A 144,179-nucleotide genomic window follows, 5' to 3' on the forward strand; every position below is an offset into this window, starting at 1 on the left:
GGTCCTTATGGACATCATTATATGGCACTACGGTGTAATTCTACGGGGTACTTCGGTGCATTTATACGAGCTGTGGTGACAGCATAGTGCACAACCTCACATTACTCCGATACCTTAGGTTCTCAATATGCTATAATGGGCCAATAAACTTATTAATACAGATTCATGAATGTTACAGTCATACGCTTACAGGTATGGATATTGATGAAGTATACTACATTGATTAAGTACATGTTTGCATCTCATCTCATATGATCCTAACATTTTCATTACATTACATTGCCTTGTTATTAGTATTGCCTCACTAAGTCGATGACTTAGCGTGTGAGTGTTTCACACGTAGGATCCGAGAAATTAGACGAGACAGGTGAAGCAGCTTGACAGTATTACTCCTGCAACCATCAGATCAGAAGCAACTTAAGTAGTAGGTCATTTTGTTATGTAAATAGCAGTTGGCATGTAATTAAAGGGTTAAGTTGTGTATGCTCTGAATATTTTGGTAAACTTATATTACAGTATGTATATTATTGTATTTTCTTAATATAAGATCAAATATTTTACTATTATTTATTAAGAGTTATGTTTTAAAGTCAATGTAGTATCTCTGACTCATATCCGGGTCGGGTATGAGTTGGGGGTGTTACATTTAATGGTATCAGAGCTATGGTTTAGCCGATTCTAGGCATAAACCAGAGTCTATAGAGTCTTTAAATGGAATACATGCCAACAAATAGTGAGAACTTCTGATCTGGTATAGTATGAGTATGTTGTTTTGCTAATAGAACGATGTGTTTATTCTTATTAGATGTCCGGACATAATAGCTCCCGAAGTGAAGCGGGAGAAGATAGGCATGCTGAAAGCAGTAATTCACCTGCCCTGGCCAGGCAGGGTGAAGAACAGGCATCTCAAGGAGTGCCTGTGCAAGATCAAGATACGTTCTTCAGAACGTTAGACGCTATTCTGACGCGTCTTCAACCTCCTGCTCCACTAACTCAAAGAATTAATGTAGCAAAAGAGTTAAGAAGTTTAGGAGCTCCCGAATTTAAGGGAGAAGCTGAGGAAGGTCCAGTGTCAGCGGATCTTTGGTTGAATGATTTGAAAATCATGTTAGATGGTCTCCACTGTTCCGAAGTGGAAAAATTAGATGGAGTTGTGTCTTTATTGAGGGGTCAGGCGAGGATATGGTGGACGAACGTCACCATGAGGATGTCAACCAACCAGTTGACTTGGTCTTTGTTTTTAGAAGAATTTAAAAACAAGTATATTGGAGATCAGTTTATCCGACAAATGAAGCAGGAGTTTATGAATTTGAAGCAGATGAGCCGCTCTGTATATGAGTACGAATGTGAGTTTAATAAGCTGAGCAGGTTTGCAGCTGAGCTTGTGCCTACTGAAAAAGATGCTTGCGAGTGGTTTGTGGAGGGCTTGCGCCCTAGACTTAAAGAAATGTTGATAGTATTAAACTTGTCCTCGTTCCAGGAGGTGATCAATCGTGCAAAAGCTCTTGAAAGGGCTCAGAATGAAAGATTTGGAGACTCAAGAATTCAGACATCAAAGAGGACGACTACTTCTTCTAGCTCAGTACCAACAAAAAGGGGAAGAGACTCGGGATTTCGATCGCAAACTAGATCAGAATCAGTTGCATCGTCTGCTAGGGGAGCAAGTCAGGCAAGACCTAGACAGACGCAGTCAGTGGAATTTGGTGTTGGGAGATCTACTCCGAGTCAAGGGAGACAGTGTCAGCACTGTGGGAAAAATCATTATGGGACTTGTCGTATGGCTGCTGGGACTTGTTTTCGATGCGGGGATGCCGGACATTTTGTCCGGGATTGTCCATTAATTGTTGGTGAGCCGGCACCATCTGGAAGAGCTGGTTCTTTCTCACAAAGAGGACGAGGAAGAGGCAGAGGAAGGAACCCGTCTGAATTCTCTGCTCAACCTGAAGTTCGATCAACTGCTCGAGTATACAACCTAAAGACCAGTGAAGACCGGGATGACCCTGATGTTATAGCAGGTACTTTTCAGTTGTATGATAAATTAGTATTGGTGTTGATTGATCCGGGTTCTAATTATTCTTATATTACAAGTAAGTTAGTAAAGGAGTTGAGGATTCCTATAGAAGCTACGAGTAATGTGATGATAGTAACTAATCCGTTAGGGCATAGTATTCAGGTGGACAAAGTCTGTAAGGGGTGTCCCATAAAGGTTCAGGGAATTGATTCCTGCTAATCTGATGGAATTACCCTTTGACGAGTTTGAAGTGATTCTGGGAATGGATTGGTTGTTTCATTATTATGGGAATGTCGACTGTAGATTGAAAAAGGTAACCCTGAAGAGTCCAGAAAGAATAGAAGTTAATGTGATCAGTGAAATGTGTAATCCTTTAGCAAATGTAATATCTGTGATGTCTGCCAAGAAATTATTGCTACAAGGATGTCAGGGTTTTCTTGCAAATGTGATTGATTCAAGAGCTCAAGGGAAAAGTTTAGAGGAGATACCAATTGTTCAAGAATTCCCTGAAGTTTTCCCGGCTGAGTTGCCAGGATTACCTCCGGATAGAGAGGTAGAATTTCAAATTGAAGTAATGCCAGGAACCGCTCCGATTGCAATGACACCTTATCGGATGGCTCCGAAAGAATTGCAAGAGTTAAAGAATCAATTGCGAGATTTGTTAGAAAAAGGATTTATTCGACCAAGTGTGTCACCTTGGGGAGCTCCGGTGTTATTTGTTAAAAAGAAGGATGGATCAATGCGTCTCTGTATTGATTATCGACAGCTTAATAAGGTGACCATCAAGAACAAGTATCCCCTTCCGCGCATTGATGACTTGTTTGACCAACTAAAAGGAGCTTCGGTATTTTCGAAGATCGATCTACGTTCGGGTTATCATCAATTGAAGATCCAGGAGAAAGACATTCCGAAAACAGCTTTCAGAACGAGATATGGTCATTATGAATTCATCGTAATGCCATTCGGAGTAACGAATGCACCTGCTGCTTTCATGGATCTTATGAACATGATTTTTCAGCCTTATCTGGACCAGTTTGTTGTTGTCTTTATTGATGACATACTGGTTTACTCGAAGTCCATTGAAGAGCACAGCACACATTTGATGCTAGTTTTGCAAAATCTCAGGGATAAAAATCTCTATGCGAAATTGTCTAAATGTGAATTTTGGCTAGACGAAGTAATTTTCTTAGGGCATGTGATCTCGGCAGTTGGGATTAGAGTAGACCCTCAGAAGGTTAAAGCTATAATGGATTGGGAAGTTCCTAAGAATGTGTCTGAAGTTAGGAGTTTTCTGGGACTTGCCGGTTACTATCGAAGATTCGTTAAGAATTTTTCTATGATTGTGCTGTCTCTAACAAAGTTAATGGGAAAGAACGTACCATTTGTTTGGACTTCTGAATGTCAAGAAAGCTTCGAAGTTTTAAAGAGAATTCTGACGGAAACTCCGATATTGGTTCAACCAGAATCTGGCAAGAATTTTGTAGTGTACAGTGACGCATCCCATAACGGGTTGGGGTGTGTATTAATGCAAGAAGGAAAAGTGGTAGCGTACGCATCGAGACAGTTGAAACCACATGAAAGGAATTACCCCACTCATGATTTAGAAATGGCTGCTGTAGTGTTCGCCCTCAGGATTTGGCGTCATTATCTTTATGGGGAGCGTTGTTACTTATATACGGATCATAAGAGCCTGAAGTACCTGATGACTCAAAAAGAATTGAATTTGAGACAACGTAGATGGGTAGAGTTCTTAAAGGATTATGATGTGATAATTGACTATCATCCCGGAAAAGCTAATGTGGTAGCAGATGCTCTGAGTAGAAAGACGTTTGCAGCTTTACGAGCTATGGATGCAAGATTATCTTTAACGGGAGACGGTGGTCTTTGTGCAGAATTAACCCTTAAACCAGCATGGTTGGAACAAATAGGATAATTGCAAAGTAAAGATGAAAGGTGTTTGAAAAGAATTGAACAAGTAAAGAACAAAGAGATTAAAGACTTTGAGGTTAAGTCAGATGGAAATTTGTATTTCAAAGGAAGAATTGTGATACCCGACAATGAAGATTTGAAGAAAGAAATATTGACAGAGGCTCATTGTAGTCCATTGACGATGCACCCGGGTGGAACCAAGATGTATATGGATTTGAAGGATCGATTTTGGTGGTCAGGGATGAAGCGAAGCATCACAGAATTGGTGTCTAAGTGTTTGATATGTCAACAAGTCAAAGCCGAGCATCAAGTTCCATAAGGATTATTGCAACCGCTTTTCATTCCTCAATGGAAATGGGAAAATGTTACGATGGATTTTGTTTCGGGGTTACCCTTGACCCCGAACAAAAGAGAATCAATCTGGGTAATTGTGGATCGATTAACTAAGTCAGCGCATTTCCTTCCGGTTAGAACGGATTTCTCTATGGAAAAGTATGCAGAGCTGTATATTAGAGAAGTTATTAGATTGCATGGAGTACCTGTTTCCATAGTCTCTGATCGAGACCCTCGATTCACTTCTAGATTCTGGAAATCTTTGCATGGAGCGTTGGGAACTCGTTTAAACTTTAGTACGACTTTTCATCCTCAGACTGATGGGCAATCAGAGAGAACTATTCAGATATTGGAAGATATGTTGAGAGCATGCGTAATGGAATTTAAAGGATCATGGGAAAAGTATTTACCGCTGGCAGAGTTCGCTTACAACAATAGTTATCAGCCTAGTATAAAGATGGCCCCATATGAAGCATTATATGGAAGAAAATGTCGTACTCCATTAAATTGGTATGAACTCAAAGACCGAAGTGTTCTTGGTCCGGATTTAATTCAAGATGTAGAATAGAAAGTTCGAGAAATTCAGCATAACCTCAAAGTGGCCTCTGATCGGCAAAAGTCCTATTCTGATCTTAAAAGGAAAGAAATTGAATTTCAAGTTGGAGATAATGTGTTTTTAAAAGTGTCTCCATGGAAGAAGGTGTTGAGATTTGGTCGAAAAGGAAAATTGAGTCCTCGGTTTATTGGACCATATGAGATTGTAAAGAAAGTAGGACCTGTAGCATATCAACTAACTTTACCACCTGAGATGGAAAAGATACATGATGTCTTTCACGTTTCAATGCTTCGAAGATATCGATCGGATCCCTCCCATATTGTAAATCCAGAAGAGATCGAGGTACAACCGGATATGACTTATGAGGAAGAACCGATTCAAATTTTAGCACATGAAGTTAAGCAATTGAGGAACAAGACTATTCCTTTGGTCAAAGTGTTGTGGAGAAATCACAAAGTAGAAGAAGCAACGTGGGAGCGTGAAGAGGATATATGCGACATCAATACCCTCATTTGTTCGTGCAATGAAAAAAATTCGAGGGCGAATTTTCTTAAGAGGGAGAGATTTGTAACATCCTCCATGCCGGGTTAGTGATTAAATTGCAAAGTTTCAACATTTGGTGATTTAAGTAAAATAATGGAAGAGTGTAATGATCTATTTGAGTTAGTTGGTGTAGGATTGAATTATAAAGAAGGGGAATTAAGAGGGTAAAAGAGTAATTGAGTAAATGAAATAATTAAATATTACTTGGGGATTATATTAGAACCACGTGGGCATTAGGTTCCAGAATTGTCTCATTTCTTCTTCCTTCTTCCTTATTTTCTTCTCTTCCTTCTCCCAACGTGAAGCTTGCAAGTAAAGGTAAAAATCTGAACCTTGGTAGTTTCTTTGATTTTTAGATTGGAAATGGAAGTTTGGATGTTATATAAGCTAAAGGAAAGCTTATATGACATTAAGACAACAAGATGAGTGTTTTAGATATAGATTTGGAAAATGAATTTTTAGATGAAATTTTGATATGAATGAGTTTTTGAAGTTTGAATAAGATTTTTGACTTGTCAAGAAGCTAACTAAGAAGTATAAGGTGTTAGAATTCAAATTAGAACATATTGGAATTTGGGTTAGATTCTTAAATTCTACATGGAGAATTAGATTTTATAAGTTTTAGAGGTATTTAATGGATAATAATTAGTTAAAGTAAGTGTATGAAAGCTAAGAGTAGTAAAGAGAGTGAAATATGTATGTTTGAGCTGAAATGAAATGATTTCCGAGCTCAAAATAGGATTTCTGGGTTAGGGGAATCGGTACCCATTCAAGGGGAACCGATACCCCCTCAACGAATATGAATTTCCAGAATACTAGAGGGGAATCGATACCCCCAGGGGGAACCGATACCCCCTCAACGAATATGAATTCCAGAATGCTAGTGGGAATCGATACCCCCAGGGGGGGAACCGATTCCCCCATGAGAAAAAAAAGAAAGAAAAGAAAGAAATACTAAGATATAAATTCCTTAAATTAGTAAGCTATTAAAGCTTAATTTCAAGACATAGACATCTGATGATCATCTTGAAAATTATGTTTATGTAGATACCGAGCCTACTCGAGTTCGGGAACAATCTACAAGTAGAATCGATCGAGGAAAAGGCAAAGAAGTATAGGTGAGTGCATATGCATAGCATGATTATAGAAATATCCTGCATTCTAGACTTGTGATAAGTCTAGATTTTTATATCTTGATACATGAGCATATTCTGTATTATGAGACATGACATGAGTTCATATGAAAATGCATTATATGACATGAATATGTGGGAAAAATTATGAGCTATGTGAAAAGGTAAGAAATTACATGTCTACGCGATATAGACTACGTGAAATGTAAAAGCCCATGTTATGTAGATGAGAACTATATGTATAGTTGGCATGCCAAGGGTAGAGGGTCTACGCGGTTCTTTAGGACATATGTATATCCTTTGGAACATGTGTGAAGTCTTGAAAGACACATATTTGATCCCTAGTATATGTATATGATTCTTAAGGAATTCTATGTGGTCCTTATGGACATCATTATATGGCACTACGGTGCAATTCTATGCGGTTCTTTAGGACATATGTATATCCTTTGGAACATGTGTGAAGTCTTGAAAGACACATACTTGATCCATAGTATATGTATATGATTCTTAAGGAATTCTATGTGGTCCTTATGGACACCATTATATGACACTACGGTGCAATTCTACGGGGCACTTCGGTGCATTTATACGAGCTGTGGTGACAGCATAGTGCACAACCTCACATTACTCCGATACCTTAGGTTCTCAATATGCTATAATGGGCCAATAAACTTATTAATACAGATTCATGAATGTTACAGTCATACGCTTACAGGTATGGATATTGATGAAGTATACTACATTGATTAAGTACATGTTTGCATCTCATCTCATATGATCCTGACATTTTCATTACATTACATTGCCTTGTTATTAGTATTGCCTCACTTAGTCGATGACTTAGCGTGTGAGTGTTTCACACGTAGGATCCGAGAAATTAGACGAGACAGGTGAAGCAGCTTGACAGTATTACTCCTGCAACCATCAGATCAGAAGCAACTTAAGCAGTAGGTCATTTTGTTATGTAAATAGCAGTTGGCATGTAATTAAAGGGTTAAGTTGTGTATGCTCTGAATATTTGGTAAACTTATATTACAGTATGTATATTATTGTATTTTCTTAATATAAGATCAAATATTTTACTATTATTTATTAAGAGTTGTGTTTTAAAGTCAATGTAGTATCTCTGACTCATATCCGGGTCGGGTATGGGTTGGGGGTGTTACACCCCTAGCTCTCAAGACACATAACATGGGCATTTTCTTTTATACTTATCATTTCACATAACACATAGTTCACTTTCACATATCACGTAGCTTATATAACTTTTTGTGTCATTTTACATTTCTTGACACCTTGCTTATATTCTATTATTATGACTTCTCATAATTACATATACACATAATCTTATAGTTCATTCACATAGCTCATCATAAATTTTCATAAGATCACTCCCATTCATGTAGTTCACTTTCATATAATTCACTTGTACCTATTTTGTTTCTCATATAATCACATAGTCTTATAATATTTCATACGACTTCATACATCACATCACCTAGATACATACTCATAGTTATATAGTACTTAGATTATTCCTATTCACATCATTCATGGTCATATAGCTTCCATCACAAAGTCACTTATTTTATCTCTTATTCTCATATATTCATATTTATCATATAACACATAACCTATGTCATATTTATAAACATGTATCTTGTATTCTATGTGCATATCATCACTTTATATCCAAATCTCCTAAGTGATATATTATTCTCAGTTCCTTTTATAGTTCAATCTTATCTAGTTTTCCTCCATTCTCCATAAATCTTATAACTCTACTGCACAACTTCCCATAATTGATCATATCATTACTTACTTGTCTCATTCATGTTTCTATTATTTATATAACCTTTACACATGTTTACCTAATTCAGTTTCCCATCCTTATCACATATGCAAATCTTCTAATAAATTATCATCAAAAGCTCCTATAACATCTTCTTATGGCTTCATAGATATTTACCATATAATTTATCTTACATATCCCTATAACCAGTTCTATCAATATCTCCTAATATATATATATATATATCTATTATTGTTCTATAGGCCAATACTATTTAACTTATCTCACTTTTTATTTAATCCCTTAAGTTGATTTTACCAATTCCCTTATATCTAACTCAGGTAATTTATATCTTGTTCCATATTTTATGTCACTTTCTCTTGTTAACACATAAGTCGTGGGTACTTTACATAACTCGTGATTCTATAACTTATATCCCATGTTCATATAGCTCATATAACATTTTTCCTATAATACATAAATCATTGTCATATAACACATATCATAAAAATTCATACCACATAACATATAACACGAACAAAACATATCCACACAATATCAAACATAGTTATACTTCTACTCATACAATCATATTGGAAACAGACTTGTCGCAGGTCCAATTTCCATATACAATACGTATATTCTAATAATACGCACTCACCTGGCCTCACTAGTCAATACCGATCTCTTATCTTTTCCTTGATCGATCTTACTTGCCAAATATTCCGGAATTGCTTTAAGCTTAGAATCTACATAAATGTACATTTTAAGGCAATTTTTAGATACCTACACCTTGTAATTGGATATTATCAACTTAAATGAACCTATTAAACCAATATTCACAACTTTCCTTTAGGGGGTAATCGGTTCCCTACTGTGGGGGAATCAGTTCCCCTATGACATTCTGGAATTTCTGGTTCGGTTGAATGGGTACCGATTCCCATTGAATGGGTATCGATTCCCATTGAATGGGTACCGATTCCCCTAGCCCAGAAATCATGTTTTGAGCTCGAAAATCACTTTATTTTTAGCTCCACACTTCCTATTTCACTTCCTTTAATATTCTTAACTCATATATACATACTTAAACTAATTTATACCCATTTATTTCATCTTAAACCTCAAAATTCTATTCTCCATATAGAAATCAATAATCACACCAAATTTTCCATGTTAGTCAAACTTAATTCTAACACTTATAGCTTCTTATTCTCATAGATGACAAGTCAAATTCATCCTCTAAATTCATTTAAACTTTTTTATTCAAAATTTCAATTAAAAACTCCAATCTTTGATCCATATTATCTTTTTCATCTTATAGTTTTAAGATAACTTAAGCTTTCCTTAAGCTTAAGTATCATCTTATGATTAAAACCCAAGCTTAATTTCAACTAAAAACCAACTAATAAGAAATCTCACCTTTGCTCTTGGCTTCCACACGTGAAGAAGAAATGAGAAGAAGAGAACTCTGGAAACTGGAACCTTGCTCCCTTCATTTCCACGTGTTATATCCTATATAAAGGAGGAAGGAAAAAAATCTTTATTGTGAAATTACTATTATACCCTTCATCTAATCCAATAAGGAATTATTCATATCTAAATCATTGAACTTTCAACTATCCTACTTTTATCCCCAAATTCTAAAATTTTACCATTTAATCACTAACCCGGTATTGAGGATGTTACAAACATGATACGAAGAACATCCATATTGTTATGTTCCAAGGATATGTATTGATAATCGCATCGAAAGATGTCCCTTGTCTCTTTTGTTTTCAATAAAAAGAAAAGATCATATTTTCCATGAAAGTTTTTTTTTGGTTCTTCTCTTCTACCCTTCTCCCTTTGGTGGGGTTGGAGATGGAGAGAAGGATTTGAAGGTCAGGGTAATAGGGAGGAATGGAGTCGTTGCCTGTACGAGGTTGGATGTCAGGTTCTTTTGCATGCATAATGGAAGCTTCGGTTTGTTTGTTTGTTGTCTTTATTGAGACAGATGAAGATGAAAGAAAAATAGTAGAAATAAATTGAATTTTGTTTCTCTTTGCTGTATTAAGGTCATTTCTAGATAACTGATTCATGGCATTTCGCAGTAAGCCTTACACGCCTACGTTTGAATTCCATATATGCGTTTGGTGCCCGTTCATTAAATTGTGCAAGTATTTGGTAAATATTATTTTGAAATTTCACCACCATGATATTTGATGAAATTATTTGATTTTTTTTGTATTTTTTAAAAATAATTTATTTTAATATTTATATTTCATCATAAAGAACAAAGTACAAGCTCGAGTGAATTAATTTTTCGTATTTTGTAGATGTAGAGGAATGTTTATGTTATTTCATATGAGATATTTTATTTTAAATTCAAAATAGATTATAGTATAAGCTCTTAATTATCAACGATTTATTTTAATTTTTTCAAAGTTAAAAAATTTAAATTTATTCTTGATAATTTACGAATTTAGTATTAATCTAAAATATATTAATCGCATCTAAATAAAAAGAATTTTTACCTTTCAAAATAAATTTTGTATTTTTCAATATTTTCCCGTTTTAAGCACAATTTGCACGATTGATAAGCATAGATTTTCAAAAGGATCACGGTTAAATATTTAAACTAAACCTATAATTTTAAAGTTTCAATACGTGTATAATAAGGTACCAGTTTTATTTATTTATTTTTTGATACATAAGGTATTAATTTTGAATATTGTGATGGTTATTAATAGTTTCTCACGCTAACTGTATTTTTGAGTTTCATATATTTAAAGGATCTTTAGAAGGTCGTATCCCGTATGTCTAATTATGTGTTGATTAGGAGTGTCAAACATGAGTACTTCTAGAAAATGAAGAGTCGAGAATAATTTAGATCATAGAAACTTTTATTTTAATTTCTTTCTGCATAAATTAGCACTAGAGAATATGCTAATATTTTTTTCTAATTTAAATTAGTTCTACTTTTATTCACTAGAAAGTTTGTTACTTTGGTTTTATTAGTCGAGATTTTTTATAGACAGGGTGCAAAAGAGGTTGGTATTCATGCACTTTTCATTATGGAAACCAATATCCCATTGTGCATTTTTAATAGCAGAAAAGAAAACCAGAAGAAGAAACGATTATAGTTTGAGGAAGGACTCGGATATAAAGTCTTCAATGCTCCGACAATGCAAGAAAGCAGGCTTATGGAAGCTTTGGAGGAAGCATTCGAAGATGGGTCGCTTACCAAATCCCAAGACGTTGATCCTTTCGTCTTTGAATCTAGAAGGGCTATATTCCGTCCCGGCCCATAATGAATTATTGAACAGAAAACGAATCGACAAGACCTTGGATCGAGGTAACAGGTCAAGTTCGGGGTGTGAGCTAGTTCATATATTCTCTAATAACATGGTTGAAATAATCTGAGTCCTTGTACCGAGCGATAAGGTTTTGGGGACGGAAGTGGAGGTCGGAGGGGTAGGAAGATATGGTGGAGTGAGGGAGGAGGAGAATGGTAATGCTAGTGGGGTGACCGATCAACGGGTCAGGTAAACAGTCAAAGGTCTAGGTAAGTATTTAATGGTCCAACTCAACTTTATGTAACTCTTAATGACTGTTAACGGTGAGTAATTATTTTATTATAAATTATAATTTTTATGATTAATTTGTAATTTTTAAAAATTTAATGAGAAAAATAAAAACTTACTTAAACATCACTCTTAGGAATTCATTTAATGTTGTTATGTAATTTATTTGTTTCAAACGGTCAAATCAGACTTTTCAAACGGATATACCCGTCAAAGATAACACGAGGATCGAATTCGTGAATTTCAAAACGTACAGGTACTAAATTTGAATAAATTCGAGTAGAGATATTATTTCCACAAGTTTAACATAGTACAGGAGCAAAAGGCATATTTTAACCAAGATTTTATCACTCAATTGCAATGATTCGCCCTACTGATTGACAGTAAAACCCTTGTTTCCCGGAAATACAAATAAAACAACACTTTTCCACTCTTCCCATTACCCAAACACTATTGGTTGATTCCCTCCATTCTCCTGTTTATGTAGTATATTCTTTTGCTGTGAAGTCCCTTCCCAATGGCGGCCGTGGTTACTTCCGGTGATGTTCAAGAGATCGTATCCAAGCTCTCCTCGGATAAAGCCAAAGCCCGCGAAGTAAAACCCTTTTACTATATGCTTTCTTCTCAGTATAATCGGACTTGAAATTTGTTTTTATTTCCTTTCTTATTTTTTTTCTCATTCGCTCCGGTTTTGATGACCGATGAAAGTATTGTTGATTTTCGAAGTTCCTATTTTCGTGCATCGAAAATAAAGAGAAGAAGAAGAAGAAATAATTAGGATTTTAAGGTTTTCTTGGTTTAACGACTCATGGCATTACCTTAAGGATTTTTTTTTAAAATACTTTCTCACAATATATCGGGAACTAAAAGCTATTTTCATCATATTTCGTAAGGGACCATCAAACCAATTCTGCGTTCTTGTATTTTTGATTTGATACTTGAAAAAATAGAAACATTTGGATCGTTTTGAAAATGTGCGCATATTGTAGTATATGTGCTTACTCTGTTACTAACTGAATTTATTTTCGGTTTTTTTAAATTTTGTTGGCATTTTCAGGAAGGAGTAAAGTTGTTGAGTATGTGGCTAGAGGGAGAAAGATCAATCGGATTTTGTAAAGTTATTGGACAGAATACTGCAAAGCTTAAACCAAATGAGATTCCACCGTGTAAGATACATGTCTGCTTGTATTTTTGGCATGTTTTCTTTAGGTGTTTTATGAAAACATAGTTCGAATGTAATTGACATTGGTTATATTGTTATTTGCAGCTGAAACGTGGCCATTTCTTGTTAAGTTGCTTACACAGTGTGTATCATTGGAGATATCAGCAAGCAAGCGACGAGCACCTAAGTTAATATTTGCAAAAACTCTTAGAATTGCCATTCAACGAGCTGAAGATACTAAGCTTCCAGGTTAGCATCTGATTGATTTGCTCCTTATGATTTATACAGGATAAAAATATTTAGTTGCGTCTGTGTTATCAACAGCTGGGTAGTCTTGGATTCCTTTATCTTAACTCAAGGGTTGTGGTTTTCAGTCAAGTAAAATCCTTCATGTTAATGCCAGCCAATTGGTGATTTCAACCGAAAATAGAAAATTGTAAAACTACCTTGCAAATATCTGGTGGCTACTGCAAACAAAGTCGAAAGTTAGTCCTAACCTAAGACTTAATTTATTAAAGGCCATGCTACATCTTACTTTTAAAAGTCCATATTGATAGACCAGCTAAAAGGTTTGTGCTGGTTCCCTGCATTTTGTGCTTTCACCTATGCTTGGAGCATAAATTGATATATCACACCATTTTACTTTCAGGAAATATGTTTCCGTTGTTGTCTGTGGTTAAGACACTTTTTAGTCACATACTGGATGTGATAAACAATGTTCCAAGTTTTCAGTCTGAATATGGGAGTATATTACGACATCTTTTGCTGGTCAAAGACTACCGATTTCATATGAGGAAGAAAATTTATTCTGGTGAGTTTATTATTGTTTATATTAGAAGCACATATATTTTCCTGTTTTTATATTGACAATCCTTGTTTGGAACTGTTTAGTCTTCTCAAGTTTATTTTAAGATATTTTGGCCAGGTCTTATGGTTTTCTACATGGAAAAGGTGGTGACAACATTGACAGAGAAAAATAGCATCCTCCTAACCCTTCATTCTCTTCTAGAAAATCCTCCTGGAGATTTCACGGATAACCTTAGGGAAGATATCGTGAAGGGGTTTGTTAAGATATTTTCAAATATAAGGTATATGGTTGTTGAAATCGGCATGCTTTCATTTTTATTTTGCCTTCATCTGCTGATTTTAATCATTGTCTATAGAGATTGCTGAAAGTGATCTGATTACTGTTTTCCTTTGCTGCACATGTTCAGGGATGAAGAAAAGTTTCTTACAAGTTAATTGAGTGTATTAATACGTACTTGTTAAAGGATGGTCCAAATTTAAGTTGTCAGTCCTTAGAGATCCATAACGCTATACAACCAGTTGTTTCTCGTTGTTGGCTGACAACACGTGATAAGGGTCTTAAGGTTAACACTTATTCCAAATCCTAACTAAACTTGAATTTATGGGTTGTATCTTATGTATTTTTTTATTTTGTAGGATGCACTTGTTCTTTATGCTAGGTTACAGCTGAATTTAGTTAGAGGTGTAACTGATGGGAGTTTATTGGTTGACCAGCTCTTTGATGTCATATGTAAGGAACTAGATCTAAGCAATTCATCAATTCCTGGTACTTCTTGGTGAGTGTTTTAATCTTTATCCTATTCCTATTCTGGCCCCACCTCCCTTTTGTTTTACTGCCTGTTTCTTGTTATTTGATGTATGGTCATAAATTTAGGAGAGATGGAACCAAGGATGATAAGCTTGGAACCTTGAGTAGTTCTCAGCAAATTCTTGTGGAACTTGCTGCACTTGTACTGTATAAGGTATTCTGTTCTCATGCCTATATCTAATAGCTATATTTTTACTAGAACTGATGCTATGCTATACTCTCAAAAGTATTTATGTTTAGGTATTTCTTTTTCGATTTGAACTTACATAATTTCAATTTGCTGCATATTTGTGTTGAATCTTGAATTATATTTTTGAGTTTGGGTGGTGTTGATATAAATTCAACTAATTATTCGTTGAAATTGCCAGTTTTAGTGCTTGAATTCTTTAAATTTTAACGGCTTAGTCATTCTTAATGAAACATGACAGGAATGCACACATACAAGCGGAGCAACATCAAATGAAAAAGGTTTAAAAGAGAGAGTACAGCTGCCCGTCTAAAGGAGGCACTTGTGGAAGGAAATGGTTATGGTATGTTTAACCTGGAAAAAGTACTTTATACTACATATTCTGGACTGATTTGCTTTTTGATTACTTTTCCTTTGTTAATTTCCATGTTTGATTTCCTATTATAAAATAATTTTTAAAATATCACATGTTATTCCAGTGAAGCCTTTCTGAGCTTGTTTGACTATTCTTGTTTCATTCTATGCCATTTCCTTTTAGCAGGGCTATAATTATTTTTTTGATAGGAAAAGGGCCTCGTTAAAACCCCCTTCTTAACCGTCAAGCTACATAGGTATCTCAACGGACATTGGAAGGAGGAAAAGAGTGCCCAAATTTTATTACTAAAACAGAAAATACATCCAGGGTAAAAACCACCTTAAATACAAACCTTCCCCACAAAACAAACCCATCCAGGGCTATAAATGAACAAAGCTTGAATGAATGAACCTTTGTTCATTTCAGCTTGATTATTTTTAAGCTTATTTGTGTCCATTTATTTAAATTAGGTGTCCATTTTCATTTGTTTGAATTAAATGATCATGTTCACGAACAATTAAAAATTTGTTCATGAATTATAAATAAACAAATTTAAACAAACAAACAAAAAAATGAATGAATTTCTTATTTTTAGATATAATATATTCAAACATAAATACTAGTAATTATATATTATAAATAAAACAAAAACACAAAAAATAATAACACTAGCATTACAATAAATGAACAATAAACAAGTTTTGAATGAGCTTTAAATGATTTATCAAATGTGCTTTGAACTATTCATAAATGAGCTTGTTGTGAACATAAATGAACTGAACATGCTTTGTGTTTGGTTTGTTTAATGAACGAGTCTCAATATCTTGTTTATGCTTGTTAATTTAGCTTGATAAACAAGCATAAATGAATAGAAACACAATATTCAGGAACTATTTATTGAACACTGTTCATTTACAATTCTACCTTTTAGTCCCTTTTCATACATTATTTTGGTTTCTAATTTTATGTTAAAAAGGGTTATGTTGTTGCAAATCTGGCAACCTATTTCTAATTCTTTGGTTCTTTTACTTTTTAGACTTCAAATTGTTCTTGTTGCATATACCTCAAGTGACACCTTGATACTACTTTATCGTTGTACTTATAAAACTGTCTGGCATTGTTGTAAAATTATTCTTGATATGGCTAGTGTTTTTGCTCAATCTCTATGAATTGCTAACTTATGCTTATATTTCTCAATAATGCTGTAAGTTCCTCTTATTCTGTTTTCTGCGTAATCATTTAGTTGAGTTGAGCTGCATGGTGTTACTGTAGGAATGTGGCATTTTGTTATCTCATTCGTAATTACTACACTCGCATCAATAAGGATCTTTTTATCGACTGGTTTGAAGGCATTTGTGCAAGCTTTGAAAGGTACAATCAGGCATTTTATAAACATTGTCTTAATTGATTGGGTCTAGCTGTCTTGAATTCCTTTCTTTTTGGGAACATTTGATACATAAAAAGTTGTTCCTTCATATGGTTTCTTTATCATTATTACTAGCAATGACACATTGAAAGCTGCGAGGAACATTCTTTTTTGATAGAAGCTATGGGAATTTTACTTGTATTATTTTCGGTACAAGCGCAATACAAGCATGCATGCATGCTTAACCAAGTGCATGCATTTAGATATTCTTATTCTTGTGCATAAGGATGTATAGGATTGATAATTTCTGAAACTTGACTACACAACATTGTACTCCCATCGTCCCATAATTTGTGTCTCATATTGACTATGCACATGGTTTTAGGAGATATATTTGACCAAGGGAAATGAACAAATTATCCCTAAAAAGTGATTGATAGATTTTATAGATTTATTTTGATAGGTGCAAAAGAGTGGGACATACAAGGGTGAAAAAGGAAATATAAATGTTTTTGTTTGTTGACTTTTCAAATAGGACATTTTGAACGGGACAATTTTAAAAATATAAAGAGACACATTTAGTGGGATGGAGGGAGTATTAGTTATTGGACTTGCTTGCCTCAAGTTATTTCATCAAAGACATTGCATGTTCCCCCCGGAAGGTTACTCCCCATCTATTGGATCTTGAAGGTCTAGGTTCAAATCCTAGTATGAATTGGAATTTATGGGTCAGTAGAGGCTACCATCTATTGTACCACTCAAAATTCTTATGTAATTTTTTTTGGGGGGGATGTTCACATTGGGATACCCTAAAGCCTTCCATGTTGAGATTTATGCATGCCCAGTTATGAATTTTATGGTTGGTACATCTTCAGGAAATAATTTTCTTTTCTTTTTCTTGTATTATCTTAATTTTTGTGAAACATAACCTTGGCCTTATCATTGTTAATTCTTTTTGTTGGATCAACATGTTTATGTTACAGAATCTTGAATGATGCAATTGTCGGACATGCTTATGATGGTTTACTTTGGACTTTGCGGTACACCCTTCTGACAATAAAATTTAGAATTCTTGGAGCTTTTATTTTTTTGATTCTGTATATTATTGTCTTCACGATTATTAGATTCAACGATTGATTTATCAACATCAATTGTATTTAGCATGGAGTTTAGGTTCTACCTTTGAGCTTATATTTGTTACTTGCATTTAAAGGAGTCTGCAGGAAATCTCATCCATGATGCTGCCTTTGAAAGCTCAAGAGGAGATTTCATTTGGTTCATCTCGTAACTCAAAGGAGGTATATTTTTCATAGTACTCTTGCTTTTGGATTGTTTTCTGTAATTTAATATCCACAAGTTTCAGATATTGATTTACAAAAGGATACTCATAATTTCAGGCTGGCTTATTTATTTGTACTAAATTGGATTTTGGTGTCTACTCCTTGCTCCATGGCTTGATTGTGTTGATTGGTGTTATCTCACATTTTTAAAGTCTAGAAATTGATGTTACTTTATATCTAGGTCTGGTTTTTAAACCTGGTGCCAATTGACTTTGGTTTTTCTTGGATGCTAAACAGTTGTTACCTTGATTTTGTTTTGTTTGCTTCCCTTTTTTTGTTCTCCGTTCATTGGAATTGCTTGTCCCTTTTTAGTATTAGGTCTCCGGGGAATGTTATTTTGTGTTGTTCCATGTTGTTTACAATTAATATTGTTATGGTTTTAAATCTAAGTTTGACTCTACCTTTAGTTATTTCTCAATTAGAATTTGTTTCTTGAATCTAAGATTTTTGTAATGCTAAACTAGCGGTTTCTAACAAATGTGTGCTGTTTTTCATCTGCCGTGAGTTATATAAGTGAGTTTTTCATGCTGCAGTTTGAATTATAAAAGAGCTGGTGAATATTGGAGTTAAATGTTTTATGCTATCATTGTTGATGTTTACTATAAAAAGAAAAAAACACCAAAATGATTGAAGAGATATAGCTGAATATTTTCTTACTTTCTATTTGGGAGCTACTATTGGACAATGCATATTTTGTAGTTAGGCCATATTATTGAAAAATTCCATTTATGTTTGACATTCATGTTCTTAAAGTATTAGTAGTACGATATTAAGAAAGTTTTAGACGAGGCTTGATTTCAAATAATGCTCCGCCCGTTGCTAGTGCTTTGGCCTCACTAGTTAAGCACTCCATTTCCTCTTCCCATTCATAAACAAAAAAGAGTGCCAAAATTGTATTAATCGATGTAACTGGAACCATTAAGTTTATGCTGAGGAATAAGAAAGAATAGTTCTCAGTAGTTTTGTGAATGATCGCGGTAGATGCTTCTAGAGGCGGAAAAGCTTCAAAAGGAACCTTTCAAGACAACCAATCATAGCATTTTATTTTGCCATTTTAGACTTGGTAATTAGAGTGTATCATGTTAAATTTTAAGATGGGCATCCAACCAAAAATCAAATGACTAAAGGTGGAGATGTCTTTGTTGTATATGTCTCAAGATGTGCCCATGTTAGTTGACTTGGGATCAAATCGCCAAATTAATATTCCCCATGGTGTGCAGGGACAATGTACCTATCACATGTCATGAACGTCACATTTAGGCACAATGATTCTTACATGTGGTATGGACATTGTATGATAGGCATAAGATATCTTTCTTGGAGGAAACAATGATGTGGTATTGCCTACTCTGATACCATGTGAAAATTAAGATAAATTGATGCTTTGTTTTTATTGATGTGATGGTACATAAATTTACCTAGAGAGGCCATGTGGTCTAGAGTCTAAATTTGAATCAATCTCTTAATTATGGGGATTGATAATACCCATTGCAATAAGAAACAAATAAAATGGACATCTTATCTGATTACATACAAGTGCACTAAATAAAGAAACAAATACTCACTGCTGCTTTAATACATGGCTAAAATATTTACCGATCTTCAAACAATATTTGACTTATTTTTTAATTTTACCTTTTGCTTGATAGTTATTGTTGGGTGAGTTCTCACTTTTGGTTGGTTTGACTTGGTATTTAACAAACACTGCAGTTTCATTGTGGTTGGCAGCTAATATGGAATCATCTTATGCATGGATTGCCAACATTTAGCAACGTAATTCCAGTTGTAAGTTCTCTTACACCTTTCCCTCTTGCACTTTTTTGTAAGTAGTTTTAATGTTTTGTTCTCAATATGCACTGAAATTTGTTTGGAAAAAGAGCTTCTCAATGCATTATTGTTATGCGTCACATAATGATAATAGTAATTATCATATGAAGATATTAGTTTATTATTTTATTAGGAGAAACATTAGGAGATTTTATTTATGAGATTTTATATCATTAGGAGTCTTTTCTATTATGTTTATTTATAAGTATTTTATTTCAAGTAAACTATGTAACCTCTATTTAAAGAGGCTAATTGGGAATATAATTTAAGTCGGTATTTTATCATTCGATGAGTCCTATAGATCTTAATCATATTTAGTTTTTTTTATAGAAGTAGGAGGCCTCGTTAAAAACCTCCCTCTTAGTTGGCTCTTGAAAAGTGTCAACTTGCGGAAGGAGGAAAAAAGTACGTCAGTTTATTGATAATTCAATAAATACATAATATTACACCATTACACTTTAAACAACCATAAATAACAAACCCAATTAGTACATCTAGAAAACCCAAAACATTCATCCAATCCCCTCCATAGCTAATTTATCTGCCTCCCAATTACAACTCCTAGGAATCAGTCTAACACTAATCTCCCTAGCAGAAACTAAGGCCCCAATTTCCCCAACCAAAGAACTGAAAAATGAAGGAGCAGAAAACGACAACAAAATCCAATCAACTCCAGATTTGCAATCACTCTCTATGATTAGTCTTCCCTTCAATGCCTAGGAAGATGAAAGAAAAAAATCAATGCCTTTTTTAATGGCTTTCAACTCGGCCAAAGGAGGAGCCGAACCAACACCGTTAGATAAAGTGGCTAAAGTAGTGCTATTAGAGTCTTTCAAAATTTCTCCTATTCAGTTTCATAACAATTGCCAGTAATCATTTAATGAAATGTTTGACTTCTAAAAAGAGAGAGAGAGAGAGAAATACGTAGAGAGGGAGAGTCTCAAAGGAAAGTCAGTTTCCGATGAGAACTGGACGGTGTTTATCGACAATCTTAGTAGGAGGGTGTCCCGACGTACATTAAGGGATATTTTCATAGTCCATGGTTCTATTGAGAGAGTTTTCATTCCCAAAGTCACTAGGAATCCAAAATACAAATTTTCAACTTTTGCCTTTGTTCAGTTTAAGAGTGAGGATGGTTTGAAGAGGGCAGTCGAGGTCTTAAATGGTGTTCTGATAGACGGGAGAAAGATTTCAGTTGGTCCTGCAAGATACAAGGGAGCTTCTTCCTGGTTTGAGGGAAAGAATATTGCTTCAAAAAAGGTCCTCAGTCAGAACATTGCTGGAACATCCAATTTCAATCAGGCGAAAGTTTTAAACAATTGTTTTAGGGATATTAGGTCTTACAAAGATGCTTTGTTGTCAAACAAAAGTGCAATGGGGAAAAAGGCGAATTCATAAGGGGAAAGTGAAGAAAAATACTCTGGAAATGCATATTCATTCCGAAAGCTCAAATTGGGTTAAAAGGTCATTAACGGGGATTATTAAACATTCATTTCAGATTGAGTCAGTTAAGAAGGAAAGCAGTGGATTGGATCTTGATACCTATTTCTGCCCCAACGTTCTGTAGCTCTTTGGTTGAGGAAATTGGGGCCTATGTATCTGCTAGGGGTTTTATTATTAATTGGATTCCAAGGAGTTGTAATTGGGAAGCAGACAAGTTAGCAAAAGAGGGGATTGGTTGAGGTGTTGTGTTCTGTTGTTGTAGTGTTATGTATTTTATCTAGGGAAGTTTATTATGTAAGTTGTATCTTATGTAATTATGGGTTATTAATAAAATGAGGTACTATTTTCCTCCTTCCGCTAGTTGCCTCTTTCACAAGAGCCAACTAAGAGGGAGGTTTTTAATGAGGCCTCCTATTCCTATCAAAAAAAAAAGAAGGCGTTAATTAAAGATGGTTTTGAAGTCCAAATTACCAGATGGGGACATGTGTGGAATTCTTGTGTTGTCTTTAATTCATCGGAAGAGATGAGGGATTCTTGGTTGAAGAGGAAAGAAGAACTAGAGTTATGGTTTGATTGATTAGCACCTTTGTTGAATGATGAGGGTGTCCCAATGACCTTCTGTTTGGTGGAACTAGTGGGGGTTCCTCTGTTATACTGGAATGATCAGTTCTTTGAACAAATAGCAGGGAGATGGGGGATAGTTGTTGACATTCATGATGCCACTAGAAAAAAGAAGACCTCACAACGACGAAAATTTTATTAAGGGTGGAAAGTTCTTTTGATGTTCCGGAGGTGATCTCTCTTGGTTTATATGGAAGATCATTTAAAGTGTGCATCAAGGTGGGATCGACATGCCAGTCTTCAAGTTCTTTTTTTGGCAGCTCTTCGGTGGAAGGTTACGGTGGGGGACAGTTTGGAGAGAAGTTCACTGTAGAGGAAGAATTCAAATTGATGTCAGAAAGTGGGAAAGATACAGATGGTTCAGCAGAAGACTTTCGGCAAAAAGTTGACAACTGGTTTGACAATAGAGGTTTTTCTGATTCTGGGGGAGTTGGTGGGGAAAACCAGCCCCCAAGACTTTCTATAGATAGGAATGGCATTAATGGTGGACTGTCAGAAAGTCAGAGCATTGGGAGTATAAAAGTTGGTGATTATGCCGGCTTAGGAATCAGAAATTCAAAATTTTCTGGTTATGGATCACAGGCCCAATCAGATAATGAGGGACATTTTGGGCTTGTTGTCTTAAAAATAATTCCAGCTGGTCCAACAATTAATATAGACAAGTTTGGCAGAATGATTCACAAGCACAAAACTGTTAATTCTGGAAATTCTAATGAAGAGGGAAACAAGTCAGTTTCAGAGAAATGTCTTCAGGCTGGGTTAGGAAAAATTGGACAGCAGTTAATGTTGTTAGATCCAAGTAATAATATGGCAGAAAGCTTTTCAAGGGGGAGATCGCGGTACAGAAATAAAAAACCGTTGTCTTCAAAAAGTGTTTCGTTAGAGAGAAGGAAAACAAGCAGCTATAAGAGGGTTTATACAAGGTCTATAGACAGGAAATTCTGGCATGGGAGTGTTTTGAATGTTATGCCTAAAAGAGAGGAGGAATTGACCAGTAAGGAGGGGAGTTTTCAGCCCTCACAAGATGCTCAACAGATAGTGGAAGTGGAGGTTGCACGAGAGTTGTCAAAAGGTTATAGTACTATATTCATTTCGGGCTTTGACATCAGAAGAGCTAAAAGACACTTGTTAAGGGAAGCTTTGGAACATGTGTCCATCTCAACAATTTCTTCTTCAGATTTTTTCGAATATAATAGAGGAAGCCCTAACAACTTGGGAAATCAACAAGTTATTGGGGGTGTCCTTTAAGCAAAGGAAGGAGGCTTTTCTGGATAAGATTATCAGCTTGGAGAAAGCTTTGTGTAACACCCCCCAACTCGTATCCCAACCCGGATACTAGTCAGAGATATTACATTGACTTTTAAAACACAACTCATTACAAATATTAGTAAAATACTTGAACTTATATTACGAAAAATACAATAATATACATATAGTAATATAAGTTTACCAAAATATTCAGAGCATACACAACTTAACTCTTTAATTACATGCCAACATCCCTTTTCATAACAAAATGACCTACTGATTAAGTTGCTTCTGATCTGATAGTTGCAGGAGTAATGTTGTCCAGTTGCTTAACCTCGATCGTCTATTTCATCGGATCCTACGTGTGAAACACTCACACGCTAAGTCATCGACTTAGTGAGACAATATAATAATAATATCAATAAATATAAAGTAATTGCCAAAATGAGATGAGTTGCAGTAATAAGATGTATGTAAACAATGCAATAACCAAAACCATGTTTCTTACACATATACTTATCAAATTCACATTCATAAGTTCGCCTTAGTAAGTTCATTAGCCCATGATACCATACAGAGAACCTAAGGTATGTGAGTATTGTGAGGTTGTGCACTATGTTGTCACCACAGCTCGTATAATCGCACCTAAGTGCCACTTAGAATTGCACCGGAGTGCCGCGTAGAATTGCACCGTAGTGCCATATAATAATGTCCATAAGGACCACATATCATTCCTTAAGAATCATATACATATACCAAAGATCAAGTATGTGTCTCACCAGACCTCACACATGTTCCAAAGAATACATATATGTCCCGAAAGACCACATATCATTCCTTAAGAATCATATACATATACCAAGGATCAAGTAGGTGTCTCACCAGACCTCACACATGTTCCAAAGAATACATATATGTCTCGAAGGACCACATAGACCCTCTACCCTTGGCATGCCAACTATACCTATAGTTCTCATTTACATAACATGGGCTTTCACAATTTATCTAATTTGTATCACGTAGACATATTATTTTCATACCTTTATCACATAACTCATATAACTTTTCTTGCATATTCATGTCCCATAATGCATATGGTATGGATTCATGTCATATATCATAATATGAAATACTATCATGTATCAAAATATTGAATCTAGACTTATCACAAGTCTAGAACTGAATAAAATACATATTCATGCTATGCATATGTACTCACCTAGATTTCTTTGTCTTTCCCTCGATTGATCCTACTTGTTGATGGTTCCGGAACTCGATTAGGCTCAATATTTACATAAGCAAAATTTTCAAGATGATTATCAGATGCCTAAGTCTTGAAATTAACCTCTAATAGCCTACCAAATTAAGGAATTGATAGTTAAGTCTCTCTTTCTTTTTTTTTTTTCATTATGGGGAATCGGTTCCCCCCTGGGTGTATCGATTCCCCTCTAGCATTCTGGAAATTCATATTCGTTTGAGGGGGGGTATCGATTCCCCTTGAATGGGTATCGATTCCCCTAGCCCAGAAATCCTATTTTGAGCTCGAAATTCACTTCATTTCAGCTTAAACCTTCATATTTTACTTCCTTTAATATTCCTAACTTCCATACACATATTTAAACCCATTTCTATTCCATAATCACTTCTTTAAACCCAAAATTCCATCATTTACATGGCATTCAAGAATCACACTAAATTTTCAAGGTGTTCTAATTCCAATTCTAACACTTCATATCCCTTAATTAACTTGATGACAAGTCAAATCTCACTTTCAATTCTTATTATGAACTCTAATCTAAGATTTCACTTTTCTACTTTCTTTCTTTAATTCTTCATATACTTCTCATCTTGAGGTTTTAAAACAATTTAAACTTCCTTTAAGCTTAACTATTGCCTAATGGTCATGAATCAACCATAAATTCATCAAGAAATTCACTAACAAAAGAATCTTACCTTAGCTTGGGTCTCACGTATGAAGAAGAAGAAAGAAGAAGATGACTCTGGAAGCTTGTTTTTAATTTCCTATACATCCACGTGGTTAATATAATACTAACCCCAATAATTATATTGCTATAAAAAGACCATTTTATCCTTCTAATCTTCTTTCTTTATAATTCAATCCTACACAAAATAACTCAAATAAGTCATTGAACTCTTCCATCATTCTACTTAAATCACCAAATGCTGAAACTTTACAAATTAATCACTAACCCGGCATTGAGGATGTTACACTTTGAATATGGTCAATCAAGGTGGTCTTGATGGGGGTTTAGATTGTTGACTATTTAATGATGAAGATTAATTTTATCATTGCCTCATGGAATGTTAGAGGTTTGAGGAGAAAAGAAAAGCAGAGGGCTGTTCAGAGGTTAATTGATAAAAATCACCCACAGTTTCTTTGGCTACAATAAACGAAAATGGAGAAGATTCCTAGATCTTTTCTTAGAAGAAAGGGGTTAAGTAATTTTAAAGGGTTTCTTGAATCTCCATCGGTTTGCTCATCAGGGGGTTTAATGAGTTGTTGGGATGATAAAATTTTCGAATTGAAAAATCAGTTTATTTATAGAAGATTCATTGTTTTATCCGAAAAATTTCGTGTCAATAATTTCAGTTGCATTTTCATAAATGTTTATGGGCCTTCAATAGAGGAGGAGAAAGATATTTTTTTGAAGAGTTGAGCATGTTTATAGGTGGTCAGAGGGCTCCTATTTGTGTAGGGGGACTTTAATGTATACCTACATGAAGAAGAGAAGATCGGAAGAACTCAGAACAGGAATTCAATGAGGATATTCAATCTTTTTATGCTGCAAACAGGCTTAATTGATCTACCCTTAAATGGAGGAAGGTTTACTTGGTGCAATAATCAAGATACCCCTACTTATGTTAGATTGGATCGATTTTTGGTTGATGGTCAATTTCTTGCTGCATTTCCTGATATGGTGCAAACCTTACTGCCTAGATCTCTTTCAGACCATAATGCTCTATTGTTGGAAAATGGAGGTGTCAATTGGGGTAAAAAACCTTTTAAACTTTTTTAATTATCTCATGGAAGAAGTTGGGTTTGAGGATTTGGTCAGATCTTCAATTCAAGAAAGGAAGAATCATCAGAGGAAGGCTAGAATTTATAGTATTCTGAGAAATACAAAAACTGCTATCAAGAATTGGGCGGGCAGGTGGGATCATTTTCCAGGGGCTCGTATTTCAGACTTAGAATCGAGGATCCACAAACTAGAATTAGATATCCAACAGGTGCAGGATGGTATTAATAGTGAAATAGCAGCAGAGTTAATTTCAGCAAAAACAGAATTGTGGAGACTATAAAATAGAGGAGCAAATCTGGTTCCAAAATTCCAAGTCAAAATGGATAGAAGATGAAGATAGAAATACAAGATTTTTCCATAATTGTGCTTCTATTAGGAAGAGGAGGAACGCTTTGAATGCTTTGAATATCGGGGGTAATGTTATTCAAGAATCGTCTGTCATTAAGACCACTATTAGAGACCACTTCTTTAAGATTTTCAATGAGCATTCGACTTTAGAGGTGGAAGAGATAAGGTTGAATTTTCCTAGAATTTCATTTGAGCATAATCTATGTTTAGAGAAGGAATTCACAGAGGAGGAAGTCTGGGAAACTATAAATTCTTGTGATAGTAATAAAGCGCCGAGAACGGATGGTTTAAATATGGGATTCTTCAAAAGGTTTTGGCATGTCCTCAAGGTTGATATTATGAAATTTTTTCATGATTTTTATTTGGGGAAAGATTGGGAACATGGGGTTAATCATACCTTTATCACTCTCATTCCAAAGGTCTTTAACATTGGCGGTCTAGATGACTTTAGGCCAATTAGCCTAGTTGGTGGGTTGATCATTTCTAAGTGTTTGTCGAGGAGATTAAGGGGTTGCATTTCAGACATCATTAGTCCAACTCAGTTTGCCTTCATACCCGGTAGACATATTCTGGACTGTTCTTTAATTGCTAATGAAGGAGTTGATTATTGGAGAAAAAAATGGACTCAAGGGCTGTGTATTCAAGGTTGATTTCAAGAAAGCTTACGATTCTGTTGAGTGGTCTATTTTATTTAAAATAATGGAGAAAATGGGCTTTGGTTCCAGATGGAGGGGTTGGATTAAGCAGTGTGTAACTACAGCTTCTGTTTCGGTTCTTGTAAATGGAGTTCCTTCTAAGGAATTCTCAATGACTAAAGGTCTTCGACAGGGTTGTTCTCTGTCTCCTTTGTTGTTTAACTTAGTAGGGGAGCTACTTAATTTACTGATTCGAAGGGCTGTGTCATAGGGTTTATTTTCTGGAATGGTGATTGGTAGGGAACAGGGGTATGTAAATGTGTCCCATTTACAGTTTGCTGATGATTTGATTATATTTTCTGGTGCTTCGAAAATGCAAATTCAGAATGTCAAAAGGGTGCTTCGAGTTTTTCAAGTGGTTTTTGGTCTACAGTTGAATTTGAAGAAGAGTAAATTGTTTGGAGTTAATGTTAATGAGGTGGAACTGCTGGAATGGGCTACTACTATTGGATGTTCAATTGGAAGATTTCCTTCTGAATATCTAGGGCTTCCCCTTGGTGCTACTAGAAATTCTGCAGCTATTTGGGAACCTGTCATTAATAATTTTTTTAACAAGCTAACCGGGTGGAAGGCAACATCTCTTTCTTTAGCAGGGAGACTAGTGTTGATTAAGGAGGTTCTTTGTTCGCTTCCTACATATTATCTTTCTATATTTAAAATTCCAGTTTCGGTTCTTAAAATCCTTAACTCTATTATGTCCAATTTCCTATGGGGAAGGGGAAATGGCATTAGAAAAATTCACTGGGTTAGCTAGTCTAATGTTAGCAAGTCGAAGAGTGAAGGGGGCTTAGGAGTTCTTAATCTTAACTTGATGAATAGAGCGCTTTTGGGGAAATGGACTTGGAGGTTTGCAAATGATAGGGATTCAGTTTGGAGGGAAGTTGTTTGTGCCAAATATAGACTGGATTCTTCAGTTTTAATTCTTGACAGTAAGATTCCACCTAAGGTATCCTGGATTTGGAGATCACTGCTAAATAATCATTTTAAAGAAGACTTTTTGGCTCAAAATTTAGAAGCATGTGTAGTTTTCATGTTGGTGATGGTAAAACTATTCGGTTTTGGCAAGATATTTGGGCTTTGGATCATCCACTTTATGTCACTTTCCCAAGACTATTTTCTATTTCCATAAATAAGTTTGGGAAATTATCTGAATTTGGGGAGTATATCTCTTTCGTTTGGAATTGGGATGTCAAGTTTAGAAGAAATCTTCATGACTGGGAACTTGAACACTAGTCTAACTTGTTGGCTATCATTACAAATTTTTCACTCTCATCAGAATTTTTTGATCGTTTGATTTGGAAAGGTACTGGGGATGGGGTTTTTACTGTTCTTTAATCTATTAATCTATGTTCATCAGAGACTTTGGGATCGGAGGTCTTTTTCTGGAAGAAGATTATTTGGAAAGGTATACTGCCTCTAAGAGTAGTGTGTTTTCTTTGGCAGATCGCTCATGGGAAGCTGGCTGTTAGGACTGAACTTGTCAAAAGAGGTGTTCAAGGAATTGAAGATGTGTTGTGTCCCCTATGCAAGATGTCGGATGAGTCTCCCTCTCATTTGTTTTTCTCTTGTCCGGTGGTGTGGTCTCTTTGGAATAAGTTTTTAAATTTTTGGAGGATTTTTCTGTTTTACCAGCGGATGCTAAAAGCTTCTTTCTAGCTTGGGATGGTTTGAAGTCCAACTCTCCGATTTGGCCTTCTATTCCAGGGGTCGTTCTTTGGACCACTTGGAAAATGAGGAATTTTGTGGTGTTTGAAGGGGGAAAGTTTGATAAGGTAGAATACTTCTTTTTAGCAAGGTTTAGGCTTGTTTCTTGGTTCTTAGCATAGTATAAAGAAGTGTCTATTCCTAAGGACTCACTCATTTTCGATCCTTCTCTTGGGGACTTAGTTTCTCTCCGCTTTAATCAGATTACTCCTAGTTTACTTTGGTCTCCTCCTCCTATGGGTTTTGTTAAATTAAATGTTGATGCTGCCACTACAAGGGATTGGAAGAAAAGCGGGTTAGGAGGAGTTTTAAAAGATTCCTCAGGTTCTACTATAGGCTATTTCAAAGAACCTGCTGGTCCGGGACCTCTGACGTTAATGGAGTTAAAGGTTCTTCTTATGGGGTTGTCTTTCTTTGCAAATTTTTGACAGTGTATCAAGGACCGTTTGATTATAGAGAGTGATAGTAAGGTGGATGTAGATTGGATTAAGGGGGTTGAATTATGTCCTGTTGTGTATGCCTTCTTGATTAAAGATATTTTTCATAGGCTTAATGCCTTTGGAGGTGTTGTTAAATAGGTTAATAGGACAACCAATTTAGAGGCTGATGCCTTAGTTAAAGAAGGCATAGGCGGAGTTAGTAAAGTTGTTGATGGCTGTTTAGGGTTGGTTCTTGATTTTCTGTGTTTTGTAAGGGGATTACTATTGTTGTTTTCGTTGTAATTTATTATGATGTATAATATATAGGCACTCTTTTCCCCCTTTCGCTGATTAAGGAGCTTCCCTACAAGATCCATGAATCAAGAAGGGGGTTAACGAGGCCTAGCATTCTTATCAAAAAAAAATTTCTCCGATTCCACCCTGCTACCCATCACTTCTTACCGCCCCATCCACATTAAATTTAAACTCTATTATGGCTAGATTCCTTTGGGGAGGGTCGTCTGAGAGGAAAAAGTTACATTGGGTTAGGTGGTCAACTGAATGTTCGCCAAAGGACTGTGGGGGGTTGGGAATCTCTAATCTTCAGTTAGTGGATAGAGCCCTTTTAGGCAAATTGGTGTGGAAATTCTCTTCTGAAAAGGATTCCTGGTGGAAAAAAATGATATGTTGTAAATATAATTTGGATTGTAATGACATTATATTGAAGAAGTGCCTATCTATGCTTCTTGGTTGTGGAAGAATGTTGTTCAAAGCTGGATGAAAGAGGATGCTTTGGGTGAGTCTGCTTGAAATTTGCTGTTTCTGAAAGTTGGGATGGGAAGTCTATTTTATTTTGGCATGATGTGTGTATTGGACGGATGTCGTTAAAGAATAGGTTCCCTAGAATGTTTGTTTTATCTGTTAATAAAGGGGGGGGAATTTTAGACTTTGGTTCGTTCTGCTCTTCATCTTGGGTTTGGGATATCAAATTGAGGAGAAATCTGGTGGATTGAATTGATGAATTTATTGGAGACTGTGTGTATTGATTAGAGAAGAGATAATTGTTTGTTGTGGAAAGGGTGTGGTGATGGTGTTTTCTCGGTGAGGTCTTGTCTTAAGGGCAGGTACAAGGTGTTGGGGACTGGTTAGAACTGGGTTACTATGGTGTGGAGTGGTCTAGTCCCTCCTAGGGCGGAATCCTTCCTTTGGCAAGTTGTGTTTCAAAAGTTGGCGGTCAAGTGAGTTGTTGAATAGGAAGGTTCCTGGTATTGTGGACAATCAATGTCCTTTATGCGGGTTGTTTCCAGAGTCGGTTTCGCATTTGTTTTTCACTTGTTCTGTGTCTTGGGAGCTGTGGTGCAGGTTTTTGCGATTTTGGAATGTTCAATCCCCTATTCATTTTGTTCCTACCTTATTTCTTCAGGCTTGGTGGGGGCTGGCTTCGAAGTCTGAAATCTGGAAATTTATTCTTGGAGCAGTGTTGTGGTCTATATGGAAATACAAGTATCAGTTAGTTTTTGAGGGGGGTCTAAGGATTAGCTTAATCTCTTCTTCCTTGCAAGATACAGACTGGTGGCCTGGTTTTATGCTAAACATAAAAATTTCTCTTAGTCTTTGATTGTTTAATTGGGGACCCATATGTTACGGATCAGTGTGGCAGACAGAGGAGTATGGTGTTATCTCGATCTGTATGGGTTCCGCCTTCAGCGGGATTCTTCAAATTGAGCGTGGATGGTGCTGTCACTAGTGATTGGTTAAAAGGGGGTATTGGCGGTATTCTCAAAGACTCGGGGGGTTTTCTGTTGGAGTCTTTCTCCGAGGCAGTTGGTTAGGGTCCTCCTACAACTGTTGAAATGTTAGCAATTATAAGCGGTTTGAAGCTTTTTATTGATTCTATTTGGGGTAGCAAAGGGAGACTAATTTTAGAATGTGATTGCCTAGCTGTGGTTAATTGGATAAATAACCAAGGTAGGTGTCCTAATTCTTTGAGTCTTATGTTGAATGGGATTTACTGTTAATTAGGGATTGGGATGTGGTGGTTAGGCATATTTCCAGAGGGACTAATTGGGAGGCTGATAAATTGGCGAAAGAGGGATTTGGATGAGTGGGGTTGTGTGTAGGCAAGAGGAGGTAGTTTTGGGGGGTATTGTATTGTTATGAAAGTGGTAGCAGTAGGATGATTGTTGTTACCTATATTGTAATATCTTTGATTTTCAATAAAATTTTGAGACACTCTTTTCCTCCTTCCTATGTCCTATGAAATAGTGATATTTCATAGGTTATGAAGGGGTTTTTTCAATGAGGTCTCCCATTTCTATAAAAAAAAAACCTGTATATGAAATTCTATAAAAGTTCTAAACTCTACAATGTAATTATTAGCTACATGATGTGTCTTCATAATACCATAATCTAAATTATCCTTCTAATTTGAAACTGTCACCATTTATTTAGTGATTGGTTTATTCGGCCTTTAGAACTAGTTGGAGAACTTGTTTTACACTGAAATAGCTATGTGTACTTTTTGGGGTTTTCACTACGTTCTGGTCTTGTTTAGTTTCCTAGGTGTTTTGAAGTAGAATTATGTTGAATTTATATATCCGCCATTTCCAATTGCTTTTTTTAAGCTAAAAGGCCATCAAATCCTTTAATTTCAAAATTAAATTGCGTGTTGGAAGGCTGAGAATGTGTTTGGGTATACTTATTTATTTCCCCCCTCAAAGCTCTGTAAGGTTTATGTACCAAGTTGGTATCTTTATCAAACATTTTTATTTGTGATTTACTTGCTTTTTAAGCTTCTGCTTGGATATTAATTTGTGTATTCATGCAGGTGGATGCTGCACTGGCGCTCCTTGGAAGCATTATTTCAAATGTGAGTGTTATTCTACCGACCAATGACCTACTAGTTAGTAATAGGCTGTTGTATTTTTATTTAATTATAATGTCCCAAATTACTCTTGGATTCGCTCCTTATTTAAATGTTCTTATTTGGTTTCCACATGATTTTGACTTTAGGATTTGTCAATCACATATGTTGTGCCTCATGATGCATGGGATCTTCGATTATTTAAAGAGACTCCTTCATTGTAAGTTCCCTTACTTTTAACCTGATGAAAATATTTTTCATTAAGAGGCTTTAATGAAAAGGTAAATAAGTTCTAGCTCAATGTGTTTTAAAAAAGCTTTCTTAACTGATTTTCTTTGCTAAATATTACGTGTGAAATCAAGGAAGGAGAGGAACACTATTTGCGTCGATTACTTAACTATTACTAGGATCGGTTTATTAGTATTTTATTGGGAAAAATATTAGATCTTATATATGAATATTTTGTCATTAGAAGTCTTTCCTTAGTTGGCTATTACTAATGGAAGGGGCATTTCTCCATGTTTATCCTGACTTTGAGCTTGAGGACAAGTTCTGTCCCTGGGAAAGGGATAATATTACGTGTGGAGTCGAGGAAGGAGAGGAACATTAATTGTGTCTGTTATTTTTACGTGTGAAGTCGAGGAAGGAGAGGAACATTAATTGTGTCATTTATTTAATTATTTTTTTTGATAGGAATAATAGGCCTCATTAAAAACCTCCCTCTTAGTTAGTTCTTGGAAAGAGTAACTATCGGAAGGAGGAAAAGAGTGCCTTAGTTTATTGAATAGAGAAACTATTACAATAAATTATACCAATACAATTAGGGCATCAGAATAAAACTATAATCTTAAAACACCCTATAAAAATACCCTTACAATCAACCAATCCCATCCTTAGCTAATTTATCTGCTTCCCAATTACATCCCCTAGGAATCCATCGAATAATAATCGCCCTCTCATGAACTAAGGACACAATATCCTCAACAAGTGAACTGAAGAAACTAGGAACAGAATTAGGCAGCAGAATCCAGTCTACAGCAGATTTACAGTCACTTTCTAGGATCATATTTATGAGTATCTTATGTCATTAGAAGTCTTTCCGTAGTTGGAGATTTGATTTATTAAGTCTTATTTGAACTATATAACCTCTATTTGAGAGGCCAATTTGGAGGAAATAAAATCAAGTATTTTTTCAAGATTTAAGATTCTCTCTAATAAGTCTGGGGTCTGGAATTCCCTTTGATAAGTTCTACTGTTAATCTGAAACATACAATTGTTACAATTTGGTACGATTGTAACACTAAAGTTCTTCCATAACATATAGTATTATTTAAAGAAGATATACCGGAGGGGGGGTACAAGTTAAATAAAATTTACATGGTTGGCACGTAAACTTCATTTTTTTGGCTATAAAGGTAATTTCGAATGGGAGGAATTTAATATTGAATTTCAACTGGAAAATGGATATAGTTAACATGTATGCTTATTTGTCTATATATAGTTTCAATTGCAACTTTTTTCTACTGCTCTGGTTGTAAATAACTGCCTGCAATTGATATCTTTTCAGGTGTACTCTGTACTTCATTGCATGTTATTTTTCTCGGAAGGGATCTCAGGTTAGTCCTCAAACTGGTTCCTATTGAATCTGGAATCGGTGCCTCTCAATTGCTTTCACTGTCTCTATGTAATGATAGGCGGATTTATGTGTTATTTTCAATTGTAAGCATGGAGTTTTCTGTTTTTCCTTAAAATTCTAGATATGATATTTTATCTAAATCTCTCTTTTGAAAAGAAACAAGTATACAAGGCCTCCCATATTTTTCTCAAAAAAAGAAGAAGAAAAGAAACAAGTACAAGAATCTTGTCAATTTGGTTGAATAAAATATAATTAATCACCTTTTTATTTCAAGTTCAAGCCGGCATCAGTTTTTTTTTTGTGTGCACACGATAGGAATGGGTGTTGGTTAATGAAGGGAAATTTGAATAAATCCTTGACAAGTTATTAAGTCTAAAAATTTATTGTATTATTTTCAATTGTAAGCATGGAGTTTTCTGTTTTTCCTTAAAATTCTAGATATAATAATTTATCTAAATCTCTCTTTTGAAAAGAAACACACAAGTATAAGAATCTTGTCAATTTGGTTGAATAAACTAGAATTAATCATCTTTTTATTTCAAATTCAAGCTGGCATCAGTTTTTTTTTGTGTGCACACGATAGGAATGGGTGTTGGGATATTAATGAAGGGAAATTTGAATAAATCCTTGACAAGTCTAATAATTTTATTGTATTATTTTGGCTATTTGATTTTTTCAGGGCGACATTAGGGACATTTTACATCTACGGAAGTATCTTCTAAGAGCAACTTTGGGCTCTCTTAGCTGGAATGTATGTTTGCTCTTGATTCCTATACCACTGCTGTCCTTTATTTGGCATGATATTTGATGCTAGTCGTTGCTCCTTTGAGTTAGCATAGAAGGTAGAACTTTTTTTTTTGATAGGAATAGGAGGTCTCATTAAAAACCCCCTTCTTAGTGGACCTTACCCGTCTAGCGGAAGGAGGAAAAGAGTACCTCAATTTATTAATGACAGCCAAGTTACATAAGACTTAAAAACACTTTTACATACAACATAAGACCTCACACACTCCTCTAGCTTCTAGGCTCAGAAACAAATACCAACTGAAACAGACAAAAAAATCACCCGATCCTCTCTTTTGCTAGCTTGTCAGCCTCACAATTATGAGGAATTGCTGTTCCATTCCTTATTCTGTGTTGAACGGTAATGCAAGTTCAGTCAAAAGGAATAGCATTATGAGATCTCCCGGTGGCAAGGAATAGGAAAGACTGTTAGGACAAATTTACCCTTGCATATTTTATGTATTTTTTGTTATATTATTTTTCTCTCTCTCTTTCTACTGTTTATTTTCCAGATTTTCCTTCATTTCTCAAGCAATTGCACCAATGTTCTTCTACATATAGATGAAAATATTGAAGCATGACTGATGCAATGAAAGATTTTAAGCTAAGTGTAAATATTAGCAGAAAAGAAAAATGAAACCTGGAAATATCAATCTCAACCTCCGGTAAAAGACCCTCAAAATTTAGTTTAAAATTATGCTATTCTGGTAAATATAACGTCTGTAAATACATAACTTACATAAATATCTTTTTTTTTTGATAGAAATTACAGGCCTCATTAAAAACCCCCTTCTTGATTAAAGGAATTCTTGGGAAAATTCCTTAATCATTGGAGGGAGGAAAGGAGTGCCTTAGGATTTTATTGATCAGTGACTCATTACATACAATACAACCAAGATACACTGACAAAGCCATAAAAATTACATAATATTTAAACAAAACTCCCTAACCGACCAAACCTTCCTTAAACAATAACAAAACTTTCCCAGCCCCTTCAGCCTTAATAGACCAAGAACCTGCTAGAAAACCTTTATGACCCTCAATAATATTCATCCAATCCCCTGTTTAGCTAGAGAATCAGCCTCACAATTGCAACTCCTCGGGATATGTCTAATAATGATTTCCCTCTCCAAGATTATGGAAGCAATTTTTTGAACCAACGAACTAAGAAAACGAGGAGATGAAGTCGGCAACAAAATCCAATCCACCACTGACTTACAATCACTTTCTATAATTAACCTTCCTTCCAAAGCCCAATCCGTCGAAAGGAAGAAATCAATGCCTTTCTCAATGGCTTTCAGCTCAGCGAGTGGGGGGGGTCCTGGACCAACAACGTGCGAGAAAGACCCTAGAATTTTACTATCCGAGTCTCTTAAAATGCCCCCAATACCCCCCAGCAGCCCATCCCCACTAACTGCCCCATCAACATTAACTTTAAAAAAATGAAGTGGAGGAGGACTCCATCCCTGCACCTTCATCCTTTTATGGTCACTACTCTGATGCTTATCTGCAAGTGTAGGATCCCCTACAAGAGAGTCAACCTGGATGGAAACATTCGGGTACTTGGCTAGGAACCATTTAACCAATCTGAATCTGCATATGAAGAAAAGAGTATATCTGTCCAGTTTCCAATCTTCAAAAACCACGGAGTTTCTTGCCTTCCATAATGACCATAGAACTACCCCCGGAATAAGGCTCCATATAATTGACTTAGGCCTTAAGTCCGACCAAGAACACAGCAAAGAGACTGGATCTTTAGGCAACACAGACGAGACTCCCCATAACCTCCAGAACTTACTCTATATGTCCCATGCAAGCAAACACGATATGAACAAATGTTGAACTGTTTCCTCCTGTTTGGCACAAAAAGGACAAAAGACCTCCTCCAAAAGAACTCTTCTAATCAACTACGTTCTAACTGCCAATCTTTGATGAGCAACCTGCCAAAGAAAAGTTTCGACCCTAGGAGGAGCCAAACCTGACCAAACAAACCTTTTCCACATGAAATTACCCCCTGAGTTGGAAGAAAGGGTCAACCTGCAAGCTTTAGCAGTGAACAATCCATCTCCCTTCCCCGACCATGCCAGAAAATCTTCCACCGAATCCGAGAGACCTACATTCTCCAATAATGACATCAAGAGAATCAAGTGATCCAACTCCAATAATTTACATAAATATCAATCTCAACCTCCGGTAAAAGACCCTCAAAATTTAGTTTGAAATTATGCTATTCTGTTAAATATCACATCTGTAAATTTCTATTAGATTGGGACAGGATTGGGGTCCAAAGCCCTTTAGATTCTTCAATTATTTGCTAGAAGAAGAAGGTTTTCAAGAAATGATGGAGAAGGAGATAGCGAAGACAAAGAAGGGGAGAAGGAGAAACGGTGTTATGGGCTTTCTCAAAAATTTTAAAAAGTCAATAAAGGGGTGGTCGAATAATGAATACTCAAAGACGTCAGGGTCGATTCTGGAGATTGAAAAGAAGATTCATAGGATGGAGGTGGCATTACAGCAGGGGTCTGTGGCATTTTCAAGGGAAGAACTTATGAAAGCTAGAAGGGATTTGTGGGATTGGTATCGAAAGGAGGAGCAAATTTGGTTTCAAAAATCTCGGGTTAAATGGATTAAAGGTGGCGATAAAAACTCGAGATTTTTTCATCGAAGTGATGCGAATAGAGGTAGAATTAACGCAATTAAGTATTTAAGACTAGAATACAAAATGGTTTCGAACCCGAAGCAGATAAAGAAAACAGTCCGAGACTATTTCAAAGCTGCCTATAATCAGAAGAACACCCTAGATGTGGATTTGATGGATTTAAATTTTTCCTGGATTTTAGAACATAGGTCACTTTTGGAAAGGCCTTTCTTAGAGGAGGTATGGGAGGCTATTGCTTAGACGAATAGCAACAAAGCGTCGGGTCCTGATGTTTTAAGTATGGGCTTCTTCAAGAAATTTCGGTCCAAATTATAGGCCGAGATAATGAGATTTTTCAACGATTTCTTTGGGGGGGAAAGATTTGGAGAATGGAATAAATCATTCCTTTATTACGCTCGTTCCTAAGAAGTCAAGCCCGAAATGCTTGGATGATTATAGGCCGATTAGCCTTGTGGGGGTTCTTAATAAAATGTTATCAAAGGTTCTTGCTAGGAGATTGAAAGGGTGTATTGCTGATGTAGTTGGGCCATCATAGTTTGCTTTCATCCTGGGTAGGCAGATTATGGACTTTTCTTTCTTGGAAAATGAATGAATAGATCATTGGAGGAAAAAAGGACTAAGAGGGGTGGCTTTTAAAGTGGATTTTAGGAGGGCGTATGACTCTGTCGAGTGGGGCCTTTTGCTAAAGATCATGGAGAAGACGAGATTCGGAAGCAGGTGGTGTTCATGGATATTCAAGTGCATTTCGTCAGCATCCATTTCTATTCTAGTCAACTGATCACCGACAGAAGAGTTTAGGATCGCTAGAGGGCTTCGGCAAGGGTGTTCTTTGTCCCCTTTGTTATTCAATCTGGTCAGGGAATTACTAAATTTGATGTTGTCTAAGGTAGTAAATTTGGGTTTTTTCTACGGTTTCAAAATTGGGAAGGAAGGGAATTCTTTCATGCTATCTCATCTACAGTTTGCGGATGATCTGTTAATTTTCTGCAATGCCTCTATGGGTTAACTGAAGAATATAAGTAGAGTGCTACGAATTTTTGAGTTAATGTCGGGTCTGCAATTGAATTTGGGGAAGAGCATAATTGTTGGAATTAATATGGAGGAGATTGTTATGAAGGAATGGGCAGATGAACTCGGTTGTGCAGCGGGGGAGTTTCCAACTGAGTATCTGGGGCTGCCTCTTGGTGCGAAGAAGAATTCAACAGTACTTTGGGAGTCGGTTGTTCAAAGATTTTACAAAAAATTAGCCGGGTGGATAGCGGCATCCTTGTCATTAGCCGAGAGAGTTGTGTTAGTAAAATCAGTACTTATTTCCTTGCCCATATATTTTCTGTCAATTTTCAGAATACCAACCCTTGTCTTAAAGAAGCTAAATTCGATTATGGCCAAGTTTTTGTGGGGAGGGTTGGAAGAGAAAAAGAAGATTCATTGGGTGAATTTGGTCTATCGTGTGCCAACCTAATTTTTTTAGGAGGCCTTGGTATTTTACATTTGAACCTTCTAAATAGAGCATTCCTGGGGAAATGGGCTTGGAAACTTGCGATAGAAAGGGACACTTGGTGGAAAAGATTGGTGTGCAGCAAGTACAATGTAGATCCGAGAGGTATTCGGATTGAATTTACGGCATCAAACAGAGCATCTTGGATTTGGAAAGGGATTCTGAACAATTGTGAGGAGGATGTTTTTGGGTAGTGTTTTCAAAATCATTTAAGATTTCAGGTTGGGAATGGTGAATCTTTAAGGTTCTGGTTTGATAATTGGTTGGGTGGTTACCCTCTTAAAGTGCAATTTCCGAGATTGTTTGCATTATCAGTTAATAAGGAGGGAATGATTGCTGACTTTAGATGCAGAAATCAATCGGGATGGTGTTGGAACATCCCTTTGAGAAGAAACCTTGCTGATTGGGAGGTAGTGCAATGGTTAAAGCTAAATTCCTTGCTTCATAATTTTCATAGCAATGAGGAGGAAATTGATGGATGCATATGGCAGGGAATGGGGAGGGTATGTGAAGGTTATTGTATGAATGACAACATATATATATTCTGCTTGGACGAAGCAGGTCTGGATTTGGATGGCACCCCCGAGAGTGGAGACCTTTCATGATAAGTACTTCATAAGAAGCTGGTCGTTAAATCGGAGTTTGCTAAAAGAAGCTGGTCAATGTACAAAAAAGAGGAACATATTTGGTTTAAAAAATCTCAAGTGAAATGGATTCAAGACGGAGATCAGAATTCTCGATATTTCCATAAGTGCGCTTTAAATAGGGGAAGAATAAATGGCCTGAAGATATTGAAAGTGAATGGTAAGGTTATTTCGAATCAGAGTGAGATAAAAACTAGTGTCTGTGGGTTTTCAAGAAAAATTACAATTTGAAGCCAACTTTAGAGGTGTTGAATTTTGATTTGCCTTTCAAGTACTTATCCGAGAACCAATGCTCATTGTTGGAAAGAAAGTTTTTAGAGGAGGAAGTTTGGGAGGCTATTATTTCGTCAGATAGCAATAAGGCGCCAAGTCCAGATGGTTTGAACATGGGTTTTTAAAAAAAATTTGGCCTTCACTAAAGGAAGATATCTTGAAGTTCTTTGAAGATTTTGTTTTGATAAAAGTTGGAGGTCTCATAAAAAACTCCCTTCTATTCATCCACATACTAACAATTATATTAACGAACATTGGAAAGAAGAAAATAGTACCTCATATTTCATTAAATAAAACACCAGTACATAGAAGACACGTAATACCCTCAAACGGGGTTATACACCATTACAAAAAACCAGAACCACCTAAAAGTCTCACCATCTCAACCATAAAAACCCAGAGACAATCACCCTATACTTAAGAAATACTTCTAGCAAAAGAAAAACAACCCAAAACTTAATGACATAACATAAAAACAATTGCAACCATAAAAAAGAAAACAACCGCCTCTGAAGGGAACTCCACAAAAACAATCACGATCCAAAGCCACCAAAAAATTCAGCTCTTAAAGATATCTTCAATGAAACAAACCACACTTCGTTTCCATCAATCAATCTGTCCTTGGAAATTAATTCAAAACTCTTTTCTTTTGCTTGCATTTCTTCACACGATTATTCCTGAATTTCCCAGGGAGAGGGTGCACTGCTATCTTCCTTTAATTGTATTGCGTCACCGGATAGACCATTAGAAGTGGAGAGACCTAACATAAGAACATCTTCCGATGCTCTAGGGGAAGCTCCATCAGTAGGGTCAACTGATTTATTAACTAGAAGCTCCACTATATTTAATTTTGATTGATCCAAAGCCTCATTTGAAAGAAACCCTGATTCTGAACAAGGGGAATGAGACATTCCTAACCTATCACCGACAGACCCGCTTTTAATAAGATCATCCTCTCCAAATTTGTTACTCAAATTCTCATCACTTTTGGCAGTCTTCAGGAGTGAAACCCTTTCTACGTTTGCAACTTCCATTGCAACATCTTCGTCTGGGCAATTTAAAGTTGAGGAAGACATCGATGATCCTGACAGAGAATTCTCCTACGAGGTCCGAAGAGAACAAAACACGATCATCGACTTCCTCAGGGATCCAAGACTTTGGAGTGTTAGTTTTCTTTCCTAAAGAAAGGTGTAAGTATCTGAGAAAGGTTGTAATCTAGGGGGGTTTTCGTAGGATGTACTCTATGTTTCTATTAATAAAATTTGGGCACTCTTTTCCTCCTTCCAATGCCGTTAAGTTACCTTGTAGGTTAACGGTTATGAAGGGGTTTTTAACGAGGCCTCTTCTTATAAAAAAAGCCTTGGAAGATGTTTTGTGCCCGCTTTGTCATCTCGAACATGAAATTGTTTCGCATCTGATGGTATCATGTAAGTTTGTGTGGGGTAAGTGGTGTTCCTTTTTGCGTTTTTGGAAAGTAATAGCAGTGCTTCCATGTAATCCGACTGATCTTATTATGGCTCGGATGGAGCTAGTTTGTTATTCTTTCATTTGGTCGTTAATTTCAGGTGCGATAATGTGGTCAATGTGGAAGTGTAGGAATGAAATAGCCTTCAAGAAAAGTTGTTTTGACTCGGTTCAATTGTCATTTCTCATTAGATTTGGATTGGTTTCATGGTTTGTGGCGAAATTTCCTTATGCGAGTATGCAATTTGATGGCTTAGTGAGTGACTTATCTTTGGCGGATATGAATTGGAAAGCTAAGAAGGCGATATCAGTTTCATCGGCTTGGTCCCCTCCTCCATCGGGCTTTTTGAAGATTAATGTTGACGGAGCAGTGGAGAAGGAGTGGCTTAGAGGGGGTATTGGTGGTCTTATTCATGATTCGAATGGTAAGTTGTTGGGATCTTGCTCAGAAAAAGTGGGGCCTGGACATCCTATTTTGGCTGAATTGCTGGCAATTAAAACTAGATTAAGTTTTTTCTTTGAGAGGGAGTGGGGTTCTAAAGAAAGATTGATTTTGGATTCAGATTGTTTGAAGGCTTTGGAGTGGATTAAAAATCATGGTTCTTGCTCAGCTTTGTTTGAATCCTTGGTTAACGAAATTCTTGCATTAGTGGTGAATAAAAGTGTAAATCCAAGGCACATTCAGAGATGTTGTAATTGGATGGCTGACGAGCTGGCAAAATCAGGAATTGGGCAACTATATGAAGTTTAGCAGACTAAATTGTTATTTATAGGAAGTTTAGGTTGTTGTATAGAATGGAAAAGTAGTCCTAAATTAGGGAGAAGGTTTTAGATAAGTTGGCAGATTATTGTGGTTTCTTTTTGATGAAATCTTTTGGTTGTGTATGGTTGTAATGAACTATTGATGTACTTGGTATTTCAGGAATAAAATATTGAGATACTCTTTTCCTCCTTCCAATGTCCGTCAAGTTATCCTCGTAGCTTGATGGTTATGAAGGGTTTTAATGAGGCCTCCTATTTCTTTCAAAAATAATTAAACTTATAATGTTTATTACTAGTTATATGATAATTTTAATTTTTGTAAGTAAAATGTTAGTATTAAATTGAAGGGAAGAACTATTCTTATTTGTCTATTCCATATTCGTTAACATCATAATCGATCTAACATCTTAATAATATTCCCCTTTATTCCATCCAATGAATCAAATTACATTCTCCCTTTCTATTATATTTCCATCTAGGGGCCGTTTGGTTCGGGGAATGTGTGATTCCCATGGGAATGAAATCCACATTCCCCCGTTTGGTTGGCCGGGAATGTCATTCCCGGTAATGTTTTATTACCAATAGTAGATTTTTTGGGGTATATTACCGGGAATGTCATTACTTCCATTCTCTTAGGTATTGTTGGATTATCGGTGTTTTGGACTAAAATGTCCTTAATTTTTTTCCCCAAAAATATCATTCTTCTGTCATTGAATAATAAAAATTCTACGAAGGTTAAATTACAAATTTATCCTTAAACTATTTTAGATTTACAAAAAAAGTCTATAATTAAAATTTTATAATAAATTCAAGGGTTAAAATAAAATTTTACCATTTCATTAAACCTTTTTATATTTTCAATTTTGTAAAAAAATTATATAAATTTTATGAATTTAAATTTTTTAAAGAAAATATATAAATATTTTCCAACTTGTTAAAAAACAAATATATAATAAGACAATTTGGTCAAATATACATTCCAATAATCTTTTATTCCTTTAACCAAACATGATAATCTTACATTCCTGCTAAACCAACCAAACACAAAATACAATATTCCCAGTAATCCTATTCCTTGGTAATCTTTTATTCCCACTGGCAATCTTACATTCCGTGAACCAAACGCACCCCTAATGAGACAAGGAGAGCCATTTTTCTTTTTGGTTGTTGGCAATCAAGATTAATTCTAGTTTAATTGTGGTAGCAGTGATTCCTAGAAATGTTGAGTCTTGATTATGAGACTCTCCAATTTTAGGAGTTAGTAGAAATACAATTCTTTGATCTGAAGTCGCTTTAAAGTTAAATTTCTTGATTTCATGTGGCTGAGTCTCTCACCTTTGAAACATCTTGCCATTTGGAAATGGAAACAATAACATCCTTGGTCATTTTCCATTACTGTGTATGACTTTCTTTAGTTTATTTAGGCAAGTGATTTTATGTTTTGTTTCACCTACCTGAAGCCATTTCCGGCATAATAGGCTGAATTTTTGAGGATTCCCATAGGCCTCTTTTTCTTGTAATGTATTTATTGTTGCAGGTCAACTTTCCTGCTTCCATTGGATCCTTTTTAGGTTATGCAAATTATCTATCTTTAAAGTTCAATTACAAGTTTGTTACTCGAACGGTGCTCAAGTTCAATTTGGAACTAGGTTTCGAAGTTTGTTTAATGTTAGGATGGGGAATGGTGGGAGTATCAGATTTTGGTTTGATAGTTGGGCGCTTGATGTCCCTCTTAAAGTGGTTTTCCAAAGATTGTTTGCTCTGTCGATAAACAAAAATCGGAAGCTTAATGAGTTTGGGGAGTTTCGGTCATCAGTTTGGGTTTGGCATATTCAATTGAGAAGGAATTTAAGTGATTGGGAATTGGATCAGTTTGCTGAGTTAATGGATGTTATCCATAATTTCACACTAAATAATGAGATGTCAGATGGTATGGTTTGGAGAGGGAATGGGCAAGGAATTTTTTCTGTTAAGTTGTGTTTGAAGTCTTGCTGTCCTGTTTTGACAGCAGATTCTTTTTGGATGAAGCACATTTGGAGGGGTTTGGTGCCTCCTAGAGTGGAGATCTTCATGTGGCAGGTCGTGTATCAAAGGTTGCCAGTTAAACTTGAATTACAGAAGAGAGGAGTTTCAGCAATTGTTGATGTTGTTTGTCCATTATGTAAGAAGGTGGATGAATCTTCTTCTCATTTATTTTTTACTTGCTCGGTCGCGTGGTCTGTTTGGAATAATTTTTTGAGATTTTGGGGAGTTTGTTCAGTCTTACAAGCTGATGCTAAAAGTTTTTTGTTAGCTTGGGGAGATTTGGTGCCTAGTTCTATAATTTGGTCTTTCATTCCGGGAGTGGTGTTTTGGACAATCTGGAAATGTAGGAATGCGATTGTGTTTGATAAGGGGAGTTTAGATCAGACTGATCTTTTCTTTATGGCAAGATATCGGCTGGCTGCATGGTTCTTAGCTGTCTATAAGGAGACGTCTATTCTAATGGGCTGTCTTATTTGTGATCCTTCGCTTGGGGATTGTTGCGCTAATTCTAGATCTTCAGTCATTAAAATTAAGGCCTGGACTCGGCCTCCAAAGGGCTATATAAAGTTGAATGTGGATGCAGCTGTTACTGCAGCTTGGAGGAAAAGTGGAGTTGGGGGAATTCTAAGAGTGGAGAATGGCTCGGTGGTTGGTTCTTTTCAAGAGGCTTCTGGTCCGGGTCCTCCCATTTTGATAGAACTAATGGCAATTAAGAAGGGTTTGTTTTTCTTTGCTTCAATCCAGCAACAGTTTGAGGATCGCTTGATTGTTGAAACTGATAGTAAAATTGCAGTGGACTGGATCAAGAACTATGATAGATGTCCCAATGTATATGTAGACCTTGTGAACGAAATTGTTACTAAGTTAAGAGGTTTGGGAGGCATTATTAGGTGGGTTGCTAGGTCAGCAAATGTTGAGGCTGATGCCTTAGCAAAGGCTGGTATTGGCTAGCTTTAAAGTCTTTTGGTTATGTTTGGGTTTGTTTTTTTAAGCTAGGGGTTGGTGTGTATAGGGAGTCTATATGACTGTTCCCTAAGTATTATGTAATTTATGCGTTTTAATGAATTATAAGGCACTCTTTCCCTCCTTCCGCTGATTAAGGAGCACTTTATGTTCCATTAATCATGAAGGGGGTTTTAACGAGGCCTGCCATTCCTATCAAAAAAAAAATCTTGAGCTGCAATTCGGTTTGAAAAAAATCTATACATGTAGACAGCCTTGTGGGTGACTTAACCTTGGCGGATGTGCATCGTTCCCTTTCTAAGCTTGGTTTGTTTAAGACAAAGTGGTGTCCTCCCCTTTCGGGGTTTTTTAAGATGAATGTTGATGGGGCTGTTAATTTTGACTGGAGATGCAGTGGTATTGGAGGAGTCCTAAGGGATGATGATAATAGGAGGTTGGGTTCCTTCTCAAGAGCGACAGGACCATGCCCTCTGATACTTGCAGAGATTTTAGCGATCCAAGCAGGGTTAGAATTGTTTTTTGATTCAGTTTGGAGGGATAAGGGGATTCTGATTTTAGAGAGTGATTCCTCTCTTGCTTTGAAGTGGATCAACAACCCGGATCTTTTCCCGGTTCGCTATGTTGATTTGGTCAGAGTTATTCAGAAGACTGTGCTGCATTTTAATGTTATAACTAGGCATGTTAACAGATGTATTAATGGGGAAGCTGATTGTTTAGCTAAATCAGGAATAGGATAGTGTGAGGACAGGTTTTTGTATCGGTGAGTAAGGGGGTGGTGGGTTGTTGAAATGGGTGTCTTTGTATTGTTTATGTTTGGTTTTGGTTGTATTTCTAATGTTTGGCAATAAAATTCTGGGCACTCTTTTCCCCCTTCCAATGAATATGGAGTTCTACAAAACTTAATAGTTATGAAGGGTTTTTTTAATGAGGCCTTATTCCTATAAAAAAAAAAAATCCACGATTGCTAGAAATTTTGAACGGAGAAGTTTGTTATAGTGGAACTTGTGGCTTGTGCCTTTTCTTGGATGTTTACTGTTGAGAATGAGTATATAATCATATATCCCTACTTGTGGTTAGTTTGTCACCTTTTAAGCTATTCATTTGCAGCAGAATAGGCTATCTATTTTAACTCTCAATTTTTCTTTATTTACGGAATGCAGGAACCTTCCTTACTAAATGAACGCATGGTATTATTGTTACCAGCAGCAGTTTATGCACTTTGTGCTGGGTGTGAACCCTTTACTCAGTGTTACAAAGAAATTCACTTGTTACCGTCTTTTGTGGAAGCTACCAAGTTTGCAGATGATTGGATCAAGGTGGTTGACATTTCTTGTTGTGGCTTGATGTCTGAATCTCAGACTATATGTTGTTTTTTCTGATAATTTGAATTTGGATTGTGTCTATAGATTGATGAATATGATCATGAAAAGCAGCTTGAAAATTTTGAATGTTCTATTGAAGTTCTTGCAAAAATTGATTCGGATTCAAAGATTCAGGTGATGGGCTGTTATTATTAAAAGTATTCTTTGTATTCAATTTTATATATTTATTATTGTTAATTTTTATAAAATTTCAGGTTTCCCCCTATCAGTTCCAGCAAAGTTTATGTCTTCCTCGACAGTTGAGAGAACCACTGATGCAAGAAATGGAGACCCTTATTTTAGGGCTTCTAGCAGATCTCAAGGTTGAAAAGAAGCCGTTGTCTGATATCTTCTTCATATGTGGTCTACTGTGCAATTTAATATGTGGATTATATATAACTAGGTTTGTATTATCTTCTTAAAACTTGTCTTCATCAGCTTTGCATTTTTATATATGTTCGCGGTGCATCCATGAATGGGGAATTACTTATTATATGCTATCTTGAAGAAACTTAAAACCTATTCTTGGTCTTTCTCTTGTATCATAAGCCTTTAGGTCCTGTGATTCCTTTGCATGATACCAAAGGCCTTTTTGACCTAGACGCAGGTTCAAACTTGCATTCCTTTATATTTTTAATTAATAATCAATTTTTAGCACGACATATATAGTGGACTGTGCTATGTCAAAACAATGTTTAAGTACAATAGATATGGTGGACTGTCCTAAGTCCATGGTAGCCTGACAAGCTTGCATGGAGTTGGACCTTTCAAGTTTCAAGAGATTACAACTCATCAATGCAATCTTTTTGTTTTTTTTGATTAGAAAGGGAGGCCTCGTTAAAAAAACCCTTCATAACCGTCAAGAACCCTAGGGTAGCTCGGCGGTCATTGGAAGGAGGAAAAGAGTGCCTCAAAATTTTATTACTAACGAACAAACCAGTACATTATAACCAGTACATAATAGTGAACAACAGCAGACAGTATAATCTATATGAACCTAAAACCAGAAATTCACCCAATTCCTATCTTAGTTAATTCATCCGCTTTACAATTCACAATTCTACACAATTCTACTAACATGTTTTACAGCAACACTCCTATGCAGTTTAAATTACTTTGTAGGAGGGACATAACTAAAACCTTGAAAGGTATCTTTTTAACTTTGTTCAGTGTTTCTAGGAGTTCCTAAAAGTATTAAATCGTATGTAAAGTCTAAGTACTTGCAAATCAAGGAGTTGTTCAAGAGCTTCTTTAATTCCCAATCTTTTGTTTTCATTTGGTTGGCTAATGATTAATGAAATTAAAAGTTGTTTCCTTGAGGGCATGGTTGCCTTGATTGTTATAACCCATCCAGTTTATTTTATTTCTTTAATTGACCTCATTCTTTATTAAACAATGTTCTCTATAGGCTCACCACTACTTCATCCTTTGAATTAAGCCCTTCTTAGATCTCGGATTCCTGAACGCATTCCTCAAAATAATTGAAGCTCGCCCTATCATTGTGCCAAAAAACTTGAGTTTGCATCCTATCACTGTAAAAATATGTCACCTAGTTTTCCTGCGACTAGTATTCAGTTTCACCAATGAGAAGGCCCCAAAATCTTGAAACTTCCATACATATATGGCCAATAATTTTTTTTATCTTTGATCCCTATGCATATAAATTTTAATATCTGAACAACTAAGCGATTTTCCACTATGTTGAACTTCGGCATAATCTTATTTTTTACTTAAGTGGCAAACTTTTATGAATCTTGTCTCTTCTCCTCTGAACAATTTTATTTGACATTGTCTATTATGGAGATGACCAATTTGTTTTAGCATTTATTCTATTGAGAAAGTTGCTAGGTGAGTTAATACTCTGATGCTAGCCACTATTGTCGGTAAGTTCGTCCTTTGAGTGAATTATTTCGTTAAGTTCTAATCAATTTTCTTGTTCCCATTCTATGTTTTCTCCATGGAAGGCTTTCACTTGTTTGGGCTTTCTCTCTGTTAAAGTGTAGATTTTATGGCTGCAGAGACATGTTTTTGTTTGTAAAACAAAAACAATATTTAAATGGTATTTAACTAGACTGATTATAGCCTGTTTTGACTATGGCATTCTATGGTTTCTCCATGGAAGGCGTTCGCTTGTTTGGGCTCTCTCTGTTAAAGTGTAGATTTTATGGTTGCAGAGACATGTTTTGTTTGTAAAACAGAAACAATATTTAAATGGTATTTAACCAGACTGATTATAGCATGTCTTGACTATGCCATTTCCTTCTCCTTTACAAGTTTTTTTCCTTTTTCTCTTTATATTTTTATTTGCAGTTCAATGGTCTAAACTTAGTTTTTTTTTTCATGAACTACTTATCTTTTGTCATCATTTATTCCTTTCATCTTATACTCTTTTACTAATTGCTTTAAATGGATTGTTTATGCCAGGAAAAGAGAAGAAGCTTCCTCATTTCTCTCAAAATTGGGTCAATTTTTGTTGAAATTACTGAATTATGCTGTTAATGTTATTCAAGAAAACAAAAGTGACTCCAGATCACTTGGAATTTTAGGACCTACATCCAGCTTGAACCAAAAATGTGCTATTGTTGTTTCATTTAAAAGCTTTGTTCTTGGGCCTCTTTTCACACAAAGGAGAGACGGAGATGCGCTGGATGTTGTACTTGATGATGCTGTAAAGCAATCCCTAAAGAGTCTTCTGAAGGAATTTGCTACACTGTATGATGAATATACTGAAAGTGTAACTAACCTTCAGTCTGAGATACTGGCAGATTCTTCTGGATCTGAGTCTTCTATACAAATCTCAACCAATGTGGAGAGCAATAAAAGTAGGTTCATGGACATGGATTTCTTCGATCTAAATGAGGATGGAAAAGATGTAAATATTCAGATATGTAGTGGAAAAACTCTTTCTGGTGGATCTTCCTCTTCAGTGAAGTGGAAGTTGGGAATGGTGTCACTAATCTCAAGTTTTTTCTCGGTTGTGCGTGATAAAACATGGGATGTCTATTGAACCTCATGGAAAAAGAACTTGACTTGAAGGTATGCAAGAGTTTAGTAGTATTGTTCCGCATGTTTTTCTTCCCGTGTTACCTGCAATTTAACTGGTTTTCTCTCGCTTTAATTATAGTTTCACTTTCCAATGCATTCAGGTGTATGACATTATTTTGTACAATATTTGTCGGCATCTCCACTCGTTATATTCTTCAAAGATGACAGATCTGGTATGAAAAATGTTTATCTGATGATTTTGTATAATTTTTTTTTGATAAGAAAAAGGCTTCGTTAGAACCCCTTCATAACCGTCAAGCTACAAGGTAGATGATTATGTATAATTAATAATGATTTCCTGTAAAAGCATTTGCAACAGAGACAATAGAAGCCTGTTTAATGCTCATGCATTTTTAGTAGGGTCTTTCTTTCCTTTTTTATTTTTATCTTGTCCTTTGTTCTAACTTTTTTTTTCTTACTCTAGATCAACTTAATACATAACAGGATCGAAGTGCAACTTAGTCAGAAGCTTGATAGTTTTAACGTTCTAGCTGCTATTGGTTGTTTGCTTGATACTCTTCTATCTTTGAACTTTGAAAAGGATAAACATGGTGCCGTATATTCCGAAGAAAGAGAAGCTAAACAGGTATTTTAGAATTTTATTGTGTAATTTGATAAAAGAAAATTGAATGATTGAGGGGAAGAGATTGGGCTTTGAGGTGAATTTCTAGTTTTGCCTCAAACATTACATCCACAATTTGAATAATGCATTCTTTTTGGATTTGGGTCAAATGTGCCGCAGTTCTCTTCTTTGATTGATTAATACATGGTTATTCAACCTTGTATATTTTTTTTATAAGAGTTGAAGGCATCGTTAAAAACCCCCTTCATGATTAATGGAGCTCGTAGAGAAGCTTCTTAATCAGCGGAAGGAGCTCGTATATTGTTGAGTTTCAAATATCTTAAATTGTTTTTAAACCAAACTGATCTTGAACTATGTCAACCTAAAATCAAGACCGAGGTGGACATGAATGTGATTCCTCTTTGCTAGGAGATCAGTAAATGTAAAAGCCATTCCAAATTGAAACCTTAACAGCCTGAAACTAATTGTAAGTTGAAACCGGAAATGACTCACTCAGCCCTGCTTCACATACTACCACCTCTATTTTGACAAGTCTAGCAATAACTGTCATTTGATGCATGAAGACGGTGGTTGGTTTCTGCTGAAAAAATATAGATGATGAGAAACCCTAGAAAATGAAAATTTACTGAATTTTGAAAATTTTCTCACCATCCTCTTCTTAAAAAGGGAAATCAACATTTTACGGGTTTCATGGGTCAACATTTTCTCACCATCCTCTGCTCAAAATTTTCTTTCTTTATCACTTTCGAATCCTTTAATGGCGAGTCAGTTGAGAAGATCTGGAGGGAAGAATTGTGCTACAATTATTATTTTCAATATTCCAGATTGTCTTCATTATCAAGGTCTTAGGTTATTGTTCGATAAATATGGCGAGGTGGTCGATTCGGTTTTGTCCGATTTTCTAGAGTGGAGGACGCGAGGAGGGCTATCCTCTGTGCCGATAGATCTTGGATTCAAGATAAAAAGGTTAGAGTGTTCATGGCGAGATTTCAACCTCGTGATGTTTTCTGGAGGAAAAAGTATTCTGGTTCAAATTCAGCTGTGGTCAAGAGCAGTGAAGCAGATGTCAAAGAGGCGCCAATTATTGGTGTAGTTGACGAGGATAAGCTCATTACTCTTAGAGATTGTTTGGTTGGTTGGAGTAGAAAATTTTTAAAAATGAAAGAGCTAGCTGCTATTATGCACAAGGAAGGCATATTAGTCCCGAAAATTATGAGGTTAAGTGGTTTAGCTATTTTGATTATATTTGAAGATGAAGAGAGTAGAGACTATACTCTAAAAAATCAGATTGGAGCGTTGAATAAATGCTTTGTCAAAGTGGATTTGTGGTCGGAAAACTTTCAGTGTAGCAGTCGACGGGCATGGTTATCGTGTAAAGGGATCCCTCCGTTTGTGTGGTGCCATTCAGCTTTCAGGAACATAGCAGAAAAATGGGGAGCTCTTATCTCCATTGACGAAGGAACCGTTAATCCTGGCTCATTTGATAGGGCCTGTTTTCAGATCATTACGAACCGCAAAGATCGATTGGAAGAATCCTGTGTTTTGAAAGTTGGTGAACAGTCTTTTACAGTTTTTGTTCCTGAGTTTGAACCTTGCTTTAGCCCAGATTCCGTCTGGATTGATTCGTCTATGTTGGAAACGTCAGTAGCAGCCCCGTTGCCCACGGAGGGGGAGCTTTGTGGTGTCTCGCCGTTTAAGCCTTCCGAGTTGGTGGTAGATGCTGGAACGATTTCTGGAGTTAATCTTGATTCCACTAATATTAAGGAAGTTCAGCTAGAAACTCGAGCGTGTTTTGAAGGCACGCATTCTGGTGGTGGTATGTGTGGTTCAGGTGCCGAGGATGTAGGAAATGGTCCATGTTTCGATGAGGTAAGGGCTGTGGAAATTGTGTCCCCGACAGTCCGTTACGGTACAGCTGCGCATGGGTCTGATTGCCAGTTGAGCGGCACTTTTAATTCTTTGGAGGTAGCTAGGGGGCGCAAGTGGGGACTAATGTGCATGGGCATAAGCTGTTGTTTTGTGATAACCCGAAAAACAGTAATGGGGAAGCTACGCTCGGTTCAGTTGGCCAAAGGAGTGCTGATTTTAATATTTTGAAGGAAGCTAGTGGGCTCAGGTTTGGAAGTGTGTGATGCTAGAGTTGATAGTGCAATTTCGAAAGATGTGCAACACGTCTCTTGCTGTTAGTGGGAGGCGTTTGGCTCCAATTAGGAATGTTGGTTCTCAGCAGACCAAGGTTTTATTAAATAGTAATAGGTTCCTGGAGTTCCCGATTGTTAGTTCGGTTAGTGGGACAGCTGTGCACGAGGATCTGCCTGCTGGTCAGGGGATGGGGCTGTCGAATTCTGAGAAAGTGGTTGGGCGTTAGAAAAAAACAGCTTTGGAGGAGAGAAATGCTATATTTAGTTCTCTCCGAAATTTTCAAGAAAAATCCTCTGCTCATCAAAGGAAGCCTCGTTAAAGTCAAAGCAAGAAGTCTCAGAGGAAGGTGCATGGAGAGGGAGTTTTTTCTGATCTTGAAGGCTCTATAGTTGGAGTTTTGGATGGTCTTTGTAGACATGTCGAGCTAGAAGAGGCAGTTAGGCAGAAGAGGCAGTAATGCGGAAGAAGAGTCTTGTACTCGTTGAGTGGAAGTTCAGGGCTTTTTGTTTTTGATTTTGGATTTTATGGTTTGAGTCAGCTGTGATATTCGGCTTCTGCTGTAATTGTTTTGTTTTTGTGCTGGTTTTCGGGTAGTTAAGGTGTTAATTCTGGTCGGTCATTTTTGTGACTGTCGGTTTAGCTTAGTTGAATTTCGCTGTGTTAGTGTTGCTGTTTAGGGTTCTTCTGGCTGTTTTGGGTTGTTTGTTTATGTTGGGGGAGGCTTTTCTGGTTGTATCTTATGTTTCCTATGGTTATGAAATCTTAAGGCACTCTTTTCCTCCTTCCGCTGATTAAGGAGCTTTTCTACAAGCTCTCTTAATCAAGGAGGTTTTTAACGAGGCCTTCAATTCCTATAAAAAAAAACATGGGTTTTTTTTTTTCCAGTTAAGATTAATATAATTTTTGATCAGGTGATATATAAAATCATAAGTTCTCAGTTTTGATGAAAAGTTGGCATTGCATTTTGATTTCAACCTGCTTTGACTAAGTTGTCAACTCCCTATCTAAAATTTTATATCCAGATATTGTTCCTTTTTGTTGCAAACTTAATATACTATTCAACACTATGGTGATGATGAGATTGACCTGGAGATTACGTCCCAACCATTGTGTTTTTGCTTGATATTTCATTGCAGTCCTTGGTGTATCTTGGGAAGCTGATCAGCAAAGTTGCAGAACTTGGTCTTCCTGACTGGTTTGGTCGAGTTAAACTAATTGACTGCATTTGCAATTTTATATTACTCAGTCCTGAGATCGGCCAGGTGATTATTTTTGGATCCTTCCCTTAGTGCCCCTCTTATTTCCGTGTCTTAGATCAGACTGAAAAGTACATGCATCATCTAAAATAATATGTATGAAAGAAATGTAGTGGTGATATAGTTTTGTTTCCTTAAAGATGCTGTGAAAAATCTAAAAAGTTGTTGGTCATCAGCACTGTGAAGGTACTTCTGGATGAGAAACATTATTTAAATTGAATGGATTGATTAGGTTTCTCTTTCTTTCTCCACATGCCACTACACGGGGAACTTTTGCTGATTCATAACCATCTACAGGGAATGATTGAAAAGCTGCTTTTCATGCTTCATGATCCTGATTATCGAGTTAGGTACTTTCTAAGTAGGCACATTGGTGTTCTATTCCAGACCTGGGATGGCCATGGAGAGCTCTTCCATGATATTTGGTGAGTTTGAGTTCGTGTTCGAATATATCAATATACAGTGGTTACTACTTGTTAATCGTTAAGACTGACATCCTGCCTGAAATGTTTTGGCAATACTTGAAGAGGCCATTATTATATTGATCTGCCCAGGATACCCCCATTTAATATATGCCAATTTCCTTTTGTGACCTATTCAATACTCTCCCTCTCACATGACATGAACTTCACATGTAGTCATAAGGTCATATCATGTGACTTGAATTTTGCATTGTAGGCATAATAGATCTTTAACCGGGTGACTAATGAACGGGGATAGATGCATCCAATTAGATTCCTCCTCTGTATGCATCCACTTTAAAACAATTTAGCATTTAATTGATAGGCCCTTGTAATTGTGACGCACATGCCAATTATTTTGAGCCAGATATTTATTCTTTTCCTTTTAGTTGAGAAGTATTGGTTTTAATGCTGGTAAAGTTCTATTGTTGCAGTGGCTGATATTGCTATCTTCATCTCTATATTATTGTGTTTTAGCACCATAATGATACAATAGACATCATCCTCTATATGTTGTCTTTGTTTTTGTTGTGGTGTAAATTTTCTCAATGACTTTTCCCTTATTTTCTCCTGCATGCTATATGTGTACTATTGATTTTTATTTTAAGAATAGCATCCAGCATAAACCAAATAGCAATAAGAAGAGAGTCTCATGTTAAATTTATGTGCCTAAGATACCTGAAAGTTAATAGACGTTGTATTATTTTTTAATTCAGTAGTTCTCATTTGAACGTATGAAGTTTTGTGTGGAAAAATTGTTGATAAAGTTTCACGCTGACTGGATGAGTTCTCTGAAATCTGCTAATAAGGGCACTGTTGAAAAATGTCTAAGCATCTTTCTTCCATTTTGAACATTAGAATTACTGTCAAATGGCTAAAATTTTATGTACATTATTATCTGAATAGAAAAGAAAAACGTTTTCCCTTGCACATTATAGTTCTATCTTATATTGATATCCGTAGGCATTATTGAGAAGGGTATTTAGTATTATTATATGATTTTAATTAGGACATATTATTACATGTAGGTTCTATAGTTCTCTTCATTCTTTTTCTTTCCCCTCCATTAACATGTATATAATGATCCCTAATCATAAAAAAGTAACACATCAAACTGTAACTGTTCCTTTGCTGTTTCTGCAGTTCTAACTTTGGCATTGAGTTGGTCTTTTACTCCAAAGAAAAGCTTGTTACAGCTCAGGAAGTTCTTACTGCAGGTCCACAGTCCCGTCAAAAAGTTGAAACTGTCATTATTACCCTTATGCAGCTAGCTTTGCATAGTGAGAATATTGAACTAGAGGTGTGACATGGTTTTGGTTTGTTAATATAGCACCTGCACTTCTTGATCAATTTGTATGGGATTGAATGGGTTAATAGAATGTGCAACTTAGATAGACATAATGGTTTTATTCATTTAATATGCAGGCTGTTTTCATGATGTGTGCAGTTTCTGCCATGGATCCTTGTCAGAGGTACAATATCCTACCCTTATCCTTTTGTGATATTTTCCAACAGTTTTGTTCCTTTGAGTGGAAATCTTTTTGCTTCAGGGAATTAGTAAACACAGCACTTGATAATCTATCGAGAAAGCTACAGTATATGTCAAGAATGAAGGTGAGCGGATTTCCTTCCTATTAATGAACTAAGATTGTTGATGTGAAACAGTGATAGCTGTGATTTGTATTCCTTAAGGAGGTTTACCCTGTGGAAATGCCCCTCTTTATGGACCCCTTTATAAAGCATTTGATGGATATTGATCAGGGTTTTAGCTGGTAGATTTATGGGGTTTGTTTGCTGGAAGTTCTTTGAATTTCCTAATTATCTGCACCCTTATTTGGCTTTAACTTTGCCGAATTTTTTTTCCCTGTGCAGTACTTGGATGAACTTATTGGATCCATTTTATTTTGTTGGGTTGCTTGTGGTGTCAGCATAGCAGCCCTTGTGGAGGTAACATACCTGTTATATATGTAAACAAAACACAATAAGTAGGTTCTTCTGTAGACAATTGAGTGTCTCTTTTCACAAATCCTATGTTGTATTCGTTTGTTGTTTTAGCAGCATTTGTGCTTTTCAGATATGTCCAATCTCAATTTTTAATATGTAAACAAAACAAAATAAGTGGCGTCTTCTGTAGACAATTGAGTGTCTGTTTTCACAACTCCTACGTTGTATTCGTTTGTTGTTTTAGCAGCATTTGTACTTTTCAGATATGTCCAATCTCATTTTTTAATTTTTTGCCCTCATTTTCTAAGGTAATAGTTTTTTATGTTTTTTAAAAATGTTGCTAAATTAATTTGGCTTGGTTTGAATTATATCTTTCTCTTGTCCTGTATATTAATGCTCTGATAATCCGTGGAAGTTACTGAATGATTTGAGGTTTCATATGTTCCAATTAACTCATCAGTTGAATGGCTAAAATCAATTACATTGATTTTGCATTGTAAACTTGACTAATATCTTTCTATTAGGGTTGTTTGATTTGCTTTCAATTAAGGAATGTGAAAAGCGTGTTCTGCATCCTTATTTATGTATGTTCGTAATTATTTTTATATACAATGACCATTTTCCTTTTTTCCATTTATTTTTCCTTTTGAATCTAAACATTTTCTGACCATTGGTGGTTATTCTTTGCAGATACGACAACTTTTTGTATTAGATGCTGAACCTAGTTACTTCTTGCAATATTGTTTCCATTGGCTTCTTCCAGCTCTATTTATTCATGAGGACAACTCTAACCTGAATTGGGTTTCTAAGGTAGGAGCAAATTCCATGTTCCATTGCCTTTCTGCTTTGAGTAGATAAAGACAGTTTAAGGTTTATTGTTATGCCTACAAAGTAATCTTAGAGTCACTAATCAACGTGTCTTCTCTCCAGCAAGAAATTAAGGTTTATAGGTGGTCTTTGGTCAATCTGATATAGGTTTTGTTGTATACATGCTAGTCTCTTAATGTTATCTATCCAGATTTCTACTTAAATACTATAGTTTGTTTTACTGACATGCTTAGTTGATTTCAGATTGCAGGCCAACCTTTGCCTGTTATGGTTAAAGAACATTTTGTGCCGATTTTTTCAGTTTGTATGACACTGCATTGCAGTAAGAGCTCTGGTTTTGAGAAAGGAGCAATGGTTCTTCAGAATTCTATTCTGCATTTTGCTGAGATTTCTGAGAGTGAAAGAGATAAACTCATCAAGAAAAATATGGTATGTTCCGTGTAAATTTGATAAATCCGGAGATTCGTAATAACAAATTTATGTGCAAAACCTTTTTAAGCTGGTTTTAGCATGACCACGTTCCACTGTCCAAGATCACTCACAGGAAAATTTTTGTTATTTCTTTTACTTTGTTATTGTAATATGTATTCATCAATAACAGTTCATGATAGAAAAAATTAGGGGTACAATCTAGAACCAATTGTAACAAGTGGAGGGAGACAACTTGCATGTATGTCTGCAACAAATTGAAAACTTTTTTTATGTGGGATAACAGCATTTAATGAGGCCTTCCATTTTATCCAAAAAAAAAACCTAATGGATTTACCACGTAGATGGTGAATACTGAGTTGAGTAACATTCAAAAAGCATTTTCAAAGGAGAGTTGTTTTAGTTACTTTCATTTGGATAGTATTTTTGTGAAGTGTTAGGTCTGTTATAGCCCCTTTAATCATGTATTCAAAGCATTTTAGTCCTGCGTTTGTTTATGAAATCTCAGTTATTGTAAATCATTTAAATTTCAGGACATATGTTCTATCATCATGTATCATGATCACATCGACTCTAATGTATGATGTTTTCCTCTTCTTTGTGTATTTGTAGGTGTCTATTGTAAGCCATGTTCTTTCTCTTGCATCTTGTGCGTCAGAACCTATTATTCCTTTTTTCTCCAGGGATAATATTGCCCGTGCAATTCAAACAGTTGTCGATGGATTTTTGGAAATGTGTGTTATGTTCACTTTGCTTTTTATTTATTATTCATTTTGTTATATTTTCTTTGTTTTATGACAAAATTCTTCTTTGACTCATGTAGGGATGGTCACTGTGCAAGTATCAGTGTTATTGACAAGATTAACATTTTTCGTCCTGACAGAGTTTTCATGGTGAAGATGCTTTCTTATAATAAGCATTTCTATTCAAGGAGTTTTCACTGAATAGTCTTCCTAAATATGTGTCATTTTCACTTTTGTTTTAATTTTGCAGTTTATTGTAGAAATGCATTACAAAATTGCTGCAGCTATTCATCATAGGCACAGATGCCATCGGTTAGCTTCCATAGAGGTGCTTATAACCATTCTTGGACATAGAGCTGCGCTTTCAAGTACTTTCAAGTGAGTTGCAATTAAGTACTTAATGACATAATCAAAGTTTTATGTGTATGCGTGAGACATTTGCATGAGCTTCTAAAGGTTTTGTTCTAGCAATATGTTTGTGTGGAATTCCCCTTTATTGTTGTAAACTGCATATATATAAAATATGTATTTGATGTTTGGTTGGTTAATTGTGGATTCAGGGTTTTTCTTAATTTTTATGTTTTCTTCTCTCTCCATTCAACTTTTTCTACGGATTTAATGGTGAGATGCCATATTAGAATTCTTATGTTGAGTTGCTTGCAATTTTAGGATGTTTGGACTGGGGACTTTTATCATCTGAACTATTGCTTTGTATCCCATGTTTCTATTTCTTAAAACATCCTCCCCTTCGGAGTTGCTTTGCAGAATAGTTTTGCACTTGCTCAAAGACAATTTCACCTATATTGCAATCTTATCAAGCCTGGCATATTTGTAAAACGCAATTGATGTTGATTAATGTTTATAAAGTGGAATTTTTTTTATCTTTTTTATCTTTTCTTTGGATTCTTTTATATCCAATAATGGAGTTGTGTGAATGGGTTAATTTCTCTTAGGCTTCTTTTGCCAAGTTTAATTGTGATATTTGGTGCTTGGATTCTCAGAAATGTTGTTTGAGGGTTCGGAAGAATTTCAATCTACTACACATACTAGTTTTGGCGTGAGCAGTTATTAATTAACGTTTTGTGCTTTAATGAATTGAATTCTTATTTGAATCATTTTTGAGTTTATGCAGTTATCTTTTCAATTTGATTGGGCAATTTCTTGGTTGTCATGCTTTACAAGATCAATGCTGTCGTATAATTTCTTCCTTACTCAAAACTTTTAAAAACAACCCTTCCAAGGAAACTGTGGGCGTGCTTGGTGAACAACTCCAGGTATTTTATTTTTTGAACCCTTTAAAGCTTACAATTTATTAACTGGACGAAATCTCTATTCTCAAGCTGTTTACTTTTGCAGTTTTTGGTGTCAAAGTTGGTGGCATGTTGCATTCCTCTTGAAGCTGTTGGGCAATCTTCTGCATCGGGATCATCTCTTGTTTTGTCTTTGCTTCTTGAGCTGACAGTGGATTCTGATCCATCTCTTTATGATTATATAAGAGTAAGTATCTTTGATTTCCTACCATGATGTGGAGGCTCTATAATTATGCCTTAATTTGACTGTTATGAAGTTTTCCAGATACATGTGATATTGTTTTGTATGACATCTATGCTAAGCCAAGAGGCAGAAAGTTTTATGGTTCTCTTTCAACTTTTGGAAGCTACGTGTCCATTAACTTATTTATGGAGTCTTCTATTTCAGGAATTGGAACCCTTTCCTGAAATAGATATCTTTGAAGGAATAAGAAACTTCCACAAGGATTTGTGCCGAGAATACTCTCCAAGAGACCATCTATTGAAGGCAAGACTGAATGAATTCCAGCTAAACCAATGTATCATTATATGTGTGGTTGAATGGTTTCCTCACTGTAGTTTTCCTGTTCTTTTTCTCCGTTTTTCTTCTGATTGTTTTCAGATTGTGAAGAGGTCTTGCTACCTTCCACCAAGATTACTTTCATGGAGGTTGATGTCCTTTCAAAATATACATTTACATGCTGTTGATTCTTCAAATTGAAGAAAATAGAAACCTCTTACTGCTAAATGACTCACTATTACCAAATTAGAATTTATAAACCGATTGCTTTCTATAATTAGAATGGAGTCAGTTGAATCTTTAATATGATCTTCTGTTAAGATGCTTCATGTTTGCTTGGCCCTTGCAGTCTACAAGCTCTGCACAAGAAGCTACTTGCAGGGGAAACATTTCAGGGAGGCAAGATTACTGAAGATTTTGTGGATGATACATATTGGCATGGAGATGGAGAAATTGTGCATGCAGTTTGGACACTTGTTCGCATGTGTGCTTCTAATGATTCTAGTCGGATTAGAGGATTGGTGTCTGATTTAATATCCAGGGTATTTATGTTAGATTGGCTTACACCTTCACTCTCTGATGCTTTATGTGAGAGCTTACATGATTTTCCCTGTACTTGATTGTGGTTGTAGGTTGGCATAGGAGATCCACACTCTGTTGTTTTTCATCTCCCTGGAGACTCTAACCATATACATGGTCGTGCACCCCTTAGCTGTAGTGTTGCTTCTGAAATTATATTTTCCATGAGGTCTAGTGTGTCTGAAGAGCTTCTAATTGCACTTTTGAGAGTTTTGAAGAAATACTTAATGGATGATTCTGTTCAAATAGTTGATATAACGTCACAAACTCTAAGGGTGAGTTCAAAAAGATATGTTTCCCTCAATTTTAGGGTTAAGTTTCCATTTTTAGGTTCTATCCAATGATATTTTTTCTTTCTTTCTGTTTTTTGTCAACCAGCATCATTTGACTAGGTGAGCAGTAATGACAACATAAATTCTACAATCTTGCTATATTGCCTACAAAATTAATTTGAACCTTAGCCGGAAAACAATTGCTGATGCATTTATAAACTACGACCGAAGATAAATTCTGAGTGGATAGGACCAGGGAAAAGCGTGTAATCTTGTTAAGATGGTAAATTATTTGGTGATGGTGTTCGTTAAAATAATTCACTTGGACCTAATTATCATAATGTAGTTAGATCTCCTATTTTACTTGGTATTTTGGAAAAGAATAACTGTTTGACTCTATTTCCTCTCATAATTATCTTGGACTTTTGGTCCGTATTATTTTAATTTGTTCTCTCCCTCTCTTCTTTTCTCTCACCCCACACACTTTTTGAAAATATTAATTTTGGCTTCTTTGATGGTAAAAATAAAATATTGTTTATGTATTTGACTCACTTTTCCTATAGGGAATACTGTCAACTGAAAGGGGTCAAAAAGCTATGTTATCATTTGATTCTAATGAAAGATCTCTGATCGAGGTAAGCGTTCAATTCTCTGGTTTGATTGCTTATTATGCTGTTTAACTCTAAACGTGACAAGTTCCTTGAACTTATGATTGAAGATAGGAGGAACATATTTCCCTTTTTTGATAGAAAGCCCTTGATTCTACTTCACTTTAGAAAGGCGCTTTAGAATTATATTGTGGCCATGTTTCCACAGGGATAGCTGACTTCTTAAAGATTTCAATCTATATCAATTACATTGTCTTGTTTAGGTTGAAAATGGCGTGTCTTTGATGGTTGGATGTTTTATCATTGTTGAAATTTCTGTCAAATTAGAAGGTTGCTCTTTTTCTCATTGTCTAATCCCTAGACAACCATGTGAACGTTCCTGGACCATCTAACTTCACATGGCTTGATGAGGATGTTTGGACTTGAATCTGATCTGGACCTCCAATGCCTGCTAGTTAAATAGAGTTACCTGTTATTTAATTAGGAGGCATCTGGAGGTGCTGCTGCGCTAAAGCTCAGTTTGTCTTCTGTCAGAAACAATTTGTGAAATTGCTTTCATTACCTATGCATTTGGGTTGAATATTTTAGTGTCATAGGTGCTGTTCCCTATCCTTTTACAAGAAACATTATTCTACAAATGAAGCGTGCTTAAGTCCGATATATGAAATATAAGGTCACTTGTACTTGAGTCTGATAGAGATGCAGCTGCATTTTATTTAAATTTGAATGCTTACGGTTCTTCTCTATTACTTTTCTGTTGTACTTAACTGGATGCTGCTGATTGTCTCCTGCTAATGATGATATGCCCCTTTCATTGTCCTGATACCCGGTTTTATTTTTTGAAAGTTTAATGCAAATCTTCCTCTCTCATATGCTTAACTATGCTCTCTGTCCTGTAGGTTCACTCTAAAGGAATTAACTGTGAGCTGGTGGAAAAGATATTAATGGATCTGGGAAAGAAGTTTAAAGGTAGTGCATGGCTAAATAACTGAAAATTGTTTCTCTTTGCTTAAGAAAGTTTTAGTGGGCTTTGTATGTTGAATGAATCTTATATTGTAGGTTTATTATTATTTTTATAATTATTATATATTTCATGGCTATATTTAGATTTTATAAGATGAAGAAATTAATTATTATGGTTCATTCTTGCTCTAGATTAGTTTCAAGTTTGTCAAAATCAGATAATTCATGGTTGGAGATAGTGTGCAAGGGTTTAGTTCCACCAAAAGTGGAGATATTCATTTGGCAAATTATTCATCAGAAGTTGGCTGTTAAAACTATCTTAATGAGAAGAGGAGTCAAAAATATTGAATCCCCTTTATGTGTGTTATGTGGAGTGGAACTAGAATCGGTCAGGCATTTATTTTTTTCTTGCGTCCAGGTTTGGCAGATTTGGGTCAAACTCCTCCGTATGTGGAAAGTTAATTCAGTTCTCCCTAATAATCCGAAAGGTTTCATGCTTTCTTGGTCGCAATTAAGACCAAACTCGTGTATTTGGAGATTTATCCCAGGAGCTGTTTTGTGGTATGTCTGGCTGTGTAGGAACCAGATTGTATTTGAGAAAGGCAAGTTGAATAGAGCTAATTTATTTTTTTGGTGAGGTATAGGGTGGCTTCATGGTTTTTAGCTAAAAACAAGGATGTGTCTATCCAAGTGGACAGCCTTGTGGGAGATCTTACTTTGGCGGATTTGCATAAGTCCCCCTCTAACTTTCGATCGTCAAGAGTAAAATGGTGCCCTCCTCCTACAGGTTATTTTAAGATGAATGTTGATGGGGCTGTTAACTTTAATTAGAGAAGAAGTGGTATTGGTGGAGTTCTTAAAGATGCCGAAAAGAATAAGCTGGTTTCTTTTTCTAGAGCATTAGGACCTTGTTCTCCTATTCTTGCTGAGATTTTTGCTATCAAAGTGGGGTTAGAAGTGTTTTTTGAGTCAGTTTGGAGGGACAAAGGAATTCTGATTTTGGAAAGTGACTCGTTTCTTGCTGTGAAGTGGATCAACAGCCCGAAACTTTGCCCCGTTCACCTTGTTGATTTGATTACAGAAATTCAAAAGATAGTTGTGCAGTCTAATGTTATCATTAAGCATATCAGCAGATGTACTAATGTGGAAGCTGACTGTCTAGCTAAGTCAGGAATTGGTTAGTGAGTGAGGAGGTTGTTATTTTGGGTAGTGATTATGGTATATTATTTTGGTTATGGTTCTATGTTAGGTAATTTTATGTAATGTTTGGAATCTTATGTAATTATGGGTTATTAATATATTTAGGCACTCTTTTCCTCCTTCCGCTATTTGTCTCCTTACAAGAGGCAACTATGAGGGAGGTTTTTAATGAGGCCTTCTATTCCTATCAAAAAAAGAAATTAGTTATTATCATCATTGTAAACTTTTATTTGGGGGCATTGGATGATCAGTGACTGCTTTTTTAAAATGCAAATGAATTTTTTCTTTTCAATAAGAGAAGCATTTGGAAGCTCATGGCTTTTGTGCTAGAATTTGGTTTCTATGGATTGAGTCAGTTGATATTGAGGAAGGCAGTACGATGGGTTCTTCCATAGTATCTTCAGATCCAGGCCCTCCAACTTTGCTGGAGCTTATTCCTAGGTCTTGTAATTCGGCGGTAGTCAAGTTACTTTAGGAGGGGTTTGGTTCATTGTTTCAGGCATTTTGTTGTACTGTTTTGTGTTGTATTCCAGGAATTGTTTAGGCGTTAAGTCTTCTTTGCTGTTGCTAGATTGGTTTACAGCTCAGCCAAAATTAAGACTGTGTTAGTACCTTTGATGGTTTAGGCTGAGCCTGTTCTGTTGTTTAGGGGTGTCTTTGGGTTTTTTTGGTTTTTTGGTTTTTTTGGTTATGTTGGGGGTGTTTATCTGGTTGTATCTTATGTAATTTCTTTTTGTTAATGAAATCTTAAGGCACTCTTTTCCTCCTTCCACTGATTAAGGAGCTTCTCTACAAGCTCCTTTAATCAAGAAGGGGGTTTTTAACGAGGCCTTCAATTCCTATAAAAAAAAATAAGAGAAGCATTATTAGCATGAAAAATGAAGTGTAACTGCAAGGAAAACAATCAAAGGAGTAGTATGCTCTAGGATAGGTAGATCCAACATCGTGCTATTAATAGGCTTTAGGCTAATCCCTTCCAGGGAACCGACTTTCCGGATGCATTCTGTTTTGTTTAGCTGAAACCTGAAGCTGCCATATTTAATTTTTGATTTTTGGTTGATTTCAGTCCTGGATAGTAATATAAATTTTCTGTTGGTTTTTGGTTTTCCTTTATATATGTTCATTCTATGTTATTACAGCTGAAGACATTTATCTGGAGAAGTCTACCACTTGGATGACACATGGTAAAACTTTTGAGAAGTGGATATGTCCACTTGTATACTCATTAGTTGGCTACTGCAATGATGTGATCCTAAGGTATTATTTTCTTGCACCTCTAGAAATGTGTTATGGTACGTTTTGAGATATTTGGATTATGGTTTAAATTGTGGTCTGGACTCTGGAATGGTTTTAAAATGTTGAGTTTGATTTTACCCACTTGGATTTTTAAAGGATCCACATCTATGGTTTCAAATAATTTTTTAGTTTTGCCAAATTCACCCAGCTAAAAACTTCTTGATTTTTAAATCGTAAGATTGTTTTAAATCTTTCTCCAATCCTATTTTTAGCCACAGTGCCACACAATGATCTCCATTTCCTGAATTTGAAATCAAATCTTAAAATTGGATATCCAAATTTAGGTTCTGAATGTAACCTTATAAATACATAATTCTAATTTCATTCTCTTGATAGCGTGCTCAAATTCCTAATTACTCAATGTGCTACGTTAAGATTATGCCAGGATGTTGTGCTGCTGAAACCGGAAGTTGCAGAGCTTCTTTTGCCCAGTGTTGTTGTCAATTTAGCTGGAAGAAAGGATGTTGATCATAATTTAATCGCCGAACAGGTTGTCTATTAAACTTTTAATGGGAGATTTTGCTAAACGAGATTGATGTTTTGCTATTTCTTTTTCTTTCTGCTTTTCTTTTTTTGGCCAAAGTTTTTGTTTTTCTTAGCCCTTATTTTAAATGGTGTTGGGATGAATTAAAATTTAAAATGTCCAAAGACAGAGACATGAATAGATGATTAGAGATACAAGGATTAGAGAGTAACTCTAGTCACAAACTACAGCTTTGTACTGTAACTACACCTCTTGCATTGATGCCTAGAATCCAGCCAAAACTATTACTCCCACTAGCGTTGAGGTACGGGTGGAATGCAGCAGCTTTTAGGCCAAATGCTTTTTCCAACCTTAATGATAAAGGGAACCTTTTCATGTTCTGTGCTAAAGGAACAATCTGATTCATTGGATTTTTTTGAGGAACAAGAGGGATGCATTATAGGGAACAAATGGCAATTAGGATGGTATAGATGGATGCATGCATTGAATGCGTGAGATGTTGATTTTTGCTGTGCAGTTGGTTGACCATCATATCATTCATCCATCAAGGATATGTAATACACAAACGGATTATATTATTCCTGCAACTATATATTTCAGTTATAAATTTCTTGTTTCTGTTGCTTATAACTCTTTTTTTTAGTTATTATTTTAGCGAGTTGATATTATGTTTTGAAATGGTTTCTAAATTCCCTTTAGGTTACTTTCTGATATCAGTGCTGATACTGTGTGATGTCTTTCTTAATTTGTTGTCTAATTTGCAATTTATGATCTTAATTGAAAACACCAAATTGGAATTTTTGTTTTGTTCAATGTGCAGGTTCAGGAGCATATATTTGTGGAGTCGAATAAGTTGATAAAGTCTATACAAGTTTGGCTGAATGCCCTTAATGAACTTCGATTTTGTTATGTTCTGGAAAGATCTTTGGGCCCGTTAAGAAAAGAACATTCGAAGGTACATATATCAGATTTTTTTTCTGTTTGGATCTGATGCTGCTATTCTTTTGTTGCCTCAGTTACATGACAATTAGATAGGATTAATGTGGAATTCCAAGGTTTTGATTGACTAGAGAACTTAGTTAAATCTTAGAATGATTATATAAGGTTTAGTCTTAGATTTGATTTAATCCTGTAAAGATGATAACTTATATGTATATATACAATGTACTTTGCAGAAATAATTCAATCTATTCATTTCTTGGTATCATTGCATATGATAGCCTGTCCGTGATAAGTGTGTTATCTCTAAAATGCGAATTTCATATCACACAATAGGTTTGTTATGCCTACATGTGAAGTTCATACCTTGTGGTATGTTTGTTGCCCCTACACGTGAGATGAAGCGGAGATAAAAGAGACCGTCATCTGTCAAAACAAATGTGGATATACCAAAAAAAAAATAGTCATTAAAGTTAGCGTATGTGGTTGGATGCCTATCTTAAAAATTAAAAATTAATGAATAAAACAATTTCCTTTTATTTATGTTATATAATGATTTTACAATTAGTCATTAAAGTTAGCATATCATTCAAGATAGCCTACATTTAATTAGGCTAAAGAGGGATAATTTCTTAAGGTTGATGGAAATCCTAGATTGAAGAACGTTGTCGAAATCTTTTGATTTAATGGAAAGACAGGTCTACGAGGATGAAACATTTTGTGCATAGGTGCCACTAAGAGTCAAGTCTGAGCTGTAATGCTAGCAAGTGAACTTTTTTACTCCATACACATGATAATATTCAATATCATATCTGTACTCAAATGTAACCAATCAAGATATGACATTTTTTTTGCTTGTTAGCATCGATTCTTCTGGACTTAACTTTAAATTTATGGCATTGTATCTGATTTATGGATGATTATGAATTCTATTTATAATCCACTTAAGAGTTTCATGATGATTTTGCAGCATTCTAAGCCTTCTAGTTTTAGCTCTAAATCCCATTCCCCAATGAAACCTAGAGATTCAGCACCTACATTGAGTGCAATGACCATGACAACATCTTCATGGGACAAGGTTTGCTTTTCGCTTATATTGTGCTAAAAAAATACCAGGACTGCATTTGATGCCTTTGCATATTTTTTTTTGATAGAAGTAGGAGATCTCATTAAAAAACCCCTTCGTAGTTGACCCATTCAAAAAGAAAAGGGTCAACCAGCGAAAGGAGGAAAAGAGTACCTCATTTTATTAATTACTCAAAGATACATTAGAAAACCTTTACATAACATCATACAAGGCTGACTTCGAAAGAAGCAGGAAAACCTGTTAAAACAGCCTATACTCAACCAATCCCTTCCTTTGCTAACTTATCAGCCTCCCAATTACAACCCCTAGGAATTAACTTCACTACCAGACCCCTGGACAGTACATAAGACTTAATTTCCTTAATTAAATTAGTAAAAAACACAGGTGCGAGACTGGGCAACTGAACCCATTCCACATCATTTTTACAGTCAGTTTCCAGAATTAATCTGCCTTTCAAAGCCCAAACAGAGGAATAGAAAATATCAACAGCTTTTCTAATAGCCTTCAACTCTGCTAATGGGGGAGGACCAGGACCTACTCTTTCTGAGAACGACGCTAGGACGAAACCATTAGAATTTTTTAGGATACCCCCGATGCCACCCGCCATCCCATCGTTTCTCACAGCACCATCGACATTAAATTTATAGAAATCAGTAGGTGGAGGGAGCCATTTCTGAACACCCCTATTTGTAGCTGTAAACACTTGAAACCATCTGCTAAAGTAGGATCAACTATAAGCGAATCCATCGGAATCTTCACTTGATGGAACTTAGCTAAGAACCACTTGACTAATCTGAACCTGACAATGAAGAAAAGGGAAGATCTGTCCAGAACCTTATTGTCGAAAACAATAGAATTCTTATGATTCCATATCGACCAAAGAACCACAGCTTGAATAAATTTCCAGATAATTGAATTAGCCACCATCAGACCAGGAACTGATTAGAGAAGAAATATCCCTAGGCAAAGCTGTGCTTATATTCCACAGTCTGAAAAGCTTAGTCCAAACCTCGTCAGCCACTGGGTAGACAATAAACAAATGTTGAACCGTTTCTGCACTTAACATACACATCGGGCAAAGCTCCCCATCTAATAACGGGACCCCGTGTTCTTCAACTGTGACTTAATTGCCAACTTTTGGTGAGTAGCTTGCCAAAGAAAGGATTCTATTCTAGGAGGGACCAACCCTGTCCATACACAATTCTTCCAAATAGGATTCACCACTAGGTCTTTAGTAATCACCTTCCCCTGTCCATGATAAAAAATCGTCCACTTCCTCTGTCAACTGAATGTTGTTCAATTTGATCATTAATTCCAGTCATTGTTCCAACTCTCAATCACATAAATTTATTCTCGTACGAATATCCCAAATCCATCCATTCGAATCATAACTGCCAAAATCTCTAACCCTTCCCGATTTATTTGGGGACAATATAAAGATTCTTGGAAACTGAATTTTCAACGGTATATTATTCCCAAAAGAAATTGATTTGCCATTTCCCACTTGAATTCTAGAATGCGATCTAAACCTCTCAACAATCGCGACATTCTTCAAGAAGCTTCTAACAATTCCTTTCCAAATCCAAGAGTCTTGGGTAGAATACACCCTACTAACCGACATAGTCATACTATCAATGTTATGTTTGCAGCAAATCAAATTCTTCCACAGTGTATCCTCGTTAGCAAATTTCCAAATCCATTTCCCTAACAAAGCCCGATTAGTAAGATTTAAATCTAAGACCCCCAAGCCTCCTTAAATCAGACGACACACCGTTTGCCAATTCACCCAATGGATGCGCTTCTTCTCTGAACCGTCCGCCCACAAAAATCCAACCATCAACGAATTCAATTTCTGACTAACTTTATTCGACAGTTTGAATACTGATAGGAAAAATATCAGCAAAGAAGTCAGAACTGATTTCAGAAGGACCAATCTACCAGCCTAGGATAATGCCGAAGCTTTCCAACCTGTCAATTTGTTATTAAACCTCTGTCTAATTGGTTCCCACAAAACCTCTGAATTCTTCTTCGCTCCTAACGGTAATCCTAGATATACCGTCGGGAAAGAACCCACAGAGCAACCTATGGAAGATGCCCAATCATTTAGGGTAGGTTCTTCAATATTGATCCCATATAAATGACTTTTCGAAAGGTTTAGATGGAGCCTAGCCATCAAGCTAAAAATTCTCAAAACTCTTTTAACATTTCTGATTTGCACAATGGAAGCGCGGCAGAAAATTATTAAATCATCTGCAAACTGAAGACGCGACAACTGGCAAGAGTTAGCTGGCCCTCCAACAGTAAAACCATTGAACAGTCCCATATTTGCCACTTTAATCAACATCAAATGAAGTAACTCCCCAACCAAATTAAACAGGATTGGAGAAAGGCTGCATCCTTGTCTTAAACCTTTAGACATAGTTAACTCCTTTGTGGGGGTACCATTCAACAGAACAGAAACCGACGCAGTAGATAGACAATACGAGATCCACGAACACCATCTTGCACCAAATCCCATCTTCATGATTCGGAGTAGGATTGGCCATTCAATCGTGTCATAAGCTCTGCGAAAATCTGCTTTAAAAACACCTTTCTGCCCTTTTTTCCTCCAATAATCTATAGCCTAATTAGCAATAAATGCAAAATCTAGCAACTGTCTTCCTGGAATGAAGGCGAACTGAGATGAGCTAACAATATCTTCAACACACGATATAAGTCTCTTGGATAATACTTTAGACAAAATTTTATACATACTGGATTTATTTTCTTCGGAATTAAGGTACTGAATGTATGATTGACATCGTGCTCCCATTTCTTTTTCTGATAAAAATCACTAAAGAACTTCATCACTAAAATCTTTCAAACTAGGCCAACACTTCTTAAAAAATCCCATAGTGAGCCCATCCGGACCAGGCGCCTTATTACTATCTGAACATGAGATCGCTTCCCAAACTTCTTGTTCTGAAAATTGCACCTCTAGTCGCTCCCTTTGTTCATTTGTTAATTTGGAAAAACCTAGATTCAAATCCTCCACCTCCAGTGTTGCTACACTGTTAAAAGCCTTCGTAAAGAAATCTGTTACATGCTCTTTTATTTGATCTGGATTCGAATTCTCCTGGCCTTCAATAATCAATGAGATGGAATTCTGTTTTTTCCTGCTCGAGGCACAAAGATGAAAGAACCTCGTATTCTTATCTCCCTCCTTAATCCATTTTGCCCTTGACTTCTGAAACCAAATCCTCTCATCTATCCTGTGCATCCTCCAAAGCTCACTCCTGTAATGCGACAACTGCCTTCAATCTTGATGCGAGAGAGTGTTGTTTTGAAATTTTAATTCCATATCAAGAATTTTGTTCTCCAGCATCGAAATAGAGTCGGAAATCTCTGTATGCCTGCTGCCCGACCAGATTTTAATCGCTTTTTTTGTACCTTGCTAAATTCTTACTATGCCCCTACGATTATTTTCCCTGTTGAGGTTTAAGATTGTAGACCTGACCAACTCTTCAAACCCTTCTTCCTCTAATAAGTAATTGAAGAATCTGAGGTTTAGGACCCCAATTCAATCGATTCTCTTCTAAAAAAACCGGATTGTGATCCGAGAGAGACATAGGGCGAAGACTTTGAACTATGTTCGGGAAGGTAATCAGAAAATCGCCATTAATTAAATATCGATCCAATCTGATCCACGTTGGACAGTCCCTGTTGTTACACCAAGTAAATCTGCCACCCACTAATGGAAGGTCCATTAATTCAGTCTGTTGAACAAAGTTCCTGAACAGCTCAATTGTATGCCAATTTTGAGACTCCCCCATCTTCTCATCCGGCTGTAAATAGGAATTAAAGTCTCCCCAATGCACACCGGGACATTAAGGTCTACTACAAACTCCTTTAGCTCTTTGAAAAAAGCCTCTTTTTCTGCCTCAATAGAAGGATCATACACATTCAATACTGCACACTACCGTTGACGATTTGAATGTACCAACGATTGCTATAAATCTGCTGTGAATAAAAACATTTTTAACTTCAAACACATCCTCATTCCACAAACACAATAATCCTCCTGCAGCACCCACAGCTGGAGAAAAATTAAAGCCCTTTAGCCACAACCCCCCCAGTCTTCTTCTTAAATCATGCTGAAACTGTTCACGCTTGGTCTCCTGTATCAACAAAATAATGGGTCTGCTCTTCTTCACAAGTCTGGCTACTGCTCTGACTTTTTCATGTCTACCTAAGCCCCTAATATTCCACGATAGCAAGCTAATTTTTGACATTAAAATATATGTAACAGTTTACACAACCCAGTAGTAAAAAGAGGAAGCCTAAAACTTCTTCGAACCCCTCTTCAACTCCAGCGTCTCGATTTCCTCCTCTAATAATTGCTGACCCCCTTTAAACGTGATCCCCAACATATTACAAACCTCCCGAGTTGCATATTGTGTTGACCCAAATACAATATGGAGGACTACTTGATTAGTAAGCCTTTGCATATTGTGTTGACCCAAATACAAGATGGAGAACTACTTGATTAGTGAGCGATTTTGTTTTTAGGTTCCAGCTTGTGTTAAAATTGCAGAAGTTCATCTCTATTAGGCTCTTCCATTTATGGAAGGAGCTGTGTTTGCAACCTTGGGCATCTTGAAAAGAATTACTTATTTTCTAATTGGCTTGATAAGATAAAAGTTTGATCTAAGGAATGGTTCACAAAATTTAAGCATTACTTTGACTTGTTTATTGTTTTGTGTTACATGCTGAAATATTCTGTCATACTGTGTTCTGTGGGATCGAGTTACTGGGGATGAATGGGAAATTCAGATTTGCCTATGGTGATGGAACACTGAGGGAGTAGCCTTCCTCTATTAACTGAAATTCTACTTGTTTTATTACTTGGTAAATTTTCTCTTAAATAGAGGTACTAGATAACTTTGCTCTTAAATAAGAGCAACCCCAATTTCGTAGCATACTATGAATGTTTTATTTAAGCTAATAGATAACTTTAGAAAATAAAATAAAAATCAGAATAGGTACTAGATATACTGTAGGAAATAAAAATAAAATCAGAATCAAAATTGGAATCAGAACCAAACTCCTGCTACTGGTTTGTTGCGTCTAACATTCTGACAGTGGAGGTTATGAGTAGGGCTAAGCAAGTTTACCAAGTACAATTTAATAATCGTTTTTGCATTTTATTGAAAGGGATGGTTAGCTATAGGCTTACGCTGGTGGAGGTGAAGCACTGCTCTGGTAATGTGTGTACTTATTTGTATTAGTCATTAATAGCATCTTATGGGAGCTCATTAAAATTGTGAAGTGAGGACTTAATTGTGAAACTTTTTAGCTTTCTCATCTGGCTTATTTGTGGTAATGTTTCTTGTTTTTGCTTGTCCCCTCATAATGCAGTTAAAAGGTTCTATTTTTTTCTAACTGATAACACGTTGATGTTTATCACCTACTACCATTACTCGAAGTTTAAAGATTTCTATATTCACACATAAGTTATATTGATTTGTTGAATAGTCCAAAGCAGTGTTACCTAATTTGCCCCATCCCCACGAATCTCGTTTGGATTCGTTCGTTCCAATTCGGGATTCGTCCATGTGCCAAATTGTTAAGGAACACGTTCCAGAACGATCAAATTGCCATACCGAAAACCCATCATAGATAAAACAAAGGAAGATAAGGAGAAGAGTTCAGTGGAAGAAGGGGGGGAAAGAAGGGTAAGGAAGGCGGTTTAAGGGCCGATGTTGCAGATCGTCGACGGTGGAATCAACTGCTCTCTTTCAATCGGCATTTTAATTATCAACAGTGGAAGATAGGGGGAAGACCAGAGGTCCAGAAGACTGAAAGCTTGTGAAGAGAAATAGAGAAATAAAATTTGTGAAAAGAAAGAGAAAAGTGAAGAAGATATGAACGCACGAAACCCAATAAAAATAACAGCTTTTGTTTTAATATATGTATTTTCATTATTACACTTTCACATAGCTGGTTTATTACAAATCTAGTCCTCCTCTTTTATAAAAATTAAAATATTAATTCCTGTCAATTACTAATTAGGTCTCCACATAATTGACAGACTAATATCTCTAACTATTGACTACTTAAATTTGAGTCTCATTATATATAAATCTCCATAGAAGTATACCCCCAACGAACTGCTAACGGTAAAATTAACGAATTGTGATTTCGTACCCGTTCCGTGAATTAGGTAACACTGGTCCAAAGGATGGTCCAAAGTAGATTGATAAGTAGACAATGAACGTCAGTTGTGGGACAGTTTTTACTGTACCTAGAGTTGATTGTCAAAATTGTTTACTTGCATTACCATAAGTTGCTGCTCTAATTCTGAAATTTGGATGTGTTTGGTTTATTTTAGTCATTCTTTGTTGCTCCTTGATTTTCTTTTTGAGGTGAATGTATTATTTTGCCAGGTATATTGGCTTTCTATTGATTATCTCATTATAGCTAGGTCAGCGATTGTGAGTATCTGAACCTTCACGCTCCATTTCCTTTTAATTGATTCCACTTTTTTTCCTTTTATATCTTATTTTTGGAATTTATGTGCTTTTCTCTGAAACAAGGTTTTATATTTTATAGATTTGTGGTTCTTACTTCACATCCATGATGTATGTGGAGTATTGGTGTGAAGAACATTTTCATGGCCTCACCCTTGGGAGCCCTGACTTTTCCAATCTTGAGATGGTAATTTGTGGATAAAATTTTTTCTTTGTGCTTTTAAAGTTGGAAATAGGATACTCACACAGAATATATGCTATGAAGTTTTAGGTCAGTTTCTGGTGGTCAGTTTGTAAAACAATACAAGTAATAATTGAACCTATATGCTCAATTTTATATTTGGTTGTGTTTCTTTATTTGGTTGCCATGGGGGATACCTCTTCTAACAATTATCCATATATTGTTTTCCTCTGCAGTTACCGCAGCACATTGAAATTCTTATCTCAGCAATCACTCAAATAAATGAACCAGACAGCTTATATGGAATTATCCAGTCGCACACAGTTAGTCTACCTAGTCCATACAGTGCTCAATTAGTTCCTATGATTAGTTTCTTAATTTCTGTTCAATGTTCATTAAATAATTAGTGTAGTAACATGGGATATCTCAGTATATGACACATCTTAACGGTATTTGTCCTATTCACCATTGATTATCTCAGAAATTACTACCATAGTGGTTTTTTCTGGAATATTTCGAGTGAAAGTGAATCAAATTGTGTATCAGATCAGCTAAAGTTTTGCCAACTTAGTAGAAAATTTGTTCCGACTTGTTTCTGACATGTGGACTTTTCTTATTTATTTAACTGTTAGTCAACTGAATTTTTGGAAATGCATACATATAAGAAGTGTGCAAATGATGTTGATTTTATAATTTTGTTTCCTGCATATACATTTGGGTGGAAAAATTTCTCTTAACAGTTATCTAAATTCTTTTTTTTAATAGTTAACCTCCCAAATTATTACCTTTGAGCATGAGGGAAACTGGAATAAGGCCCTAGAATATTATGACTTACAAGTGCGATCTGAAGCCATAGCTCACATGGATGGAAGTTCTAGAACTTTGTCATTAGCAGAGACCCAATCTTCGTCTCAACCTCTGCTTTCCACATTGGAAGATGAGACAAAGTGGAAACCTTACAAAGGGGTGATTAGATCTTTGCAGCAAATTGGTTGTAGGCATGTGTTGGATCTATATTGCCAAGGATTAACTTCTGGGAAGGGTCAGTTTCAGCAGGATTTAGAGTTTTCAGAATTGCAGGTTCATTACATTATTATATATTCTCTTTGGTTTGGATGGTTGATTAAATACATAATTGGTCTCTCTATGGATGCAATAGTTTCTCACTCTTTTCCTTTATTGCCTGAGAAAATATTTGCAGTACGAAGCTGCTTGGCGTGCAGGAAACTGGGATTTCTCTTTACTTTCTGCAGGAGTTAGTTCTCAATTTCCAGAGCAACATGCTAAAACTCATCATTTCAATGAAAATTTGCATTGGTAATTTGTTTTGATTTTTTTTAAATGGGATTCTTAATTTCATATTAACATTGTTTTTACATCAAGCAAAATAACCGGGATGCTTTATTAGGAAAGGCATTTTGTGTAAATTTTTTGTTTTTGTTCTTTTCTGCGGTATCTAGTTCTGTTTTTCCTGAAGATATAAATGAACCATTCCTGATAGCTCAAAAACTTTACATTTGAATTTGTATGTCAGTTTAAAGGCCCTTAAAGGATTTATTAATTGGACAAAATAATATTATTGATATGAAAATGAATGAGATGAAAGTAAACTTGATAAGCACATTGATGAATGCTCCTAAGCTTTAGAGAACATAATGATATTCATGTGTTAAGCACACGTCTTTGAGGATTTTAGCTAACTGGTTTACAAGAATATGATGGTTTGAGTGATTCACTTTCACAAAAGATACAAGGAAAAAATGAACAAAGAATCCTAAAAGTCTGAGATGCCAGGTTGAGGCTCCTAATGTTCAGTACTCTTGCACCATCCACACCAAGTTTTATTAATGCTTTATTGTTTTCTTCAAGTGTAGGCTTTCCCCTATGTGCTGAGTTCTCATATAATGACAAAATGTCTAGATTTTAAATCTGAACTGCTAGTCTAGTAGATTTTTATATTATAATATAAAATTCATGCCTAAATGTTTATGCCCCTTGTATTAAGCTTACTTATATAGAGGCATCTTGCTATTATTAATGGTTAAGTGTCTTTCTTCAAGTGTAGGCTTTCCCTTGTGTGCTGAGTTCTCAATTAATGGCAAAGTGTCTATGTTAAATCTGAACTGCTAGTTAAGAAGATTTTTGATGCTATACTATGAATCAAATACCTAAATGTTTAAGCCCTAGTATTGAGCTGACTTATAGTTTCATGCATTTTTCCCGCTGATACAATGATTTTGTTTACACTTGGTGGAATGTCAGTTGTCTGAGAGCATTGCAGGAGGGAGATTCTGATGAATTTCAGAGAAAGTTGAAGCTTTCAAAAGAGGTTGCGCTAGTTCCGCATATGTTTCTGTTTTCTAGGTGCTTGACTTTGCATGACCTATTGATACACTTGTTTCTTTGGTCAATTGAAGGAGCTTGTTTGGTCTGTTTCTCATGCAAGTGAGGAAAGCACTGAGTTTATCTACTCTACAATAATCAAGTTTCAGGTACCTCAATATTGTTATGCTACTGATATGTAAAGTTTGGCATGCGGTATTTTCTTCTCATGGCCCAAAAGGCATTCTGGAATAATTCCCTTGTAACAGATTTAGGCTTTGAACCAATATTATTGTATAGTATTATAAGTACGAGAGATTTTTTTAATCAAATGGCCTGGCTATGGTTGTCTGTTCCTCCAACTCTTCTGATCCAGAAGGAAACTCTTATAGGTCCATTATAGTACTCATGAAAAAGACAAACACTTACTGGGTTAGTTTGAACTGCTCTGTGCACAATTCTTGTGCTTCTCTGTTAGAATCTACTGGCAGAAATATTCTTTTTATCTGTTGATTCTCTTTTTTGAGCAATGCAATGTTCAGTTTATGATTGGTTTAAACGGCATGCAGTACTCTTTATATAGCTTTGAGCCTTTGACATTCTTTAGAAATTGGAATTTTGAATCAGTGCTATGCTGTGTGGTCCCATCTGTTGACTTACAGGGTGGGGAAAAATCTTGCACTGTATCTTAATTTGTTGTCCCTTTAACATTACAAATCCTTTCTTACAGATCATGTATCATCTTGGTATAGCATGGGAATTGCGCTGGCCAACATCTTCATGTGAAAGAATAGAACTCCAGAAACATAAGCAGAAAATATTTTCAGATCCTGTAATCCCTACAATGGATCAGGTATTGCTTCCAGCACTTTGTATACCATAGCTGTGGCAATCTACATTAATGAGTTACCAGCAGTGACTGTCTACTTGCCTTTCATCATAAAACCCAACTTTTTGATGAAAATTATTTGGTCCTCAAGTTTTGGTTATTTACTGAATAAGCCTGTTTTGACCCATCAATATCATGGTTACACTATTCTTCTATAGTTGAGGGCTAGAAGGAGAGAAGAAGAAAACTGTGACAACAATTTTGGTTATTTATATGGACTTCAAAAGCATGTGGGTTGTCTGCATGTAATATAATTCCATAGATTGCGAGATTAATGCATCATCTGAGATGTTGAATTGATATACCAATTGGTGTGAATGGTAGAGTGAGTTTAATTTGTTTGTCTAGTTAGAGTGTGTGCCGAAGTGACAGTTTTTTGTATTGACTAAGATGATTTGTCCTATTCTTATTTACCTTTAGTGTGTGGTAGGATTGTGCTATATAGAAAGTTTATATAATATTCTTTTATGGTTTGCCATGTGTTGATGTGAAAGATGTTGCATGACTTCTTTCTTGTTGGAAGAAGATTGTAGCCAATCTTGCAACCTATTCTATTAATATAGCTATCCTAACTTTTCTGTGGTGGAACTGAAGGGGAATTTTCAATATATATTTATAATGTTTTTAATTTTCAATATAGCTGTTATGGTTGAATAAGGACTGGAGCTCCATGTTGACAAAATCACAACTGCATATGAGTTTGTTAGAACCATTTATTGCATTTAGGCGAGTTCTACTTCAAATCTTGAATTGCCATGACTGTATAATGCAACATCTTCTGCAGTCTGCATCCACTCTTCGTAAGGTATGATAACCATTCAGAGTACTAGGCCACCATGCTTTATTCTGTTTATCTAATTGGTTCAATTCGGTACAGGGCTCTCGATTTTCTCAAGCTGCTGCAGCTTTGCATGAATTTAAGTTTCTTTGTGTGAGAACTGGAGAACAAGGTTCATCTGCATATTGGCTTGGAAGGGTAAATTTGTCCCAATTCTTTCTGTATTGCTTTACAGTTAAATTTGATGGAAGATAATTATATCACCGAGCGTTCTAGTTCACATTCCATTTGGTTATTCAAAATAGAAGACCTTTTACTATTTTTCAGGAGTTTTTTGCTCAAATTTCCCCCTGCTGTAGCTTTGGTTACATTTCTGATTTAATTGTATTATTATCATTTTTTATAGGTAGATTAGATTGTAAAAAGCATTGACCTCTGCTACCTAAAAGGATTTTATTCAGCCTATATGTTTACTTCATGTTATCTTACTTTCTATTAAATCAGAGGCAAGCTATGAATGGATTTTTTAGGTTTTATCTTCCGGTATCAGTAAAAATAACTTTTTGGGTTTTCAAAATTGCTTCAGCTGTTGATTCATCTTCTAAAAGATATTCTCTGTATCTCTAACAAAATTATTATGACTAATAACAGCATTTAGGTATTGCCTCTCCAAAATTCTAATTATTTATCTTTTCCTTTATAACTTTTCTCATCATGTGAGAGCTATGGAGTTCAAATACTTGCTTTATATCATATTTTCTTGTTTAATGTCATATTTTCTCGTTTACTTCTGTACCTTGATGCTATTCACTTAAAAGTCGAACAGAAAGAAAACTGAATCAAGATAAAAATAAAAAATTGCATTAATTGTTTGATACTACCCTTCTTTTTCACCTAACTTGGTGATTGAGTCAATTTGCTAGAAAATTCCTTGCTATTAATGGTCTTAATTTTATTTCTTGGATGATACCATGTCTCCATGTTCGTAATCACAAATATCTTTAAATAAAATCCGATCCAGTTTGTTGTATCATATGTATGATTGCAGCTTGAGGAAGCAAAGCTGTTGCGTGCTCAAGGTCAGCATGAAATGGCCATCAGCCTTGCAAAATATATCTTGCAAACTTATCGGTTGAACAATGGGGCTTCAGATGTATATCGATTGGTCGGGAAGTGGTTGGCAGAAACTAGATCTAGCAAGTATGATTGTTCCGTTTGGATTAATTTTTCTGTTTTCTTCTTTTAAATTAATGGTAAATATTGATTATGTTTTCTTTCTTCAATGTTTTCTATGAAAATATAGCTCAAGAACTATTTTCGAGAAGTATTTAAAACCTGCAGTGTCACTTGCTGAGGGTCACAAGACTGCTGACAAGAAGTCTGCAGAAAGACAAAGTCAGATTCATTTCCACCTTGCACATTATGCAGATGCACTATTCAGAAGTTATGAGGAAAGACTTAATTCCAATGAATGGCAGGCAGCAATGCGTTTAAGAAAACATAAGGTAGTATTTGACAATATGCATATATACATATAGAGCTTGTCGCTAAAATTTGTGTAAATTGACTCTGCAGACATTAGAACTAGAAGCCCTTATTCGACGGCTAAATGGTTCGACAAAGGTATGTTACAATGATGTTTCCGTTCAAAGCGACATTATGCCATGTTATGTAATTGCTTGTGATGGTGTTTAAAATTTCTATTTACTGCTTTCATTTTCCTTCTCTGGGATGATGGTACTTTTTAGGGGGACAAAATTGACTACTCTGTGAAAATTCAAGAGTTACAAAAGCAACTTGCAATGGACAAGGAAGAAGCACAAAAATTGCAGGTACTGATTTACTTTTTCATTTTTAGGAGGCATATTCTATCTAAGTATGCATTTCTACATGTGCTGAGCATCATATCTTGTTTGCAATATGCTATCTGATGTAGCTTTCCTGAGTACTTTTTGGAGAAAAGATATAAAAGTATTTTGCTTTGCTCTATTGGTACACTTTGGGAAGAAAACACTAGCAAATCAATAGACTAAGCTTAAAAACAAGTTAGATAGAAGCTGGAAATCTTAATAGAACATAGGGTTAGGTAAACCTCCCGATTCTAAAGTCTATTAATTAAATGATAATAATAATAAGGCTTAATCTATCAAAAAAAAATAATAAGTCTTAATGTAAAAATAAATGCCCAAACTCTACCTAAAGTTAACTTTAGGTGCCTGGACCGTTAACACCGTTAAATTTGGCCTTAAGTGACACGTGTCAGACATAAAATATCAATTTTTTAAAATAATTTTTTTAAAATTTTGTATAAGCCTGACACGTGTCAACTAAAGGCCGAATTTAATGGCAGGCACCTAAAAGTGTAATGTCAGAAACGTTAGGCACCTATTTTTAACGGAAAATTCTTTAGGCACCTAAAGTTAACTTTGGGTATAGTTGAGGCCTCCCTTTCTTATAAAAAAAAATTGTGTATAGTTTGGGCACTTATTTTTGCATTAAGCCTAATAATAATGTGGCTGCAAATCTATTTTACAGCTTATAAAATGAAGCTTTATTCTTAGTCCTAGACTAAAACTCTATAGATAAATTATAATCTTAACCATCCATCCATGTCTCTAATATTACTAAATAGGTATAAATTTAGCAACACTCTTCCCCCAGGATCCTTTTCGAGAGAAAGCTTTATTCCTTGCCCTAGATTAAAACTTTAAAGATAACTTAGAATGCTAGCCGTGCCGTGCATTCACATATCTAAAAAATAATAAATAAGTTTGAATTTAGAAATAATAAAATAGCGTAATAGTAGTAAGTTTGTCATCTATAATCATGGAAGATCTATTGTTATTTTTATTGTTTACGCACACCGTTTAATCTTTTGCCTGACGTAAAGCTCTATAATCTAGCCTATAAATAATATTTTATATCCTTCTCTTTGCTTCCCAGGACGACAGAGACAATTTTCTCAACCTAGCTTTGGAGGGATATAAGCGTTGCTTGGTCATAGGTGACAAATATGACGTTAGAGTGGTATGCACTTGAATCCTAGTATTTTCTGCATAAGATAAAACAAAAACGTTATGATTTGTGTTCATTAAAAACATAAATTATAATGTTAATTCCAATTGCTTTGGTGTGAACAACTAGTTTTAGTTTTTTATAGTAAGGCCTGCATCTAGAATCTATTGCACTTATTTGAATGTATCCCATGGAAATGAAAAAGTTTTCAATTGGTGTTCAAATTCTATAATTAATTATTCGGTGGATAAGTGTAGAGGAGTGGAAGATGCAGGAGTTGTCTCCACCCAGCATGGAAAATCGGAAGGCTTTATTGGAGGAATAGAAGGTGGATTGAGTATGGGGGGTGATTCTTTTGAGCATGATAAAGTTGACTGGGAGAATGGGCTTCGGATAGGTACATCAAGTCCAGTGTTGAGTGGTCTGGGCCCAGATATTGGTCAAAAATTTTGTTCTGCTGCAGATAATATTAATGATCCAGGTGGGATTGAAGATGGTTTGGGGTCTGTTAAAGTGGTTAAGGTGGTAAGTTCATCAGGTGGTTCACAACCTCGGTCTGCAAATTCTGTGAAGTCCGGCCCGGTTCGCAGGAAGTTAGTTAGGAGTTTCAAGAGGTTTTACTGCAGGTCTAAGAGAAGAAAGTTGTGGATTAAAGACGTGCAGGCTTGTAAGAAGGTTTCTCGAGGGGAGTCCAGTAAGGAGTTAAGTAGGGCTGCAAGTTCTAAGGGTGGTAATTCTGAAATTCCAGTAGCTGCTGGTTTTTCAGAAAGGGACAATGTTGGTCCTAGGATGAGGAATCTTAATAGGAGATTTAGAAGATCACTCTTTAGGGAAGCTGTGGAACATGCTAGTGTGTCCACATTATCCTCATCAGCTTTTCCTGTGCTATTGGACGAAGCTGTTGCTACATGGGAAATCAGTAAGATTCTGGGTGTTTCTTTCAAGGAAGGGAAGATGCTTTTTTACAAAACATTATGGACTTGGAGAAAGGCTCGAGTGCGGTTAGCTGAGGTCGGGGGCAATTTATAGGATTTTCTTGGTTTGTCATATAAGTTTAGAATGCAAAGGCTTATTATTTTGTCTTGGAACGTTAGGGGGTTGGGTAAAAAAGAAAAGCAGAGAGCTGTTCAGAAATTAGTCTGAGAAAAAACCATCTTTTCTTTTTCTTCAAGAAACAAAACTTGAGAATTTACCATTCGCTTTTTTAAGGAGTGGATTGAATAAGTTGCAAGGTTTTGTTGTGTCTCCAGCTAAAGGTTCTTCAGGTATTTTTAGTTGTTGGGATGAGACTGTTTTTGTGTTAGAAGAGCATCATATTCATAAGAGGTTTTTAGCAGTGTTTGGGAAATTTAAGTCCAGCAAACTTAAATGTGGGTTTATAAATGTCTATGGTCCTTTTTGGAAGAAGAGAAGGCAAGGTTTTTTGAAGAACTGGGACTGTTCATTAATGGTTCCAATGTCCCTTTGTGTGTGGGAGGAGATTTCAATGCCTACATAACAGAGAATGAGAAGGATGGTATGGCTCAAAATAGGAATTCGATGGAAATTTTTAGGCTCTTTATTCAGCAAACGGGACTTATTGATTTGCCTTTAATAGGGGGGAATTTACATGGAGCAGCAATCGGGATGTTCCAACTGTTGTTAAACTAGATAGGTTCCTGGTTAATGTCAGTTTCTCAGAAGAATTGCACTGTATCAACCAATTTTTACTGTATCAACCAATTGGGGGAAGAGGCCTTTTAGATTGTTCAATTATTTAATGTCTGAGGATGGTTTTGAAGAGAAGGTTGTTGAGTCTATTAAGGAGTTCGAGGAGAAGAAAAAAGCTGGAATTTTGAGCATTCTAAGGAATACAAAGTCGGCCATTAAGAGCTGGTCTGGGGAAAGGAAACAGTTTCCACGGCAGGATATTGCTGCTCTGGAAGATAAAATTCAACAGTTTGAATTAAGTTTGAATTAAGTTTGAATTAAGTTTGCAGCAAAATCAGAGTGCCATTATAGATGACAATGCGGCAGAGTTAGGAAAATGAGAAATGAACTGTGGAGACTTTACAGAGTTGAGGAACAAATTTGGTTTCAAAATTCAAGAGAAAAGTTGGTGAAAGATGAAGACCGGAATTCTAAATTTTTTCACACAAGTGCTTCCATTAGGAGGAGGATGAATTCTATGAATGCAATTCACGTTGATGGTAAAATTATCAAAGATCCGGTTATTATAAAGTCTACTGTCAGAGAACATTTTTTTAAAGCCTTTAATCATCGTTCTACCTTGGAAGTGGAGGATATTAATTTAAACTTTTCAAGAATTTCTCTGGAGCAGAGTCTGTTATTAGAGAAGGAGTTTATGGAAGAAGAGATTTGGGATACCATTAACTCGTGTGATAGTAACAAAGTTCCTGGGCCAGATGGGTTGAACATGGGTTTTTTCAAAAAATTATGGCCTTACTTGAAAAGGGATATTCTGAAGTTTTTCCATAATTTCTTTTTGGGAAAGGAGTGGGAGAATGGCATTAATCATTCTTTCATTACCTTAATCCCGAAGGGTTCTAATATTGGGGGTTTGGATGATTTCAGACCTATTTCTCTCGTAGGAGGGATGTACAAGATTCTTTCCAAGTGTCTGTCGAGAAGATTGAGAGGTTGCATCAAGGATATTATCAGTGACTCACAATTTGCTTTTATTCCGGGTCGACAAATTTTGGATTGTTCTTTTATTGCTAATGAAGGTATCAACTTATGGAGGAAGAAAGGTTTGAAGGCTTGTGTCTTTAAGGTGGATTTTAAGAAGGCTTATGATACGGTAGATTGGGACATTCTCTTTAAAGTTTTGGGTAAAATGGGTTTCGGATCAAAATGGTGTAGCTGGATTCGGATTTGTGTCACTACAGCTTCGATATCAGTGTTGGTTAATGGTGTTCCTACGGATGAATTTTTGTTGTCTAGAGGTCTTAGACAGGGTTGTTCCCTCTCCCCATTGTTGTTCAATCTTGTTGACGAATTGCTTAATCTTCTGATTATCTAAGCAGTCCAGTCAGGCCTGTTTTGTGGCCTGACAGTTGGCAAAGACGAGAATGTTGTTAATTTGTCTCATCTGCAATTTGCAGATGATCTCATCATCTTCTGCAATGCATCGAAGACTCGGATTCTAAATGGTAAGAGGGTTCTTCGAGTTTTTGAAGTTATGTCAGGCCTTAAATTGAATCTCACTAAGAGTAAATTATTTGGGATTAACATTACTGAGGAAGTGGTTACTCAGTGGGCTAATGCTATAGGTTGTTTAGTAGGTCATTTCCCGTTGGAATATTTGGGGCTTCCTCTTGGTGCTAAGCGAAATTCTCAGCAGATGTGGGATCTGGTAGTGCAGAAGTTTTACAACAAATTAACAGGCTGGAAGGCTAAGACACTGTCTATGGCAGGCAGATTGGTTTTATTGAAGGCAGTTTTGTGTTCTTTACCAACCTACTATATGTCCTTGTTCAAGATTCCTGTTTCGGTATATGATAAACTCAATGCTATCATGGCTAGATTTTTGTGGGGAGGAGGGGTTGAGGTCAAAAAAATTCATTGGGTTAATTGGTCAACAGTTTGCTCTGATAAACGGGTGGGTGGTCTTGGTGTTGTAGATCTTGATTATATGAATAGAGCTCTACTTGGGAAATGGAGGTTTGCTAATGACTGTGATTCAGTGTGGAAAAAGGTAATCTGCAGTAAATATAATTTGGACTCTAGTTTTTTGTCGTTCAATGAAAAACTTCCTGCTAATGCTTCATGGATCTGGAAATCGATGGTCAATAACCATTTCAATGAGGATCAATTTGGAACTAAGTTTCGAAGTTTGTTTAATGTTAGGGTGAGGAATGGTGGGAGTATCAGATTTTGGTTTGATAGTTGGGCGCTTGATTCCCCTCTTAAAGTGGTTTTCCAAAGATTGTTTGCTCTTTCGATGAACAAAAATGGGAAGCTTAATGAGTTTGGGGAGTTTCGGTCTTCAGTTTGGGTTTGGCATATTCAATTGAGAAGGAATTTAAGTGAATGGGAATTGGATCAGTTTGCTGAGTTAATGGATGTAATCCATAATTTCACACTTAATAATGAGATGTCAGATGGTATGGTATGGAGAGGGAATGGGGAAGGAATTTTTTTCTGTTAATTCGTGTTTGAAGTCTTGCTGTCCTGTTTTGACAGCAGATTCTTTTTGGATGAAGCACATTTGGAGGGGTTTGGTTCCCCCTAGAGTGGAGATCTTCATGTGGCAGGTGGTGTATCAAAGGTTGCCAGTTAAACTTGAATTACATAAGAGAGGAGTTTCAGCAATTGTTGATGTTGCTTGTCCATTATGTAAGAAGGCGGATGAATCCTCTTCTCATTTATTTTTTACTTGCTCGGTCGCGTGGTCTGTTTGGAATAATTTTTTGGGATTTTGGGGTGTTTGTTCAGCTTTACAAGCTGATGCTAAAAGTTTTTTGTTAGCTTGGGGAGATTTGGTGCCTAATTCTATAATTTGGACTTTCATTCCAGGAGTGGTGTTTTGGACAATCTGGAAATGTAGAAATGCGATTGTGTTTGATAAGGGGAGTTTAGATCAGATTGATCTGTTCTTTTTGGCAAGATGTAGGCTGGCTGCATGGTTCTTAGTTGTCTATAAGGAGACGCCTATTCTAAAGGACTGTCTTATTTGTGATCCTTCGCTTGGGGATTGTTGCGCTATTTCTATATCTTCAATCATTAAAATTAAGGCCTGGACTCGGCCTCCAAAGGGCTATATAAAATTGAATGTGGATGCAGCTGTTACTGCAGATTGGAGGAAAAGTGGAGTTGGGGGAATTCTAAGAGTGGAGAATGGTTCGGTGGTGGGTTCTTTTCAAGAGGCATCTGGTCCGGGTCCTCCCATTTTGATAGAGCTAATGGCAATTAAGAAGGTCTTGATTTTCTTTGCTTCATTCCAGCGGCGGTTTGAGGATCGCTTGATTGTTGAATCCGATAGTAAAATTGCGGTGGACTGGATCAAGAACTATGATAGATGTCCCAATGTATATGTAGACATTGTGAACGAAATAATTACTAAGTTAAGAGGTTTGGGAGGCATTATTAGATGGGTTGCTAGGTCAGCTAATGTTGAGGCTGATGCTTTAGCAAAGGCTGGTATTGGCTAGCTTTGAAGTCTTTTGGTTATGTTTGGGTCTGTTATTTTTTTATGCTATGGGTTGGTGTGTATAGGGAGTCTATTTGATTGTTCCCTAAGTATTATGTAATTTATGTGTTTTAATGAATTATAAGGCACTCTTTTCCTCCTTCCGCTGATTAAGGAGCACTTTATGATCCATTAATCATGAAGGGGGTTTTTAACGAGGCCTGCCATTCCTATAAAAAAAAATGCTTTTTCATAAACTAACCTTTGTGCGTTTAGGTGTTTCGACTAGTATCATTGTGGTTCAGCCTTTCATGTAAACAAGATGTTGTCAACAACTTGCTTAAAACGATTGATGAGGTATTGAGTTCAGGGCCGATCATGTAGTTGAAGTGTAACCTATTAAATTTTTATTTAGCTTTTCTATGTTTGAATTTTCAGGTTCAAACTTATAAATTTGTTCCACTGGTGTACCAAATTGCTTCAAGACTGGGAAACGTTAGGGATGGAACTGGGCCTAATAATTTTCAGGTTTTACTATTCTTGGACTGTTCAATTTTCTATTGAGTTCAATTTCATTCTAATCAAATTGTCCCTTTGCAGTTTGCCTTGGTTTCTCTTGTGAAGAAAATGGCCATTGATCATCCCTACCATACAATCATCCTGGTAATCTTAACAACCTTACTGCATTTTGTTGGGAAAATGAATTTTCATTGCTTAAGTCATCATTTGTGTTACTTTGAAATAAATAATAAATAAATAAAGCTTCTATATGAATTTATGTCGGTGGTTGAAACAGAAATTAAAGGGCTACATAACCTTTTTATCCTAGCAGTATGCGCTGAAAAACTTCTAACATCTTAGTGCCTATGTATTTTTATATCTAAATATGGTTTTTACCTTTTTGTTTGAAATGTTGCAACTTTCTTTCTGTTTTGATGCTAGCTTCTAGCTCTTGCAAATGGTGACCGTATCAAGGACAAACAGCGAAGCAGGAACTCTTTTGTTGTGGATTTGGATAAAAAGCTTGCTGCAGAAAATCTCTTGGAAGAGTTATCAGCATACCATGGTCCTATTATTAGACAGGTGATTTGATTTTATTTCTTTTTACTATAATTTTTTTTTGTTCTTATCGGTGGGTTTTCTTGTTTTATTTTGTAATCGTTGGCATTACTTTTAATTATTTTCAGATGAAACAAATGGTGGAGATCTATATCAAGCTTGCAGAACTTGAGACCAAGAGAGAGGTTTCATTACATGCTCCAAATGTCCAGTGTTTTTTATTTCTATTCTTTACAGTTGGCTATAATTCATTTTCACAAATTAATTAATTAATGTCCTCTCAATAGGACACCAGTAGAAAGGTACAACTGCCAAGAGAAATCCGTAGTGTTCGACAGCTGGAACTCGTAAGTGCTACTATTCTGATTCATAACTTTTGAATTGTTGGTTTCTATTCAGAAGGTTTGGTGTTTCTGGTTACACTCTTCCTGTGCTAAAAATACTGCTAGCTGTTCGGGTTGTATTTTCATTAATCATAGTCAAAAGATCAAGGCGGACATATGTTTAGAGAATAATTAACAGATCTATTCTCTTTATACAGTCCCTTTGTTCAGTTTGAGAAAGAGGTGGGGATTTAAGAAAGCGATTGAGAATGTCAACGGTGCATGGATTGACGGGAAGAAAGTCTATGTTGGGGCTGTGAAATATAAGAGTAAGCGGTCGTTGTTAGCTGCTGGAAGTAGGTCCCAGACGGAAACATAGAAGTCTAATAGGGGAGAGGATGGTAGGAAAAGAGAAGAAACAATATCTTTGAACAAAATGAGGGATGGAAGATCTTATAAGGATGTACTGGTTTCAAATGAATGGAGGAATGCAAAGATTTTTATGGATAATAGAGATGGGGGTTTGAGAAGGGGTGTAGGGGTGAATTAGAAACAAATGCCGATCGGAAGCGGGTGACAGGTCGTTCCTATTACTAGAAGAGAATGATGAAGTCAATGCTACATGGGAATTGGGAAATCTCCTAGGAATAACATTTAAGGGGGGGGGAGCGGTGGCTGAAAAATTAGCACAAATGAGTAAAAGGTGTGGGGAGGAGGGAGGAGTTAGTTTTCTTCATCCTATAGGGGTTATATTTGTATTAATGTTGAAGTTTTCTGTTTTGTCATGGAATGCGCGTGGTTTGGGGAGAAAGAAGAAGGTGAGGGCTGTTAGGAGAAGAAGCCTGTAGTGGTTTTCCTACAGGAAACTAAAGTGCAAGTGATGAACCAGTCGTTGTTGAGGAGAGTGGGAGGGAGTTTCTTACAAGGTTGTCTGGTACTTCCTTCAGGAGGGACTGCAGGAGGGTTATTTACTATTTGGGATGAGGATAAGATTGATGTCTTGGACCAGGTTATGAGTAGGAGATTTGTTAATTTAAAGAAATGGTAATAAATGTTGGTTTGTCAATGTGTGCGGTCCTACAATAAAAGTGGAAAAGGAAAGTTTTTTTAATGAGTTGGTGTCGTTTGTGGAACAAGTGGTTGGGCCTATTTGTGTAGGAGGGGATTTCAATTCTTATTTGATTCCTGAAGAGAAACTAGGTAAGAATCAAAATTTTCATTCAATGAAGGTGTTTTCGGATTTTATGCAAATGTCGGAATTGATTGATCTTCCTTTGAATTGTGGTACTTTCACTTGGGGAAATAATAGAGAGGAACAATCGGTTGTGAGGTTGGATTGATTTCTGGCGGATTCGTTGTTTCTAGATCTGTTTCCGAGAATATCTCAATTTTTGCTTCCTCGTTCTATTTCAGACCATAATCCTGTAGTGTTGGAAAATATTTCGTTTGATTGGGGTCCTCGGCCGTTTAAGTTATTTAACTATATGTTGGAGGATAATAGTTTCCAAGAAATGATAAAAACAAAGTTTGGGGAATTGAAGATGGGGACGAGACGCAGAGGACTATTTGTGTTATTGAAAGAGGTTAAGGTGGCTGTTAAAGCATGGTCTGGAGATAGACATTTTGTATTATCAAAAGAAGTAGCAGATTTGGAAAAATCCATACATGAGAAGGAATTGGCAAGGCAACAGGGTTCGAATTCGGTGGACTTCGATCAAATTGTTAAAGTGAAGAATGGATTATGAAAGCTCTATCAAAGGGAGGAACGAATTTGGCATCAGAAATCAAGGTGTAAATGGTTTTTGGAATGGGATCGTAATTCCCGGTTTTTCCATCAATGTGCAGCAAAGAGGGGTAGGGTAAATTCTATTTTATCTTTGAAGATCAAGGGGGAGGAGTGTTCGAATCCTGAAGTTATAAAAGCACACATTTATTATCATTTTAAAGTGGCTTATAATTCAATAAATACTTTAGAGGCAGTGGAGATAAATATGAATTTTGCCAAGCTTAGTCCAGATATGGCTCAGAGGTTGGAAGTGGAGTTTACAAAGGAGGAAATATGGGGCATTGTGTCAGAGTCAAATCCGAATAAAGCTCCTCGGACTGACGAGGTAAACTTGGGTTTCTTCAAAAAAAAATTGTGTAGGTTATGCAATAGATAAGTTAGTATTTTAATATAACACTAACTATTAGAAAGTTAGATAGATAAGGATAACTACTAAGTAGTTTACTTCTAATAGAAAACTTACTCCTAACTTTTCCTATAAAAAGATGTATTTTCACCATTCACAATATATAATGAAAAGAGTTTCTTTTCTTCTCCACTATGTTGTTTACTCTTTATCAACATGGTATCAGCTAGGTGACCGATCTTTCACCTAAATCTAGCCAATTTTTTTTTTCTTTTTTTACCCTAAATCTAGCCGTCGATCATGAATTCCACCACTTCATCGGAGGTCACTTCGGAAATCCTCATTAATTCACCCCATTCTGATGTTTCTTCAGCCTCTATCACCTGTCACCGATTGAATGGTGACAATTATATCCCTCACTCACAAACTACTACTCGGCCAAAGAAAGGGAGACCTTGGTGTGACTTTTGTAAGAAGGTTGGCCATCTGTAGGATTTCTGTTGGAAATTACATGGCAAGCCTACTGATGGGAAGTCTTCAAAACAGCATCAACAACGTGATACTCAAGAAAACTATGCTGTGAATACTGATTTACAAGGAAGTTCGTTTACTAAAAAACAAATGGAAGAGTTGCAGCAGTTTTTTAGTCAGTTAAACACTCATTCCCAATCAGTACCTGCAGGTAGAATTCCTTCTGCTACTTTGGCTAATACATCCACCACTCCTACTTGGGTTGTGGATTCTGGTGCAAGTGATCATATGACAGGTGATCTTCGTCTCTTTCGCACTTTTCATGCCGACTCGTCTGTATCTCATATTCGAACAGCTTATGGTTCTCTATCTGGTGTTGCCGATCATGGGTCTATTCGAATAAATCATGATATTTTGTTATCTCATGTTCTTTATGTTCCCAATCTTACTTGCAATCTTATCTCCATTAGCAAGTTGTCTGCCGATTTATGTTGTATCACGAAATTTAACTCTGATTTTTGTGAATTTCAGGATTCTAGCGGGGAAAGTGATTGGCAGTGCTAGGCTTTGTGGGTGTCTTTACCTACTTCCAGCAACTTTATTTTCCCACCCATCTACTTCCTACCATGTTATACAACAATTTCCTTTACTTGAACCTTCAACCGATGTTATGTTATTGCTTTTTCGTTTAGGACATCCTAGTTTCTTTTATCTTGCAAAATTGTTTCCACATTTGTTTGTCAATAAGGTCCAAAATCTTTTTCTTGTGATATTTGTCCACTTGCTAAACAAATTAGGAGTGTTTATCTACCTTCTCCATATAAACCGTCCAAACCATTTACCATGATCCATAGTGATATTTGGGGACCATCTCGGGTCGCATCTTTACATGGGTTTCGTTGGTTTATTTCATTTATTGATGATAACACTCGTACTATCTGGACCTTTCTCATGAAAACCAAATCTGAAGCTTGTGAAATATTTAAACAGTTCCATAAGATGGTTGAAACCCAATTTCAATGTTCAATCCAAATGTTTCATTCTGACAATGGTAGCGAGTATTTTGCCAATGTTTTGGGTTCTTTCTTTCAGGAAACCGGGATTATTCATCTTACTTCGTGTGTCAATTCTCCTTAACAAAATGGGATTGCTGAGCGAAAAAACAGGCATCTTCTTGAGGTTACTCGGTCTCTACTTTTTTCCACAAATGTTCCCAACTATTTTTGGGGGGAAGCTCTTTTAACTATCACTTATTTGATTAACCATCTCCCTAGTAAACCGTTACAATTTAAGTGTCCGATAGATGTTTTTCTTCAGTTTTTTCCCAATTTTAAACCAATGACTTCATTGTTACCCCTTAGAGTTTTTGGTTGTACTGTGTTCGTTCATAACAATGTTCCTTTCAGGTCCAAATTAGATCCTCGAGCATTTCGGTGTGTTTCTGGGTTATTCATAGACTCAAAAGGGCTTTCGGTGTTATTATCCTCGTACAAAGAAATTCTTTATTACTATGGACGTTAATTTCTTTGAAAAAATACTTTTTTCCTTAAAACTGCTATTCAGAGGGAGTCATATAATGAATATCAGTTTATTGACTCACAACAATTGTCACTTGATTTGCAGCCAGCTCTTTTTGATCAACCAACACCGTCAAACCAGTTAAACCAGTCGAATAAGCCTACAAAATCGCTACAGCCAGACCAAACAACACTACCAAACTCAGAAAACGTATCCTTGCCAAACCAGTCCACCGAAACACATTTACCTCGGCATGATCAACTTATCATTTCGCCTCAAATACCTCAATCTGAGTTGTAGATTTACAAGAGACGACAAAAACCAATTTCTAAATCAATCCTTGAACCTAATCCCGAGTCTCCCACACAGCATGGACACTATCATGAACCTGAACCGAACGAGAATCCTTTGGAGAATGAAGAAGGTAATCAGAGTTCTTCCACTGAATTAAATGTTTTAATTGATGATAATGACTTGCTGATTGCTCAAAGGAAATGAGTAAGAAAATGCAGAAATTATCCAATTGAGAGATTTGTTGCATATGGAAAGCTAATGCCTTGTTTTAAGAACTTTACAGCAATTGTAGATAGCATTACTGTTCCAGATACGGTGGAAGAAGCATTGAAAGATCCCAAGTGGAAAAAGGTAGTAGAAAAGGAATTAAAAGCACTGGAAAACAACAATACTTGGATTATAGTTGATCTTCCGAAATATAAAAAACCAGTCGGCTGCAAATGGGTATTCACGGTAAAATACAAAGCTGATGGTAGCATTGAAAGATATAAGGCGAGATTAGTGGCGAAAGGATTCACTCAATCTTTTGGAGTTGATTATCATGAAACGTTTGCTCCGGTAGCAAAACTAAACACTGTGAGAGTGTTACTGTCATTAGCAGTTAATGAAAATTGGGTGCTTCATCAGTTAGACATCAAAAACGCATTTCTAAACGGAAACTTGGAGGAGGAAGTATATATGCGAATTCCACCGGGTGTGAAGAGTAATACAGGAAAAGCATGTAGATTACTAAAGTCCTTGTATGAACTTAAGCAATCTCCAAGTGCCTGGTTTGACAGATTTACAAAGGTGATTATTCAGGATGGTTACAACCAATGTCAATCAGATCACACTTTATTTGTCAAAACATCTTCAAACAACAAAAAGGCAATTTTGATTATCTATGTGGATGATATTATTCTAACAGGTGATGATTGTATGGAGATAGAAAGATTGAAAAAGCTACTGGTGAAGGAGTTCGAAACCAAAGACTTGGGAACTTTACGGTATTTTTTAGGCATGGAGGTTGCAAGGTCAAAAGAAAGAATAGTGATCAACCAAAGGAAATATATCCTTGATCTACTATCAGAAACTGGAATGAAGGGATGTAAGCCGGCTGAAACACCCATGGAAGCAAATCTGAAGCTAAGGAGAGAAGAATTGGGAAGTCCCGTGAACAAAGAACAGTATCAAAGGCTAGTAGGTAAACTAATTTATTTATCACTTACTAGACCTGATATTGTGTTCCATGTCAGTATAGTGAGTCAATATATGAATGATCCAAGAGAAGAACATTTAGAGGCTGTGAATAGAATTCTAAGATACTTGAAAATGACACCAGAACATGGATTAATTTTTAGAAAGAGTGATGGTAGAACAGTAAGAATTTTTTCGGATTCAAGCTGGGCAGGTGAATTAACGGATAGAAGATCTACAACTGGTTATTGTTCATTTGTTTGGGGAAATATGGTTACTTGGAATTTGCGAAGGAATTTGGCTTCAAAGAATGTTAACTGAGCGGGGGTTATGTGCCAACAAATGGTTTGAACTTCAAAGTGACAGTAAATCTGCAATAAGTATTGCAAAGAATTCAGTTCATCATGACCGAACGAAGCATGTGGAGATTGACAGACATTTCATCTCTGAAAAGGTGAATGGTGGAACGGTGAAGCTCAATTATGTTTCAACGAAGAATCAGTTAGCAGATATTCTCACCAAAGCACTTCCAAGAATTACCTTTGATGAGATTATATCCAAGTTGGGTCTTTTCAACATTTACTCCCCAACTTGAGGGAGAGTGTAGGTTATGCAATAGATAAGTTAGTATTTTAATATAACACTAACTCTTAGAAAGTTAGATAGATAAGGATAACTACTAAGTAGTTTACTTCTAATAGAAAACTTACTCCTAACTTTTTCTATAAAAAGATGTATTTTCACCATTCACAATATATAACAAAAAGAGTTCCTTTTCTTCTCCACTATGTTGTTTACTCTTTATCAACAATTTGTTATATTAAGGAAGATGTTATGAGATTTTGCTGGGATTTCTTTGCTGGAAAACAATGGGAGAGGGATTAACCACTCTTTTATTTTGTTGATTCCTAAGAAAGTGGGTCCTGATTGCATTGATGATTTTCGTCCCATTAATCTTGTTGGGGATCTTTATAAAATTTTATCGAAGACGTTTAGAGGGTGCATGGAGTACTTAATTGGGTCTTCACAGTTCGCCTTTATCCCAGGAGTAAAAATTTTGGATTGTTCTTTCATGGAAAATGAAGGTATTGAATATTGGAGGAGGAAAGGGTTATCGAGTGTTGCTTTCAAAGTTGATTTCAGGAAAGTGTATGATTCGGTGGATTGGTCTTTGCTTCTAAATGTCATGGATCAAATGGGGTTCAGTGTAAAATGGTATTCTTGGATTCGAAAGTGTATATCAACTGCCTCGGTTTCTGTTTTAGTAAACGGTTCACCCACGGAGGAATTCAAGATCTATAAAGGTCTTCGTCAAGGGTGCTCCCTATCACCCTTGCTTTTTAACCTAGTTGGTGAGCTACTTAGCTGTTTTTTGTCAAAAGCTGTTAATTTGGGACTGTTTGCTAGTTTTACCATAGAGAAACATGGGCATTCCTTTGATCTTTCCCATTTACAATTTGCTGATGATTTTTTTTATTTTCTGTGGGGCTTCGGTTAATCAATTGAAGAATGTTAGGAGGGTATTGTTGATTTTTGAATTGTTATCGGGATTAGAGATCAATCTGGCTAAAAGTAAGATTTTTGGGATTAATGTGGAAGAGGGGGTGTTAAAAGAGTGGGCTGACTCTATTGGATGTTCAGTGGGTACTTTCCCATCTTAGTATCTTGGAATTCCCCTTGGAGCTAAAAGGAATTCGGCAACATTGTGGGAACCAGTGGTGAGCAGATTTCAATCAAAATTGACCGGATGGAAAGCTTCTTCTCTTTCGTTGGCTGGTAGAACCGTGCTTGTCAAGTCGGTGTTGAGCTCATTACCTATTTATTTCTTTCCATCATTAGAATTCTTGCATCAGTTTTGAAAGTTTTAAATTCTATTATGGCAAGATTCCTGTGGGGAGGGTCAGGTGAGAGGAAAAAGTTGCCTTGGGTGAAGTGGTTGTCTGTATGTTTCCCGAAGAGTTGTGGAGGGTTGGGGATACCTAATATGCATTTGGTGAATATAGCTTTACTAGGCAAATGGGTCTGGAAATTTTCGACCGAAAAGGATTTAGGATGGAAACATTTGATTTGTTGTAAATATAATGTGGATGGTAATGAAATTTTATTGAAGGAGGTCCCAACCCAAGCTTCTTGGTTGTGGAAGAATGTTGCCCCAAGTTGGATGAAAAAGGATGTGTTGGGTGAGGTTGCTCGGAATAAGTTGGTTTTGAAAGTTGGGGATGGGAAATCTATTACATTTTGGCATGACGTGTGGATTGATAGGGTGTCACTAAAGGATATGTTTCCAAGACTGTTTGCTTTATCTGTTAATAAAGAGATGAAAATTTCAGATTACGACTCTTTTTGCTCTTCAACTTGGATATGGGATATCAAATGGAAGAGGAATTTAGCGGATTGGGAAGCTGATGTGTGGATTGAATTTATGAATTTATTGGATTCTGTGAAATTTGATCAGAGTAGAGTTGATTGCTTATTATGGAAAGGATGTGGTGATGGGGTCTTTACGGTGAGGTCCTGTTTGAAGGGATGGTCCGAGATATTGGGGATTGAACAAAATTGGAATCGGACGGTTTGGAGTGGCCTCGTTCCTCCGAGGGTGGAATCTTTCCTTTGGCAAGTTATGATTAAAAAGCTGGCTGTGAAGTGTGAGTTAGTGAAAATGAAGGTTCCAGGTATTGAGGATACGCTTTGCCCGCTATGCGGGTTGTTTCCTGAATCGGTATCGCATTTATTTTTTACCTGTAATATTTCTTGGGAGTTGTGGTGTAGGTTTTTGTGGTTTGGAATCTTTAATCCACTTTACATTTTGAACCTGATGTTTTTCTGCAAGTTTGGTGGGGGTTGGTTGGGAATTTTGAAATTTGGAAAGTTGTTTCTGGTGTTGTTTTATGGTCTATCTAGAAGTATAGGAACATGTTAGTGTTTGAGGGAGGGTTATTGGACCAGATTAATCTTTTTTTCCTTGCAAGATATAGGCTGATGACCTGGTTCTCGGCAAAACATAAAGAATTTTCGGGGTTGTTTGACTGTCGTATGGGGGATCCTTCTATTGCGGATAGGTGTGGTAAATAGGGGAGCACGATGTTATCTCGGTCTAGGTGGATTCCGCCTCCTGCAGGCTTTTTAAAATTGAATGTGGATGGTGTTGTCACGGATGATTGGCTGAAAGGGGGCATTGGAGGGATTATTAAAGATTCAGGGGGTTATTTGTTGGCTTCATTCTCTGAGGCAGTTGGTCAGGGGCCTCCTACAGCTGTTGAAATGTTGGCTATTAAAAGGGGTTTGAACCTCTTTTTTTATTCTCAATGGGGTGGTGAAGCAAGACTGATTGTTGAATGTGATTGTCTTGTTGTGGTTAATTGGGTTAACAACTTGGGGGTTGCCCGAATCAGTATTGTCTGTTGTTTAATGAAATTTTAGAGATTATTAGGGATAAGGATGTGATGATAAGGCATATTTCCAGAGGGACTTATTGGGGGGTGAATAAGTTGACAAAAGAGGTCATTGGATGAGTGGGGTTGTGTGTAGGCATTTTGTGTTAGATTTGGGGGGTTTTGTATTGTTTGGTTTCTAGTGGAAGTAAGGCTTTGGTGTTACCTAATATGTATTTTTATGATTGTTCAATAAAATTATGAGACACTCTTTTCCTTCTTCCAATGCTTGACAAAACTTTTATATTTCGTTGAGTATGAAGGGATTTTTTAATAAGGTCTCCCTGTTCTATCAAAAAAAATAAAAAAAAAAATTGTGTTGAGTTTATGAAATTTGAGTAGAATCAAATCGAATATATTTGTTCGAGTTTCTATTCAAATTTAAATATAATTATTTATAATGTATGGTATTTTTTAAAAAAAGAAGAGGATGCCTTGTTAAAATGTATGGTATTGATTGATTCCAAATTAAACAAGTCTCTTTAGCCATATATTATATGCACATATATGATTGACTTTTTATATGGAAACAATATTAGTAGACAAATAGGAACATGATCACATAGAAAAACATTTGGGCTGTGGATCATCCTCTTTTGGTCATTTTCCCTAGATTGTTTTCTATTTCCTCAAACAAGGAAGGAAAATTATTTGAATTTGGTGAATATAGCTCTTCGGGATGGATTTGGGATGTGCAGTTTAGAAGAAATTTAAATGATTGGGAATTTGAGCAGTGGTCTAATTTGATGGTTGTCATTTCGAATTTTTCCCTATCTATGGAAATTTCTGATGGGTTGATTTGGAAAGGTACTGGGGATGGGGATGTATACTGTAAGATCTGCTGTTAATCTCTGTTCATCGGATTCTTTGGGATCGGAGGAGGGCTATTTTTGGAAGAAGATAATTTGGAGGGGCCTGATGCCTCCAAGAGTGGAGTCATTTCTATGGCAGGTTGTTCTTGGGAAGCTGGTTGTTAAGACAGAACTTGTTAAAAGGGGAGTTCAAGGAATTGAAGACTTGTTATGTCCTCTTTGCAAGATGGTGGATGAGTCCCCCTCTCATTTGTTTTTCTCTTGTTCGGTGGTGTGGTCTTTATGGAAAAAATTTATGAATTTTTGGAGGATCGATTTTGTTTTACATGATAATGCTAAAAGCTTTTTTCTAGCTTGGGATGCTTTGAAGACTAACTCACCGATATGGCCATTTATTCCAGGGGTTGTTCTTTGAACCACTTGGAAAATTAGGAATATTATTTTGTTTGAAGGGCGAAAGTTAGATCGGGCAGAATATTTCTTCTTAGCAAGGTTTATGCTTGCTTCTTGGTTCTTAGCAAAGCATAAAGAGGTTTCTATCCCTAAGGACTCACTTATTTCAGACCCTTCCTTAGGGGACTCTTGTTCTCTCTATTCTAATCAGATTGTATCTATGTTTCCTTGGTCTCCTTCTCCTAAGGGCTTTGTAAAATTAAATGTTGATGCTGCAACTACAAGGGATTGGAAGAAAAATGGATTAGGAGGAGTTTTAAAAGACTCCTCAGGATTGACCCTGGGCTCTTTCAAGGAGTCTGTTGGTCCGGGGCCTCCGACCTTGATGGAATTAAAAGCTATTCAAAAGGGGTTGTCGTTCTTTGTATATTTTCGAGAACGGGTCAAGGACCGTTTGATTATTGAGAGTGACAGCAAGGTGGCAGTGGATTGGATTAAGGAAGTTGAATTATGTCCAGATGTTTATGCTTTTATGGTTAAAGATATTGTTCATAGGCTTAAAGTCTTTGAAGGTGTTGTTAGATGGGTAAATAGGACAACCAACTTAGAGTCTGATGCCTTAGCTAAAGAAGAAATAGGATGAGTTAGTGTTGTTGTTTACGGTTGTTTAGGGTTGTTTTATGGTTTTCTGTTTCTGTTAGGGGTGTTTTTTATGTTGTTTCTTATGTAATTTCCTATGTTGAATAAAATCTTAAGGCACTCTTTTCCTCCTTTCGCTGATTAAGGAGCTTTCCTACAAGCTCCATTAATCAAGAAGGGGGGTTTCTAACGAGGCCTGCAATTCTTATAAAAAAAATATTACCTTATCTTGATACTGTGGTAATATAACTGTCGGCAATTCTTCTATTAAATGGGGTATAGGTAGCAAATTTTTTACAGGAGTGTGTCATGTGATCTGTAGCTTCTAAATCAATATCCCAAGAATTTGTTATTGACTTATCTAAGACATTTATTCCCTAGGACCTACAGAAACTTAGTTGAGTGTGCCTAGGAGGAAGCACTGATAGTACCAAGGTATTTCAGGTGTCCCTAATAGGTTTATGAACTTCTGAATCTCTTTTTGTTGAACCCTTCTAGTTCTTGAGGCTTTTCTTGGCTCAATTGTGTTGTGGTCATGTGTGCTTGTCCTTGATTTCATGTGTCTTGTTTTATAACCACTTTCCCTGCTTGGAGATTTTTCCATGCAGTTTGCTGCTTGGTATGTCTTAGATTTAATGACTTTTTAGCCTCAATTATTGATGCCTTTTCCAAAGTTAAGCTTTCCGTGCTCTCTTTATTTGACATCTCTCTGATGGTTGGGTTCAAGCATCATGTGCGTCAAAGAACTTAGAAAATAGATCAGAATATATGCTATCTATGGGAACTAAATATTGACAATAACTCTTGAATCCTGATATGTTCATTCTAATTTATTTGTCTAATTACAACCTGATTATAGCATGTTTCCAGCTTACTGAAAAGTAGAATATGAATATGGAACCAGAATTTTTTTTTGAATTCATAAAAATTTTGAATTTCACTTTTGATCTTTTAACTCATGATTGGTTCATATTGTAACTGGAAATTAAGTGTTATCCTAAAACAGTTCATATTCAGCTTTTTGTCACAGTTCCTTCTACTGGTTTTTCTTCTTTTGTTGAACCTGTGGAATGATAATTTCTTTAGCAGCTACTTCGTTTTTTATTCTTACTATGAGCAGTGCCTATTAAGTGAAACTTTAACTCCTTGAACTCTGCTTCTGGGATGCTGAATCTTGATTTTTCTGTTTTGATAGGTACCTGTAGTGACAGCGAGCTTTCCAGTTGATCGTAGTTGTAAATATTGTGAAGGCTCTTTCCCATATTTCAGAGGATTGGCAGATTCGGTTATGTACGTTATGCATTTTTAGCTGTTTGAGATTAGATCTTCATATTTTTCATAATAATTGCTACAGTTGCTAATTGTTATTGATGTCATAAGCAGGGTAATGAATGGTATAAATGCTCCAAAAGTGGTTGAATGCTTGGGTTCTGATGGTCACAAATACAAGCAGCTTGCAAAGTCTGGGAATGATGACCTAAGACAAGATGCTGTAGGAATTTTCTCTAACCTTCTGTTTTTGTACCTTGGTGAAACAGTCAATCTTAAGATATTGCTCAGCCTTAAAATCTTAAGATATCGTTTTAGTGATCTACCACATCGCTCCCCTTAGCATTAAGTATGAAAATGTTTATGCTAATATCTTCTCCAGGTGAAATCTGTCATTTTATTTGGCCAGAAAATATAGAGCAATTTATTTAGGACATGCCTTTCATATGAGAGTTGATCCTCGTAGCCTTAATAAACATTATGTAAAAGTTCAGTTAAACTAGCCTTAAGTCTTATTTGAGAACATGTTCTGATATTATTTAGGTTCTGGCAGAGCCCTTCTAAAATTGTTTCAAGAGCCCTTTTTATTGGGTCCAAGTGGTGCATTATTTAAATTAAAAATAAACTTTTTGGATAATTTTTTTAGGTTATGGAACAGTTTTTTGGACTGGTAAATACTTTCCTACAAAATCACCGCGATACATGGAAAAGGAGATTAGTCATACGTACATACAAGGTATGTTCTCATTTCCCTTATAGCAAGAATGAAATATTAGACGACACTTGTTTGGCTGAAGGTTAATTTTCAATTTGGCATCAAATGATTGTCTTCTTTTCCCATATTTTTTAAATCTTGGTTTAAATAATGATTGCTCATAAATTTCCTTTTCCTTTTCTGTAATTATGGAACATAAGAACATCTGATATGGCATGGAAAGTACTTATATTAATTACTGATAGTGTTCTTTTCTTTTTGCAATTAGAATTTTATAAGAGATGTTAGGTTGCCTTGTATTAGTTGTACAATTTCACTATGTTTTGATTTTCTTTCAATCGTTTCCAATAGAGCTCGTACAATTAATTTGATCATATATACTTGAAAAGAAAAAATGGTGGAGAGAGAGGCTGGAGGGGGAAGATTCTTCTTGAAGAACTTGGATGTTAATAATGTTCTGTTTAATTTTTGGCTCTATGGTGTTTTCACCAAATATATCATGGAGGATAAAAAAAAGAATACCAGTGCTCTCTAGCTCTGTATTTAAGTGCATATGTTTGTGCATTTTAATCAAAGATTTCCTTTCAAAAGTATAAATGCATTGTAATTTATGAATTAGGTTGTCCCCTTCACTCCAAGTGCTGGTGTTATTGAATGGGTTGATGGAACGCTTCCTCTTGGAGAATATCTTACAGGAAGGTTTGTTAACCTACAACTAGTTCTGTCTTCAAGTACATGAGCTTTAATGACTAATATCATCGATTCTCAGCAATAGAAGTGGTGGTGCACATGGTCGCTATGGAGCAGGAGACTGGTCAACTTTAAAATGCCGAGAACACATGTCAAATGCAAGTTGCCTGCCCCTTTTATTATTTCATTAAAAACTGTAGTTTATTTTCTGTTGCTGTAAAATTTTAACCAGCTTAGAATGTGTGCTCACCCCTTCTTCCTCTGCCCTATCCCTTTTGGCATAATCAACTGGGTTATTTCTGTGGGTTTGAAATGTTCTAATAATCTGAAGGAAACATCTCTAATCCTTCTTCCTCATGGAGATAGGCAGGTGAAAAAGAAAACCTTCATGATATTGTTTTTATTTGATGATAGGAAAAAGACAAGCGCAAAGCCTTCCAGGCAGTGTGTGAGAATTTCAGGTTTGAACTTTGAATTGTAAGATAACTAATGTTCAATTGTTATGGTTTCCAGATCCTAATGTACTTAAGGTTTGACCTTTTGCAGACCTGTCATGCATTACTTTTTTCTGGAGAGATTTCTTCAACCAGCCGATTGGTTTGAGAAAAGACTAGCTTACACACGAAGTGTAGCAGCTACTTCAATGGTAGGCATACTCTGCACTATTGTTAATTTCCTATTCGTGTTAACATTAAGAATAATTTCCCCTTGTTATGCCATCCAACTATTCAGTTTTTAAGCTTATAGGACATTATCCAGTTAATCCATGCAAATAGATGGAAAGATAAAGAATGAACTAAAAAGCTTAATTTCTATATCTTTTGCACTGATAAATATACTCCCTTTTGAACATTGGGTTGACAAAAATGGGTAGTTATTCCATTCCCAACAATCAAAGTTCTTTTCCTCTTCCTATTAACAAACTCCACTTTGGTATTCATGAGATAATTGTTCAGTATTTCTGAGTCGGTGAAAAATGGAAAACATTCACCCATTTGGAAGGTTCTTGGTCAGTATTTTTTTTCCATGAAAATCATGTTTAAGGACTTCTTTTCTTTGAACTATTTATTTATGTTTCAAAAAGTACAATTTCTGTTCTCTTTAATATTATCAACTATTCAAATTAAATTTTGATTTCATACCCCTTCTCAAAACAATGTAGTCTGTCACAAAATGTTGTAATACTGAAAACATTTCTGTTTCAGGTGGGTTATATTGTTGGCCTTGGAGATAGACATACTATGAATATTTTGATTGATCAAGCCTCAGCAGAAGTTGTTCACATTGATCTTGGTGTTGCATTTGAACAAGGCTTAATGCTCAAGACACCAGAGCGGGTAGCTTATACCATATTTTAGCAATCTTTTTTCCTCCCTTTGCTTCTTTCAATTATTGTTAATAGTAATAGGAAATCTGACATATTTCTGTGAAATAAACTTTATACAGTACAATTGTCACTACCCTAGGAAACTAAATTACACTAGCTTTGGAGGAAATCTTTCTTAGGAGCAAACAAAAAATTAATTGCCAGGGGCAGATTTTATCAACTAAATAAGGGAAGAAACACAACTCTTCAATAGCTGTAGAAGCTCTGTATAATCTCAGAAAATTCCTTGATTTGAGTCAACAAAATCAGTTCCTGAAAAAGACAATCCTTAGGTGAGAATACCAGTTTCAGTTTGCATTTTAGATTTTTTAGATCTTTTGTCAATTATGGATGTTTAATAGATCAGAAGAAAGTTTTAGTCACATGACGCCCTATTTTCAGGGAGGTCCGAGGGGAGTGGTTATATTTTCTACAATGGATACCATTGTTCCATTGATAACTAAATTTTGGTTTCTTGGAGATGTAGTGTATGTATTGAAGTGATGTGACTTGTCTGTCATGTGATAGCGAATGGTTTCCTAAATATGCACTGATGCACATTAATACGAACCAACCTTTTTCCTATTGAAGTAAGAAGAGTTCAGAACTCGCCATTCTTCTCTTTGTTTAGATGATTGGTCTCAGTTTGAGGTTTCAGAGACAGAAAATGTGTTATGTTTTCCCTGGGTTGAGAGAAATGGTCTATCTAGTTTTTCTGTATTTCTCTTGGGATCAGCCAGAAAATAAATGACCAGATTTCAGCAACTAAATATGGGAAGAAACACAAATATTTTACATTTTACAATCTCTGTTGATAATATAGGTATTTAATTCCTTTATTTGAGTTATCAACTTTTAGCAACTCTCACCATCCATTCCTTTAACTGTGCCAGGTTCCGTTCAGGCTAACTAGAGACATCATCGATGGCATGGGTGTTACTGGAGTGGAAGGTGTTTTCAGAAAATGTTGTGAGGAAACTCTCTCTGTTATGCGAACAAATAAAGAAGCTCTAATGACTATTATCGAGGTATGGCTTTTTTAGACAAATTTCTCTCTAATTATCATTTTCTGATGATAAAAATGCTTTGCAGGTTTTTATCCATGATCCTCTTTATAAGTGGGCTTTATCACCCCTGAAGGCTTTGCAGCGTCAGAAGGTATTTTCTGGAACAATTGTTTTTCCCACTCACGGAATTTTGAGTTCAATATTTCTTTATTTGCAATATAAAAAGGAGCCAACATTTCTTTGGTCAAGATAAATGAAGAGTGAGATAATATGGACATTGACAAGACCCAACATATGGCATTACTGATAGCCCAGAAACATAATCGTTGCCATCTATAACAAATAAATCTATCAAGTCTCATGCCTCCATATTGAATTTTATGGCTGGTTGGTAATATTTCGAGGGGCATGAGTTAATTTTCATGATTATTTCTCAAATCAATGAATTTATTAGATGCCTAAATACAAGCTTTATTATTTCAGCAATAGATGAGTTGGAAGTCATCACCAATTTCCATCTTTCATGAGAGAACTAGTTCTTTTATTCTAAACAATAACTTACTGAACTGCTTTAACATCTGTTCCTGGAAATGTTACATATTTTCTCACGCATATAGTCTGTTTTCTTCCTCCCATGGTAATTGACAGGAAACGGATTACGATTTGGATACAAGTATAGAAGGTGCCCAAGATGAATATGAAGGCAACAAGGATGCTGCCCGTGCTCTCCTGCGCGTAAAACAAAAGTTAGATGGATACGAAGAAGGTGAAATGAGGAGTGTACATGGGCAGGTATTCTTCAACTTCAGCTGTCACATTACTGGTCTTAAATCGTTGGACTTGAATGTGAAATTGTTTGGTTTATGTGATGTAGGTTCAACAGCTGATTCAAGATGCCATTGATCCTGAGAGATTATGTCAGATGTTTCCTGGATGGGGAGCTTGGATGTGATCCTTATTCGTATTCTTTCCCTTCACTCTGCTCGGTATGAAGGATAGATAAGTGTTTATGAATCTTAACCATTTGATTAACTAATTTTTCGTCTTCACATCTTCGTGTTCTTCATACCATCAAAGCCTTCCACCCAATCATGATTTGTATAGGCGGCTCTAATTGTAACTTTTTGTTAAATAAAAAGGTCTATTTTGAGGCTTCATGACTTAGGTGTCTGTACTTTCTTTACATGAAGTTAGTAGGAGATTTCCTTTAATTTGACACTTTATTCTTGCTTATCAACATAGTTGAGTTAATCCTACGAGAAAAAACAAATAGTAGCATGAAGTACAATCGATCAGGCAAAAATTAGGAAGGTACCTACGTAGATAATGCAATGAATAATAAATGAATCAACATTTAATTCTCTATTTCCAGGGTTTTCCTGAATGGGTCAAATATGGTTTGGAAAAATCTGAAAATTGACTAGTTTAATGGGTCATTCCTTTGACTTTTGAGCATCCAATGCTATCAAACAGTCAACCATCATAAATCGACAGAGATGCTGAAAATAAATCTACTTTTTTGGAATGCTCAATGCTGGATTAAAACGAGGCTGATGCAACATGAACATTCCGATAAAGAAAAATATGAATGCTAAAGTGGAAAATCAGACATGAAAAATTCTCAATTATCCATAAGATCAACACATATGCGGAAGCATTTAAAATACAGGATAAACAACGCTTGTGGTCCCTCATGTTTTCGGCATGTTTGTCACCAGCTATAAAAAGGTTTGATCTTGATCCTTTTTGTTTTTGGTTTATTTTATTTTGGTCGTTGGATCGTTAACTCTTGTTATTTTGTTGTCGTGATATAATAGTAAAATTGGTTAAATTTTATCTGAACCTTGAATTTTAGACAGAATATCACTTTGACCTTAAATTTCCATAAAATACTAATTTAACTCCTAAATTTTATATAAAATATCAATTTTACCTTTAAATCCGTTTCATCGAAAATAAAAGAACCATAAATAAAAATGTTTTAAAAATAAAATTTAATATTAATATAAAAAAATGAAAATCAATTTAATTTCTTTTATAAGCATATTAACTTCATTTTTTATAGTATATATGTGAATTCATTATTTATTTTTCATCTTTGATGAATGATAATATCAATATCAATTTACAGATATATCAAATAAAATATCTTTACAATAATAATAATTTGAAGAATTATTGAAGGTAATTATCTCTTTTTTATTTCTTTCAAATTAATAATAGAGAAAATAACTTCAGTGACCAAAAATGTCTTATAATATACGATTTCAACTAACTTTTTTTATATTTGCAAAAATGATCAACAAATTCGCAACGCGATCTCGAATTCGCAACTCAGTTTTCAAATTCGCAACACGAATATGTAAATCACATTGCGATTTTTCAAATTCGTGTTGCGGTTTTCAAATTCGCAATACTGGATTTCAAATTCGCAACTCAATTTCTGAATTTGCAACGCAAATTTTGTTTTCGCAACTCGATTTTCGAATTCGCAACACGAATTTTAATTTCGTAACAGGTTTTAGTTTCGCAACACAAATGTTTTGGGTATATAACTACGCATCAGCAGCAACTCATAATCTAAATCCTTAAATCGCAACTCATTCCATTTCCATCTATCACTCTTTCCGGCGACATTCGTTCCTATATCCAACAACATCCTTCCCCATCTCTATTTTTTTTACATAATTTTATTTCTATATAATTTTTCAATGATTTCTCTCCCAAATTATCAACTATCAACTTAATAAATGTATATTTTTCTCTAAGTTGGTGATGATATGTAGTTTATAGCTCGTTTGTTTAGTAACTTAATTTACAATTTGTAGAATGAAATCATCTAATGTTGATTATGTTTTGATAGATTTGTGTTTTGGAGGGTCATGGGAGAATGTTCATGGTGTTTTACAATATATGCCTTTACCTATGAATCTTCAACTAAAAGTGTCATTAAAAAAGTTAACTTATGAAACTCTAGTGTTACGTGTTGCAAAGAAATTGAATTTAGAGCCTCTAAGTGGATTTAGGTTATCTTATCGGAGAAAATGTAAAGTTTATTTGTTAACCGAAAATGAAGATGTTGAACGATTCATTGCTTACATTAGTGTTTCGCAAGAAGATGATATTACATTGTATGTTGTTGAACCTAGAAGTATTGAAGTTGGGTAAGTAGCGGGTAGTAATCAACTAAGTTCTTCAACCCCAGTTTATGGTGCTCACAATGTACAACGTTGTTATCAACCTCAAAATTTAATGGTTCCACCACAATTTCATCACCAAGAAAATTTTGTTTCACCACATTTCCAATACCAAACACAATAACAAACATAATCTTAAAACCTGCAACCTTTTCTTAATCCAAAACCCAATCAACTTTCAGCACCAAATTCTGGTTTTCGTATTAACCAGTTAGACGATTATGAGCCAACAGAAAAAATTGTGAGTACTAGTCAGTATTCAAAATTTGATCTTGGTCAATACCCGGACTTTGATTTTGGTCAATACTCGGATTTTATGTAACCCCCTCAGACCGATGTGGGTAACCCGATCTGATCAAGAGTGTCACATTAGGGCCACCGGAGCGACCCACTGTAAAAATAGCGGAAAATTTAAAACTTTTATTAAAACATGTAACTTATATAATGATTTATCAGTATGTAGAAATAAAACAGATTTTCAGACTCGTATATAAAACAAAATACAATTACTTGCCCCTAATCACATGTACCGTAATCTGCAAACAACGCCGAAAGAACTTTCTTACCGAAGTCAATAGTTGCACTGGTACAATTCTTTTAACATGCAATGTTGAGTAATAGAGTGAGCTTCGGAAAGCTCAGTAATACAGAACTACCAGATGATGCTGATGAACGTGCAGATACAGATAAATATATATTTCCTTATTGTTTCTAAACATTTACAGATTTTTATGCTGAGCAGAGATCCTACTGATATTTCAAATGGTAACGGACAATGAGCTTTCAGTTCAGAGAAATATTTCGTATGACTGAGTTCAGGAGATCAGAATAGGTTTTCTAGTGTGTTCCCGTAAAACCGGTAAAAATATACAGATCTTTTAAAACATATATATATATATATATATATATATACTCACATCCTTTCACAATCTGTTTGTGTAGGTTCCCCAGAACCATACACCCAACCCACACAACCTGTAAGGCCCTGAGCACAAAGCCGAGGGTATTCAAACTCCTTTACATCCATGTCAATTGATCGGATAATCGAACAACTTGAGAATGAAGATTCATAATCTTAATAATCTATGTCGACTGGTCAATTCATTTTCCTTCCAGGGTATTTACTCTTTAATACCACAAATTCTTGTCCATAGATCATCTTCAGAATCATCACTGAATAGATCTTCCAATGGTCTTTATTTCATTTCCAAGCTTCCACGATATCATGAAATACTGACATGCTTTATTTGTAGTTCATATTCCATAAGGACAGTACATCTTATAAACTGATCAGAATTTCCAGACTTATCCAATTTACTTACTTAATCCTCTGTCATTGAGGTTACCTAGTTCATTTAAGAGTCATGTACATTCCAGTTACTTCAGGATTTTCCAGAGTAATTCAAACATTCCTGAATTTCAGACACATGTTGTACTTCCGTTCTATTCAATTTGGTATTCGTGGTTGATGTGTCGAACAAACATCCAATTCCTAGTACTGAATGCGATCCAGAGTTGAGCTAAGCTGAATACTTCTAAAATTTATCATCGAGTCACACTTGAGAAGACAAACACGTATTCCAGTAATATCTATGCTATTCAGGTATTGACATAGCTTTAGGGTTGATCTACTCACTTAAATTGTGTTCTATTACTTTTAAAGGTAGTCCAACACCCATACTTTTTTGGATTCCTTAATTAATCCAAGATCTTTACTTTGTATAGGCCATAAGGGTATTTTGGTAATTTTGGTGTTCAGTTTTATTCCATTCATATCAGAGCTCGAAGATATCCATTCATTCCTGAGTTTGGTGATATTCTTGGTTTATTTCCATTACAGGGGTATTTTGGCCATTTTACAGATTCAGTGTATTTTAATTCTTTTCTTCCGTTCGATCTTACTATTAAATTCAATCTTATCATTTATTTCAGTCCTTTCGAACAATTCTGACAGCAGAATACCCCGATAAATTATTCTTCAGGTATTTACTCATTACTCGGATATTTTCGGGTCAAGTGCCTTCTCAGATTTTACAAACGAAATATCATGATTTTTTCTTTACAAAGACATGATCTTAATAATTAAATTCGTACTTAATCGAGTTAAGTACAAATCCTCAAAGTACTTTTTCATTCAGGGTCAACTCAGACTATTTTACCTATCAAGGGCATTTTCGTAATTTCTTAACCAGATAATTTCGATATTAGCTCTTAACGAAAATAATATAATATAGAGATCCTATGATTAATTGCTTCCTCGAACATTCTTTGATCTTGAAATGATTTCTTAAAAGACTTCTAGTATCTAGCATAAACCCTCTTGGGGTTAAAAACCTGTTATCCATAATTTCCAAGTAAAACTAACATTTTTTATGCACATCAATAGTTTTATCAGATCAATAATTCTTTTCAGATTTATTAATCCACTTTCAGGGATACTTCTTGTCATTTTCCAACATAAGGGTAATTTCATAATTTTACCTAATCGAAATATTCTCATAATTTATCATCTAAGTACCTTTAATGAGATAAATTATAATCTACATATCCATGGTTGATTCTTTTATCACTTAAATCTACATATCCATGGTTGATTCTTTTATCACTTAATTCGAGAACTTGTAATTTAATTCTAACTGTCCTCAAAATTTCTTATAATAGTCATCTGAGCCATATTCAGTCACCTAATTTCTACTGTATTCGTATCGAGTATAGATCTTCATTAATTACACATATGAGACCAAACATTTTCATTCATGCATTTACCAATACAAACATGTTCTATAAAGCAGAAAGAGGTAGTAAAGTATTACCTCGATTTTCATACAATACTGATCAACCATAAAATTTCATTCGAACGCCCTCGATCTTGAAATCATCTTCCAATATTTCCTCGGATCCATACCAACAGAAATAAGATAAAAAACGGAGCTTAATTCTGAAAAACAGATCGAATAGGATGATAAATCAGTGAAAATAGCTTACCGGGTTCGAATTTGGCGAAACGGACTTCGGATTCAGGACGTCGAAAGCATAAAATATGACTTTTCAAAAATTTGGAATTTTCAGTCAAAATCAAAGTCAACGGGTTTGACTAGCAGTTTCGAGGCCTTCGGGTCTGAATTTCAAAAAACGGACTGCAGAATCGGATTTGGAACGTCGAAAAATGTCAGGATAGGTATACTCGGTCAAAGTCAAAGGTCGTTTAATGCCCGGTCAAAGCCCGTCAAAGTTTTGGTTAACTTTAGTCAATGGTCAACGGTCAAAGGGTCGGGTCGGGTTGGAACCGGTCAAACCGGTCAAAACAGCTCCAAAACCGGTCAAACCGGTCATTTTTCCTTTCCCCACGCGCAGTGTAGACGCGTGGGACGTCTTCCGGCAGCCTATAAATCACGAAAAAAATTCTAAAAATTATTTTGAGTGATTTTGAGGTAATTACACAGCTCGATTCAAATTTTTGAACGGCGAAGAGCTCGATTTCAACAAATCAGAAACTTTGACCGCTTCACCTCCTCACGCGCCGCCGTCGACGGAGACCAAGAATAACACCGGCGAACTCCGAACGGCACAATGAACACGATGGTGTGGGAGATGTCGTAAACGGATGATCGGATCGTCGTGAATCGACGAAAAACCAAGTGAAATCGAGTTATTACCGATGATACTTCCGACTGAAATTAACAACGAACGGTGATGATTCACGAAGAAAGGTTTGAGGGGTTTTGTTCCTCGGTCGATAACGAACACGATGGTGGTTTCGGTTCGTCGATCATGGGTCGAACGGCGAGTAGATCGGAGTTGAAAAGAGGGTTGAGGGGAAGGGAAAAATGATGAAAACCATCTGCAGAAACATACGGGGAGAAGATGTTATAATTCTCTCCAAAAGAAAAATGGGAAAACTATGGGTTTAGTCACTGAATTTCTTGCACTTTATAAAATGGTCTGCCAACTTTGAAATTTTTCAATTTAATCCTCAATTTTCCTCCGAAAATATCAATTAAATCCACCACTTTATAATTCTTAAAATTTTGCCCCTAAATTGGGGTGTTACAATTCTCCCCTCCTAAAAAGAATTTCGTCCTCGAAATTCATTCATGTCACATAATTGTAAAAATAAAACTTCCATCGGTTATTTCATATCTTTCATGTAGCTCTTATAGAAATACAGATCCTCCACTAATCCTTAACCAGTTGAGCATACATTCTTATCATAACATTTCCTTATTTCAATAAAAGAATCTGAACGAAAATTTCCTTGAATAATCAATTCATTCTTGGTCATGATAATAGGCTCATAGAGCAGTAACATATCTCAATTTCATTCCCGGAGTCGAGTAAGAATTTCTCAGATGAATAATTCACTCATGGCTCCTGAGGTACTTAACAGCGTTTAGACATATGTTACTGGTATTCCTTTTTGTACAAGTATAGCGTTAACGGATAGAAAAACTTCGGTTTTCTCGTTATAGATAGGGACTCAGCCTTGGAGTTCCGGCTCAGAAAGGTACGATTGTAGTTTAGGGGCATGTACTGATCAGACATGTTTTGACATTTGACCGGTCGGTCTATCATGAAAATTTTGACTCAAACCATAGCTCTGATACCACTAAATGTAACCCCCTCAGACCGATGCGGGTAACCCGATCATATCTGGAGTGTCACATTAGGGCCACCGGAGTGACCCACTGTAAAAATAGCAAAAAATTTAAAACTTTTATTCAAACATGTAATTTATATAATGATTTATCTGTATGTAGAAATAAAACAGATTTTTAGACTCATATATAAAACAAAATACAATTACATGCCCCCTAATCACATGTACCGTACTCTGCAAACAACGCCGGAAGAACTTCCTTACTGAAGTCAATAGCTGCATTGGTACAATTCTTTTACCCTGCAATATTGAGTAATAGAGTGAGCTTCAGAAAGCTCAGTAATACAGAACTACCAGATGATGCTGATGAACGTGCAGATACAGATAAATATATATTTCCTTATTGTTTCTAAACATTTACAGATTTTTATGCTGAGCAGAGATCCTACTGATATTTCAGATGGTAACAGACAATGAGCTTTCATTTCAGAGAAATATTTCGGATGATTGAGTTAAGGAGATCAAAATAGGTTTTCTAGTGGGTTCCCATAAAACCAGTAAAAAGATACAGATATTTTAAAACATATATATATATACCCCCATCCTTTCACAATCTGTTTGTGTAGGTTCCCCAGAACCATACACCCAACCCACACAACCTGTAAGGCCCTCAGCAGAAAGCCGAGGAACCTGCAGAAATACTTCCTTCAATAATACCCCCAATTAAAACATTTTCTGTCCGTAAATGGAGATATCAGAAATCAAAACAGAATTCAGAAAAGATATCATAACATAATACAGATCAGAATTCAGGTCATTTATCAGAACAGAATTCAAGTTGGAAATCAAATAAAATATTTATATGATTAGGGAACACACCAGAGTTTACAGATATTATTCAGAGGTATTGGAAAATCTTAGCAGGCAGAGAAACACGGATCTTCAGTATACCGATAAAATGTCAGAATTTAGAATCACTATTGGAAAATTTCATTAACTGATGAAATCATCAGTTATTCAGAATGTGAATTATCAGGATCATATCTTATTCGGACATTTTTCAGAAGTTGTACGTAATCAGAAGGGTATTCAAACTCCTTTACTTCTATGTCAATTGATCGGATAATCGAACAACTTGAGAACGAAGATTCATAATCTTAATAATCTATGTCTACTGGTCAATTCATTTTCCTTCCAGGGTATTTACTCTTTAATACCACAAATTCTTGTCTATAGATCATCTTCAGAATCATCGCAGAATAGATCTTCCAATGGTCTTTATTTCATTTCCAAGATTCCACGATATCATGAAATACAGACATGCTTGATTTGTAGTTCATGTTACATAAGGACAGTACATCTTATAAACTCATCAGAATTTCTAGACTTATCCAATTTACTTACTTAATCCTCAGTCATTGAGGTTACCTAGTTCATTTAACAGTCATGTCCATTCCAGTTACTTCGGGATTTTCTAGAGTAATTCAAACATTCCTGAATTTCAGACATATGTTGTACTTTTGTTCCATTCAATTTGGTCTTTGTGGTTGATTTTTCGAACAAACGTCTAATTCTTAGTACTGAATGTGATCCAGAGTTGAGCTAAGTTGAATACTTCCAAAATTTATCACTGAGTCACACTTAAGAAGACGAACATGCATTTCAGTAATATCTATGCCATTCAGGTATTGACATAGCTTTAGGGTTGATCTACTCACTTAAATTATGTTCTATTACTTTTAAAGGTAGTCCAACACCCATGCTTATTTGGATTCTTTAATTAATCCAAGACCTTTACTTGGTATAGGCCATAAGGGTATTTTGGTAATTTTGGTATTCAGTTTTATTCCATTCATATCAGAGCTCGAAGATAACCATTCATTCCTAAGTTTTGTGATATTCTTGGTTCATTTCCATTACAGGGGTATTTTGGTCATTTTACAAATTCAGTGTATTTTAATCCTTGTTTTCTTCCGATCTTACTATTAAATTCAATCTTATCATTTATTTCAGTCCTTTCGAACAATTCTGACAGCAGAATACCCCGATAAATTATTCTTCAGGTATTTACTCATTACTCGGATATTTCCGGGTCAAGTGCCTTCTCAGATTTTACAAACGAAATATCATGAATTTTTCTTTACAAATACATGATCTTAATAATTAAATTCGTACTTAATCGAGTTAATTACAAATCATCAAAGTACTTTTTCATTCAGGGTCAACTCAGACTATTTTACCTCTCAAGGGTGTTTTCGTAATTTCTTAACCAGATAATTTCGATATTAGCTCTTTACGAAAATAATATAATATAAAGATCCTATGATTAATTGCTTCCTCGAACATTCTTTGATCTTTAAATGATTCCTTAAAAGACTTCTAGTATCTAGCATAAATCCTCTTGGGGTTAAAAACCGGTTATCCATAATTTCCAAGTAAAACTAGCATTTCTTATGCATATCAATAGTTTTATCAGATCAATAATTCTTTCAGATTTATTAATCCACTTCCAGGGATAATTCTTGTCATTTTCCAACATAAGGGTAATTTCGTAATTTTACCTAATCAAAATATTCTCATAATTTATCATCTAAGTACATTTAATGAGATAAATTATAATCTACATATCCATGGCTGATTCTTTTATCACTTAAATCTACATATCAATGGCTTATTCTTTTATCACTTAATTCTAGAACTTGTAATTTAATTCCAACTGTCCTCCAATTTCTTATAATAGTCATCTGAGCCATATTCAGTTACCTACTTTCTACTGTATTCGTATCGAGTGTATGTAACATCCGTAATACCGGGTTAGTGACTAAATTAAAAAGTTTCAGAATTTGGTGACTAACGTAGAAGAATGAAATAATTTAATGATTATTGAAAATATATGTTGAAGGTAATTTAGTAATTATTAAAGGAAATTAAGGGTAAAATGGTTATTTGACCAGAAAGATTTTTATCTTTCTTTTAAGTTGATAAAAACATGGAAAGGGTGAGAAGAAAAGAAAGTTCTGGAGCTGGGTCATCTCCTTCCTCCTCTCGTCCCGTAAGCTACATGGAAAAGGTAAGTTTAATTTTAGTTGGTCAATTCTTGAGTTTTAAGCTTAGTTTTGATTCTTTGGGTATTAAATAAGCTTAAGGAAAGCTTATATAGGATTTAAACAATAAGATAAAGGAATTAAGAATGAATTTGTAATATGAGTTTTAAGATGAAATTTTGATATGGTATGGTTGTTGAAGTTTTATGGATGAATTTGACTTGTCATCAATCTAATTAAGAAGTATGAAGTGTTAGAATTGGAATTAGAACACATTGAAAATTTAGTGTGATTCTTGAATGCCATGTAAATGATGGAATTTTGGGTTTAAAGAAGTGATTATGGAATAGAAATGAGTTTAAATATGTGTATGGAAGTTAGGAATATTAAAGGAAGTAAAATATGAATGTTTAAGCTGAAATGAAGTGAATTTCGAGCTCAAAAATGTGATTTCTGGGCAAGGGGAATCGGTACCCGTTCAAGGGGAACCGATACCCCCTCAAGCGAACCAGAATTTACAGAATGTCAAGGGGGAACCGATACCCCCACAGGAGGGAACCGATTCCCCCCTAAAGGAAAAATGTGAATATTGGTTTAATAAGTTTGTTTAAGTTGCTAGTATCCAATTACAAGGTGTAGGTATCTAATGATTGCCTCAAAATGTACATTTATGTAGATTTTACGCGTAAAGCAATTCCGGAACATTTGACAAGTAAGATTGATCAAGGGAAAGATAAGATATTGGAATTGACTAGTGAGACCAAGGTGAGTGCATACTAGTGATATGTAGTGTTTAATGGAAAAAAGACTTGCGATGAGTCTATTTCCTAGAGTAATATGCATGAAGTCATGGACATGATTATGTGTTGTTATAATTATATGTGATTATCTGTATTATATTGATTGTATGTATGCATGACTAAATATAATGATATGCTTTGTATATGTTATGTGATTAGGAATAGGTATAAAGGAAACAAATGATGATATAAGAATCTATTATAAGATATATGATATGAAAATATGATAGTGAGCTATGTGAAAGAACTTTGAGATATATGAGTTATATAGAAAATATATGTGAACAAGATATGACATCTATGTTTATATGAAACAATGCAAGGTGATATGAGCTATGTGAGATATGAATATAAAATCATATGAGAAGTGAAAAGAATTACATGAAAATAGACTAAGTGATTACATGTATATGTGAAAGAAGCTGTATGATACGATCTATGTGATTACATGCAACATATGATATTAGATATATGTTTACACATGCATGTGGTATGTGACAGAAGAGAAGGAACATGTGATTATGAGATCAATGATTACACGTACATGTGATACGTGACTGAAAAGAAAAGATATGTGTTTATAAGAGAAAGAATATGAATATGTAATGTGAACTGTTATAAATGATAATGCCCATGTTATGTGATATGAGAGCTAGGGGTATAGTTGGCATGCCAAGGGTCGAGGGTTACCTATGTTCTTCGGGACATATGGACTGTTTACCTATGTTCTTCGGGATATATGGACTGATTACCTAGGTTCTTCGGAATCTATGGACTGGTCCTTCGGGACATTGATCGAGCTGTGGTGACAGCATATGTGTGCACAACCTCAATGTACTCACATACCTTAAGTTCTCACTAGTGTACATGGGCTAATAAAGTGATTAAACAAGCATACTGAATGTGATATGTATACGATGGGTTTATAAATGGTTATCAAAGGTAAGTGGTTTGAAATGTGTTACATGAACCATATGATGTTGTGTGTGTTTCTTAATGATAATGATGGTATATGTTTATGTATGCTTAATGTTATATGAAATATTATATGTTTTATATGCCTCACTAAGTCATCGACTTAGCGTGTGATTGTTTCACACATAGGTTTGGAAAGCGAAAAGAAAAGTAAAGAGGAATAAGACAGGTCAGTTACTTCTTACCGAATATCAGATCAAAAAAGATCTCTTGAATTAGATGTGTTCTATACATTGAAAATAGTTGGCATGTAATTAATGTTTTGAATTGTATATGCTCTGATCGGTTTTTGCAAAAACATTTAAGCTCTGAATAGTTCTGGAAATATTTTGAATAAGTTACATGTACAAAAGTTTTAAATTACTCACTATTTGATATGAATAAATTTTGAAAAGTCAATGTGACACTTCGGACTCGTATCCTGGTCGGATACGGGTTGGGGGTGTTATATTTAATGGTATCAGAGCTAAGGTTTAGCCGATTCTCGGCATAAACCGAAGTCCAAAGTGTCATAAAGGGTGTACATGCCAACATAGAGTGAAAAATTTCTGATCTGATAGTGTAAGGAGTATGTTGTCTTGCTAATAGAATAAGAATAGTTTAATACAGTAGAAATCCAATCGTGATAATTTCGAAGTAAGTGAAAGGTGATAGTCCTGATTGTGATAGCTATTCACCTGCCCTGGCCAGGCAGGATGAAGAGCGGACACCTCAGGAAATGCCTAGTAAGATCAAAAGTTGATTTCAAAAAGCTGAAATCATATTTGAATAATGATAAAAAGTTTTCATTGTTTTGAATCGGAAACACGATATAGAGTAGTTTTGTTATTATGTGGATAAGATAGAATATGGTGAACAAGTGTCACTATAAGATTGTTAAAAAGATCAAATGATGTGGTGAGTATTTGTATAAGAATTCAAGAATAGATGCATCAATGACAAGTGTATAAGAGATATGGAGATAGAGTTTATGAATTTAAGACAAATGGATAATATTGTGTATAAGCAAGAGTGTGGCTATAATAAGGGTTTGCATTCTAGATGAAAAGAGTTAGCGTTGACTAACCAGATTATGTGATGGAAAAGGTATAGAATTTAATATTTTGAGATGTTGTTATGATAAGACAACCAAATATGAAATGGATCTGGATACAATTATATATTTGGATCATAGTACTGTTATATAGTAAAAGGAATAAAGATTTGTATATTTGAGTAAAGCTGAGGATTGATAAGAAGAGTTTATGAATGAGTATATCGATGATCAGTTTATAAGACAAAGTAAGTTAGAATGTTTAGTTGAACAACGAAAATTATAGGATGTATGAGAATGGAGGTGAAATTGACAAGTTAAGTAAACAAATTTTGAGATAATTTCGATTGCAAAGGATGTATGTGATTGGTTGATTAGGGTTGTGTTCTAGATTGGACAGATGTTATTGATGAACTGTCAGAGTAAAAGTGATAGAGTTATAAGATTGGAAGAAAATGTAGAGTTGAGTTAATCAATTATGATGTGAATCTGAATATAGTTAGGTATTCTGATCAGATAGTTATGATGTAGAAAATGAGATAAGTATTTGCATGAAATTTTAAGAGATGAAAATACAAGTATAAGAAATAAGTTATCAAAGTTATGAGGATGCAATGAAGATTGGTATATAACAATGAATATAGGTGATAAGACAAGAGTATGTGAACATGAAAGGAAATATATGATTTGCGTATAAGGAATAAATAAAGGAAGAATGGAATAAAGAAATGAAATGGGATTGAGTTAAAGGATCAGACACGATAAAGGTTATATGGAAGTGTAGGTGATAATTTTGGATATACAAGTGAGAAAAGAGTGATTGGTGAAGTGAAAAGATTTTATAAAGTGTATGTTGAATCATATTTAAAGAAGATTTAAGGTCGTGTTCTTGGTTAAATGATGATGGAAAACAAATTTGGTTATTATTATAAGGTAATTAGAGATGGATTTATGATGTTGATTGATGAAAATGGATTGAAGTTGCTGGTTGTTGTTTAAGTGATAAGTGACATGATATGAATGTATAAAGGAAAAAGGTAATTGAAAAGTTAAAGGATTGAAAAGTACGTTTCCTGATGATGACAAGAAAGAGTAAGTAAATGAAGTAACATGAGAATATTAGAAGATATGTTTTATCAAAATGATCAGTGAAAATTCGAGGGCGAATTTTCTTAAAAAGGATGGGAGATTTGTAACATCCGCAATACCGGGTTAGTGACTAAATTGAAAAGTTTCAGAATTTGGTGACTAACGTAGATGAATGAAATAATTTAATGATTATTGGAAATATATGTTGAAGGTTATTTAGTAATTATTAAAGGAAATTAAGGGTAAAATGGTCATTTGACCAGAAAGATTTTTATCTTTCTTTTAAGGTGATAAAAACGTGGAAAGGGTGAGAAGAAAAGAAAGTTCTGGAGCTGGGTCATCTCCTTCCTCCTCTCTTCCCGTAAGCTCCATGGCAAAGGTAAGTTTAATTTCAGTTGGTCAATTCTTGAGTTTTAAGCTTAGTTTTTATTCTTTGGGTATTAAATAAGCTTAAGGAAAGCTTATATGAGATTTAAACAATAAGATAAAGGAATTAAGAAGGAATTTGTAATATGAGTTTTAAGATGAAATTTTGATATGGTATGGTTGTTGAAGTTTTATGGATGAATTTGACTTGTCATCAATCTAATTAAGAAGTATGAAGTGTTAGAATTGGAATTAGAACACATTGAAAATTTAGTGTGATTCTTGAATGCCATGTAAATGATGGAATTTTGGGTTTAAAGAAGTGATTATGGAATAGAAATGAGTTTAAATATGTGTATGGAAGTTAGGAATATTAAAGGAAGTAAAATATGAAGGTTTAAGCTGAAATGAAGTGAATTTCGAGCTCAAAAATGTGATTTCTGGGCAAGGGGAATCGGTACCCATTCAAGGGGAACCGATACCCCCTCAAGCGAACCAGAATTTACAGAATGTCAAGGGGGAACCGATACCCCCACAGGAGGGAACCGATTCCCCCTAAAGGAAAAATGTGAATATTGGTTTAATAAGTTTGTTTAAGTTGCTAGTATCCAATTACAAGGTGTATGTATCTAATGATTGCCTCAAAATGTACATTTATGTAGATTTTGCGCGTAAAGCAATTCCGGAACATTTGACAAGTAAGATCGATCAAGGGAAAGATAAGAGATTGGAATTGACTAGTGAGACCAAGGTGAGTGCATACTAGTGATATGTAGTGTTTAATGGAAATAAGACTTGCGATGAGTCTATTTTCTAGAGTAATATGCATGAAGTCATGGACATGATTATGTGTTGTTATAATTATATGTGATTATCTGTATTACATTGATTGTATGTATGCATGACTAAAGATAATGATATGCTTTGTATATGTTATGTGATTAGGAATAGGTATAAAGGAAACAAATGATGATATAAGAATCTATTATAAGATATGATATGAAAATATGATAGTGAGCTATGTGAAAGAACTATGAGATATATGAGTTATATAGAAAATATATGTGAACAAGATATGACATCTATGTTTATATGAAACAATGCAAGGTGATATGAGCTATGTGAGATATGAATATAAAATCATATGAGAAGTGAAACGAATTACATGAAAATAGACTAAGTGATTACATGTATATGTGAAAGAAGCTATATGATACGATCTATGTGATTACATGCAACATATGATATTAGATATATGTTTACACATACATGTGGTATGTGACAGGAGAGAAAGAACATGTGGTTATGAGATCAATGATTATACGTACAAGTGATACGTGACTGAAAAGAAAAGATATGTGTTTATAAGAGAAAGAATATGAATAAGTAATGTGAACTGTTATAAATGATAATGCCCATGTTATGTGATATGAGAGCTAGGGGTATAGTTGGCATGCCAAGGGTCGAGGGTTACCTATGTTCTTCGGGACATATGGACTGTTTACCTATGTTCTTCGGGACATATGGACTGTTTACCTATGTTCTTCGGAACATATGGACTGATTACCTAGGTTCTTCGGAATCTATGGACTGGTCCTTCGGGATATTAATCGAGCTGTGGTGACAGCATATGTGTGCACAACCACAATGTACTCACATACCTTAAGTTCTCACTAGTGTACATGGGCTAATAAAGTGATTAAACAAGCATACTGAATGTGATATGTATACGATGGGTTTATAAATGGTTATCAAAGGTAAGTGGTTTGAAATGTGTTACATGAACCATATGATGTTATGTGTGTTTCTTAATGATAATGATGGTATATGTTTATGTATGCTTTATGTTATATGAAATATTATATGTTTTATATGCCTCACTAAGTCATCGACTTAGCGTGTGATTGTTTCACACGTAGGTTTGGAAAGCGAAAAGAAAAGTAAAGAGGAATAAGACAGGTCAGTTACTTCTTACCGAAGATCAGATCAGAAAAGATCTCTTGAATTAGATGTATTCTGTACATTGAAAATAGTTGGCATGTAATTAATGTTTTGAATTGTATATGCTCTGATCGGTTTTTTCAAAAACATTTAAGCTCTGAATAGTTCTGGAAATATTTTAAATAAGTTACATGTACAAAAGTTTTAAATTACTCACTATTTGATATGAAAATTTTTTGAAAAGTCAATGTAACACTTCGGACTCGTATCCTGGTCGGATATGGGTTGGGGGTGTTACAGTGTAGATCTTCATTAATAACACATATGAGACCAAACATTTCCATTCATGTATTTACCAATACCAACATGTTCTATAAAGCATAAAGAGGTAGTAAAGTATTACCTCGATTTCCATGCAATACTGATCGACCATAAAATTCCATTCGAACGCCCTCGATCTTGAAATCATCTTCCAATATTTCCCTGGATACATACCTGTCGTAACCGTTTTTCGTCCGGGCACGAAATATTATACTTGGCGGGGAAATTGATGTGAATAAATAGTTTTGAAAATAATTTGGGAGTCGCCATCGGCCTTTTGGATCAGGTAGGTCGAATACCTAAAAATTATTTTTTTTAAAAGAGTTTTAAGAAAACATCAATTAAAAAATGAACTGATCTGCGTTTATAACCAAAAATTCGTTCTTTTTAATAATAAAAAGGGATTCGTGGTCGGTTACGTTTAGGGAAGGATTAGCACCCCTACAACGCCCAAAATTGGTACTTTTTAATTATAAATTGTCTCTATTATTAAAAATATTAAAAATTTAAAATATATTTAATCTATAATCCTATTATTTCAAAATTATATAAAAAAATATTTATTTATTTAAAAATATCAGAAAAGAACTTCTAGGTGCCTTAAGACAGCTCTTTTCTTTGATATTGATAAATATTAATTTAAATAATATTGTTTAATTTTTAATTTTAAAATATCAGAATAGGACATCCAGTTGTATTAAGACTGTCCTTTTCTTCGATATAAAATATTAAAAAATTTAATTACTATTTATTATATATATATTTAGGAATACATAAAAATATTTAAAAATATAAACAAGTAAAATTGAAATAAAAATACCATTAGAGTTATATATTTAAACACAATAAAATGCTAAAAATATTTAAAATAAATGACTAAATTATAGTAAAAGTAAAATTAAAAACCTAATTCATAATTAATCAAAATATTAGGGATTAAACATGCTATTTCTTTATTTTATCTATTTAGTGACTAAAATAAAATTATCTAAAATTCGGATATTATAATAAAATAAATTAAAAATATAAACTAGGGATTAAAATATTATTTATTAAAATTAAGGGATTAAATCTGTTATTTATCCTAAATATATTATTTTAATATAAAGGACTAAAATAAATAAAATTAAAATTTCAAGATCAAATTAAAAGTATTATGAATTCAATTTAGTGACTAAAATGTAAAGTTTACAAGTTCGGAGGACGGCGGACGGGGTTTAACTATTATCTAATTACGCGTATAGTCCTTCCCGAAACGACGTCGTTCGGGAAGGCTTATATAAGGTCCAAAAACCGGCTGGCCCGAAGGGCCAGCTTCATTTCTTTATTTTTCCTCTCTCTCTCTTCTCTGAGAGAGAGAATTTTTCTCTCGCTTCTCTCTAAAACAGAGAGAAGCCAGCCGGCCGGCCACCGTCAACCGGTGTTCTTCTGCCGCCGGCCACCACATCCGGTGGCCGGAATATTTTTTTTTTACATTGAAATGTAGATCGGACCGTCCTAATGACGGTTCCGATAATCTTTTCTTTTAAACGGCTCCCGATCGGAGCAAATCTAAAAAATATACCTTCGGTTTGTCGAAGGTTTTGGTGAGATCTGGTGGTCGGCTTCCTCGGTAAGTTTTTCTTCTTCCTTTTTCTTTCTTTTCTGTTTTTTTTTCTGCGTTGTTGTTGAGATCGTTGGTAGCTTTTTTTATTTTGTTTCTCTGTATTTCTCTTCTCTCCGTTTCTGTCTCTCTTTTTTGTCTCTGTCTCTGTTTTTTTTTTTCTTGCAGGTTCGGGTGGTGGCTTTTATAGCCACCACCGGTGTGGCCATCGGACCGGTCCGAAGAGGGGGTTTCTGTGAGTCACCGGACTACCAGTGGTGACTCACCCCTTAGCCATGGCGTGGACGGCTGGCGTTGGAGCTTCTGGAGCCTTCGTTTGGGACGTGGCAGCGGCGGAGGTGGCTGGAGCAGCAGCGGCGGCCGTGTGGCCCTAGGGTATCATACCCTAGGGTTTCCATCTGGAGGCTCTTGGACCGTTGGATCATACCAGATCCAACGATCAGTCTGAGGCGGCTGGCTAGAGGCGGCTGAGCATGGGATTAGGGTTAAGAAACCTTAACTGAAACCCTAAATGTTTTGGGTTTCAATTTGGTTTGGGTTTTGGGCCGGTTGATTGGGCTTTGTAATTTAATATTATTTATATATGTATTTAATATATATTTAATAATAATAATAATAATGATAATAATAATAATAATAATAATAATGATAATAATAATAATAATAATAATTATAATAACAATAATAATAATATTTATAATATGGGTAAAAAATTAGTATCTTCAGCTGCCCCTCTTTGCTCATTCTTGTGTTAACAAGAATAGGGCAAAGATGAAAAGATAATAAAATTTTTTATCCATTTGGCTTCACTTGATCATAATGGAGATATTGAATAAATTCTTCTTTTTCTTCAGATGAGTTCTTCTCATTATGAACTTTCTGCTGGGGATGATGCTGACCTCTTTCTTTCTGTGATAGAGTCATTCAAAAGGTTGAATAAACTTTTGATGAGTTCTTCTCATTATGAACTTTTTCTAGAAAGGCTGATTCTAATCTATCTCCTTCTGTGATAGAATTATTGAACAAGTTCTTCTTATTATGAACTTCTTCTTCCTTCTTCAGATGACGAGTTCTTTTCATTATGAACTCTACCTGGCAATGTTGATACATCAAATGATGAATTCAAGCAAAAGATTGAACAAGTTCTTCTCATTATGAACTTCTTCTTCCTTCTTCAGATGACGAGTTCTTTTCATTATGAACTCTACCTGGCAATGTTGATACATCAAATGATGAATTCAAGCAAAAGATTGAACAAGTTCTTCTCATTATGAACTTCTTCTTCCTTCTTCAGATGAGTTCTTCTCATTATGAACTTTCTCTGGAAAAGATAATCCATCAATTTGATGAATTCAGGTAAAAGGTTGAACAAATTCTTCTCATTATGAACTTCTTCTTCCTTCTTCAGATGAGTTCTTCTCATTATGAACCTTCTCTGGAAAATATAATCCATCAATTTGATGAATTCAGGTAAAAGGTTGAACAAATTCTTCTCATTATGAACTTCTTCTTCCTTCTTCAGATGAGTTCTTCTCATTATGAACCTTCTCTGGAAAAGATAATCCATCAATTTGATGAATTCAGGTAAAAGGTTGAACAAATTCTTCTCATTATGAACTTCTTCTTCCTTCTTCAGATGAGTTCTTCTCATTATGAACATTCTCTGGAAAAGATAATCCATCAATTTGATGAATTCAGGTAAAAGGTTGAACAAATTCTTCTCATTATGAACTTCTTCTTCCTTCTTCAGATGAGTTCTTCTCATTATGAACCTTCTCTGGAAAAGCTAATCTATCAAATGATAGATTTGAATCTTTGCTAAAATCTTTGAAATTCCTGTTAAAAATTCAACAAGAATAAAAATGAATGAAAATGCATCTATTTTTGAAAATGCCTAAATATGATGCATGAATGTTAAATTGTTTGATTTCATATTGGTGAATTGAGTATTTCTTCAATTGTAAAAACCCAATAAATCTTTCTTCTTCAAATCAAAGAATATATCATCTTTGACAAATGTAGATGTAGATATAATGTCACAAAAACTCTTGAGAATAAAACTCAATAGTATAAGCTCTTGAAAAGCTTGCATTCAGGCAACATGTTGATTCTGATAACAATTCATCTGATTATGAAGTGACCTTTCAAAATGATTTCATAGATATCGATAGTTCTTCTAATACCGAGAAATCTTGAATTCTGATGAGGAGAATAAACTGTTATATTTGACAAAAATGGGATTCTCAAAGGCTGAAGCTTCAATAGCCATGTAGAAATGTGGTCCAGATTCATCAATTGCAAAATTGATAGATTTTATATGTGCTGCTCAAATGACTAAAGATGCTGATGCACTTCTTCCGGTAAAAGATGGGAAGCCATTATGTGATGATCCAAGTTACAAGCAAAGGCGAAACTTGTGCTATGATTTTTGGGAAAGGAAGAAGCAGAGGAAGCTTGAAAAGAAGCTTCTTAATGAAGATGATCATGCAGTTCATCTTTCAATTCCAATGATCGGTTTCTGGGGTTCCTACCGAATCAGATCAGATAACTCAAAGAACACTTCCAGAAGATGCTATGAACACATTCATCTTCTAAATTCAATGATTGGTTCTGCCAAACCAGATCAGATAACTCAAAGAACACTTCCAGAAGATGCTATTAACACATTCATCTTCTAAATTCAATGATTGGTTCTGCCAAACCAGATCAGATAACTCAAAGAACACTTCCAGAAGATGCTATTAACACATTCATCTTCTAAATTCAATGATTGGTTCTGCCAAACCAGATCAGATAACTCAAAGAACACTTCCAGAAGATGCTATTAGCAAATTCATCTTCCAAATTCAATGATTGGTTCTGCTAAACCAGATCAGATAACTCAAAGAACACTTCCAGAAGATGCTATTAGCAAATTCATCTTCCAAATTCAATGATTGGTTCTGCTAAACCAGATCAGATAACTCAAAGAACACTTCCAGAAGATGCTATGAGCCCATTGCACTTATTCCAGTTAAGGTTTGGACTGGGATATCACAGTACTTATTATATGTAGAGCCAGAATTTGTAGATTCGAAGCATTTTTATGCTACTACACTGAAAAGGGCTATATTCATAATTCTGCCAATTGAGAACAGATTTTCTCTTATTCTGCTTCCTCCATGTGCTGATGCTTTTCCATTGACAAAGAAATGATGGCCTTCCTGGGATCCAAGAACAAAGTTGAACTATTTATAAACATGTACAGGAAGTGCTAAATTGACAGAAAGGATCTGTAAGGCTCTTGAAGCTTATGACAATGAGCCATCTTTGAGTATCCAGAAGTATGTTCTTGATGAGTACTGAAAATGGAATCTAGTATGGGTTGGAAGGAATAAAGTTGCTTCACTTGAACCTGATGAGGTGGAAATGCTTCTAGGTTTCTTTAAAAACCATACACAAGGATCTGTATAGAGACATGTTTCCCAGTGATATCAATGTCTTGTTTCTTTTTTCTGGAATCAGTGCTGCAAAGATCGCCTTATACTGTCTTAGTATATCTTTGAAAATAGAGGTGCAAGAACTGAATGGTGATCAGTTGGAGCAATTGATGAGTAGATTTGGCGGATTCGACCTTGTTGTCGGTAGCATCCCGTGTAACAATCTTAATGTTCATGGCTTTAAGATGATGATGATTTGTTTATTTCGTATTCCATGTATTTAAAAATATTAACATAAAGTGATATTCAGAAATCTTTAACTCATTTCAAAATTATATTAATTCATAGAAGAATAAATTGAATTTCCAAAAATAAATTGAATCTCAAATAAATTGAACTTGAAATAGATATAATTGTATTCAAAGTTATGGCAAGCATAAGAATGATAAAAATTCAAATGTCTCAACAAATTATAAGCATAAGTATTTCTAAATTAATCAAGTTGACACAATTTAGAGTAATGATGTAAGCTTTTGTCTGGAAGATCTCAAACGTTGTCGAAATGCTTATAGATGTGAAATTTCTTCCAAACTGTCAAAATCTTAAGAGAGTTCAATTGCCAGATGCCTAATATCAACCTGCATTTGAGCCGCCTTTTTAGGTTTTCAACTCAAATCCTTCATTTGGTTACAAGATGTCATTTGCGGGTTTTCACCTTGACCCCCCTTTTTTCTTTTTTTTCTTTTTTCTTTTTTTTTCATTTTTTCTTCAAGCATAATATTTCTTGACAGAATCCGAGTTTATTGGATTTTTCAGAATTTTTCCATCCATTTCTGCTAAGATCAATGCTCCTCCGGAAAAGGCCTTTTTTACAACGTATGGCCCTTCCCAATTAGGCATCCATTTCCCACGGAAATCTTTATGTATAGGCAAGATCTTTTTTAGTACTAGATCACCCTCTTGGAATTATCTTGGATGTACTTTTTTGTCATGAGACTTCATCATCCGTTTTTGATACATCTGTCCATGGCAAATAGCTTTCAATCTTTTCTCCTCAATAAGGTTCAATTGATCAAATCTAGCTTGGATCCATTCAGATTCATCCAATTTTATTTCTCTCAATATTCGAATCGATGGAATCTCAACTTCAATTGGTAAGACTGCTTCCATCCCATAGATTAAAGAAAACGGTGTTGCCCCAGTGGATGTTCGAACAGTAGTTCGGTATGCATATAGAGCAAAAGGTAACTTCTCGTGCCAATCTTTGTAAGTTTCAGTAGTCTTTGTAATGATTCTCTTGATGTTCTTATTTGCTGCTTCAACTTCCCCATTCATCTTTGGACGATATGCCACTGAATTTGAATGTTTGATCTTAAACTGTGCACAAAGTTTGGTCATCATTTTGTTGTTCAGGTTCAGAGCATTATCTGTAATAATCCTTTCTGGTAGACCATACCGGCAAACTATCTCTTTCTTTATGAATTTGCAGACTGTGGACCTTTTAATATTGGTATATGAAGCAGCTTCAACCCATTTGGTAAAATAATCAATTGCCACAAGGATGAAGCAATGTCCATTCGATGCTTTTGGTGTGATTGCTCCAATGACATCTATTCCCCACATAGAAAATGGCCAGGGTGCTGTCATTACATGTAAAGGAGATGGGGGTACATGAACCTTGTCTGCATATATCTGGCATTTATGACATTTCTTTGCATAATCAATGCAATCTGTGTACATAGTAGCCCAATAGTATCCATATCTCATTATTTTTCTGGCCATGGAAAGACCATTTGCATGTGTTCCACATATTCCACTGTGTACTTCTTCAATGACGTTTCGAGCTTCGCTGGTATTTAAACATCTCAATAGCATTTGATCATTGCTTCTTCTATACATAATCTCGCCATCAAGAAAATATCCAGCAGCCATTCTTCTCAAGGTTCTTTTATCAATTTCTGATGCATTTGGTGGATAACTTTGATTTTTGATATATTGCAGAATATCATGATACCATGGTTTACCATCTACCTCTTCCTCCACATTATAACAATGTGCAGGAATTTCATAAACTTGCATTTTGATTGGCATCATATCAACTTTCTTAGTTGCCTGAAACATAGCAGCTAATGTTGCCAAGGCATCTGCCATTTGATTTTCTTCTCGAGGGAGATAATTGAAGGTAACTCTCTCAAATTCTTTCACTAATTCGAGGGTAAAATTTCGATATTCCAATAATTTGGGATCTTTTGTTTCCCATTCTCCTCGTAATTAATACACCACTAAAGATGAATCTCCATATATTTTGAGACATTTGATTTTTCTTTCTATAGCTGCTTTCAATCCCATGACACAAGCTTCATATTCCGCCATGTTATTGGTGCAAAAGAACTCCAGTCTACTTGTAAAGGGATAATAAATATTTTCTGGAGAAATTAACACTGCCCCGATTCCTCGTCCCAAAGCATTGGATGCTCCGTCAAAGTAAAGCTTCCAAGTTGATAATTCATCATTTGTTCTGACTTCTTCATTCATGGATATGCACAACAAATCTTCATCGGGAAAATTGAAGTTCAAAGGCTGATAATCATTTGATACACGACTGGCCAGAAAATCAGCTATTACACTTCCTTTTATTGCTTTTTGGTTGACATATACAATATCAACTCAGATAATAACATCTGCCATCTAGCCATTCTGCCTGTCAGAGCTGGTGATTCCATTAAGAATTTCAAAGGATCAAGTTTTGATATCAGCCAAGTAGTATGGTATAGCATATATTGTCTGAGTCTTCGAGTAGTCCACACCAAGGCACAACATAATTTTTGTATTGGTGGATATCGAATTTCACAATCAGTAAATTTCTTGCTCATATAATAAATAGCTTTTTCTTTCCTTCCAGATTCATCATGCTGTCCTAGTACACATCCCATCGAATTTTCGAAGACCGTCAAGTAGAGAATTAATGGTCTATCAGGCATTGGTGATACTAAAATTGGGGCATTGGATAAATATTTCTTAATAATATCCAAAGTTTCTTGACATTCTTCATTCCAGACTTCAGGATTGTTCTTTCGAAGTAATTTGAACACTGGATCACATTTGTCAGTTAATTGAGAAATGAACCGAGATATATAATTTAATCTTCCCAAAAAGCCTCGAACTTCTTTTTTTGTATTGGGTGGTGGAAGATCTTGAATTGCTTTGACTTTATCTGGATCAATCTCGATTCCTTTTTTGCTGACTACAAATCCCAAAAGTTTCCCAGAAGTTACTCCAAAAGTGCATTTAGCGGGGTTGAGCTTTAATTGATATTTCCTCAATCTCTGGAAAAGCTTTCTCAGATTTTGAATATGTTCTTCTTCAGTTCGGGATTTGGCAATCATGTCATCTACATATACTTCAATCTCTTTGTGCATCATGTCATGAAACAAAGTTACCATGGCTCTTTGATATGTTGCCCCTGCATTTTTCAATCCAAATGGCATCACTTTATAACAGAATGTGCCCCACATGGTTACAAATGTTGTTTTTTCCATGTCTTTAGGATTCATTTTTATCTGATTATATCCTGAAAAGCCATCCATAAATGAAAACCATGCGTGCCCTGCAGTATTGTCCACCAATGTGTCTATGTGGGGTAAGGGAAAGCTATCTTTCGGACTAGCTTTGTTGAGATCTCTGTAATCCACACACATTTGAACTTTCCCATTTTTCTTTGGTACGGGAACAATGTTGGCTACCCATTCTGGGTATTTAGATGCCTGTAGGAAACCTGCATTGATCTGTTTCATTACTTCTTCTTTGATTTGCAACAACATTTCTGGCCTCATTCGTCTGAGCTTTTGTTGAACCGGTTTATATTCTAGATTGATTGGAAGCTTGTGTATCACTATATCTGTGCTTAAACCAGGCATATCTTGATAAGACCAGGCAAAGATATCTTTGAACTCTTGAAGGAGATTTATCAATTCTTGTTTTATCTGGATTGTCAGAGTAGTACCAATTTTCACCTCTTTTATTTCTTCATCTGTTCCCAAATTCACAGTCTCAACCTCTTCTTTGTGGGGTAGAATTTATTTGTCTTCTTTTTCTACCAATCTTAATAGTTCAGTAGGAACATCACATTCCAGTTCATCCTCACACCCATTGATTTCTTCCAGACATATAGGCTGCTCTAAATTTATCATTGGATTAAATCTAGGAATAAACATGCTATTAACATGGTGACACCTGCAAATTTAAGTCGGACATATTTCCGAAAGAATATAGTAAATTTATGAAATAAATAAATGTAATAAAAAGTAAAGAATGATTGCCATCTGAAAATTTTAAAGAAAATTCCTTATATTTAACATAATTTCTTTTACAAGATAACAAAAAGTTTTCATATTTTTGAGCTAAACATAAAGATTAGTTCTGAATATTACTCTGCGTTAATATTAAAAACTATAGGAAGATCTTCACTGGTCCAATTGTTGAGTGTTTCTCCAGGAAAACATGGGCGAATCTTATCCAAGTATTTGCCAGTCTTGTTGTCATTCATGATCATGTTGATAAATAATCCATTCATAGCTTCTTCAACTATGTCTTGATCTTTCGTCAACTTTTCTTCTTTAAAGGCTTCAACAAGTTGCTGTTCTACATTAATTGTTCCCCCTGATCTGAATATGGTCTTCAACTGTGGGAATGACATGTGTTTCCAAAGGATTTCTCCTCCTTTCAATTTTGCCTTTCTGTCTTCACATCTTTTTTTCATCTCTTTGTTCTTTTGCTGAAAATTAGGCTTAAACCCAAGCCCAAAACGATCTTTCTTTATCTGTATACTGACAGGAACTGAAATCCCTTGAAGATTCTTTCCTAGACCTTTCCCAGCTTTAGCTCCGATGCCTAAAGTTTGTTGTACCGTCATCTTTGTGCAATCAGACAATCTGGGATATGGAATTTTGCTTCCTTCTGCAATAAAGGTTGCATTTACAAATTCAAGAGCTCGGAAAGAGCATTCAAGAGCATCTTCATTGGTGTCGATATATGGAACATCGCTTGTTACAGATGCAATGATTTCTTCTTCAGCACCTACGCATATTAGTTGTCCATCAACAACAAATTTCAATTTCTGATGTAATGAAGAAGGAACGGCTCCAGCTGAATGAATCCATGGCCTCCCTAATAGACAATTATATGTAGGGTGGATGTCCATCACCACAAAGTCAATATTGTACACGACTGGTCCAATTAACAACGGTATTTCCATTTTCCCAAGCACCTCTTTTTGAGTACCATCAAATGCTCGTACTACATTCTGATAACTCTTCATGTGTGATTGATCCATAGGCATTCTTTGAAGTGTGACTAGAGGCATCAAGTTGAGAGCGGATCCATTGTCAATCAATACTCCTGGCAACACATGACCATGACAATGTGTCGTGATGTTCAAAGCTTTTACTGACCCCATTCCACCTTCTGGTATTTCATCATCTATGAACGTTATGTAATTGTCAGCGGCTATATGTCCCACAATTCTGTCAAGTTTATTAAGGGATATATCTTCAGGGATGAATGTTTGATTGAGAATTTTCATCAAAGCATTTCTATGTGCTTCTGAATTCATCAATAGATCAAGAATAGAAATTCTCGCTTGTTGTTTGTGTAGTTGTTCAACCACACTATATTCACTATGTTTCAAGAATTTCAAAAATTCTTGAGCTTGTTTTTCTGTCACATGCTCATTGAATGCTGGAGGGGATTCATCCTCAAATACCTTCTGAGGTATTACCATGGCTTTTCCTTTTGCTTTCACTTGTTCTGAAGCATTGGATGTTTCGGGAGAGTAACATCTCCCACTTCTCGTAAAGAAACCAACTTCGCTTATTGCTTCAGACGTCGATGTTGTATCCAAACTCTGTATTTTCTCTTCTGTTTTTTTCTAGAGAATCAGATCCTCCTACCATTGAAATATTGGTAGAATAATTCCAAGGTACCCTGCGGGTATCTTTGTATGGAAATGGTAGAGGAGTGGTGATAACTACTTTCGGCTTTATTGGTGCAGGAATCGTCGTAGATGATTTCACATTAATGATCACAGGATCATTTATTCTTTGATTAGGTTTAGAATCCTCTGATGAACAAACATCATCTTCTTTTTTCTCTGGTTCTTCTTCAAAGAATTCTATTTCTCTGTTGTTCATCAATTTTTGAACCAAATCCCTAAATTCAGGACATAGTTGAATTTTATGCCCTTTCTCCTGATGATATTCACAATAATTCTTGCCTTTATTCTGATTTGGCCTGAATTGTTGTGGAATTATACCGGCTAAAGAGAGTTGTTGGAATACCCAAACAAACGGAGATTTAATTTCAGAAATGTCAGTTTTTGCTTTCTTTCTGTTCTCTTCTTGAATTGCATTCACGTTTTTATCTCCATGATTTGGCAATGGATGATTTGATGCAGATGGTGTATTGAATTCCAACTTCCCAGTGTTGATCAAATTTTGAACCACCCTTTTGAATGCCAAACAGTTTTCAATAGAATGACCCGTGATTCCTTCATGGTAAACACAATGTGCCTTTGTATCATACCAAGGAGGGAATGGTGGTTGCATGGGAACCAAAGGATAAGGCCGTATGACATCTTCTTTTAACAGTGAATCATAGATCTCAGCATATGGTACTGGTAAAGGTGTAAAAGACAACCTTTCATTTTCCTTTCGAGATCCTCTGGAATCTGTTCGATTAGTGTTTGTTTCCTCTTTCTTAACCCTTGGTTGGGTTATTGTAACACTTTTCGATGAATCCTTGCTGTAAGAATTGGCATTGTTGACTTCATTCTCCTTTTTTCGGTACGTAGGTCTTTTAGAACTAGACCCCTCATTTGATTCAATTTTGCCACTTTTCAAGACATTTTCAATGAGTTCTCCAGAAATGACCAAATCTGCAAAATTTCTGGTTGCATTCCCCATTAGATGATTTAAATAAGGAGCCTTCAATGTATGAACAAATATTACTGTGGCCTCTTTTTCTGACAAAGGTGGTTGAACTTGGGCTGCTGTATCACGCCATCTCTGGGCATACTGTCTGAATGTTTCATTATTCTTTTTCTCCAAATTTTGGAGAGTCCATCTATCAGGAACCATGTCTGTTACATGGCGGTACTGCTCTAAAAATGCTTTAGCCAGATCTTTCCAGGATCTAATGTTGGCTTTGGTTAATTGAGTATACCATTTTAAAGCTGGTCCTGTCAAACTATCCTGAAAGCAGTGAATTAACAATTTCTCGTCCTTCACATATCCTGCCATTCTTCGACAAAACATAGTAATGTGGGATGAAGGGCATGTAGTACCGTCATATTTATCAAATTCGGGAGCCTTGAACTTGATGGGGAGGATTAGGTCTGGAACCAAACTCAACTCACTAGCGTCAAACCCATAGAATGATTCAGTTATTTCCACAGATTTCATTCGTTCTTCTAAGCTCTTGATCTGTCTGGTCAGTTCTTCATTTACTTTTTGTTTCTCATTCAGCTCATTCAAATCTGGGATCAAATGCTCAGTATTAAGATCCCCTATTTTCAAATCGGATATAAGCGGATTTTTGCTTGAAGATGCAGGATTCACTTGTTGATCTTCATGTGGTTTGGCTTCTTGTAATGCAGATGTACGAGCATTGATTTGTATAGGTGTAGTACCAGAGTGATAAATTGATTCTGGTGGAAAACCTAGAGGATATATGGGTTCTTGGTCTAAAGATACAGGATTTTCATGCATTTTTCCAATGATAGCCAGCCTTTTAAACATGTCCTCTATTTTTTTCATCATATTGTCTTGTGAATTTGCAATACTGGCTTCAATTTTTTCCAGCTTCATTCTCATTTCTTCTTGTTCTTTATGATGCTGTTCCTCAATACGCTGTATTTTATCCTCCATACTTCTCTTAGTAGCTTGTCTAGTACCGTAGTGATGTTGTATTTCTCTTTTGGCCAGAATAACTGCGATTAAAAATCTTTTAATATTATTTTCCAAATTTTAATTAATGAATTTTATCTTAATAATAAAAATTATAAAATTATTCATAGAGAAAATTATGAAATGAATGATGCATGTATGCAAAATGTATGTATGCAAAAAGGTATTGATCCCAAAAGTTAACTGTCATAGAACAACTTTCATCGGCATACAAAAGTTTCTTTATAATAGTTCATAACTACAGATAAGGCGTAGCTTTCTTATTAAGCTCTATAATTTCTTTCATTAACCATGACACCTTCTTTCCGCACTTAGAAACTGGATCAACGTGATGCTCAATTATTTTGGCTTCAACAGCTAATTCCCCAACATATCTAGCAACTTCGCTCATTTGAACCATGGCCTCGAACACCATATTACTTCTTTCTTCACTTCTTTCCACATAGAAATCAGTTGACTTTTGCCATTGTTCATTCGTTCCTTCAAGAGTTTGCTCTAACTCAGTGATTCTGACTTGACAATTATGCAGAATTTTTTCAAGATCTCTAATGCGTCTTCGCAGTGAAGCATTTTCCTCATTACTTTCTTTAAGGTCATTAGGTCCTAGACGAACCTTTTCTTGAAACAATGATTCTTCAAGTTGCGAAATGTAAGCATTAAACTTTGAGTTTTTATTTCTAGACTGATCCAGATCTTCTTCAAGTTTTGTTCGTGCTTCTTGCGTTCTTTGATTAAGCTTCTGGATTTGAACATCCTTGTTTCTGCATCTTTGCATCAAATTTCTAGCCACTTCCTGCTCTACCTCAAGTTTGGTGTTGAAATTTTTTCTTTCCAGCTCCCATTTTTCTTTTTCAATATTGGATTCTTCCATCTTTTGGCCTCTGACTTCAAGTTCGGCAATCAACTGGTTCATTTCAGATTCAAATCCCTTGAACATGATATTTTTCTCGCCTTCAAATTTATCAAAGATGTCATTCTTCATATCCTCTAAATTTTTGGCTCGATCCCTTTCTCTTCGCATTTCATTCATGATCTCGCGGTGTTCAGCCTTGCTTTTTATAATTCGCTCTCTTTTGTCAACCTCAAAATCTTCCATTTTTTGCTTTCCTTTCTCAAGGCTTTTGAGTAGACGGCTATTTTTTCCTTTCAGATCTTCAACTCGTCTTTTCTCGATGTTCAATTCTCTGGTCATATGTACCGTTGATTGGCTTGGTCTTGATGCTTTCCGGGATTTATATAACTCCTGGTAATTTTTCTGTAATGCTCTGAATTCATCATCAACTTTTTCTTTATCTTTTCTCAACATTGCACATTGTGATGAATGAAAGTCAATGTCCACACCCAAAATAGCTTTATCTTGTCTCATTTGCTCTAATTCTTTCGACCAACCTTCTCTTTCTGCTTCAAACTCAGCTCTCAGGATTTCAATCTCTGATGGAACCACCTTAATGCGATCTTCCATAGAAATGTCCTCATTTTGATCTGGTAGAGGAATATTTTCATTTTTTCTGGCTGATCTCCATTCTTCATAATCAAGAGTTAGCATTTCTTTTGCTACTTTAGCTCGGATACAAAAAGTTGTTTTCCAAGCTGTAACGGCTTCCATGATATTTCTTTTATAATTTTTGCTGTGGAATGCGAATTCAGACGACTGTAATCCAGTAGTGACAGGTACAAATTGACGACCTTCATATTGTCTTATGACCAGAAGTGGTGCATATCCAATTCCTCCCCATAATCCGAGAAGCATTATCCAGTTGTAATCTCCACATTTATAAAAGAATTCCCTTTGGATTTGCCACGGGGCTCGCCAAACAATATCATTGCTTTGTAGATTTCGAAAGGCATTAATCCACATATCTTTCTTAATTTCTTTCGGCCATTCCTGCTCCAGAAATTCTTTTAATGGTGAGTAATCCATATTAAAGCGTCGGTATGAAACCTTTTCTGTCCTCCAGAAATGACTACGGATCCACACATATAACAACTGGGTACACCCTGAGAATCGTCCACCTCCTAGCTTTCTACAAGCATTTAACGATCTGAAGGTCTCTGCTAGAATTGCAGAAGCAGGATTAATCTTTTTCGGTAGCTGTTCAAACAAATCTACCACTGCAGCTTCAACATATCCCAATACTTTTAGGAAGATTACCATACCATACATACCCAGAGCAAATAAATCGAATCATACTTTAATATCTGGATGGCTCTGAATAAGTTCTTTAATGTTGGTCCAAGCAATGCCTTTGCTTTTGCCTTTTTGTTTTGTACGGGATGCCACCCATTCTTTTCGTACACCGGCAATCTTTGCTAATTTAACTCGAAAGGGTTGAGTTTTAATTGACTTTGAATAGATTCGATTCTCCAAAACCCCATCTATATGTAGCAAAGTTGTGTACTCTTCAATAGTAGGGACCAAATCCTCTTTATTGAGAGTGAAGCAATTGTACCCTGGATTCCAGAATTGAATTAGGGCTCTGAGTAATTCATCATCAACTTCGACATAGAGCAAATATGGGATGTCTCCGTAAATCTGATAAAACTGCAATTTTTTGTTTGAATCCCAACTTTCCCAAATGCTTTGCAAATCTTGCATATCATTTCTTTTTAGCGAAACTGGAGCATAACTGGCCAAGTCAGATACATAATCATCCTGCAGACTGTCTCCTTCTTGTCTTTGTAAGTCCTCAGCCCACTGTCTTACTTCTGAGTTTAGAATTACTTGATTTGAACACTTTTTATCCATAGATGAAGGCTTTCCAATGAGACAATTAACACAAGGATCAATGCCTTTTATCCTGTATGATGCTATGCAAACAGAAAAATAAAGAACACACAAAAAGAAAATAAATTAGTTTACATAATAAAGAAAATTAATAACAACATTTACTTAAATTTATATTTAAACATGCTTTTCTAAATTTAAATAATTTAAATATACATGTAATTTAATCAGTAAAAAAAATAAACTAGAAAGTTAGAATTCATTTCTCCTGTGTGTACACCTATTTTGGATAAAATTTCGGCATGACTTCAGATCGGAAGAGTTTCTAGGGTTTTTTATATGCAGGGTTTCAGATCTAAGAATAAAGGTACCCGAATTGTCCTTGTTAGTGCCCCCTTGGGTTGCTAACCCTCAACCCTAGTCCATTACAGACTAAAATGGATCGAGTTCAATTCGAGGGGATACATTTCTCTATGCCTGACACGGAGAATAAATTCTCACGAAAACATAGAGTCTATGAACCCCGAAAGTTACTTGCTAGGTTTGACACGGAGAATAAATTCTCACGAAGACGTCGCTTTCACTCCCACTTAAAAGGGACAACTCAATTATAGAGCTTTATGTTATGCAATGCAAGTGTTGTGTGTGAGGAGAAATGCTCAAACCTTTGACAGAAAAATAAATAATGAAATAAAATACTTGCAAATAAAATAAAACATATAAATATTATGAAAATAATAAGTAAATATAAAAATTTTGAAAAGAAAGAATTAAAAATTAAATATATGACCTTTTAATTTTTAATTAATAGAGACAAATTATAATTGATTTTTAAAAGTTTGACTCAACCCCAGCAGAGTCGCCATGCTGTCGTAACCGGTTTTCGTCCGGGCACGAAATATTATACTTGGCGGGGAAATTGATGTGAATAAATAGTTTTGAAAATAATTTGGGAGTCGCCATCGGCCTTTTGGATCAGGTAGGTCGAATACCTAAAAATTATTTTTTTTAAAAGAGTTTTAAGAAAACGTCAATTAAAAAATGAACTGATCTGCGTTTATAACCAAAAATTCGTTCTTTTTAATAATAAAAAGGGATTCGTGGTCGGTTACGTTTAGGGAAGGATTAGCACCCCTACAACGCCCAAAATTGGTACTTTTTAATTATAAATTGTCTCTATTATTAAAAATATTAAAAATTTAAAATATATTTAATTTATAATCCTATTATTTCAAAATTATATAAAAAAAATATTTATTTATTTAAAAATATCAGAAAAGAACTTCTAGGTGCCTTAAGACAGCTCTTTTCTTTGATATTGATAAATATTAATTTAAATAATATTGTTTAATTTTTAATTTTAAAATATCAGAATAGGACATCCAGTTGTATTAAGACTGTCCTTTTCTTCGATATAAAATATTAAAAAATTTAATTACTATTTATTATATATATATTTAGGAATACATAAAAATATTTAAAAATATAAACAAGTAAAATTGAAATAAAAATACCATTAGAGTTATATATTTAAACACAATAAAATGCTAAAAATATTTAAAATAAATGACTAAATTATAGTAAAAGTAAAATTAAAAACCTAATTCATAATTAATCAAAATATTAGGGATTAAACATGCTATTTCTTTATTTTATCTATTTAGTGACTAAAATAAAATTATCTAAAATTCGGATATTATAATAAAATAAATTAAAAATATAAACTAGGGATTAAAATATTATTTATTAAAATTAAGGGATTAAATCTGTTATTTATCCTAAATATATTATTTTAATATAAAGGACTAAAATAAATAAAATTAAAATTTCAAGATCAAATTAAAAGTATTATGAATTCAATTTAGTGACTAAAATGTAAAGTTTACAAGTTCGGAGGACGGCGGACGGGGTTTAACTATTATCTAATTACGCGCATAGTCCTTCCCGAAATGACGTCGTTCGGGAAGGCCTATATAAGGTCCAAAACCGGCTGGCCCGAAGGGCCAGCTTCATTTCTTTATTTTTCCTCTCTCTCTCTTCTCTGAGAGAGAGAATTTTTCTCTCGCTTCTTTCTAAAACAGAGAGAAGCCAGCCGGCCGGCCACCGTCAACCGGTGTTCTTCTGCCGCCGGCAACCACATCCGGTGGGCGGAATATTTTTTTTTTTACATTGAAATGTAGATCGGACCGTCCTAATGACGGTTCTGATAATCTTTTCTTTTAAACGGCTCCCGATCGGAGCAAATCTAAAAAATATACCTTCGGTTTGTCGAAGGTTTTGGTGAGATCTGGTGGTCGGCTTCCTCGGTAAGTTTTTCTTCTTCCTTTTTCTTTCTTTTCTGTTTTTTTTTTCTGCGTTGTTGTTGAGATCGTTGGTAGCTTTTTTTATTTTGTTTCTCTGTATTTCTCTTCTCTCCGTTTCTGTCTCTCTTTTTTGTCTCTGTCTCTATTTTTTTTTCTTGCAGGTTCGGGTGGTGGCTTTTATAGCCACCACCGGTGTGGCCATCGGACCGGTCCGAAGAGGGGGTTTCGGTGAGTCACCGGACTACCAGTGGTGACTCACCCCTTAGCCATGGCGTGGACGGCTGGCGTTGGAGCTTCTGGAGCCTTCGTTTGGGACGTGGCAGCGGCGGAGGCGGCTGGAGCAGCAGCGGCGGCCGTGTGGCCCTAGGGTATCATACCCTAGGGTTTCCATCTGGAGGCTCTTGGACCGTTGGATCATACCAGATCCAACGGTCAGTCTGAGGCGGCTGGCTAGAGGTGGCTGAGCATGGGATTAGGGTTAAGAAACCCTAACTGAAACCCTAAATGTTTTGGGTTTCAGTTTGGTTTGGGTTTTGGTCCGGTTGATTGGGCTTTGTAATTTAATATTATTTATATATGTATTTAATATATATTTAATAATAATAATGATAATAATAATAATAATAATGATAATAATAATAATAATAATAATAATAATTATAATAACAATAATAATAATATTTATAAACAGAAATTACATCAAAACCGGAGCTTAATTCTGAAAAACAAATTGAATCGGATGATAAATCAGTGAAAAATAGCTTACTGGGTTCGAATTTAGCGAAACGGACTTCAGATTCGGATTCAAGACGTCGAAAGCATAAAATATGACTTTTCGAAAATTTGGAATTTTCAGTCAAAATCAAAGTCAACGGGTTTGACTGGCAATTTCGAGGTCTTCGGGTCTGAATTTTGAAAAAAGGACTGCGAAATCGGATTTGGAACGTCGAAAAATGTCAGGATAGGTATACTCGGTCAAAGTCAAAGGTCGTTTAATGCCTTGTCAAAGCCCGTCAAAGTTTTGGTCAACATCGGTCAACGGTTAACAGGTTAGGTCTGGCCGGGTCGGGTAATCGGGTCGGGTCGGGTTGGAATCGGTCAAACCGATCAAAACCGGTCTTTTTTCCTTTCCCCATGCGTAGTGGAGGCGCGTGGGACGTCTTCCGGCAGCCTATAAAGCTCGATTCAAATTTTTGAACGACAGAGAGCTCGATTTCAACAAATCAGAAACTTTGACCGCTTCACCTCCTCACGCGCTGCCGTCGACAGAGACCAAGAATAACACCGGCGAACTCGGAACGGCACAAGGAACACGATGGTGCGGGAGGTATCGTAAACGGATGACCGGATCGTCGTGAATCGACGAAAAACCAAGTGAAATCGAGTTATTAACGACGATACTTCCGACTGAAATTAACAACGAACGGTGATGATTCACGAAGAAAGGTTTGAGGGGTTTTTTTCCTCGGTCGACAACAAACACGATGGTGGTTTTGGTTCGTCGATCGGAGGTTAGACGGCGAGTAGATCGGAGTTGAAAGGAGGGTTGAGGTGAAGGGAAAAATGATGAAAACCATCTGTAGAAACATACGGGTAGAAGATTTATAATTCTCTCCAAAAGAAAAATGGACAAACCATGGGTTTAGTCACTGAATTTCTTGCACTTTATAAAATGGTCTGCCAACTTTGAAATTTTTCAATTTAATCCTCAATTTTCCTCCCAAAATACCAATTAAATCCACTACTTTATAATTCTTAAAATTTAGCCCCTAAATTGGGGTGTTACATTTTGATGATGTTTCAGAAGAAGAAACAGACCCTGCGTGTAATGATTTTGATATTGGTCAATGCATGAATTTTGATGATGAAACAGCCGCTGCCGAGGAAGATGTTGTTGATAATAATGAGGAGGAAGTTACGATTGTGAATGAACATGTTGAACATCCATTCTGTAATTCATATAACTCTGAAAAAGAAAAAGAAGAAGAAGAAGAAGAAGAAGAAGTCCTCGAAGAAAAGAAAAAGACGAAAATGCCACGGGAGTATAACTGGAATATGCCAGAATTACTTCAGATACTGGAAGAAAAGTTGGTAAAGATAGCAGTTGATTGTTACACAAAAGTTATTCGTATCAAGAAAGATGATTGTTTTGATACAAAGGAAGACTTGAAGATAACTTTGTATACGAAATGTGTGGAAGATGGTTATCAACTAAAAGTTAACAAATCAAGCAAAAATCGTTTCGAAACAAAGTGTATGATTGACAAAAACTGTATGTGGCGTATGATTGTAAAGAGGATAAAAGATTGCGAAATGTTTCAAGTTAGGACTTTTATTGATAAACATACATTTTCAAGAACCCAAGTTTTTCCTCACCATAGACAGACAAACAAAAATGTGTTGGGTGGTTTTCTGGCTGAGTTAATGTTTTTGAATGGCAGGGTATATCGGGGACATGAAATTATGACTAACATGAATGCTCGGTTCAAGATTAGTATCTCATATTCTCAAGCTTGGAGAGCCAAATGTTATGCCTTGGAATTGTTGAGGGGGTCTCCAGAAACATCGTTTGCCCAACTGTTGGCTTATTGTCACAATTTAAAGCTGAAAAATCCTGGGTCGGTAACTCATAACAAAACAGATAGAGATAGATGCTTTGAGTTGTTGTTTATTGCCATTGGTGATACGGTTAGTAAATCAATATAATTTTGTTGACTCATTTTTGTTAGTTACATGCATTTCACATTTAAATGATTATGTCTTGTGTATATTATTTTGTAGATTCGTTCGTTTATTACTTGCATGCGCCCATTTATTATAGTTGACGGAGCACATTTGAAAGGTCGATACCTTGGAGTAAACTTATTAGCAGTAGCCATGGATGCTAACAATGGGATACTGCCAATAGCTTACGGGGTTGGCAAATCTGAAACCTCTGATTCATGGACATAGTTTATGGGGCATCTTAGGGATTGCATAGGTCCTATTAGCAATCTGACAATCATATCCGATAGGGCAAACTCAATTGACAACGCTATTAGAAGGTGTTTCCCATATGCTTTTAATGGACTTTGTGGTGTTCATTTGTACAGAAATCTAAAATCAAGGTCTGTTGGTATAAAAAATCACAAATAGACATACTGGAAGGCTGTAAAAGCTTATCAGGAAGTGGATTTTAATAAGTATATAAATTTTTTAAGACATGTTTTGCCTCAATGTGCTCAAACACTAGAAGATGTCGGGTTTGAAAGATGGTCAAGAGTACATCAACTTGGAGCAAGATATGGTTTCATGACGTCTAATAGTGCAGAATCAATCAACGCTCTAAGTCCCCATTCCCAGAAATTACCCATTACTATGTTAATGGAGTTTTTTCGAGCCTCTATTCAACAGTGGTACTACAAGGAAAGAAACCATGTAGGTATTATTTCTTTAAATTCGTAACTTATCATATATTTTATTAAGTATTATTTATTTAAATTTACAGGAACATTGGAACGTCGTGTTACATCAAGGACTGAAAAAAAGATAACGAAACGTGTTGTGAAGTCAACATCATGGAGAGTTGAACCATGTTCAAACACTTTGTTTGAAGTATTGGATAATAACTTAAATGAGCTTGTCGATCTAAATGCAAAGGCGTGTAGTTGTATGAAATGGCAAACATCTAGTTATCTGTGTGGCCGTATTATAAAAGTTGCTCTTCATCTAAACTAAGATGATTCATGCGCATAAACTATGGATTGCTACACTACAGAAGTATATCGACAGACTTATGTCGAGATTGTCTACCCTATTCCATATTCTTCTGAGTAGGACATACCAAATGACTTACAAACAGTTTTGCCACCAGTCATGGACAGCAGACTACCTGGCCGACCAAAAAATCATGATCGTATACCGTCTAAGGGTGAAGAGAAGAGGATATCGACATGTAGTCGGTGTAAGGAGAGTGGTCATACAAGGTTGACCTATGGATCACCAATGCCATTACAATCATCTTTTCCTCTACCAAAATATGGATCCTCATCAAAATCCAAAGCTCATATGGTGTCAAGCAAAAGGAAATCAAAATCGCAATCAAAATCAAAATCAAAATCCCAATCACAACCGGCTTCACCTTTTGGGACTTATTAACTTAGGTCATTTTTAAATGCAAACGTTGTATTATGTGTATTTTATGTGTGAATGCATACATTTTAGTTAGACATTCATTAGTAACTTGAGTTTGAACATTGCTATGATCTGTTCAGTTGTTATCACTTATCAGATTTTTGTTGCGATTGTTGCGAAAGTCAAATTTGCAATGCGAAAGTCAAATTCGTGTTGCGATTATTACGAAAGTCAAATTCGAAACGCGAAAATCGCAACGCGAATTTGACTTTTGCGTTGTGAAAGTGTACCTTCAATAGGTCTTTTTTGCCTTCAACATAATGCAGATTGAAATTTAAAACAACAAATCAACTTTTACAAATCAATTAAACAAGCAAAAAATAAGAATTATTTACACATCAATTAAAAAATCAACTTTTACAAATCAACTTTTACAAATCAATTAAACAAGCAAAAAATAATTCTTATTTCCTCATCAATTAAACAAATCAACTTTTACAAATCAACTTTTACAAATACATCAATTTCATACAGACAGTTGTTTATGTACAAATACATCAATTTCACGCAGCTCACTTAAGGATTAACCTGCAGAAACCAAACATTTGCTCAAACAACACTTTCTACACATCTAAAACCAACAAACAACAAATTATTGAATTCTAGGTACTTAACCAAACATTTTCAAACCAACAAAGAGTATATATGTTAACAACACTTGCTCAAACTTACCAATTGTTTATGCATACTTTCAGCATGCGGATGCAGGTAGGCAGCGTCTCGCATATATCGCTCTAGCCATAAAATGGTGAAACTACAAGCCTACTGCACCTCTATCTCTATCTGTGGGAGTTAGAAACTGTTTACTTCCTGTCGTCAAACATTCCAAGCACATGTATACGAGAGGACCACAATCCCCTCTGGCTCCCTGCGTTTGTTGTGGCGCGGTCTCGTCTCTGATCATTGTAACTTTGAACTTCTTTGGCTTCTTGTTTCCAGAATTAGTCCAATAATCAATCACATCCAAGTATTTAGCCAAATGAGCGCTCCATCCCTTACAAATAATATCTCTCAAATCAGACAATGATATGTAATTAAATATGTTGTCATATACCATTGTCTTCAGGGATGGGAGCTGAAGCTCGACGAGAAGCCAATGACGACGTTCCAAAACAGGGATAAACACCTGCAATCATAAATAATAATTCAATTGTTCATATCAAATTTTTATTTATGAACACCTTTAAAATATTCAAAAATAAATACTAACCTTATCGACCTCCTACCACACAGGATAAAGTTTAGCTTTTCCATTACCCAACACATATAAAGTGTCTCTCTGATCCTTCAAGTGAGCTACGTGAAAAGACGTCGGCATAATAACCCATCGCGTATTTTTTATTTTCTTCAATTTTCTTATTATCAGAAGACGTGACACCCATGCATCAATATGCTGTTTTATAATATATATATATATATATATATATATATATATATATTAGTGAATTTCATAAATTTAAAAAAATTTAATCAAAATGCAATATAAGAAGAATATAAGGCTTACCCCCCGTCGAAATAGCCATTGTCTTCAACCCCTAATAACACACCCCACCCCACCAAGACCGATCAAGAAACAAATGCATATCATCGTCGAGTTTGCATATGTCAGCGTAACACCCCTGGCTCCGCTCATGTAGATAAAAATCAACTGCGGTCTTAGCCCAAAGGGTATTATCCAG

General features: G+C 35.5%; 1 protein-coding gene across 1 annotated transcript; it reads left to right on the top strand.

Moving 5' to 3' along the window:
* Positions 1-12,268: 12,268 nt before the first annotated feature.
* On the top strand, positions 12,269-104,056 carry LOC120204566 (serine/threonine-protein kinase ATM-like). The gene is given in 82 exon segments (XM_039204626.1): positions 12,269-12,458; positions 12,921-13,029; positions 13,131-13,274; positions 13,675-13,836; positions 13,951-14,120; positions 14,240-14,395; positions 14,469-14,608; positions 14,707-14,794; positions 15,069-15,099; positions 15,102-15,158; positions 15,161-15,170; positions 16,455-16,553; positions 17,532-17,588; positions 17,762-17,846; positions 19,599-19,673; positions 32,062-32,103; positions 32,247-32,317; positions 33,665-33,713; positions 34,413-34,484; positions 45,965-46,120; positions 46,211-46,300; positions 46,381-46,568; positions 48,590-49,161; positions 49,164-49,201; positions 49,312-49,383; positions 49,635-49,796; positions 53,072-53,197; positions 53,489-53,616; positions 54,796-54,952; positions 55,078-55,124; positions 55,203-55,266; positions 55,525-55,599; positions 56,287-56,406; positions 56,668-56,853; positions 57,466-57,587; positions 57,677-57,746; positions 57,847-57,974; positions 58,729-58,870; positions 58,953-59,093; positions 59,295-59,393; positions 59,508-59,554; positions 59,755-59,947; positions 60,038-60,259; positions 60,820-60,891; positions 61,764-61,833; positions 64,167-64,284; positions 64,699-64,813; positions 65,628-65,762; positions 66,717-66,824; positions 73,259-73,306; positions 73,425-73,529; positions 73,760-73,846; positions 74,289-74,603; positions 74,725-74,840; positions 75,786-75,852; positions 75,941-76,015; positions 76,576-76,698; positions 77,375-77,539; positions 77,612-77,710; positions 78,561-78,712; positions 78,816-79,017; positions 79,088-79,135; positions 79,261-79,344; positions 80,456-80,539; positions 85,935-86,015; positions 86,097-86,186; positions 86,259-86,321; positions 86,601-86,741; positions 86,846-86,902; positions 87,005-87,064; positions 99,102-99,196; positions 99,290-99,398; positions 99,822-99,911; positions 100,510-100,589; positions 100,660-100,738; positions 100,995-101,041; positions 101,127-101,226; positions 101,786-101,917; positions 102,840-102,974; positions 103,039-103,104; positions 103,602-103,745; positions 103,828-104,056. Coding segments are annotated over 82 exon segments (9,075 nt in total). The 5' UTR covers positions 12,269-12,380; the 3' UTR covers positions 103,906-104,056.
* Positions 104,057-144,179: the final 40,123 nt, after the last annotated feature.

This window comes from Hibiscus syriacus, unplaced genomic scaffold, assembly GCF_006381635.1.
Source record: "Hibiscus syriacus cultivar Baekdansim isolate YM2019G1 unplaced genomic scaffold, ASM638163v2 tig00011079_pilon, whole genome shotgun sequence".
NCBI lineage: Eukaryota > Viridiplantae > Streptophyta > Magnoliopsida > Malvales > Malvaceae > Hibiscus > Hibiscus syriacus.